Here is a 143,783-nt window from a genome sequence, read left to right on the forward strand (position 1 = left end):
AGTTATATAGGCAGAATCTAAAAAAACTGAACTCACTGAAATAGACAGTAGAATGATGGCTGCCAGAGGCTAAAGGTGGGGGAATGAAGAGATGTCCATACCATAATATAGATCTCTATGTAATATACACATAATGTACATATAATGTATGTAATATGCCCAGAGATATACATATCTAAAACACATCATGGTGACTATAATTAACCATACTGTATTACATACTTGAAAGTTATTAGAGTATATCTTAAATGTTATCATCACACACATACACGCAACATCATAATTTTTAAGGGGTATGGATTTGAACTAACCTTACTATTATAATCCTTTTGCAATATATACATATATCTGATCATCATATTATATACCTTAAATTTACATGTGTGATGGAGTTCCCGTGATGGCTCAGAAGTTAATGAACCTGACTAGCATTCATGAGGACGAGGGTTCGATCCCTGGCCTTGCTCAGTGGGTTGACGATCTGGTGTTGCCATGAGCTGTGGTGTAGATTACAGACATGGCTTGGATCCTGCGTTACTGTGGCTGTGGCATAGGCTGGCGGTTACAGCTCTGATTGGATCCCTAGCCTGGAAACCTCCATATGTCACAGGTGCGGCCCTAAAAAAAAGACAAAAAAATAAAAAATTTACAAAAATGTTTTCATTAAAAAATAAAAAATATACATGTGTTATATGTCAATAACATTTCAATAAGGCTGGAAAAAAAGAAATAGCAACAAAAAATTAAATTCCCCTCTTCAGGCTCTAAGCTCTATATACTGAACTACTTGCATGCATTTCCTGGATTTCACTGTGCTTTCATTCTTTGAGTGCTACTCACATGCTTTTTCTTGACCATTTACCCCCATTTTCAACTGGCTAAATCTTATTCATGCTTCACGTTTCACTCTCCTGTAATTGCTGTTGCTTTGTGTGCCTTTCCTGGACCATAGGCTCGCCCATTGACAGTAGGTGACATGTATAGTCCCAAAGTCTCATTCCCACTGCTTGTGCTCAGTAATTACGGGCTCTCAATATGTATTTGTTGTATAAACAACGTCTCAATGAGATTCCGAGCAGGTCTGGTGGGTAGGAGGGTGTGGGCAGGGTTGGATGGTGGGAGGAGCAGTTAAACAGGAGAGTTACAGAGTTCAAGCTTCAAAGGAAGAGTCGTGGTGGCTGCAGAGACCAGGGTGGGGCTAGCTAAGTGGCTGTTGAGCGCAGTGGAAGTGAAGGTCACCAGAGCAGAGAATGCAAGGGAACCATGACCTAATGTATGGGATGAGTGGCACTTATGTTGCCCAGGAGAAGGCAGGCATGGGGTGGGGTGGGGAGGGAAGCTGTGAGTCAGGCTTCAAAGTCCTTTCACGAGTGGTGTGATTCAGGCAAGGGAGGTGCCTCCATCTGATGGCTCGGCTTCAGCAGAGGAGAGGAAGGGAAATGAAAGTGAGGAAAGACTGACATAGGCTCAGCATGGGCTCCAGGAGAATGATGACCCTGCTGGATGACCCTGAGGTCTGTGGACACAGCACAGGAGAGCAAGGGGCCTCTGTCAAGAAGGCTTCCAGATGAAGAGGGCGAGGAATTTCCCAGAAAGAGGTCATGCCTCATATACTGTAAATTATAGAATATATCATATAACATGCAGAAAATGTATTAATAGAAAGGGCTTGCAGTCCAGTGGAAGGACTGAGAAGATGTCTTCTCAAGTATAAATTCAAGTGTCAGAGGGCCCTGCTCCTTCTACTTTGGCTTCAAAATTTGTTACAAACCCTTTCTCCAGAAAATTCTGCCATCTCACTGCCACAATTCTCAGCCACAGTGGATTTACCCTAGTTAAGAGATTACTCTGCAATCCTGTTCTGATCCTTGAAGCAAAGGAATCAAAACCTTACAGGTGGGATTATCCACCCCCATGCAGTCTTTTATTCTATGAGAAATTGGGTCCTGCCTGGTTTTTGTGGAAGGTCAGCACAATAAAGTCGCCCTTTGGGGGACTACAATTTAAAAAGAACTCTCCTTTTTTTTAATTTTTAATTTTTTATTATTTATTTATTTATTTTTTAATTTTTAGGGCTGCACCCATGGCACATGGAGGTTCGCAGGCTAGGAGGTCTAATCGGAGTTACAGTTGCTGGCTTACACCACAGCCAAAGCACCACAGGATCCGAGCCACGTGTGCAACCCACACCTCAGCTCACGGCAACGCCAGATCCTTAACCCACTGAGCAAGAACAAGGATCGAACCTGCAACCTCATGGTTCCTAGTCAGATTCATGTCTGCTGCGCCACAGTGGGAACTCTTTTTTAATTTTTTTCCAAAGGGATTTCCCATTGTGGCTCAGCCGTAACGGATCCTACTAGTATCCATGAGGACAAGGGTTGGATTCCCTGGCCCTGCTCTGGGGGTTAAGGATTTGGCATTGCTGTGAACTGTGGTGTAGACCTGAGGCTATAGCGCAGATTCAACCCCTAGTCTGAAACTTCCATATGCTGCGGGTGTGGCCCTAAAAAGAAAAAAGGAAAAAAAAAAAAAAAAAAGGCAGCTGTGGCGGTAAAGTTCTTACTGAACAAAGTGTCAAAATAAGATAAAACTCACAATCTACTCACTCAAGAGGGCGGGGTGCTTCCCTTCCCGGGTTACTAGAGAGAAGCAAGATAGCTCCAGGAATCAGCTAGTTCAGGACTTTTCTTGTTGTTGTTTTTGTTCAGGACTTTTCATCAGCTGATTTCTCCCTGAGCCTAGAGAGCTATGGTTTTTCTAATAGCTTCTAATATGTTTGAGATCAATGGTCCTTGGATGGAATGAACTTGACTTTTAACATGCTATTATTTCACTCACATCTCATACTTTTAACTTAGATTTTTCATATACATACTTATTCACTAGCAAGATTAGTCTAGTTTTCGTGTGTGTGTCGCATTTACTGAGGTTTGCTATATCAAGGTCATAACCAGAATAATCGGCATCCTCCTGCCCACCTGTTAGAAATGCAGAATCATAGGCTTAGACCGATAGACTCAATATCTCCATTTCAACACGACCCTCAGGCTATGTACGGGGATGGGCCTTGTCATTCTTTTTTTTTTTTTTTTTTTTTTTTGGTCTTTTTGCCTTTTCTAGGGCCGCTTCCCACGGCATATGGAGGTTCCCAGGCTAGGGGCTGAATCGGAGCTGTAGCTGCAGCCTACGCCAGAGCCACAGCAACTCGGGATCCGAGCCGCGTCTGCGACCTACACCGCAGCTCACGACAACGCCGGATCATCAACCCACTGAGCATGGCCAGGGATCGAACCTGCAACCCCATGGTTCCTAGTGGGATTCGTTAACCACTGCGCCATGATGGAAACTCCAGGCCTTGTCATTTGCTGGAAACTGCCCCTTGCATGATCTCTGGGGAGGCAATCTGGCTCTCCCACCAGCATCGCCTCCTTTCCGGCTCACTCTGCCCACTGTCCTGATTTTACGGTCCTTTCACGTGTCATTCCGTAGATCCCACTACCACTTTCGCGGGGTCTCTGCCCTCCCACTGCTCCCCCCATCCCTCACGCTCTCCCATCTGGCTTGGAGGCCACGGGCGGCCATTGTTATTACTACTTCCTTGTATATATCCTCCTTTCTTTCCCTTTTTTCTCTTCATGGATTATCAAACAAAAATAAGCCTGGATGAATCCAAGCCCTCACTGTCCTGGGCTTGCACCTTCCCAGCAGAATGTGGCCTCTGAGAAACACAGACTAACCCTGCTGACTGGCCCTTACCCCTTCTCCTCGCCCTCCACACTCTGAGCTGATGACCTCACTTCCTGTTTCCCTGCGCAAAGAGAAGCCCTCAAAGGGAACTGCACCTGTTCTAGCCCCTCATCCATGCAGCTGCTGGCCTTCTGTTAGGGTGAGTGAACTTGACCTTGCTGGTCTCCAAGGTCAGACTCCTCCACTGTGCGCTGCAACCTTCTCTTCTTGCTCCCTCAAAGATAACTCTTCAGAACATGCCCCCACCCCCGCTCTAGTCATCCTCAAATTTTCCCTCACTACTGAATACTCCCATCAGCAAACTAAGGTGGCTCTAACAGCTTCATTCTCAAAAACTGAAATAAAGCAAAAAAAAAAAAAAAAATCTGTTTTGACTCCACATTTCCCTCCAGCTACCACCCCATTTCTCTGCTCCCCTTTACAGCAAAGCGTCAAGAAAAGTTGTTTACACTCATGGTCCCTCTTTCTACAGCCTCATTCTTCCTAGAGGCTACTCTGGTCAAGCTTTCCCACTCACCTCTGCTGAAATAGCTCTTACCAAGGCCACTAGTTGCCTCTATGGCACTGACACCAATGACCAATCACCAGTACTTACCTTCCTTGAACTATGAGCTGCTGTTGGAGGCATGGATCCATCTTCTATCACTCGTCTTCCAGCACATAAAGATCCTCCAGCCACCCTGGCTCCTCTCAGGATCCTTTGCTGGTCCCTTGTCATCAACCTGACTTTTCAATGTTGGGGGCCCTGGCTCATCCTTGCCTTGTCTTTTATCAACACTCTCTCCCTAAATGATCTCATTGAGTCCTGAGATCTTACTTACTCTGAAGACTCCCCCAACTCTATCTCCAGCCCAGACCTCTCCCCCAAACCCCAGACTTCCACAGTGAGCTTCCTACTTGGGTGTCTAACAGGCAGCTTAAGCTTAATATGCCTCCAAGTGTATTTCTGAGCAACTCCTGTATCTGTTTCTGTATGAGTCTTCTTCATTTCACCAAATTTTTATCTTCCAGTTGCTTGAGAAAACAAACAAACCAAAAAACCCCTCAGAGACCAGCAACATCAGGTCAGCTCTACCTTTTAAATGTGTCTAGAACCTGACCACTTCTTTAGGCTTCCACTGCTTTCATCCTGGGTCTTGCCAGTCTTCTTATCACCAGATTATTTCAGAAGACTTCTAACTGATGTCCTGGCTGAAGCCCTCAGGCCGCTCAGGCTGGTCTTCACACCGCAATCAGAGTTATCCTTTTGAAATATTAGACCACATCCTTTCTCTGCTCAAACCCCTCCAAACAGCTCCCCATCTCATTCAGAGTAAAAGCCAAAGTCCTCACTTTAGCCTATAGGGTCTCCCCTCTTCCCTCATCTCCATCCACTCCCCTTTCCCAGGGGTCATGTTTTGCTGCAAGGTATCCCACCTGAGGGGCTTTGTCCTGGCTGTTCCCTCTGCCTTTCCATACACATATCTCACAGCAGGAGCGCTGTAAACAGCAATAGCCTGCACTCTCTCCCCTCCTTAGCCCAATTTCCATAACACTGAAAAGCATCTAATGTCATACATATGTCTGTTTATTTATTTATTGTCTCAGGAGCAGGGTCTCTTTTGTTCACTGCTCCACTATCTAGAAGAGTGCCTGGCACACAGCAGATACTCAAGAACACCTGTTCGATTGCAAATTAAAGAAACAAAAATGTACACGTGTGGCATGTTCATGTACCAGAGTCTGTTGTCAGAGCTTTGCAATGCATTGTCTCGTTCATCCTCATAAACTTATGGTACTGTATGTACTCTTATATTTGTGCATGTGTGTGTGTGTGTGTGAGAGAGAGAGAGAGAGTGGAAGAACATAGGAATGGAGTCAGGCAATAGCCTATGGTGACTGAATGGTGGAGTTGAGGTTTAAATCCAGGCTTTGAATCCTATTAAGAGTGATCATTCTATCACTTTCTACGCTCTCTTGGAGGATGTTAAAATGAGAGTGATCCGTCTCTGGCAAGTATGAAGGAATCAATCTGCACAACTTGGTCCCTGGCCTTTAGCCGAAACGAAGCTTTGTTAAGAGTTCAGGAAGTGGTCGCACAAAGTGGATTTAGGATCCCTCTGGCAAGAGCGCTGAGGCAGAGAAGCGGCTGGGCACCAACACTTCAGTGGCAGGTGAAAGGAGAGGAACTCTTCCCCTCTGCTTCCGCTTTCCCCCAGCCGCCTCCGCCTCAGGCCTCAGCGCGGACTCCTACGCCCGAGTCCGCCCAGCCGCCTGGGGGCGCCCGAGGCTGAAGGGGGCGTTGCGGCGCCGCCCGACGTCGCGCCCTCGGCGGCTGCGCAGTGCGCACGTCAAAGCCGGGCTCGGGCCGGGAGCGGGGAGCGGCGCGGCCTGGGAGAGACTGAGCCTCCGGGAGCCGGGCGAAAGCGAGGGTGAAGGCGGCGCGGGGCCCCGCAGCAGAGCCGTAGCCGCAGCCCAAGAGAGCGAGCGAGCGCAGCAGTGCGGCGGCCGCCGCGGGAGCCCCTGGGCCGCCGTCCGCCCGCGCAGCCGCCGCCGCCGCCGCGGGATCCTGTCGCTGGGAGCAGGAGCGGGCGGAAGACAACGGAGGGGCCGAGCGGCCGAGCCGCGCCGCGGGGACCGAGCGAGCAGCCCGAGGCGTCGGCGGCCGAGGACGGGGACGGCGACGACGCGGAGGCTGAGAGGGAGCCGCCCGGCCCAGCTCCGTGAGTGACCCCCGGCCCGACCCAGCTCGCGGCGTGGACGCCCGCCCGGCTTCCGCCTGCCCTGCCCGGCCCGTCACCGGCCCGGGGCTGCCTCCATTTTCTCGGGTGGTGGAGGCGGCCCCGGCCCGGTATCGGCGGGAGCGGCCCGGTCTGCCCTCTCCGCCCGGCCCGGGCCCCTCGCGGAGCCTACCCCCCTCGTCGTCCTCGCCGGCTCGGCGCCCAGGGGCCTGCAGCCGGGGCTGCGGGGCGCCACGCTCTCCTGCAAGCCCTCCGCAGTTCTTTGGCGGGGCTGGCGGCATGGGGGCGTTCGCGGCCGGAGCCCCGAGGGCAGGCGAGTGCGGGCCGGGCCAACTGTCACTCCCGCCGCGCAAGGGATCCGGCCACCTTGCTCCTGGCCCCTGGTAAACTTCCTGTTATCGGGAGGCAGATAGCATCTCTGTGGTCTGCATTTCGGGAAGATGCCTAACTGTTTTCTGGTTAGGAATTGTGCGGCCAGAGCGTTCCCGAGGTCGGTTGAACCAGCCTGCTCGCTGACTGCCTGCAGGCGCTCTGGTCGGTCCGCGCCGGAGGGATTCGAAGGTGAACCCCGGCTCGCGGTCCCCTCCCCCGAGGAGCTTACATTCTGGCGTGGGTGATAAGGCGAGTACACAAATGACTACGATACCAGGAAGGAGATGATAAGTCCTATGAAAGAACTACAAAATGCTAGAAGGGTACCCGGAGAAGACCGGCCCGATCGATCACTTCCGCCTAGCAGAAATCTGAAGGCTTCCTGGGCGAGGCTGTGCAAAGTGGGGTCTTGAAGGCCAGATGGGATTTGGGAGAGAGGAGGGTTGCAGAAGAGGAGCAGTGTGTTGGAGGAGCAGCAACGCTAGAGGACAAAGGTAAAAAGGCATAGTCGGAAATAGTAGATAATGCAGTTTGTCGTGGGGGGCAGTGGGGGGTAGGCCAAAGAGTTGGGGGGCAGATCCTTGAATGCCGTAGAGGAGCTATTTGAGTGGCATTCTAAGGGTAACTTAGAGCTCATTTCTCAGTGACTCATGGGCCCGGAAATGTAAGCTAGGAGATGTTAAAGGCGCTCTTATGAAAGAAAGGAGAGAAGGAGGCCCAGTACAGAACTGACGTTCTGTGCCTTGAACGTCATGCAGTTTGAGATCGATTTTGACAGCTTTCCGGATATTCAAATAAATCCACGTCCAGGCTAAGCAAAATACCTTTTGTGCAAAGCTTCATTCGATGTTAGGCTCTTAAGAAGTGAGGGAAAGATGTATATAAAATAAGCTCATCTGCACGTAAGGTGTTTCTCTTGGTGCTCTTCACTAAAATGCATCAGAACTTCCAGCGCTCTGTATTAGGTGTCTGCATTTTGGAATTACTGAGCTGAACATCACTTCTTTGAGTTGGCTTTTGGGTAAGGCCATCTACGTTGATGGTTTAAAAAATCAGACTGTCCAACTTTGTATCCCAGAAGATTAGTAACATAGAACTTTTTTTAGGTAAAAATTTCTTTATTAGTTTTTAGTTGTGAAAATTCTTATAGGCGAGCCAGAGGTGAAAATCTGAGGCTTTACTTTGTTTCTTTTTTTTCACCCATATCACTAGCAAATAATTAGCAGCTGTATTTGAAGTTTAGAAATATGATCTATGGAAGCAGCTTAGAACCTTTTTGGTTTTGTAAGAACTTTGTTGTTTGCTCATATGACAAGTGAATGTCAACTTCTCTCAGGTGAAAAGGCTTGTAGAATGCAGGAAGTACATAGAATTTTAAAAAATTATCTTAGCTGTAATCTTACCACTTAGATTTTGTTACTGTTAACATTTTTTCGTATTTCCTTTTCAGTCTTCTTATGTTATTTTTCTCTTAATGAAGTCATCTATAAAGTATATATCTTCTATTAGGCTTTCCTTTTTTTGTCATTAAATATCTCCATATAAAAGGTTTTTAGGGGAGTTCCCTGGTGGTCTAGTGATTAGGATTGGGCACTTTCACCACTGCAGCCCAGGTTCAGTCCCTGGTCTGGGAACTGAGATCCCTCACCATGGCACTGCGGACCATGGCCAGAAATGAATACATAAATCTAAAAAATTTTAATGAATAAATAAAAATTTTTTTAACCAAGTGTAAGGGAAGCTTCTTAAGTGTATTTTTTTCTGACATGTTTGCATTATTTACCTCAGACAAAATGTAGTCATGTTTAATATCTACTGCTGTAGACGGCTTTCTCCAAGCTTTTTCTTGTTTGAAGTATATTTATTGACAGGATCAAGATTTGGATCCTGTTGCTTATTGAATAAAGAAAGATTTTATTACTTGGAGGTGTTGTCATCAGATATGGAAGAGGTCACATATGTGTGCTGTATGAGGGGATGTATTTTTTAAAAGGCACTATAGAAAGGTTGCTTTCATAGCTGCTGTATCTCCCATGCCTGGCGTACCTCCTCTTTGCACCCCACCCCTAAAAATAGTCTTTATACTGGGGCTGTCCATATAGGTTAACTACTGTGATCATGACATCACAGAGATTCAGGATAGATGTATTTAGTTTTTGTATTGGTCTTTCTTTAGTAAAATAGAGAATTTGTCATGAAGTAATGTGCTGCTGTAACAAAAGGGGCTTTTTTCTTTCAATCAATGCAGATCACTTTAGCGGGGTCTTATTTAAACCATTTTTTTCTTTGTGCTTTATAATCTGAAATGTATTAATGAGGTCTATGTTTCTGTTTCTCATGGCATCATATATATATATATATATGTATATGTATATAAAAAATGAGATGTTGAGTTAGACTGTATAAATTTTCATAAGGTTAATATAAAAGAATAGCTAAGAAAGCCCAGTTTAAGTATGGAGCTTGGTTTTATAATGTTATTATTTGATTTTTTTTTTTTTTTTTGCTATTTCTTGGGTCGCTCTTGCGGCATATGGAGGTTCCCAGGCTAGGGGACGAATCGGAGCTGTAGCCACCGGCCTACACCAGAGCCACAGCAACGCAGGATCCGAGCCGCGTCTGCAACCTACACCACAGCTCACGGCAACGCCGGATCATTAACCCACTGAGCAAGGGCAGGGACCGAACCTGCAACCTCATGGTTCCTAGTCGGATTCGTTAACCACTGCGCCACGACGGGAACTCCGATTTTTTATTCGTATATTGCAAATAGATATTCCACAAGGCATCCTTTATTACTTATGAATATTTAGTAAAGTTTTTCTTTTGATCAACTTTTGTAGGTTGTAGATTTCTATTATTACTGCCATATTTTACCAGAGCCTTTTTTTTCAGGAGGGGTTGATCATTCACAGTTGTGCCATCTGTCATAAAAATACTGACACAAACTCAAATGCCCCCCCCCATCCTACCTCCGCAAGCTAAAGTAAAATCCAATAAAGGGCAGAATTTTATTTTAGGTAGTGTCTTCTGGTTACCTTTCTGGTGGTATCTCTTTTTTAGAAATCAGTTTTCCTCTTTTCCATGGCTCCTTTTAATTAGGAATTTGATTTTATGGGTGTCTCCTGATGTTATAGAAATTGGACTCTGATAGGTGAATTAATATGGGTAATGATAAAACGTTGGTAAAACATTGCTTTATGATAAAATTGTGGGAAAGAAGATTAAATATTTGAGCCTCCAGGTTAGACTGCTTGTGATTTGTTTTGTTATTTAATTATTGAGGTATAATGATCTTGTTTTACGTGAATGCAGATCAAGTCAAGTAGCCTAAAAATTGCATAACAATTTAGTCATCAGTCTATATTTTGTTTTTTATTGGAGAGAAGACCTGTATCAGAGCCATCCTTAATTAAAGAAGGAATTGAAGGAGTTCCTTTTGTGGCTCAGCGGGTTACCAACCTGAGGATGTGGGTTTGATCCCTGGCCTCTCAGTGGGTTAAGGATCTGTGTTGCCATGAACTATGGTGTAGGTTGCAAACACGTCTCGGATCTGGCATGGCTGTGGCTGTGGCATAGGCCAGCAGCTGCAAGTCTACTTCATCCCCTAGCCTGGGAACTTCCATATGCCTCAGGTATGACCCCAAAAAGAAAAAAAAGGAAAAAAAAAAATAGAAGGAATTGAGCTATATAAGGTCTTACTTTTTGTATCTCATCACTCAAATGACTCCAACTGGATCATAATCACTACCTTTATCAGTGCAGAGTATGGAAGCCGAGCAAAGTGAGGCAAATATTTCTACCACCAGCATTTCTGGAGTATATCAGTCTGGGAAGAAATGATAAATATTTATTCTGCTTCTGTCTCTTAGGCCTTCCAAGGATTCCGAGAGGAGTTATTGCAAGGCTGGGTGGCAGATGATAGACTGTGGTGATGAAATTAAGATTAACAGCTTACTGCAGTCAGTGCTGTGTTTTGGGTGTCTGTGAGTGTGTGTGTGTGTGTGTTGTTCTCTGATGTTCCATGTGTGCGTGTGTGTGTGTTGTTCTGTGATGTTCCATTTCTGCCCAGCTGAGCCTTCTGACTTCACTGAACTTGTAACTTTTTCTCTTGAGATAGAAGGGGTGAGGAGATGGCAGAATTGTGGGTTTTTAGCAACTGTGTTGACAGAGGAAGGAAGAATGGCATGCAGAGAATTGCAGGGAATCAGTCAGGTGTGAAGTAGCTCCAAAGGAGGGAGGTACAGTCTGCCCTGGCCATTTATGTTGGCATTGTGCGGCACACACCTATTTGCATAACCCGTAATACATTGCAGCTAATTTGAAATTTTGATACTCAAAATACAGTGTTTAAGTTGTAGGTTTGTATTTGCTTCTTTATTTGTGTATATATATGCATTTTTATATGCATGGTTACAAAGACAGAAAACCTAGTTAACCAGTAGTAGTGGTAGTCTGGTTTTCAGTGATAATTGTTCCTTGGGGGCATTGTCCAGTGGATAACTTGATGCACAGAGGTATGATCATGTGAAAACATCACAGCGCTTTATTTTGATAAAATGTCTTGGAAACAAAATATGCATTTTGTAACTTGATCCTAATTAAATTGCTGCTTTATAACTTTGTCTAATGAAGTATGGCCTGTTCTTTTACAAGGTACTGTTAAGGTGCTGGTCCCTGTTCTCTCCTTCCACAGTAGATTATGTATCAGCTGTATTTAGGCAGAAGAAAGAAACAGCATGAAAGGATTTCTGTTTACATGTCTATAGTTTAAGGCCCACTGTGGGATTTGTAGCATTCTGAGAGCCAGTATTACTAGTGGTTAAAAGCCCAGATGCAGCCAAACTCATGGATTGCTGAACCCTCACCTCTCCTCTGGGTGCTGTAACTTTAGGCAAATTCCTTCACTTCTCTGTAGCTTAGATTTCTTGGATGGGATGTAGACCATCTGAGAAGACTGTAGGGGATAAAACGGGTTCCTTTGCCTAGAGCGCTTAGAACAGGGCCTGCCACATACCATTTTGTGATGATGCTGATGCTAGACTGTTTGGAGTAAAAGAAATGTGAGAACTTTAGGCACCCTCTAGTCAGAACGGTCCTTCTGCACATGGATACAGCGAGGCCCACTATAGCTGGGGCGGGTGTGTGGCTGCCTCTGAGCTGTACCTGGTGGAATTTTCTGTGAAGTGGAGCCCCTTGCTTAGGGTTGTGTTGCTTAACAGGACTGATCTAGAGCCTGGTTCTCTGTTCTTATCCAGTTTGTTTGAAACAGAGTTAGTTTTCTACTTATGTAGTAAGGTCTTCTTTGAACTTTTTCATGAACATGTATAGAGATTGTATTCACATGCTAAAGGCCTTATGGCACATAATCCTCTCTTTTGTAAGGTGTTTAAAATTCTAATGTTTATAATCACGACGTAGCTGGCAAATTTGGGGGGGGGTTCTTGTATGAATATGAAGTTGAAATAGATAAGGAATTAAGTGGTATTACCCCTAGCATCACTACAGACAGGAAAGCCAAGTGGGAGGGCTTGTCCAAGGTCACACAGACATTGCCCAGTTGAGCTAGGATTTGAACCCAGATCTGTCCCATTTCAGAATGTGTGCTCCCTGAAACCGAGCGCAACTCTTTGATATGGAATAGTTTTACTTTCCTCCATAGGGTCTTGTTTTCTTGCTGGCCTTTTTTTGTCTTTTTTTTTTTTTTTTTTTTGTCTTTATAGGGCCACACCCGTGGCATGCGGAGATTCCCAGGCTAGGGGTCTGATTGGAGCCGTAGCCTTTGGCCTATACCAGAGCCATAGCAGTGCCAGATTCGAGTGGTGTCTGCAACCTGCACCACAGCTCACAGCAATGCCAGATCCTTAACCCACTGAGCGAGGCCAGGGATCAAACCCGCAACCTCATGGTTCCTAGTAGGATTCGTTTCTGCTGCACCACGAAGGGAACTCCTGCTGGCCTTTTTTTAAATTTACTTTAGGATGAAGGTTTGCAAATATAGCCTAATGAGGAGATTAATAGGTTTGTAGGCAGTAACCAGCCACATGTTATAATACAACATGAGATACTGTATTCTAAATGTGCTAGTTGTATAGAGTCACATTTTAACTAGTGGTTTATAGTTTTGTTAGGCCAGTTGGTAGTGTTTATTTTTCATGTTAGTCTTGGAGAGAAGATGGGAGGCTTTATGTTAGAGTGGGCAGTGCAGAAGCCTGGGAAGTAGAAGATGTAGGCTGGTTCCTGACTTGTTGGACTAATCACGTCACTCTGGGCAAGTCATTCTGCCTCTAGGATTCAGTCATCCCATTATTATACTAAGGGGACCAGACTGAAAACACCCCTCGGTCTCTTTTGCTCTCGTTTTCAGTGATTCTGTGTATAGGCTTTCCGTAGGCTTTTTTCCCTCTCCTGGGTACCTCTCTTGCCTGTGGTCTTGAAGGCAGTTTCTTTACGTGAGCTCGTGGCATGTCACCATGCTTTAACATTTTTTTTCTCCTGGCTGGTCAGGTGCCTTCATCTTATTTCACAATACATTAGTTCTCTGCTTCAAGTCATGTTACATCAGAATTTTTTTTTCTAATTCTCTGCTTTTGTATTTATGAATAAATGGTTACCAACTAATGTTACATGCTTGTAAAGTACAAGCTTAGTAAGTTAGGTTAATGGTTAATAGATCCTCAAGCCTAGTTTCATTGTCAGCTTTTAAGTACTATATGTTGTAAAGTGCTATGAGCTGTTTGTTTTGGGGAAAAGGAAAAAAATTAACTAAAAGCAATGGGAGTGGAAAAGAAAGGATCAAAAACGTAGACACACATTTGAATGTGTGAAGAACATACTTAAGATAGTGTTCTTTGGCTATAATTTGAACTAAGCCCCTGCCTACAGAAGGGTGGTACGCTGGTTTAGATCATAGGATCATTTCCAGCCCAGGGTTCTGTCTGATGAGAGACGAGAGTGATTTTTGCCCACCCTTGAACATGTATAGCTTGGCAGACATCTGTTTGTTCCTCAGGCAGTTTTTATTGCCTGTACTTCCACATGCCAGTCTCAGAGGCTTCCTAGTCCAGGTAAACAACTCTTCCCCTCCTTGATGGCCTGTTATTCTAGATTGTCCAGCAAGGAGACAGAAACTCGGGTCACTAAAATGATCCTTGCAGATGGTTTGGCTATTTACAATATGGTTTTATTCTCTGATTCACGTTTCTGTGTGTGTGTAACAAGTTTTTCCTGTGTATGTAAGTTTCTGTCTCAATAGATTTCCTATGTAAATTTGGTACACTAGATTGTAATTTATTTGAGTTGCAGATTTTTTTTAACCTTTTTTCATATCTTTTCTCTTCCCCTCCATGGTGTTTTCAGAGTATAATTCATTGTTTCTGTAAATATTTATTAAATGATGCAGCTGTATAATATTCTGACAAAACTATGCAGCAGAGATGAAATACCAGAATATAATTTTCTGTGTATTTTTTTGATCTCTGCTGTATTTGAGCTTATTTGAAGGAGGTTTACATGCTATAAAGCTAAAGCTTATTAGGCTCTCCCTTTTCCTGATAAGATCACATAATATGCATTGTGACTGTCCAGGAAGGAAATAGAATGTACAGGATTGCCCAATTTGTCAGGTCTGTTTGGTCATAAGAACACCCTTTCCCCCAGGAAATACCCACAAACAACTTGAAGGAGGATTCCATTGGAGCATAACTTGGGAAACCCTCTTATTGTCATACTTAGTAGTATGGAAATCAGAGTGTTTACTTTTTTTTTTTGTCTTTTTGCCATTTCTTGGGCCGCTTCCACAGCATATGGAGGTTCCCAGGCTAGGGGTCCAATTGGAGCTGTAGCCACCGGCCTATACCATAGCCACAGCAACATGAGATCCGAGCCTCATCTGTGACCTACATCACAGCTCACGGCAATGCCGGATCCTTAACCCACTGAACAAGGCCAGGGATCGAACCCGCAACCTCATGGTTCCTAGTCGGATTCGTTAGCCATTGAGCCACAACGGGAACTCCCAGAGTATTTACTTTTTCATTGGGATGATTACTACAGCCAAGTTTGGAATTCAGTTGGGGTTGGAATAATTTATTTTCAGTTTTGTTAAGTTAAAGAACGAACACTCTTCAAGCCTTTAAAAAAAAAAAAAAAAAAAAAAAAAAAAAAACTTCAACCTGTGGTGAGAAACTAAATTTACGATGAGTTACCCAGCGCATATATACGGAACACACTGTCAAAATTGACAAAGTGTCATGAAACAATACTTAGGCCTTCCTATGTACAGAGCATTCACTTTGATGCCTCTTATTCTGTTCTGTTTTTCAGTGTATGCTATTAGTTGCTAAAATAATTCATTCAATTTGAGAAACACTATGAGGTTACGTGAACTTACAAACTCTTAAGATGTTAGAGTGAGAAGATACTGTCAAAGTTGTTTGATGAGTGAGAAAACTAAAGCTCAGCCTAGAAGAGAACGGGCTCTAGCCTTTCTGGATTTAGAAATCTGGATTTAGATTCTGGTTGTGTTTTCCTGGGTAGGGTGTTTAATGCCCATTCTGCCTCAACTTTCTTATCTATAAAATAGCAAAGAGTAGAACTTACGCATAAAGTAGTTGTGAGAATTCAAGGGTTTGCTAAGAAATGCTGTGCATAATATGTCTGATACGCTCTAACTGCCCAACACCTTTTAGCTTTTATGACAACGGAAGTTCTTAAAACTCCTGCTGTACCATACACACTTTCAGAATATTTTAAGGCTTTTAAAATGTTAAAGTGGTCTTCAAGCGAACCTGGACTCTTTCTGATCTGAAGATGAACGTATCGTTTATTGTGATATCACCCCTTTGGAATAAAAAGCTTTAAAATGGCCCGAAGGACCCACCTAAAGTTGATTTCCCTCATAGTTGTAAATGGACTCATAGTTGTTTTGTGCTATGTTATTGGGTTTTTGGGTTTTTTTTTTTGTCTTTTTTAGGGCTGCTCCTGCAGCATATGGAGGTTCCCAGGCTAGGGGTCGAATCGGAGCTGCAGCCGCCGGCCTACGCCAGAGCCACAGCAACACAGGATCTGAGCCGAGGTCTGCAACCTACACCACAGCTCACGGCAGTGCCGAATCTTAACCCACTGAGCAAGGCCAGGGATCGAACCCACAATCTCATGGTTCCTGGTCGGTTTCGTAAACCACTGAGCCATGACAGGAACTCCTATTGGGGTTTTATGTTGTTGTTGTTTGATTTTGTTTTTTTGGGTTTTTTGGTTGTGCCTGCAGCATACAGAAGTTCCTGGGCCAAGGATTGAACCTCCTGCCACAGCAGTAACCTGAGCCACAGCAGTTATAATGCCAAGTCTTTAACCACTAGGCCATCAGGGAACTCCCTTATTGTACTGTTTAAACTATTTTTTTTTTTTACATCTTAAATTTATAACAATCTTTCTTTATAGCCTGTAGTTAAATACAGACAAGTACATGCCTACATCAGTGATTTAGCAGTCTTGTTGTAGTTGACTAAAAGTTGCTATTTCCTGTTTTATTTCCCATTTCTGCAGTTTTTTTAGTTCCCTCATCCTCAGTATTTTTATATTGCTGTTGGGGGTTTAATTTTATTCCCTGAACTAAAGAAAGGAACATTTAGAGGGTGTTAACAATGGTGGGGGCCAAATCCAATTTGTGGCCTATTCTCTGTTGTCCTGAGCTTAGCTGACTGCCTCGGACACCTTTGTCACTGATGGAGGCATTTCCATGGTCTGTCCCTGATTAAATGTTTCTCTTTGTTTCTGTTGTTGACCATTTGTCCTCGCTGCCAGTTAAAGTTGCTGAAATGAGAGGTCTAACCAGCATCACTGAGGCATACCAATTCAGTATTAAAGTAGCCTAAAATCTGTACTTGTGTAAGCCAAAGGAATGAGGTAAAAAGTGTAATAATTTCTAACATTGCACATAAAGTTTAAGATATCTCTGTATATTTACCTCATTGAACCCTGTAATAACCCTCTTCATTCCCATGTTTTCAGGCGAGTAAACAGGAAAAGAAGCTACGTAAATGGTCTTGAGTTACACAGCTAGAAAAGGGCCCTAGATTTGAAGTCCTGTCTCAGAGGATATGCTTACATCCCAACATACTCTGTCGCCTCCACCACGTGGTAATGAAATGTAGGCTCATCTTGGAACATAGGAAATTTCTGTTACACAAACAGATGAGATCAAGTTTTTTGGTCAGAATGTGTGATATCCTACCTAGGACACTGAGAACTTTCGCGTTACTGAGTAGCTCTCAGTGGTCTTTGAGGAGCTGTGAGGAGAGGGAGCAGTGCAGGAAGATTAGAGAAACTGAGGTACTGTTCTTCCAAAAAAGGAGCAGACGGGATCCATAAATCATAGACACTGAACTTAATGTTGACTGTTGCACAGATTCCAGAAAGGGGTGAGTCCTTGACAAAGTGTTGATTTCTAGTAGCTACTGTCCGTCTATTAACTATTTCTTTTCCTAATGGGATTTCGTTAAGTGTCTTGATAAGGATGTAGGCAAGATACGGATCTGTAAGGATTCATGGTTTCATTCACTTTTGAGATTAACTGAAAAATGTTACATAGTGTAATTTAAGTTGGAATATATTTTAGGACTTAGAAGTCATTCTGATGTCTTTACAAGATCATTTTACTTATATGTTCATTGCATTAGAGTATAGCTTTATAATACTCTTTTCTTTACTGTATATGGCAAATTCATCCCAGATTTCAATGGCCCGCATCCCTGTGCCTTGCCTCCTCAAGTAGGTGAGAAGGAACTAGAACTGGGACCATCTTATATGTGCACGCAGCAAGGTAAATAGTTCTTAGGGTTTTTGGGGGACAGGGGGTTGGCTTTTTAAGGCTGCACCCATGGCATATGGAGGTCCCAGGCTAGGGTCAAATTGGAGTTACAGCTGCCGGCCTACACCACAGGCTCATGGCAATGCCGGATCTTTAACCCACTAAGCAAGGTCAAGAATCAAACCCACGACCTCATGGTCCCTAGTCGGATTCATTTCCCCTGTACCACAATGGGAACTCCAGTTCCTAGTTTTATATTGTTAAAATCATTCATCCCTTTTCTTTAAGATTGGTCATAACCGGAGTTCCCATCGTGGCGCAGTGGTTAACGAATCCGACTAGGAACCATGAGGTTGCGGGTTCGGTCCCTGCCCTTGCTCAGTGGGTTAACGATCCGGCGTTGCCGTGAGCTGTGGTGTAGGTTGCAGACGCGGCTCGGATCCCGCCTTGCTGTGGCTCTGGTGTAGGCCGGTGGCTACAGCTCCAATTCAACCCCTAGCCTGGGAACCTCCATATGCCGCGGGAGCGGCCCAAGAAATAGCAGCAGCAGCAGCAACAACAACAACAACAAAAAAGATTGGTCATAACCCATTTGTTTACTCAAGAACTAGTCTTGTTCTAGTTCCTGAAAACTGCATAGTGACTGGAAGTCAGTTGATGGGAAGAGGGCTAGAGACTAGGAGAGCTGTGCTGCTTCCTCACGAAAGCTAAAAACTTATGGGGGGGGGAATGTTAGCTTTTTCTTTTTTATCTTATGAAAGCTCCCCCACTCTTACAATTAAATGCAATGAGGAATGAATATGATTAGCATAGAATATCAGAGGTTTGGAAAGGACACAACTATCTTTCACAGAGGCTTTTGTCGTTAAGAAGAGGAAGGAATAAGGATTAGAGAAGAGGAACAAGACGACAGTACATCCAGAAGGAAGTGAGCAGAGAGAGAGAGAGACGCTGGGTCTAAATGTGTGTGTCATGCGCGACTTTGAAAGTGGAACTGGTTCCTTTTAGGAATTGTCTTAAGAGCTGGAGCCCTTGAATAGATTATTAAATCATGGAATATATTAAATGTATATTAAAAGCCATGGCCTCCCAACCAAACAATGGAGAGCTTCAGACCTCAATAGTATAGAAATTCGAAGTTCTTTTAAAAATTTTGAAAACCTTGTCAGTAAACTATCTCGTTTATTCTAGATCCTAGGAAAATACCAGAAGAGATAAAAATTAATGTTTTAAAAACAGCATAAACTCTCAGAAACATAAGAAAGACAACCTGGTAAGACATTACAAAGAAGAAATACTATGTTTCAATTTCACTTATGGAAATAGCCATGAAAATTCTCAGTAAACACCAGCAAATTTAATTTAATAGAAAATTCTCTTAATTAGAGAGGACAAATGACAGCCAATGCTTGGTATTTACTGTGTGCCAGACATTGTTCAAATATGTCCTCTCAGTTAGCAATCCTCACATCACCCCTAAGAAGGAGGTTATTATTACCTTCATTTAACGGGTGAAGAAATTTAAGTCAAGAGGTTAAATCCTCTGCCCAAGGATAAATTGCAGCGAGTCCCAGAGCCTAGTTTGAGCCCTTGGATACAGTGTGCGTTGAACATGGTATGTCTTACCAGTGCGTGCCAAGATAACGTTAATTCAGCAGTTCTTCCTGATTATGAACTCTTTAAAAGCTGGTAGGAGATAAAAAAATATCTGTCTTAAACCAACAGCAAACAGCCTACTGATGGGAAAACACTGGTGGAATTCACCTTGAAATCAGAAAGTGAATGATGCTTGATATTATCCTGGCCAGTGTAAGAATATATCAAATAAAAGGTATATAACCTTTGAAAAAAATAGTGGAAAATAGCAATATTTGCAGATGTTGTCCTCTTAAACCTAAGGAAACCAACAGAATTAACTGAAAAACTAAAAATAAGAGTTCAGTAAGATAGCGTATACCACATAAAGATATTTAAAAGTCCGTAGCATTTTTCTTGCTACAATATCCAGTTATAAAAATACTGAAAAAAAAATCTCATAGCCACAAAAAATGAAATTCCTGTGTTAGGGGGATTGGTATGAAATGTTTGGAATCTGATGAAAACTAGTATAAACTTAATTGAGTGACAGAAGACATAAAACGGAGAGTTACCATGTTCCTCGTGTTCTTAAATTTGAATACGTTATGAAGCAAAGTGTCCCGAGATAAATTAGTGTACTATTGACGGGAGAGTCAATAGTCTAAATAGAATACTTTTTAAAAAAGTCAACTTTAGGGAGTTCAGTAAGTGAAATCACACATCAGTGGGGAAGGAGCCAAAATTCTTTAGCGAAAGATTTTTAGAGAATTGGTTATCTCTTCTTTGGGTAAAATCAATTTTGATAATGCAGCTAGCCTTTATTAAAATAAACCTGATGAGAGAATGAGTTTAAAAACATAAATTAGAACATTTATGTTAATATTCATCAGATCTTTGGATGAGAAGCAGTCTTATTTCCATTGCTGTCAAGTCATTGAAAAGAAAAAGGAATTTCCGTTGTGGCTTAGCAGGCTATGAACCTGACTAGTATCTGTGAGGCCTCGGTGAATTAAGGATCCAGCGTTGCTGTGAGCTGTGGCGTAGGTTGCAGGTGTGGCTCAAATCCGGCATTGCTGCAGCTGTGGTATAAGCCGTCAGCTGCAGCTCAGATTCAACTCCAGGCCTGGGAACCTCCATATGCCACACCGGCGGCCCTAAAAAGAAAAAAAAACAAAAACAAAACCCTACGGTTAATATGTGAAAAAATTTTGCATGATGACAGACAGAAGTTAACTTCAGTATAGTAAAAGCTCATATGGACTGATAACTGTTGTTAATTAATAAGTTTTCCCTATGTTTTAAATGCTGCCCTGGGTATTGTATTCATGTTGAAAATTTAATAGTCAAATCCTATCATTTTATAAATAATCCAGATTCAGAAGGTAAATGCTTTGCCCAAGGGTTTTTGTGCACATTACTAAATGGTGGAACTTAGTTTCGAATTTAGGTCTGATAAGCGCTTATGTCCTTAACCCTTAAAAGGTGTTTTTTGAACAAATTGTAAAATTTAAAGTGCTAGATAAATGAGGAGTCAATTCAGATAGTGGCTAAATAAAAGAAATGCAAATAAATAATGAGGGAGGGGAGCTGTAGAGATATTAAAAACTGTTACTTTGCTAGTAAGGATGCATTGAGACATGAGATAAGGCATTTTCGTATACAGCCTGACTCTCTGTCCGCAGGCGGGGATTGAGGGAGGTTGGTTCCAGGACTCCCACGGATACCAAAATATGCAGATGCTCGAGTCCCTTATATATAAGATGGCATAATATTTGTATATAACCTTTGTACATCCTCCTGTATGTTTTAAATCATCTCTAGATTACTTATAATACCTAAGACAATGTGCGTGCTATGTAACTGTTGTAAATACAGTGTACGGTTGACCCTTGAACAACGTAGGTGTTAGGGGCGCTGACCCTTGCCCTGTTGAAAATCCCTGGATAGCTTTTACAGTCAGCTCTCTGTAGCCATGAATTCAGCCAACCTTGGATCTTGCAGTACTTGTTTTGTGGGGAAAAAAAAAAAAAAAAAATGCACCAGTGTGGCCCCTCAGAGTTCAAACCGAGTTATTCAAGGATCAGCTGATGTACATGCTGTGTAGCTAGTTGCCAACATATGGCAAGTTCAAGTCTTTTTAGAATTTTTTTTTTCTGAATATTTTCCATCCGTGGTTGGTAGAACCTGTGGATGTTGAAGGCTGACTATAATGCTCATTTGGCCTTTCTGGGAAATTGGTCCAAAATAGATCCCAATTCTTGAGAATTTCATGTAAGCCAGGAAAAAAAGAAAATAACTTGTATATATTTTTTTATCCCTACTGTAAGTGATCTCTAGTGTTTCCAAAAAAACCCAAAAAAACAAAAAAACAGTCATTTTATTGGTTGAGGTGATGGCTGCACAACTCTGTGACTATACGAAAAATGATTGAATTGTATTATTTTCATCGTCACTGACAAATATTTATATGCAGGTGACCCTGCTAGGCCTTGCTCTACGTGGAGGGTACTTTGCCCTTTCTAGATCAGGATAAATGAAATAGAAAAATTGTCTGGTCATAGGGGAGGGCAAGAGAGCCACATTTTAGTAAGAGGGACCAAAAGTCCTGGTTTCCCAGGAAAAGTCCAGGTTTGTGCTGTTGTCCTCACATAATTATTTATCATTTCACCCTTTATTCCCTGAATTGTCCTGGTTTGGATGATAAATTATGTCCTCTAACATACAGCAGTTGCGTAACTAGCTTTTTTTCTTTTCACCGCCCCCCTTCATTTTTTTGATGCTTAAGGAGCATGGCTGTCTCTCAGATCCCCAGGTGTCTTCCCCCTACAGTAGATTGACTTTTGAGCCATTAATTCTGGAGCCAAGGCAGCTCTCTGATCCTTTGTTGGAACCAAAAGCCTTTTTCCCTGAGTGAGAACTATGACGTTCTAATTCTAAAGTGTTCTGCTTTACCCGAAGTCAGACACTTGAAAGAAGGGATTATAAATGTAAAGACCTTGTTTGCCCAAGCTTCCTCTTTCACGTTTCCTCCACTCTCATATGTAGCTTCTCAGGAACTGTTGAAGAAAGAGAAGTTGGGGAGTTCTAGTTTTCAAATAGTTATATTTGAATTCCTTGTTAACTCTTAAAAAGATTTTTTTTTAAATTGAAGTATAGTTGATTTGCAGTGTTGTGTGTGTTTGTGACACACAGTGACACAATTCAGTTGTGCACATATGTATACACATACGCCTTTCCATGTTCTTTCCCATCATAGTTTATTACAGGATAACGAATATAGTTCCCTGTGCTGTGCAGAACGACTTTGTTGTTTATCTGTTTTATGTGTTGTAGTCGTATCTGCTAATTCCTCTCTTCCTATTTTACCCCTCCTCTTCTTCCTTTCCCCTTTTGGTGACCATAAGTTTGTTATCCTACGTCTGTGAGTCTGTTTCTGTTTTGTAAGTTCATTTGTGTCACATTTTAGATTCTACATATAATATGTAGTGTTTGTCTTTATCCGACTTACTTCGCTTAGTATGATAACCTCTACGTCTACCCCTGGTGCTGCAAATGGCATTATCTCGTTCTTTCTTATGACTAATAGTCCATTGCATATACATTACCACATCTTTATCCATTCAACTGTTAGTGGACGTTTAGGTTGCTTCCATGTCTTGGCTAATGTAAATAGTGTTGCTGTGAACATTTGGGAGCAAGTATCTTTTCAAATTAGAGTCTTCTCCAGATACGTACCCAGGAGTGAGATTGCTGGATCATACGGTAGGTTTTTTTTTGTTTGTTTGTTTGTTTTTTTGGGTTTTTTTGTCTTTTTGCCTTTTCTAGGGCCGCACCCGCGGCATATGGAGGTTCCCAGGCTAGGGGTCCAGTCGGAGACGTAGCTGCTGGCCTACGCCACAGCCACAGCAATGTGGGATCTGAGCCACGTCTGCAACCTACAGCACAGCTCACTGGCAGCACTGGATCCTTAACCCACTGAGTAAGACCAGGGATCAAACCCGCAACCTCATGGTTCTTAGTTGGATTTGTTAACCACTGAGCCAGGAACTCCATATGGTAGTTCTATATTTAGTTTTTTGAGGAACCACCACTGTTTTCCATAGGGGTTGAACCAGTATACATTCCTACCAACAATGCAGGAGGGTTCCCTTTTCTCCACACCCTCTCCAGCATTGGTTATTCGTAGACTTATTAATGATGGCCATTCTGACTGGTATGAGGTGGTACCCCATTGTAGTTTTGATTTGCATTTCTCTAGTAATTATAGCAATGTTGAACATATTTTCATGTGCCTCTTGGCCCTCTGTATGTCTTCTTTGGAAAATGTCCATTTAGATCTTCTGCCCACCCCCACTTTTTTTTTTTTTTTTTGCTTTTTAGGGCTGCACCTGTGGCATATGGAAGTTCCCAGGCTAGAAGTAGAATCGGAGCTACAGCTGTCAGCCTGTGCCACAGCCACAGCAATGCAGGATCCAAGCCACATCTGTGACCTACACTATAGCTCACGGTAGTGCCGGATCCTTAACCCACTGAGCGTGGCCAGGGATCGAACCTGAATCCTTAGGGGTGCTGGTCGGATTCATTTCTGCTGCATCACAATGGGAACTCCCCTTTGGCCCATTTTTTTATTGAGTTTTTTTTAAAAATTGAGTTGTGTGAGCTGTTTGTATATTTTGGAAATTAAGCCCTTGTCACTCACATTGTTTGCAGATATTTTCTCCCAGTCCATAGGTTGTCTTTCCATTTTGTTTATCATTTATTTATTTACTTATTTATTTTGCATCTGCTGTATGTGGCAGTTCCTGGGCCAGGGCTTGAACCCATGCCACAGTTGCAGCCTGTGCCACAGCCGTGACAATGACAGATCCTTAACCTGTTGCTCCATAAAGGAACTTCCTATAGTTTCTCAAAAGGACTGTTTCAAGAGATGATGTGCCAGTATTCATATACTTATATATTCACACACTTATATTTTTATGTATATTTATATAATCTTTAATTTTTTGCATATTTCTTCTACACTTTAGAGCAACTGTTTTCAAGCGAAAGATCAGAAGTTTCACAAAATCATCTTGAGAGTTCAGTTTAGAATGGCCAGGAAAAGAAATATTGTACTTAATTTGCATTTGCTTATGTAATCTTGAGCTTTATTCTCTTTGGGAGAATGAACAGACATATCTGTTGTCACATTTTCATTTTTTTAATGTCTTCTTCCTCTGTCATTTAATGACACATTACGTATCTCTAGCCCCAAAAGTAGGTGTACAGAGTACATGGAAGGGTAAAAGACAGGGCCACTCTCAGTCTTCACTAGGCCAGTTTTGACCTCTAAAAGTTGAGAGGACTCTGTCTAAGCCCTGCCCTTATTAGAGGAGCCTTTCTGAGGCACAGGGCTGGAGAATGATTCCTGGGACTATCCCTTTTGTTACTTGGAACTGTTTCTTCCAATAAGGCAGGGATTTACTGGAAGTTCATCTCAGGGAAAGTCAGATCCTCAAGCTGTGGGAAAGGGCAGAGATGCATCGGGGTCTCCCAAGAGTTCTCAGCAGAAGCACAAACTCTGTAAGTGTCCGTTTGCCACTGCATTTCTCTGCTTGCTCACCCCTATCCTCTCAGCGCAGACCAGCTTTCTCCACCTGATAGGAAGCCTGGCCGCACTTGTTTCATGGAGCTTCATTGCCTCCATAGACACTTTAACCAGAGGTCTACCTGCCCCCACCCCCCAGCTTACTCTTTTGGGGACAGCATTTGTCCAGTTTTTACAGGACTATAGCACCTCTCCTTGGAGCCATGTTAATGGTGTGTTTGTGTAAGGGGGACAGTTGCCAGGAGGATATGGTGCTGGGGACGGTAGAGAGTGACCCTGTGAGCTTCCCAACTGTGAGGATTGTTGGGATTCTCATCCTCCTGTCTGATTTGTTTAGGTATCCAAGATGTAAATTCAAAAGGACTTCTTGGTCATTTGCCCTGAGGCCGCAAATTTCTTGCTGTCCTTATTTTGTTCTTTATCTCTTTTTAGCCTAAAAGCAGACTCCGCTTTTGCTCCTCGGCTGTAGATATCCTCAGGGTCCAGAAGAGTCTGTAGGAGTCTGTACGGGATTGGGTGATAGTATCCTAAAGGGATTCCACCTCTGACCAAAAAGCCACTGCACTTCTGTCAACAGGCCTGGAAATACAAAGGGAGGGGCTGGGTAAACAGTTGTTAATCTCCCTTTAGGCTAAACCATCAGTGCTGGTTGGGTGGGTAGCATTTTGGTTTATCTCATCATTCTCAGTTTTTTCAGTTATAATGAAATGCCCTTTGCCTGTCACCACCCCACTACCATCACCCCCAGTTGTATTCTTGTTGTTTTTCCTAATTTGCTAGAAGACATTGGAATAGAATATAGAATAAAGGTTTAGAAGTACAACTCAGCCATACTTTTGATTTACGAATAGTACTTCTTTACACTATTGTAGTTGAATAGAATACTTTGGGGGGGGGGCACACCTATGGCTTGTGGAAGTTCCAGGGTCCGGGATTGAACCCACATCATAGCAGCAACCTGAGCCACAGTGGTAGCAACACCAGATCCTTAACCCGTTGAGCCTCATTTTGTATTTCGAATACATCCTTTTAATGGAAGGGACTGATTGGGTATTGCATGCTGGGGTTGGAGCTCTTTGCCAGATGAAGGAGCTGTGATAACCATCTCTCAGATTGCGAAGGTGGCCTGAGCCATTGTTATTCATAGGAATTATTTGATTCTGAAGAAAATTGATGGAAGAACTTTTTATTTTGCTGTACACCATGCATGTTGGTCGTCATGATACACTTTCCCTTTACGACTTAATTTAGTAATCTCTCCCCAGACAGCATGTCCCCTTAGTAGTGCTGCCTGTTTCCACCCGAGCAAGAAATTGACACTAGAGCTGCAGTATTTAGCAAATTTAGCACAGTGGTAAGGTTAAAAGCCACAGCCTTATGTTAAAATTAGCTGTTTTTTCCCTTCCATTTTAGGGAAATGGAAAAAAATAAGGGTATGCTTCCCTTTTCCCCATTCTGTCCCTTAACACAGAGAATTAGATAAGGAACAAAGGAAGAATAAGGAAAGACAAATAAAATGATTCCTGGGGCAGGGTTAGTGCACAAATAAATGCCTGCCTTGCGCTCTGCCTAATTGGGGACCACACGTTTGGCTTTGAGTTTTAGGAGCCAGGACAAAGAAGAGAACATGATCGGTTCTAAGACTTTTGTTCCTGAGATAAATAAACCAGCCACTTAGGAGAAGCATGATTTTTCCAGGAATTGAGACCTTGTGGATCCTTTATTAACGCAGACTCTGGGTCCTTAGGATACTTCTCTCTATTCTCTGCAGTGCCTGCAAAAGTACTCATTTCAAGTTTAAAACATCTTGGTACAAAACATGGTATTAATGTTAGCCTGGAGTACAGTTTAATTAAGTCACTGCTTTTCTGATGCTCTGTAGCTATGGAAATGGCCCCCTATAATTATTCATGCCACCGAACTTTTTATTAAAATTGAGTGCCAGAGAGGTCCAAGGTTACAGTTTTCTAGAAACTACTCTGCTTAAACAATTAGCTTAAAATTGAAGAGCTTAACCAGGACTTGATTTCAAATCTAGTTGTAGGAGTTCCCGTCGTGGCACAGTGGTTAATGAATCCGACTAGGAACCATGAGGTTGCGGGTTCGGTCCCTGCCCTTGCTCAGTGGGTTAACAATCTGGCGTTGCCGTGAGCTGTGGTGTAGGTTGCAGACATGGCTCGGATCCCGCATTGCTGTGGCTCTGGCGTAGGCCGGTGGCTACAGCTCCCATTCGACCCCTAGCCTGGGAACCTCCATATGCCGCGGGAGCAGCCCAAGAAATAGCAAGAAAAAAAAAAAAAAAAAGTCAAATCTAGTTGTACACATTGACATGGAGTTTGTTGTTTTCCTCAGAAAATAGTTCTGTGTCCAACATGCAGTACATGTTTAATGGACAGTGTTTTATGTCATAAGATGGTAGTTTTTTAAAAATTGTTCAATTTGTGACAAGGAGCCCAACATTAAAAAACGAACAAACAAAAAACTGATAGGAGTAAGATCTTTGGGCTAGACAGGAGAGGCCCCTCATCTACTCCAGACTGTAGGGCAAGGTTTAAAAGCCACTGTCACCCTCATGGCTAACACCATTTTAGTTTGGAAAAACTTCAAAGCCTGGATCACCAGATTCCCAATTCTTTGGAACAAACTCACCCTCTTGTGCCTACTACCCCCGAGAAGACCCATAGAAAGTCTAATTTTAACTTTTAACTCATTACCTTCCTGTTTAAACCACTATGATTCTGATAGGTTGGTGATCGGAATAACCCAAACATTTGGTAGGTCAAGTTAAAAACCAGAGGTGGGTTTTTGAGGCCTGTACAGAAATGATAACCTCTTTTTGTTGGTTTTTTTTTCCCCCCAGATTATAGATCACCTTCACAATTATTTTAGTAATCATATTCGCTTGAGTTGGTAGCATTTTTGTACCGAAATAGTAAAGGGAAAATGGAAATCCATCTTTCAAATTTTTGTAGAAGGACATAAGTTTTTAATTCAGGTAAATGTATCCATTGTAGCTTTTCCTGAGTGTTTGGGGCCTCTATCTAAAACTTAACTTTTTATACTTGCTTGAATAGAAGATGTTTCTGTTGTGCATTTTTCAGTATACCTCTCGGGTTACAGAGCAAGTTTTCCATTGTGACTGTATTGTGATGTCAACACTCACCTGGAAAGCACCACACCATAAAGTGTGGAATGTTCTTTGGGCAATAAAAGAAGCCATGTGGTTATTCTGTAAACAGCACTTGAGTTTACAATGAGTTTTGTAAACTCATTGCCTTCTGCCTTCCTTTTCACTTGATACTTTATTACCCACCAGAATTTGATGAAATTATAAAATAATTTTTGTTTCCTTATCTGAGTTCAGATTATGTATAAAGCTCTCTAATCAATTGTAATACATTTTCTGACTTTTATCCAAATTTATCCTGTCTACAAAATACAGCGCAAGAAGCATCTCCTGCATTGACATCTGAGACCTTCAGCACACAGTGCACCGTCTGTCCTCCGAGCCTGTTCCTCGTCTCTTATTTGGGTTTTCATGCAGGGTCTGGTGGCAGCTATTCATCTTTCATAGATTTCAGTCTTCCTGTGTGTGCCTCATCGCCCTAGTTGTGTTCTGAGTCCTAGAACAACAACTGGTGAAGGTGTGCCACAAGATGAGACATGACCACATCTTTTGGTCCATGAGCTGAGTTTCGGCTGTAGGACTGGGAACTTCTATCCTCCAAAAACACAAGCAAGAGTTTTTATATATGATCGTAATAATGAATTCGGCTACTTCCTCTGAAATAAAATATTTTCAGCCTCGTTATTTCATCTAGAATTTTTCTCCCAACTTGGGTTCAAGCCTCCATATGCCAGTCACTGTGCTGCTGTTGGATGGGGTGGGCTGGGGTGGGCTGGGGGTAGCGAAGGAATGTTGATCCGTTCGAAGAATTCTCAGAGAAATCATCCTTGGGTAAAATGTTCTACAGTTCTTCTGAAGAGCCATGCAGTTGTGTACTCTGTGACTCCAAATACTTTCTGCTGGGAAAAGTCTATCTACACAGAACACCACCATACAGTGGCCTTTGAGCAGTTTAAAAAGAAAACAAACCTTCGAATCTCCAACTATGGTGCTTTAGCTCTGGCTGGTTTTGTGGCATGTTTGTGCTTTCGTGGGCATTTAGCCAGAACAGAAATAGCCAGTGCTGGGCCTTGAAAGAGAGTGATTTTCCAGGTTTATATCTGATCCTCTAGAAATAAATTTTAAGGTTATAAATTTTAAAAGAAATTTTTAAAAATACAGTTCTTGGGAATGACTGAAAGAAAAAAATAAAAATCATTTCACCTCTCTCAGGTGTAACTTTTTAGAACCATAGTGTTTTCTTACTTTTTCAATCTGTCTTAATTTTTCTTAAAAATAATTTTCCAAAAAGCTTTTGTTTTTCATGTTTGAATTTTGTTTCAAATTTTCTCACTTGTTTACTGTTCAAGTTTTGAATTACACATTCTTTTTAAGGAATTAAACCTTTTTTTTTTTTTTAAAAAGAGAGCAGGATTGGCTGTTTGCTTTTCTTATTGACCAAATCGTGGGTGAGGCTATGTTGTTTGCTCATGATCATGTGGGCTGCTCTTCCACAACCTTGTGGCAAAGTGAGTAGTAAATTTAGTCAGAAGAAAAATGGATTTATAATTTTCTCCTTCAAAATTTTGGTTTCATATTTTTAAAATTTTTTTATCTTTTTGTCTTTTTAGGGCTACACCCATGGTATATGGAAGTTCCCTGGTTAGGGGTCAGATCAGAGCTGCAGCTGCTGGCCTACGCCACAGCCAGAGCCACACCAGATCTGAGCCACATCTGAGACCTATGCCACAGCTCCTTAACCCCCTGAGCAGGGTCAGGGATCAAACTGACATCCTCGTGGATGCCAGTCAGTTTGTTACCACTGCGCCACAGCAGGAACTCCTGGTTTCACATTTTAAAATGTGGACATTGATTAACCTTTTGTATTAAATTAAGTGCTAATTTATAAAACAGTTGAAATTCACATTTTCTGAAACTAATTCTAAAGCTATGATAATGTAACTCTTTTGAGTCCTTAGAATATCTGTGAACGAATCAGTGTAGATAAAATTAAAGATGGCAGATCCATATTGATAAAAGGTCTTTAACATATTCATGAAAATCTGTTAATTAGTCATGTATTACACGTGTTTCTAAGTTGCTTTGTAATATGCAACTATGATTTCAAGTCCTACAACAAGTGATGGAATCTTTTTGCCTTGTGCTAATTTGAGAAGTTGAGCATTGTGAATAAGATAGCTATCAGTAAATGAGCCACTCAGGTTGATTATAAATGTTTTACAAACTGCAGGTCTCATCACTTGGTTGTGAAATCAGTTTAGTGGGCTATGACTAGCATTTTAAAAGGGAGGAAAGGGAGTAGGGGACTAGGGTAGAATAAAATAGAATGTGTAATTTTACATTAAGATAAGTGCTGTTTGGTGATACTTGGCATATGGGCGTCTGTGATATTTCTTTTTTGATGTATGAATATATGTGCATCATGAAATCAGAGAAATCTATGAGCTATCACTGCTAGTAGTAATGCCGTTCGTTAGGTGGCCTGGTGGTCTTGTGGTTGTTTAAATGATTGTACACACAATGCAGGCTGACAGCAGGCTTTAGCTGAAAGGTTCCAGTATTTGTACTTTTAATGGGGAATAAAGGAAGACCTCTGACGTCTGATCAGATTTATGGTTGACAGGAATCTGGTAAGGAAAGCTGATAATACTCTGGACAACAGACTCAAGAGCCAAGAAAAATTTTGAAATGTCAAATGTATGTTGAAACTAGGTCACAAGCAATTTAATAGGAATAATTATTCAGTCCTGCAGGTATGTCCCAAAAGGCAGTTGTAAACAGTGGGTGAAGATGGGTTCCCTACAGAGCATGTAGGTCAATTAAATTGCTCGGTAGAGAGCTGCCATGTAATGCATCACAACTAGTAATGGAGTTTAAGACCACATTTATGCCGTCTATGGATAGGTAGTCTTGGCTGGTTAGATCATTGTATAGAGCATAGGGTCTAGTTTGGAACACCGTACTCTTAAGAGGACTGGTGACAAGCTGGAACCCTGGAACCCTGGGAATAACTAAGGGGGGAGTCCTCTGAGTCATCTTCCCCCAAGTTTTATCTTCTTTTTCTGTGACAAAAATCACAGCAGAATACGTGTGGGAATTTGGTTGCCAACAATGCTAGATGTATTGCAGACTGAATATGAATATTATGGCTCTTGCTCCCAAAGAGCTCGCAGATTAGCATAGTGATGATGATTTATATATTAATATGTCTGATTAGACTACTGAAAGTGCTTTGAGTTCTTTCTACAGGACATCTCTCACTTTTGTGTTTATACCAGCCCCAGATACGGGTCTTAGGACATAAGGATATAAGTCTTTTGCAAAACATTCCTACCTGATGCCCACTGAAGTTACTGGCCATGTTTGGTGGTAGATTCTGTCAGTTTACTTCTAGTCCTAGTATTTGTCTCTAGCTTGGCCTAGACTGGGTTGAGTCTAGGATGAGAAGTCTGTCGCATCATCAGTTGGAATCCATTTTTAAAATGGATTTTTTTCTAAAATGCATGTCTCTGAATTCATTTTCTTAAAATATTCTCAAATCACAGACCTGTACTTTTGAAAACATATTTAATGTATTTTCTTTTTCTTTTTTGGCTGCCCTGCAGCATATGGAGTCCCCAAGCCAGGGGTAAGACCTACAGCTGTGGCAATGCCAGATCCTTTAACACACTGTGCTGGGCCTGGGATCAAACCTGCGTCCTAGAGCTACAGAGATGTCATTGATCCTGTTGCACCACAGCAGGAACTCCATATTTAAAATTTTATTTAACAAGGAGTTCCCATCGTGGCGCAGTGGTTAACGAATCCGGCTAGGAGCCACGAGGTTTCGGATTTCATCCCTGGCTTTGCTCAGTGGGTTAAGGATCCAGCGTTGTTGTGAACTGTGGTGCAGGTCGCAGACGAGGCTCGGATCTGGCGTTGCTGTGGCTCTGGTGTAGGCCGGCGACTACTCTCCGATTAGACCCCTAGCCTGGGAACCTCCATATGCTGCGGGTGCGGCCCTAGAAAAAGGCAAAAAGACACACACACAAAAAAAATTATTTAACAAAATCCTTATTTAACACTTATTTTAGTATAGTTACCATATAATACATTTGGCATATCCCCCTTAATAATTTAACTAGGTGGCTATTGGAGAAAGGTTATGAATTCATTATAGTGGATTCTTGATTGATTTTTCCCATAAATAGGAAGTGCCAGTGTGAAAATTGCCTCACTGTCAAACTGGATGACATAGTGAGGTTCGTTAAATTAGATCCTACTAGAACTAATTTCATAAAAGGGTACTATTGCTTAATTGTAAATAATGTCTGATATCTATAACATGAAATCTTGCGTCATATTCAATATGTAATTATAAGCCTGATGGAACATCTAGAATGCCTGAAGAAAATGAACATAGGTAAAGCTATAAGAAAATGAAAACTTTGTGCATTACAACAAAGTTGAAATGCAAATGACAGTCTAAAACATATTTGCAAAAAAATTACAGCCGAAGGGATAATATTCATAATTATAAACATCCTCTAAATCAATAAGAAAAAGACTCCAAACTCAGTAGAATGATGCACAATAGAGATGTAAAAACAGTTTTGCTAAGAAGATAAAAATGGGTAACTATGAAAATGTGTTCATTGAACCAGCAATTCAAATCAAAAGAATCAAACTGATGAGTGCGTGGGAAGAGGAGGAGTTCTAGAAAATAGCTTTTTAATGTTATTTTTGACAGATTAGCAGAAATGGAAAGGAAGAATAGGGCTGGTGTTGGCTGGCTAGAGAAGAAAGGGCTGCCCTCGTACACTGCTGATGGCAGTGTAAACTGGCCTGAGCTTTTGGTACAAGTTACAAATCCTCATGTTTTGACTTTCAGGCTGCTACCTTTCCCCAGGCACTCAAGTCTCCTTGGCTTCTTTTATCCTGCTATCTGGCTAAACCTGTTAGAGAACATTGTGTAGGGTCTTCTTATAGCCAGAACAGCTCTTTACTTAGTGTGTTGTTTTTCTTTTTTTTTTTTTTAATTTGTTTGTTTTAATCCCGCTTTTTTTTAGGGCTGCACCTGAGGCATATGGAAGTTCCCAGGCTAGGGGTCTAATCGGAGCTGCAGCTGCCAGGCCACAGCTACAGCCACAGCAACACGGGATCCAAGTGGAGTCTGCTACCTATACCACAGCTCATGGTAACACCAGACCCCTGACCCACACTGGGCAAGGCCAGGGACTGAACCCGCGTCCTCTTGAATACTAGTCGGATTCGTTTCAGCTGACACAACAGGCACTCCCTGCTTCGTCAGTCTCTATAAAAGATCGCTTCCCAATGAGGTGGACAGGTCAGGGATCATTTCTTTGGTTCTTATAAAGATGAAGAACTGACACATGCTTAGTGACTGTCCCAAGTCACAGAGATCTGGCTAGTAGAAAGACAAGGAGTTTCTTTACCCTCGCTCATTTTATATGACTCCCAGGAAAAAGTAAAGCTGGGCGTTCAAGTTGGGCATGAAAGAGAAATACAGCAATGCATTAGAAGTAAGGCCCAAAGCCTATGACCCGAGTATTTTTGCTGGAATCATTACAAAACAGTCTGTCCTCTGGAGAAATGCTGCAGCGACCCCCTGCTGACTCAAAAAAAAGCTGTGTTGATCCAACAATTCCAGCTATGAAGAACGTGTGTTTGCTTTTATAATGAATTTAAAAGACATTGTTAAAGGTATATTTTGTGTGGAATTCTTTATATAAAATATTAAAAATTTCGCCAAGCTATGTTCATACAAAAGATTGAAATATAAGGACATAGACCTCGTTGTAAAAATCAATTTTATTTATAAGATTAAGGGAATTTGAAACTTGGTATTCATTTAGTCAGCTAAAAGAAAAACATTTAGAGGTGTACTCCCATTCCAGGCACTTATTTTAGTCCTGAGCAAACTACCTTTCTTTTAAACAACAAAAGATATTTGAAAATATTATCAGACCAATACTCAGCTGGAACAAAAAGCAAATATATAAAGAGCAAACTTTTTTGTTGAGAAATCAGATTCAGGTTAGTGTGTGTGTGTGTGTGTGTGTGTGTGTATGTGTGTGTGTGTGTGTGTGTGTGTGTTTATTTTTAAGGTTATAAATGAAAAAAGTCTTAAGAGCTCTGAAACGTACATTCTTAACTCCTAAGAATGACTTAGCTAATTTCAGTTTGGTTAAGATACTTCCAACCATATCTTTAAGTGAATTCTAGAACTCTGTAAGGGATTGTTTATATGGGCCTCATCTTGTTCCAGAAAGGATTTAAGGCAGCTTGAAATACTCTATTGTATGTAACTATCATAATATTAGTCTGGGAAATCCATAATGACTGCATGGTACACGGGTGTTACCACAGTAAAACTTGACACTGGTAGTATGGTTCTCTCAAAAAGTGTTTGAGGTTTCACATGAGATTCCTAATTGTAAAATTAATACTTAGGTTTTTTTTTTTTTTAAACAAGTACTAGTGCTTTAAAAAAAAAATCCATGTAAAACTACTTTTGTCTAAAAATCAGCTACTAAAGCAAAGCCCTCTCCTCTTGTAAGTAGATGTCTTTTGCTTTGTTGCTCAAATAATGAATGAATTTTAATCATTAGAATGTATCTCATAAACATTTATAATTTGACATCTTTCAAGGGTTAGCAGAAAGCCCTTTTTATTTTTTCTTTTCTTTTCTTCTCTTTTCTTTTTTTGTGTGGCCATGTCTGTGGCATGTGGAAGGTCCCAGGCCATGGATCAAACCAATGCCACAGCAGCAGCCCAAGCCACTGCAGTGACAGCACCAGATCCTTAACTTACTGTACCACAAGGGAACTCCCAGAAAGCCTATTTTAGAAGAACATAAAAGTAACATTTCTAAACATTACATTTGCTAAGCCCATTTCATTAAGTTTCTTGATCTGTAATTCATTCAGAACAAAAGCTATTAATTTAAAGTAGAATTTTTTTCTAGAAATTTAAACTTGTGGAAATACTATTAAAGATTGGTTTACCTCATAATTATTTATTACTTTTGATTACAAAAACTGGAATTAACAGTCCATATGATGTATGAAATTGGTACATTAGGCTTTAAGGTCATGATGAATGTTACACCAATAGTAGTCTACCTTAACCTACACCCTCTAAATTCTGAAAATATTAAGAAAAATTTTGAAGTCTAACAATCTCTTTTTAAAAGTGTTCTGGAAAAAAATATTAAGCATATTCTAAGCATATAATATTATGCCTAGAGGAGCTTTGTTTTAGTTAATATGGCATGTTCCCAAAAGATGAGTGGCTGGATAAGCTCCTGGTCACTCAGACCTAAACATATGTTTGGGAGACTTGGTTGGAACTGGGAGGTAATTCCTAGTTCCCTCTCATGCATTTCGGATAGTTAGTAGAAAAGGAACTTGAGTCAATGATGAGCAATAAAAATCCTCTCTAAAAGTATATGGAACAGGGGTTTGGCCCAGTTTTTGTTTTTTGATATTGAGGGTGGTACAGGGGACATTCAGGGGTATTCTTTTCGTAGCTAACTCATAATAATCTTAGAAATTGCCTTTTGTCTATTTGATCAGAATTTTAAAATACTTTCAAAAAGTCACTGAATTACTTTCTGGTTACTATGTTGATAAGTCACACTTCTACATTGTAATTTTTGTAGCAATTGCTCTGTATATAAGATGACGGGACAAATAAATACAAAGAGAATTTGGAGTCAGGAGCCTCGCCTTGAATTCTGACGTACACGCTGTACCTGGAATTGCAAGGCCGATCTTTTATTTTATTTATTTATTTATTTTTGTCTTTTCGCCATTTCTTGGGCCACTCCCGCTGCATATGGAGGTTCCCAGGCTAGGGGTCTAATCGGAGCTGTAGCTGCCGGCCTACACCAGAGCGACAGCAACACAGGATCTGAGCCGCGTCTGCAGCCTACAGCACAGCTCACGGCAACGCCGGATCCTTAGCCTGCTGAGCAAGGCCAGGGATCGAACCCGCAACCTCATGGTTCCTAGTCAGATTCGTTAACCACTGAGCCACAACGGGAACTCCAGAGCCGACCTTTTATATGAATCTAAAGATGTATGGGAGTTGGGGAAATGGGAAAGGGGTGGTTTCATGGATAGAAAGTGTTCATAGACCTTGGATTAGAGAATATGCATCACAATATAATGCCCAAGTGATCAGTCTATTGAGTTCTTTCTAATTTAACTTTAATAAAATGTCAGTGCACAAAAGTAGTGAGGATCCAAAACAGGATGGTTCTACAAACCGTGCCGCAGTCTGGCAACCCGGATCCACCCTTTTCAGTATTCCGTCATGGTTAATATATGAACCTATTACCCTCGAGTCAGAATTTTGCCATGTTTATATTCACGGTACAAACGACGTACAAGTGGAGTTGCTAAGCAAGCGAGGGTCTACCTTTGTACATGGCAATAGCTAGATTATAGACACTTTTCTAGGTTTCCCGCTCATTTACCCTCCAGGACCATCTAGGTGGTGGCCCCAACCCTGTTCTGCCTAGGTTTCAGATTAAAATTTTCTAGGTAACTCTTGGTTATTTATGTATCATTTCTGTGGCCGTTTTTCGTTTTGAGACCTGTTTTTCACTTCCAGTCAATACACGTATCTGGAGTCTTAGGCAGAGCAGTATTAACCCGTGTTAGGAGCGTTGAGTTTTGTCACATTCAGTGTTGGGGCTTCCCAACTCGTTGAGGGTGAGATATAAATGTAAACAATGATAGCACACTATAATCAAGATTCTGAAAGCTTGGAAAGTGTGAGGATGGAAATTACTTTTACTGTGGGAGTCTTCATGAAGGAGCTCTACTTTTTAAACAGAGTTAGAGCCTCTTGTGGCTCAGTGGGTTAATGACCCGACATTGTCTCTGTGAGGATGCAGGTTCGACCCCTGGCCTCGCTCAGTGGGTTAAGGATCCAGCATTGCTGCAAGCTGTGGCATAGATTGCAGAGGTAGCTTGAATCCGGTGTTGTCGTGGCTGTGGTGTAGGCTGCAACTGCAGCTCCCCTTTGACCCCTGGCCAAGGAACTTCCATATGCCACAGGTGCGGCCATTTAAAAAAGAAAAGTGGAGTTAGAGATGGCAGGATTTTGAACAAACAGAGAAGTAAGGGCATTCCCAAGGAGGGGAGGGATATTCAACTTGCATTGCTGTAGTTTTCCAAGAATTTCTTGAGGGAGGGGCACTGTAAGTAAGCTCTTGAAGGCATTTCCCATGTGCCTGTTTCCTCAAGAGATGCTCTTTTTCTTCTTATGTGCTATCAACAGGTAATGTATATTCGTTGGATTGTAATAGACAAAATGACAACATGCATAGATTGGAACAGTTAAGTAAGAGAGCTGTGAGACTAAAGAGGAGAAAGTGTTTTTATGTTAGAAACATGGATTAAGGTGATCATTTTGCGTTTACACAAATTATTTATTTATTTATTTATTTTTAAGATTTCATGGACTTTTAATTCCCACAGTATTTAGCAAGCATTGAATTTAATCAGCATTATAAAACAATCTATGTAAATGTCTAGGACACTGAGAAAGAAAGGATAAGATTTTATTTAAGGTAGAGAGAATCAATTTAGTTGAATACAGTTCAAGAAAAACTGGACTTCTTTGCATTTACACAAATTTATTTATTTATTTATTTTTTTTGTCTTTTTCTTTTGTTGTTGTTGTTGCTATTTCTTGGGCCGCTCCCGCGGCATATGGAGGTTCCCAGGCTAGGGGTTGAATCGGAGCTGTAGCCACCGGCCTACACCGGAGCCACAGCAACGCGGGATCCGAGCCGCGTCTGCAACCTACACCACAGCTCACGGCAGCGCCGGATTGTTAACCCACTGAGCAAGGGCAGGGACCGAACCCGCAACCTCATGGTTCCTAGTCGGATTCGTTAACCACTGCGCCACGACGGGAACTCCATTTACACAAATTTAACTTGCAACATTTAGGCAAGGAAAGGGGGAAAAAAGAGCACAATGGACATGCTAATTGTAAGAAATATACCAATTCTTTAGAATAAAAACTTATTACTAAGTTTTAAAAAGTACGTATGTGTTCAGGTATAGATACTCTAGTATAATGAAGTTCTAGCTTCAGCACTTATTAATATTTCGCTAGCCTTCTTTCATCTGCCCCCCGCCTCCACACACACCTTACTCTTAGGGAGGAGCGGTACTGGAGAATTTTGAAGCAAATTCCAAATCACCCATACTTCAGAATATATGTCTCATTGATAAGGATATTTTTTATGTGTCTTCTAGATTATAATACCTAATAAAATTAGTGGTAATTTCTTAATCGTCATGCCCAGTGTATGGTTTTCCTGACTTGCCTGTATCGTTTGTATAGTTGGTTTATTTATTTAAGTCAGGTTCCAGAGGAGATATGTACATTTGACTGTGTCTAGTGAGCCTCTTTTATTATTTAACACTCACCATTGCCTTTCCTGCCCCCTCTGCTTATTGCTACTTGATTTGTTGCAGAAACCCAATATTTGTCTTGTGTCCCTTGTTCTGGGTTTGACCTGGTGCTTCCTTGTGATATTGTTTAACTTGTTCTTCCATCCTCTGTTTCCTGTAGAGCGATAGATCTAGAAACTTGATTAAATTCAGGTTTTTTTAAGTGGGAGATAGGAGGTCAAATATTTTTTATAGATAGAGCTTTCTACTTCCTGCTGCATCCTATCATGAGACACGCTGATGCCCAATTTTCCTATTTTTAGTGATAGATCAGGGTTCCAAGTTGTCAGCTCCAGGGCACTGTGAAGTTCCCCATCAACCTGTCATGTCAAACACTTGAAAGTCCTTGCTCTTCCATTTTACCAACCAGCTTTATGGTATTTGAATGAATTAGTCACTATTTTTGAGTCTTAGTATACTCATCTATAGAGCAGGAAAACAAGGCACAACAACTTAGGAATGAACATCAGAAGAGTCTACTCTTTGCTTGAGTAAAAGAAAGAGTTTTGTCCATTATACAAATATTCTACAAGGATGTTCCAGACCAGACACTATTCTAGTTTCTACATATACAACAATGAATGAGTGTAACCCTCACAGCCCTTCTCCTGGGACGTTGATGTTTATCTTCTCCCCTCTATTAATGGTGATAAGTACCGGAAGAGCGGTGCAGCAGGGTAAGGCGAAGAGATTGGGGGAAAGCTGCTGTTTGGGAAATACTGGTCAGGGACGGTTCTGTGAGTAAAGTGAGGGAGAGAGCCGAGGTGAGCTAAGAGCTCTCCAGGAACAGTGTGGGGAATGCTTAGACCTGGCCCAGCAAGGTGGAGCCAGACAGTGTGGCTGAAGCCTAGAGTGTAAGAGATGGGGACAGAGACAAGTAAATCACAAAGACTCTTGTAGGAGTTTGTTAGGAGTGTGGATTTTATTTCAAGCAAAATGAGAGGTCTGCGGAGGAGGGATTAAACAGAGAAGTGATGGGGCTTTTGTAAATCCTGAAGTGTGGTATTAGAGGAGACGCCTTACATCATTTAAAGTCCTGCTGCTGGAGTTCCCGTTGTGGCGCAGAGGAAGCAAATCTGACTAGTAACCATGAGGTTGTGGCTTCAATCCCTGGCCTCGCTTAGGGGTTTAAGGAGCTGAGCCATGAGCTGTGGTGTAGGTTGCAGACACAGCTCAGATCCTGCATTGCTATGGCTGTGGTGTAGGCTGGCAGCTGTAGCTCCGATTGGACCCCTAGCCTAGGAACTTCCATATGCCGCGGGTGTGGCCCTAAAAAGCAAAATAAATAAATAAATAAATAAAGTACTGCTACTATTACCACCATGCAACCATATGATTTACCATCTAGACTATAGAAAATCATCAGTTTGACTCCTGCAGAGTATCCAGGGTTGAACATTCATTGGTCCCTGAAAGTCCAGTCAAAATATATTAAATTGCAAAGCACACTTCAGAGTCTTAGAAACTCTTGAACACTTACTTTTGGTTTTGACAGTCAATGATGAGTTATATATTTGGTAGCTTTGGTAATTAACCAAAGGTTCAGCTGCTTCTTAAAGCTACTCATTGTTTTAATGGAGCTAAGTCACTTGCATCTTATTTGCAGCTTAGAAGGGCCAATATCCCCTTCTTCCAAAAATTGAACTAAAACTTTTAGATGCAGATTTTAAAAGAATAAGATCACTCATTTTGTACAATCTGTGTGGATTTTTTTTTAAAAAAAACCTTTTTGGCTCTGGAAATTGTAGTCATGAATCAGATTTTAGAAGGGGAAAAAACCCCGCATAACTATCCTCTACTACTGTTTATTCCAGTTTTACCGTATGTAGGTGCTGTGCTAAGCACTTGAAACACATGCAGTTCATGTTCCAAGTTGTGAGGTAGCTATTGTTTCTCCCATTTTAGAGATGAGGAAAAAGAGCTTAGAAAAGTCTGAATTAGCTAAGCATGGTAAAGTCAGGATTTGAACCCAAGTTATCTCTAAAGCCCATGTAATTAACTATTGTGCCTTATATAATTGCCTTACTGTATGGCTCGTCTAGCACTCAACACAATATCTGGCATGACTCTCACAGCCAAATGGTCTTGGAAGTATTAAGTATGATGGATAAACTAAAAGTTTAAAAAAATTCTGCCTAATTCTACCTAAACCATTCTACCTAATGGTTTTCTTTTTGTATACTCTTTCTGTTCCTTTTTTTTTTTTTAATGGTGTCAAAGCATTCTTTTTTTTAAAAAAAAAAGGGGGGGGGAATGATTTGATATGAGAAGTACTTTAAATTGGTTTTGTATATTTTTCAAGTATAGTGTCTATAGAATGTGTTCAGTGGAACTATGTTTACGTGGTTTCGGTTAGAGCTGCAAACATAATAAAGTCTTTAAGTACTTACTTAAAAAATATCCGGTATGCTAAAGCTACTTAGTATTTATCTGAATCAAGTATCATTAACACTGAAGCAGGGAATTAGGTCTCAGAGCCAGCTGTCTCAAAGATGTATTCAGATGTGTACTGCATTTCACACTTTCCATGACTGCTTAATTAAGTACTTTAATAGTCCTTGCATGCAGCAGTCTTACTATTGTACGTGGGATTTTTTTGTTTGCCGTTTTTGCACTTGACCATCAAGTTTATGAGTCAGATCTAACAACAGATATGTTAGCATAGAGTCCTATGAACTCAACTGTCTAGGAATGTGTTGTCATTCAGCAGTTTTTCATTATTGTCTCTAAACACAAACACCCACATCCATACACGCCAGAATATTGTCTTTTTGAGAGCCGACTCTCCTGGTGCCTTAAGTTTGAATGAATGTCCTAATTAATGGCTTATGGCCGACTTGATTACTTTTCAGTATTTGGCAGTACATAGATGGCTAGAGTTAATTACAGCTTAGGGCTGTGTTGCACAGGCCAAAAGCAATCAGATTGCCCAAGAAGGGCAGCTTCTAGCAGTCCTCTCTAATAATTTTCCCCTCCTGGTTTCTCGATGGATGTTCTGTCTGTTCTCCAGCAGTTTCTTGGTATGGAGCTTCGTACTCTTAGGAGTTTCACCGAACAGCAGTGATTTGAAGTTTTTCTGCCTTATAAGATGAAAGTGACCATGTTTGCTATTACTGAGTCTCCATCTGTTTTGGAGAAAAGAGTAGACTCCCAGTGCAAAAGACCACAAATATGGAGCAAGTAATAACAAGAAAAATATGTATCAAACTGTCCCTATAAGCTTTGCAGATGATTTTCACATTTTACCTTGAGTAGTCTGTTAATGTTTGAATTTTGCATCATAAGCAAAAGTATAACTTTTTTTTTTTTTTAAAGAGCTAAAAGTTTAATTCTCAGTGATGGATATAGATGCAGGAATAGATAGAAAGACTTAATTATTCTGACCACCTACCCCAAGGATATAGAAGCTAGCTGAGAGCTCTACTTTTGTGAACAATGGCACATGTTTGCACGCACGCACGCACACACACACACACACACACACACACACACACACACACACGTCTCCTTTTAAAGTCATTTCACTGGGTTGGTAAATGTCCCAATCATTGTGACAACGAGCATTTCCAGAACATCTCCTAGGGTTGATACTGGCTCCATTGACAGCCACTGTCCTATGGAGAATAGTGAGGGTCTACATTTGGTATCTGCAGGAGAAGAGAGATTTAGAAAATAGCATTTGCTAAAATTGTGAATTGGTTATATGGAAGAGTTAACCAGTGGAAAGAGTCTGCCATGACAACCAGGTTTTGTGATTGGGAACTGTGGATCCATTCCCTGTGAAGGGGAACTTAGAAAGATAAGCAGAACTAGGGGAGGAGGTTGAGTTGCCCGAGGACATTTATAAGGTCCAGCAGTTGGAAATGTAGGCTGATTGGTTGGGGCTGGAGACAGATTTCAGGTTGTTGAAAACATGAATAGATGAGATCACTCAGAGAACATAGGGTAAGAAGACAGCCAAGATAGAAGCTTTAAGGTCGTCAACACTGAAATAAAGATGTCATTGAATTAAAGGTACAAAGAAAGGGTATTTGGAGAGACAGAAAAACAAATGCTTGAAAGCTAAAGGATGTACAATGCTGAATGTTCATGCAAATTCCTTTCATGTAGAATTAGCATCATAAATATTAATTTTGATATAAAAGTATGCTAAATTATTCTCCACTCCTGTTCCTCCCCCACCCCGAGTTTTCAGGTTAAATTTCCCCCCTAAGTCTTCTTTATCCTTGGGATTTAAGCAGACAAAACTGATAACTATCAGGAGCAAGCTTACCCTTGTTTGAGAAATGTAGGTATGAGTTTGCACAGGCCTCTTTTTGATGCTAACAGTGGCTGGTTTTCTCCCAGTGGCATTAGATGCAGCCCAAGGAATCCTACTACTAAAGTTTTTTATGAACTGATTTTTCTTTGAAGGGACAGGGGAAATTAGTATTTGAAATCTAAAGCATAGTTTAGGCCAAACATAGTTTAAGAAAAAAAATGAGTTCCCATCATGGCTCAGTGGAAACAAATCTGACTACTATCCATGAGGACATGGGTTCTATCTCTGGCCTTGCTCAGTGGGTTAAGGATCCGGCGTTGCCATGAGCTGTGGTGTAGGTCGCAGACACGGCTCAGATCCCGTGTTGCTGTGGCTCTGGTGTAGGCCGGCGGCTACAGCTCCAAATGGATCCCTAGCCTGGGAACCTCCATATGCTGCAGGTGTGGCTCTAAAAAGGCAAAAAAAGAAAAAACATCAGTTTTAGCTGTATGTGTATGTGCACACATGTGTTTGAAAAACACTGCTATTCTGTTGGCTCTATATTATCCATCGATTTCTCTAAACTTAGTTGTTATGTTTATCAAAGTTATGCATGCGAAATTGAAGGAGGCAAATAGTTACAAAAAGGGCTTGTAAGAAAAAAATACCAGTCCCCTACACTTTGCTTGCTCCCCAGAGGTACCACCTCTTTTGATCAGTTGTTTGGAATCTTTCCCCCCATCTTTAATGAACAAACTTATATGGCACATCCATGACTTCACCATATTGCTTGTAACATTTGCTCAATAGCTGCCACTGATTCGTTATTATTCTCATCGGAAAGTCAGTAACACAATAAATACTTAGTAGCTCTGTGCATATTAATCGAAGATATTTATTAAAACCTTTATTTCTTGAGTTCCCATTGTGGCTCAGCAGGTTAAGAACCTCACATAGTATCTGTGAGGATGCAGGTTTGATCCATGGTCTTACTCAGCGGTTTAAAGATCTGGCATTGCCGCAAGTTGTGGCATGGGTCAGAGCCCGCTTTGCTGTGGCTGTGGTGTAGGCCCAGAAGCTGCAGCTCCAGATTAGACTTCTAGTCTGGGAACTTCCATATGCCGCAGGTGCAGCCTTAGGGAAAAAAAAAAAAAAAAAACTGCTTTTATTTCTTCAAGCATTCCTCTTCTTAGCCTTTTAGCACTGTACTGTTCTTGGCACGTGTATTTTCTACCTTGGTCATTACTTAGGAGCCATTCATGAATTTTAAACTTTTCTGTGTTTTCAATTAATTGTTTAAAAAGTTGGATCACTGAGTGACATTAGTATAAGATATTTAAGCTTAATACAAAGCAAACTTAGACATAAAAAACAAATTCTAATTCAGAAGTTTTAGGCGGTATTATTTTCTTGTTTTTCATACCCCCTCCCAAATCCTAGACAGTTGTGTTAAATAAGAATTGATGACATAAATGAAAGAAATGAAAGGATTTGTTTAATGACTGCACTGAGACTTTTTCTTTCTTTCTTTTGGCAGCCCCATGGCATATGGAGTTCCCAGACCAGAGATCAGATCCAAGCCATAGTTGAGACCTACACCACAGCTGTGGCAATGCTGGATCCTTAACCCCCTGTGCTGGGCCAAGAATTGAACCTGCATCCCAGTGCTCCAGAGGGCACTGCCGATCCTGTTGCACCACAGTGGGAACTCCTGCCCTTAGACTTTAAGAATTAACGTGATATAGTTTTTATTTATGTGTTTTATAATGAAGTTATTTAATTCTTTTTTGTTCTTTTCCTTAATAATCATACTTCACTGTATTTTTAAAACAATAGATCAAAAGAAAATTTAAAGTATCTCTATGAGAGCCATAGGGAGGGAGGGCCAAGAGAAAATATAAGTGTGTTGGGAACAGCTTCGGCACTGGGGTTAGAATGGAGCCTGCTGAGGAGTGTCCAGTTCTTGTTTTGGGTACTTGTTGCTGTTTCCTCAAAGTACAGTCTTACTAGTTTATACGTCCTGCAGAATCTTGCCTGCCTAGAGTATTAATTAAGAGGAACGATTGTGTCATGCTTCCCCTTTCCCCCAAGAAAGCATTTACATACGTGTTCCCTTTGGCAACTGTGCTCTTTCTGCTATCACCAGTATTTGGTGTGTGGTAGGTCTTTTTAAAAGCCCCTTTGCCCTGGAAAGTCACTTCTTCCACCATTGAGCCAGAGCTGAAAATATCTCTGTTGCATAGCACCCAACACTTCCTGCAAAATACCACTAAACTTTCCCTCTCTCCACCCAGCACTGACTTGTAGCATCACTGCTCTTATTTATGGACTACAAATAGGGAAGGTTGTCACGTGGAATTTATTGTGAGTGCGAATACACTGTATTTATGGAGACACAGTCTGCAGTGCCCCGTACCCTTCCTCAAAAGGATAAAATGAAAAAAGGCTGATAAGCTCTTTGTCCAGCTTTTTGCTTCAGTTTCCTCACCTGTGGAGTAGAGCTATCTGCTTACTGGAGATGAAGTGTGGTGATGAAGGAGACTGGATCAAGGCAGACCTGAGCTGGTTTTAGCCCTTGGAACCTTGAACCCGTTGCTTCACCTCCTGTGAATGGGAGGGGTCTCGTGGGGCACTGGGGAATTGTTTGAAAAGATCGGCTTAGGCGATGGGTTTCAGTGGCTTAGCAGGGGGCCTGGCAGTGCTAAATGCTCTCCATCATCCGCACCCTCATGTCCTCCTCAGATGGGTGGTGAGGCGAGCAGAGGATTAAAAAGGTGTTTTGAAAAATACAAAGGATTCTAAGATTCTAGGATGAATCTCTCGTTCCATTGCCCATGTGCTTGTGGGTTTCCTGGCACCGATGTTGAAAATCCTGTACAATAACTTTCTCCAAGACTGGTGTGCGGCTCGGATGAGGGTTTTCAGAGGGTGTCTTCTGTCGCCTTCCCGTGGTCTCACCTGCGCCTTGTGCTGTGTCCGCAGGTCAAGCAGGCAGCGCGCAGTGAGCGCCTGTCGCCGCCGCCGCCGCCATGCCCTTCCCATTCGGCAAGTCTCACAAGTCTCCCGCCGACATCGTGAGGAACCTGAAGGAGAGCATGGCCGTGCTGGAGAAGCAAGACATCTCCGACAAAAAAGCCGAAAAGGTAGGCATTCGGCTTTAGCCTGTGTGTTTCACTTTGCGCTTAGGAGCAAATGTAAGACACATTATGCGGTGGTTTCTAAAAACCATCAAGTCCCAATTTGGGTTTACTTGGGGCTTAAAATAGAGTCCCGGAGCCGCATTCGCCGCTGCTGAAACACCACGCCTCCATCTAGTATGTTTTTAACTTTTTTCTCAGTTTTTCATTGGAGGTTTTGGACTGTTTTTAAATTTTGTTGGGGTTTTTTTTTTTTTTTTTTTTTTTCATTGTTGAAGTGGCTTCTCTGATTTCCTGAAATCAGTGTTTGCCCCGCCAGTCCTCCTGGGGGAATACCTCTCCTGATTTTCTTTTTTGTGTTCCTGTGTCCATGTCAAGTATCTTCTGCTACCCAGTCACCGTCGTCCAACCCTGACTTTCATCCCAGTCTGCCCCCCTCACCTCTAAAACATCATCCTTTAGTAAATAGTATGAACCCCTACTTCCTAAGGGGTTTATGAATTGATCTTGACTTCTATTCCTATTTGCCGAAAATCCTCCTGAGCTTACCTCTGGCCTTAGTAGCCTCTTTGGTGCTCTTTCTGAGCCACCTACCCTGCTTTAAACCTTCAGTGCAGCCTTTTTAATTGGCACATGAGACGCTTTGTGACCTGGTCTGTGCTTCTCTAGATGAATTTCAACCCCTTTCTTCCTAGTTCTTCATGCCCCAACCATCTCAGCTTGCCTTTGTTTGTTGAATGCAATTAAAGCAAATAATCAGCTTTACTGTCTTTGTCTCATTTTCCCCCTGTTCCGTTTTCCCCTCAGTCCCCATTCATCTTTCAGAACCACCCTGTTCATTTCCTTTTCCCACGTGGCTCTCCAGGGTACTCCCGCTCTCGGCTTTACGCTCACGTCCTGAAACACATCTGTACCGTTTGTTGGCCACCTCCTTTGCAAATACTAGGACTGCTGCCATCTTCAACGTGATTTTATTTGTGGTGTGTCTTTGTCTTCCTTACTAGACCTGAGCTTTTTGACCCATGTGTCATTTCTGGCCCACCTGTGCCCTCCACAGTGCCTGACTTCCATGTGCTGGATGCCTGATGATTCATTGGCTCAGTGTTTGACTAGAACAACATTTTCCACCTTATCTTTTATTTTAGGAGGTTGTTTTCTATTTTGAGTTGACAGTTTAATTAATTAAATTCCATCTACCATCTTTTTTTAAGTCTAATATTCTGGTTTACCTGTATTAAAGGAAAAGCTCACACTCGTGGGATTGAGATTTGTCAGTACAGGCTATTAGTGTACCTTTCTGTCTCTGAAAGAAATCTACAATTAGTAAAATTTTCTGTATCGGACTTTACTTTAGATCTTCCATGGAAATTCTTTCATATCTATAGTGAGTGATGTAGATAAATGTTCATAATAGGATGATAAAACTAACTTCTTTTAAAAGTGTCTGACTTGACAGATGATAGCTGGATTTTCATATCTCTCTTTGCATTCAGTCTGCTGTTGTGTTATTTTGGTCAGAGTATATAAAGAAAATCTGGCCTTATGCAGATGTATAGTTGGAAAAGGGAAGAGTATTTTAATTGCCTTTCAGATAATTTCGAATATTTTTTGATGCCACACCAAAGTTCAACAGTTGATAGTTTTTTGGTTGTAATAGACTCAAGCCATATAAATGATCCTTTCATACTCTGCACTTGGTAAAGATCCTTTATCTAAGCATGACTGTTAACATGCACTGATCATTTGGAAAGTATTGGATCACTGACTTATACATAACTTCCAAATGTTAACACATTATTTAATATCAAAAATTCACATTTGAAAATACTACCCCTGTGATCTCATCAGAAGAACATAAGTTCTGGAAAGTAATCAAACTTTTATTCATGTTGTATTCAAAATTCAAATTTGGCGACAAATACTCTTGGTTGTTTTCCTTAAGATGACAGGTTTACTTTATTTTTGTGAAAATGCCTGTCAAATATACAAGCCTGAATAATTTGTCAGTTTTTCTTTCAAAGAAAAGTGATGTTCCATTAAAAAACAAACAAACAAACAGCTTGTTCAGCTCACGGCTCAGACATTATCATACAAGTGTTTTAACTTACGACTTCAGTAAAGGGCAGAAAGGACTTTATGTGTGCTTTGCATTTATTATACCAAACGTTAAGAAGATGTGTATATACTCAAAGATCAAAATTTAATAAAATGAAATTTTTTTCCTGCTTCCTCATGACATTCTTTTTTTTTTTTTTTTTTTTTTGTCTTTTTGCCTTTTCTAGGGCTGCTCCTGCAGCATGTGGAGATTCAGGCTAGAGGTCTAATCGGAGCTGTAGCCACTGGCCTTTGCCAGAGCCACAGCGATGTGGGATCCGAGCTACATCTACAACCTACACCACAGCTCACGGCAATGCCAGATCCTTAACCCACTGAGCAAAGCCAGGGATCGAACCCGAAACCTCACGGTTCCTAGTCTGATTCCCCATGTCGGGAACTCCTCATGATATTTTTAAGTGAAACAAACTGGCTTTCTTTTCTTTTTTTTCTTTTTTTGTTTGCACCCATGGCATGAAAAAGTTCCTGGGCCAGGGGTCGAACTTGAACCACAGCAGTGACAACAAATCCTTAACCACTAGGCTATCAGGGAACTCTTGGCTTGCTTCTACTTTTTTCTTTTCTTTTCTTTTTTTTAAAAAACTGAATGCATGTTGATGGAGACTACAGTGATAGTACAATTTGTTGTCACTCTAGCTACTGGTCAGTACCATCAGTGCAAATGGCAACAGTGGAAAAGGGGCAAATTGTGTGTTGACATTGATGTGAAAATGGTTTAGACCCCTTGAAAGGGTCACAAGAGACTTTTTTTCAGTAACATAGAGGTTGAGAATTCCTGCTATAAACCTAAGTAAGACGAGAAGGTATGCTATGAAGGTAAACAAAGCAAAGAGAAATAGTTGAATTTATGAAAAATAAATTTTATTTCAAAGGAAGGAGACAACTTGGAAGCGCAATCCATGCAAATTACTTATTCTGAAATAGATCAGGGAGGAGACCCTGGACTTTCTGATTTCTCTTATCAAGACTCAGAAAGAAATAGCACTAATCCACGTATGAAGAGGGAACTGAGACTTGAAAACAATGGAAAGATGGAAAATCTAACACTAAATTAAAACAAAAACAGCTTTGACATCATACTTTAGACTGAAAATTTGAAGGTAGGTAGTCCCATTAAAACCAGGCTGCTTGCCATGACTTCTTATTTGGCATTGTTCTGGAAATTTTATGCAGTGCATAAAGAAATGATTTAGAAATAGAAAATACAGCTATTTCAGATAAAGAGGTGAAATTTACAGTGTTGAAATACTCATATACCTTACAAAACCCAAGAGAATCAACGTGAAAATGAGTCACTAGGGCAGCTAAATACAAAATTCATAGCTTCCCTAAATACCAGTCAAAACTATCTAGAAATCGTAAATATTTTTTTCGACACACACACATACACACACACACGGCATGTGGAAGTTCCTAGGCCAAGGATCAGACCCATGCCACAGTTGAAGCCTGCACTGCCTCTATGACAACACCAGATTCTTAACCCACTGCACTACCACAAAAGAACTTCCTAGAAATTGTATTTTTTTTTAATATTTATTTGCAGTGGCAACAACAAAAAATAAGGTGTCTGGGAATACTTTCATCAGGAAGTATGCAGAACTTAAATGAAGAAAACCGTAAAACCTTACTCAGAGGTACGAAAGAATACTTGGTCCATGTTACTGGATGGAGTATACTTAAGGTGACATTTCTTATCAAGTTAATTTTTAAGCTTAAAGCTGTTCCCTTCAAATCACAGCAAGATCTTTTTGTATCTTGACAAAAAACAATTCTGAAGTTCTGGAAGAATAAATAAAATAGCTACAAAGTTGTGCTGGTATTTAAGGAATATGAATTCTGCTTTGTTTTGAAGCTAAACACGTATTTCATATATCCACTCACAGTCTTCAGTTGCAGTTAATGAAACTCCATTCATCTAGTTGTTCAGGCCAAAAATCTTGAGTCATCTCTGACTCCTTTCATACTTCCCAAATCCAATTCATGAGCAAATCCGTCTCCTTGATTGGGGTGGGGATGTTAAAAAATCTAATAACCAGAATCTAATCACCACTTCTCCCCATTTTCCTGGTTACCACCCTGGTTTGAGCTACCATTATGCATCCTCTGGATTATTGCAGTGTTCTTCTGACTGGTCTCCGTTGCCTCCCCACAGCCATAGTGATTCTTTCAAAACATAAGTCAAATAATATTTCCTTTAGAGTAAAAGTCAAAGTCCTTACAAGGGCTGAACTAAGTTTTACAGGTCAGATCCTGCCTAGACCTGTTTCTGGAAGGCTCATGAGCTGAGGATGGTTTTTACATTTCTAAAGGGTTGGTTTAAAAAGCAAAGAATATGCAATCAAGACTTTATGTGGCTTATAAAGCTTAAAATATTTACTGTCTGGTGCTTTTACAGAAAAATAAATGCCCACCCTTGCGCTGGTCATTCAGGCCCATGACCTCAGTGGTCCCTTCCAGTACTCCCCTCATATTGGCTTCCTTTCCTCATGCCTTGAGGAGTAACACTCCTGCCTTAAGGCCTTTGCATTTGTTCCCTTTGCCTGGTAAGTTCTTCCCCCAACTCTGCTTGGCTTACTCCTTATCACCACCTTCAAGTCTTTGCTCAAAAACCACTTTTTGCCCAACCCCTTACTTAAAATGCAGCCCTCCCCCTGGCATTCTTGTTCCCCTTGATCTCCCTCTGTTTCCTGTGTATAACTTAACATCTTTCATATCTTTAGTCATGTTTAGTTAACTGTTCCTTCCAAAGACAGCTCAATAATTATTTGTTATTGAAAATGGAATACAAAGTTAACATGAAACATTGTCACCTTATAACTCTTCTAAACTCTTAATTTCTGCTGAATAGGATAAAACGTGTATTACTAAATGTTGTAACAATTGGTATGTTGAGTTTATGACAACTCAGAAGGTATCACCGCAGGTATCTTCTGAATTTTATGATGGTGGTCAGGTAGCACATTCCCTTGTGGTGCTCCCACCCACAAAAATAGTGAGACAAATGACCCTTCCCAAGCGATCTACCCTGCTAGTCCTAGTATCTTCCGTATAGTTTTGTGTTCATAATGATGTTACCCTGGATTTCAGGATGCTCAGTGGACATTTTTCATGATCGGGTGAATAGTTATACCCCACAGATCTGATTGGTGGATCACTCTGAGCCCTTTGGCAGGGTTTTAGTGATCCGTTGCAACTGTGAACTTTTAATAACATTTTTTGTCCTTTATTTAAATAAGGAGTCTCAAAGGGCTTTAATTAGCAGAATTCGTGAGTGACAAAAATTAGAGAAGGATAGGATCAGTAATCACATTAAATATAAATGTCTGAACACTGTAATTAAAAGGCAGAGACTTTCAGGTTGGATGACAAAGTCTTAACTGGATGGAATTAGGGATTATCATATTAAGTGAAGTAAGGCAAAGACAAATATATGATATCACTTATATGCGTAATCTAAAAAATATTTTAAATGAATTTATTTACGAAACAAATAGACTCACATAGAAAACATATATATATATATATACACTGTAAACATATATATATAAAAAACACTATCACTTTCTGTACACCTGAAACTAACACAGCATTGTAAATTAATTATACTTCAATTTTTTTTAAATGATGGGAAAAAAAAGTGGAAGAAAAAAAGTCCTAACTATATGTGCCTATGAGAAATGCACTTTAAAGGCAATGACACAATTAGATTACAAGTAAAAGAATGGAGAAAGATATACTGTGTTAACACTTGTGTAAAGAAAGCTGGAGTGGCTTTATTAGTATCAGACAAAAACAGATTTCAGAGCAAAGAATATTATCAGGGAGAAAGTTATTTCACGATAAAATAGGGCTCAGTTAATCCAGGGGACATAGCAATCCTAAATATTAATGCACCTAGTAACAGCTTTAAAATAGAGCAAAATGAAACAAAAACTGATAAAACTAAAGATGAAACAGTAAAATCAACATTTATAATTGCAGATTTCAGTATCCCAATCTCCATGATTGATAGAAGAAGTAGCAGAAATTCAGCAAGGGAAAGGCTAAATGTATGTAACATACACCTGTGACTGCAGTGGAATTAAATTAGACATCAGTAACAGAAACAGCCTTGGGAAAATTCCAAAATATTTGGAAACTAAATATCATACTTCTAAATAACTCATGAGATGTCGTTTATACAACTAAATGCATGTGTTAGAAAAAAAGGAGTGTCTCAGCTTCTACCTTAAGAAAGTAGAAAAAGAAGAGCAAATTAAACACAAAGTAAGGGGAAAGGAAATAAATAAAAATGAAAACAGAAATTAGTTAAATAAAAACCAGGGACTGCAAAGTCAAAACTGGTTCTTTGATAAGATGAGTAAAATTGATAAATTCTAGCTAAAACCGATGAAGATAAAAAACATTATCAGTATCTGGAATGAGAGGGTTGACATCACTACAGATTCTACAGATAGATATTAAAAGAGTAGTAAGGGAATTTTGTGAACAACTTTATGCTAGTAAATTTGACAACAGATGAAATTGGTAAATTCCTTAAAATACACAAATTGCCGAAGTGCACGAGAAAAAAATAGATAATCTTAATAGCCCTGTATCTATTAGAGTAATTAAAAACTTAATCTTCCCCAAAAGAAAAATCTAGGCATAGATGGCTTCACCTAGAGATTTCTAACATTTAAGGACAGTACATAACACAATTTCTACACAAATTTTTCCAGAAAATTAAAGAGGAAGGGGTAGTTCTTTTTTAAAAAAATTTATTATAGTTGATTTGCAGTTTTCTGTCAGTTGGAAGGAGTAGTTCTTAACTCATTCTGTGAGTCCAGGGCTATTCTGATACCCAAATCAAAAACATAGACGAAAGCTGTAGACTAATCCCTCATAAGCATGGATATAAGAATTCTAAACCAAATTTTAGCATTCCTGATAAAAATTCTGCAAAGTAGAATAGAAGATACCTTAGTGAAGGGCAGGTAGCATTATACATGATGGTGAAAGACTGACTCATATCTCCAAGATCAAGAATAAGGCAAGGATGTCCACTTTTACTTCTTCTGTTCAGCTTTGTACTTGGACATTGTAGCTTGTGCAGTCAGGCAAGAAAAAGGAATAAAAGGCATGGAGAAAAGAATCAACTGTCTTTATTTGTGGATGACCTGATCATCTACTTGGAAAAGCTGAAGAAATCTACATAAAAGCGAATAGAGGGAGTTCCCGTCATCACTCAGTGGGTTAAGAATCTGACTAGTATCCATGAGGATGTGGGTTCGATCCCTGGCCTCACTCAGTGGGTTAAGGATCCAGTGTTGCTGTGAGCTGTGACATAGGTCACAGACACAGCTCAGATGTGGCATTGGCCAGCTGCTGCAGCTCTGATTCGACCCCTAGCCTGGGAACTTCCGTATGCCATGGGTGCTGCCCTAAAAAGACCAAAAATAAAGCGGGGGAGAGGTGTTAATAGAGCTAATATATGAGTTTAGCGAGGTTGTAGGTTACATCAGATACAAAGAGCAATTGTATTTCTGTATAGTATCAATAAAAAAACAAATTTGAAATTTAAAAATATCGTTTGGAATTGCATTTAAAAATATGAAATACTTAGAAACACTGTCAAATGAAAGACCTAAGTGAGAGAAGATACACCTTGTTCATGAGTTGGAGACTCAATATTGTTAAATGTCAGTTCTCCCCAAATGATTTATAGCTTCATTACAATCCGGTAGGCAGTTTAGTAGAAATTGTAAAGCTAGTTCGAAAATTTGTGTGGAAATGCAAAAGACCTAGAATAAAACAATGTGGAACAAAAAGTTGGAGGGTTCACATCATCTGTCTTCAAGAGTTATAAAGCCGCAGTAATCAAACCAGTGTGATATCAACATAAAGACAGACAAATAGATTAATGAAACAGAGTAGAGACTTGAGAAATAAACTTATACACGTATGGAAAATTTTTGCTGAAGGTGCAAATGCAGTTCAGTGGAGAAAGAATGATAGTTTCAACAATGGTGCTGAAACAGTTGGATAGCCCCATGTGCTATCCATACCATGTGCAAAATATACAAAAATTTAATCCCAAATGGATCACACAACTAAATGTAAAACCTAAAACTATAAAGTTTTAGAGGAAAGCAAGAGAAAATCTTTGTGACCTTGAGCTAGTCAAAGATTTCTTAGATATGACACCGAAAACATATTCTATAAAAGAAAATAATAAATTGGAATTTATCAACATTAAGACCTTCAGCTCTTCAAAAGACACTGTTGAAAGAATGAAAAGGTAAGCCAAAGCATCTTTGCAAAACGTATTTCCAAAGCCTATATTTGATAAAGATTTCATCCAGAATACATAAAGAACTCTCAAAATGTAATAAGAAAACAAACAATCCAGTAAAAAATGGATAAATATATATATACACTTAGACAAGAAGATACACAAATTTCAGAAAAGCACTTGAAAAGATGATAGTCTTAGGAAATTACAAAATAAAGCTATGGTGAGATACTGCTGCACACCTGTCAGAATCCCTAAAATTGAAAATACTGGCTATACCGAATGTTGATGACGATGCAGAGCAACTGGAACTGCTGGTGGAAATATAAAATAATACAACCACTTTGGAAAACAGTTGGGCTGTTGCCTTAACAAGCTAAACTTAACATCTAGCTATTTCACTCCTGGGTATTTACCCGAGAGAACAAGGAATCTATGTCCATACAAAGACTTGTACGTAAGTGTTCATAGCAACTTTATTGGTAATATCCCAAACAGGAAATAGCCCAGGTGTGTGAATAAAACAGTTGTGATACATCCATAGAATGGAATACTTACTCAGCAATAAAAAGGAATGAACTATTGCTATACACAGCATGAAAGAATCTCACAATAATTGTGTTGAGTGAAAGAAGCCAGACTGTAAAGAATACGTAATGCATGATTCTGTTAATACAAAACTCTGAATTGCCATCAGGACAGAATGCAGATCAGGGGTTGCTTTGGGCTTGACAGGCTTGTTTGTGGAGGGTTAGACTGGGCTTGGGGTGTCAGGGCTCTACCGAGGAGTCGTGGTGGTGTGGTGGTGGATGTGTTCACTGTCTTGAGGGTTTCAGAGCTCTGTCATAAGTCCACAGAGTTACCAGCTTGTACATTTTAAATATGTGTGCTTTGCTGTATGTTAATTATAACTCAATGAAGAGAGTTAGAAGACTATCTACCTGCCAACCGAGATATAGGAGGCTTAGAAACCACAGCTATTTGCCCTGAGAATAAATAGGTCATGTAATGAAGACCCCCAAAAGACTACTGAAAGCCTACCTTGCAATAATAGAAAAACACTGCTTCAATTCAAAGTGGTTATCTTCTGCTCTGTGTAGAGAGGTCCATACTTGAGGATGTTGAGAGGAGAGTGACCAGGTTGACACAGAAATTCAAAGCTCTGCCGTGAGAAATAGTTGAATGAACTGGGGGTGTAAAGTAGTGAAAGAAAATTTGAAGCCTAGAGCGCTTAGTAAAATGTTTTTAGGGGATCATCTCATATTAGAGAAGGGCATGGTCCAGAGAGTGACAGCAGATGGAATGAAGACCTGTGAGAGGAGCTAAAACAGGGAGTCCAATTTCATCTTGATATTAGGAAAAATGATAAGTGGAAGTTGGCTTCCTTAGACATTGCCTGTCTCTGGATATGTATTGGTGCAGGCCAAGGGACCACTGAAGTCTCTTTCTCTTTATTTCTTTGGCCACACCTGCAGCATGCAGAAGGTCCCAGGCCAGGGGTTGAACCCAAGCCACCATAGTGACTTGAGCCACTGCAGTGACAACACCAGATCTTTAACCTGCTCAGCCACATGGGAGCTCCCACTTAGATCTTATAGAAGGAATTCCAGCTTTGTGTGACCAACCCATCGTTAGAGTAATACAACACTGTGTTTTGCAAGGTACCTTTGTAGAGAAGAGGCCACCATCTCACTGAGGTAGAATAGTTTCTTGTCCTCATGATTCACATGAAGAAAGCTGTTGTTTCCTAGGACACCCGTTACAGTAAAGTCAGATGGTATTCACTCCTAACAATTCCAAACCCATGGTAGAATTTTGTCAGTTTCTGCTTTATTCATATGTACATGGCTATTTTCTCATTCATTTCTTGTGATCTAAGAGACAAAATGATAAATACAGCATTTGAATGTTTATTTCCGTCTTTGTGGTGTGTTGGTGTTTTTGCTTGTTCTGTATGTTACACAGTTGCCATATTAAGAATTGTCTGTGGCAATTCTATAGGTATTGAGAATCGTCTGTAATACGAATGAATTACCCCCTTAGGAACTATGCCATACCTTTTAAAGAGGATTTGAGAACTACTTTCCTTACACCTTTTGCAAGAAATGGCTTATCTTACCATCCTTATTTTTAGGTACCTGGGGCATGGGAGGGGGGTGGAGTGGAATTTGTTCTTTCATTGCTAACAGCCACACAGATCTGGCATGCATAATGATTGTTTACACACTCGCTGCCCACTCCGTGCTATATAAAGACGGTATAGCTGCCTTGCTCAGCTTATACTTGGTCCCTTCATCACTGTGAATACATGTGTTCACAGTCTTGAATAGCTATATTCACTCATTTCAGGAGAGGAATAAGTTTGCTGGCATGTTTAAGAGGGGGGAAGGGAGTAGCCTTTTCATAGCATAGCCATTTAACAGTGACTCATGGTTACTAAAGTTGTTTCGAGTAATCTTTGACACCAGAGGGTTATTAATAGGTTTTTCTTAGTCCATGATCTCTCAGCTTCGTAAACTCAGACATTTTCTTTTAGTAAAGAGGCACATATGTGTGTAGGATTTTTTTTAATTTAGAAATTCATATGATAATAGAATTGGTCTCATTAAGTGTTTGACACTAGCAATATTTCTTTTTACTTTTAGATTCCATCTCACATCCTTTATCTGAATTTACTTTAAGAACTTCCTTTTTGCAGAGGTGATCCAGTAAATCCCTTTCTGAGAATGAGTGGGTACTTAAGGCAGTAAATATAGATTGGTATATATTTAGAGGACACGTGTTTAAAATGATTTTTTAAATGATTGCTAAAGAGTCGGTATAAAGAAACTCAAAAAAAGAAAAAATATAAGACAGGATAAGAAATGATTTAAGCCCCTCCCCCTCAAAAAAAATCTGGGGTTCTTTGAGGCCTTTCTTAATAGTAGTAACTAGTTAAATGTAAATTATAATAAACTTGACCTGCTCAATAGATCATTTCAAATTTGTTTCTAAAAAGATGACTTTTTAAACAGTGATCCCCATCTGAGTTATGTTTCCTTATGCCGAGTTCCATACTCACTGTGGTTACAGGACAGATTTTGTAAAAGATGACAGCGCAAGTAATTACTGTCATCACTTCCATTGTCCTGTTTTGCAAAAGATTCCCAACTGGATTGAATCCACAGACATTTTAGTGCCCTCACGTGTGAGCACATAGATGGGCACATGGATCAAATTTTGCCCCTTTTTCTGAGGCGTTTATAAGCTAGTAGAGGAAATGGATTGTGCGGGATAATAGAACATAGTGTAGAGATACTTGCGGCTCTGAGTGGATCCTGTGGGAAACGAGAAGATAAAGCAGTTATCACCTCTGTCAGAGGCAGGTACGAGATAGCATTAGGTGACATTTGAACTGGTTTAAAGGTGTTTGGCAGGCAGAGAGCAAGAGAGGGGAACAGAATGTGAAACAGCTTAAAGGATGGCGTGTCTAGAAAACAGTGACAGGTTTAGGGTGACCAGAGGAAAATGGGCGGAGGTGAAGCTAGAGATGTGGATTGTGGTAGGTTGAAAAGGGCCTTGCTAAAGATAGACTGAGGGAGCTGAAGAAATCTGTTGTTTTTGTTGTTGGTCTGCTTTGTTTTACATCTTTATTTTGAAACAACTTTAATTCATAGGAAGTTGTATAGAGGGATGCGGTGTACCCCTTCTCCAGCTTCCCCCAGTGGTAACTTCTCACTTAACCATATACACTAGCAACACCAGGAAATTGATGTTGGTATAGTCCACAGGCCTTATTCACATTTCACCAATTTTACAGTTTTGTGAATATTTGTGTGTAGCTCTGTGCAGTTTTATCACATGCATAGCCACTGCCTCAATCAAGATACATAACTGTTCCCATAACCACAAGGCCCTCCCCTTGCTATTCCTTTATGGCCACACCCATCTCCTCTCCCCATCCCTAACCCTTGCTGCCAGCCACTAATCTGTCTTCCCAGTCCTTAATTTTGTTATTTCAAGAATGTTTTATAAATAGAATCATGTAGTATGTAACCTTTTCAGATGGTTTGGTTTTTTTTTCCCCACTCCACTTAATTCCCATGAAATCCATGCCAGTAGTTGTATCAGTTATTCCTTTTGATTGTCTGTGAGTGTCCCATAGTAAGTGAAGGGGGTGAATGTTTAATCATTGACCTACTGAAGGACATCTAGACAGTTTCTGGTTTGGGCTATTACAGATAAAGCTGCTGTTAACATTTTCATACAGGTTTTGGGTGAACATAAGTTTTCCTCTCTCTGGGACAGATGCCCAAGAATGCAATTCTTGGGTCATATGGTAAGCACATATTTTGTTTTATAAGAAGCCACCAACCTCTTTCCCCAGTTGCTGTACCATTTTACATTCCCACCAGCAATGTTTCAAAGTCAGAGGTGGGGTGAGATTCGAAGTGTTGGAAAGATGGCTGTGACAGAAGAAAATTAACTTAGTAAGAGGACACTGATGACAATGAAAGCTTAAGAGTCAGGAGGAGAAAGAAGCAAGATATGAGACTAGATTTTAAGGGAGGATTGAGAGAATTTGGTGAGTATCCACAGTTAACTCCAGGTTCCTGTATCCTTTGGCCTACACTTCTACCCATCAGATATTTTCCAGAGCACGAGTCAGTAAACTGACCGAGGTTTTGTAAATAAAGTTACAAATAAAGTTTTGTTTCTGTTTTGTAAATAGATTCATTTGATCATTTTTGTAGAGTCCACATATGAGGGATATATGACATTTGTCTTTGTCTAACGTACGTTACTTACTATGGTAATCTCTGCGTCCATCCATGTTGCTGCAAATGGCATTATTTCATTCTTTTTCATAGATGATTAGTATTCTTGTTTTGCCTTTTTTTTTTTTTTTCCCATGCCCGCAGCATGTGGATGTTCCCAGGCCAAGCATTGAACCCATGCCATAGCAGTGATCTGAGCCACTGTGGTGGCAATGCTGGGTCCTTAACTCACTGTGCCACAAGGGAGCTCCTTGTTTTGCTTTTTTATTTTCTTTTTTTTTTCTTTTTTTTTTTGTCTTTTTGCCATTTCTTGGGCCGCTCTCACGGCATATGGAGGTTCCCAGGCTAGGGGTCTAATCGGAGCTGTAGCCACTGGCCTACGCCAGAGCCACAGCAATGCGGGATCCGAGCCGCGTCTGCGACCTACACCACAGCTCACGGCAACGCCGGATCTTTAACCCACTGAGCAAGGGCAGGGACCGAACCCGCAACCTCATGGTTCCTAGTCGGATTCGTTAACCACTGCGCCACCACGGGAACTCCATTGTTTTGCTTTTTTAAACTTAATGTTCCGCATGCGTGCAAAGGGTGCTCTGGAGAAGCTGGTAGGCCATGGTTTCAGGTGCTCTTTTTCCCTTCATCCATTTTTTCAGCTTTTCCTTCTCCTTGTTTGTACAATGGGATTCTACACAGGATCTTTATTTTGAAAAACGGTGGCAGCAGGATTAGGGGGTATGACGTCAGTGGCCCCCAAAGCATTTAAAAACCACTGAGTTCGCTGTCCTCTGCCATCTCTTGCAGCTCTTAAGATACTTTGATTTCATACTGAGGCATCACCTCAGACTTAACGTATTCGATTCAAAATTCATTTTCTCTGCCCCAGAATTGGCCTTTCTCTTCTGACTGACTGTTTTAAGAAATGTCGCCTTTCTGGCAAAAAACCTTAGAGTCATGACATTCTTTTTCTTCAGTATCTATTTGCCAAAGTCCTGTTCATTTGAATTCCTTTGGTGAGGGGAGAAGGGGCTGAAATTTGCCAAGCTCCTTCCTTCTCTTTGTGTAAGCACTCTTGGGAATGTGGGTGTGTAGGTTCATTTGTGTAGACGAGAGATCGGTGCTTCCTTTACTAAGCCTAATAGTTTTCATTGATTTCTATATTTATATCTCTATGAAGCAATACGTTCTAGTATGTGTTCATTCCAGAAATTCAGAAAATTCAACCGAGTGCTGTAACTGGAAAACTAAAGCTCATCCTAACTCCACTACCACAAGAAATGACTACTGTTAAGATAGTGGGGGTCCCCACAGACCCTCTTTCATACTCCAGCTCTCTCCCTCTTCCTGCGGCAGTTAAGGTCCTGAACACAGGAGTATGCTACTCTAGAACCCAGTTTTGGTTTTAGTGTTTGTTTTTTAATTTTAGTGTAAACATCTCTGCACGTCAGTGTAGATCTACTTGTTTTTAAAGCTTGCCGTGATCTCCCATTTTATGGGGACACCGTGATTTAACCAGTTCAGTGAGATTACGTGCTTCTAATCCTTTTCTATTGTAAATGACACTGCTGGTATTTAGGTCTTTGTGTAATTGTCTTATTTCCCCAGGGTAAATTCCCTAGAAGTATAATGGGTGATTCAGAAGGATTGCCCCTTTTAAAGCTTTTTGATAATGTTTTACTAAATCACCCTCCAACAAAGTTGTATCAATTTATTTTTCCACTACCAGTATATTTTCTAGAAGTCTTTGCTGCCGATAGGTGGGGAACGATACCTTATCATTTTGTTAATATTGTTATAAAGTAGAATATCTTCTAAGGTTATTAGCCTTTTAGTTTCTAAAGCAGCCATGTCTGCACTTTAATCATTTTAGTCTTGCTCCATTTAAGTGTGCTTTATGTATTAATAAATTAGGCTTAACAAGTAACTTAATCTTTAAAAATTGGGGGCTAAATGGGAGGCAGACCCAGTCTTGTACTTCTCCAGATAGACTCTGCACCTCCATCTGTGAGGAGATGCCTTGTCACTTTTTACCTCCTATCATGAGGCCACCTTGGGGTCTACCGAGTAGTTGGGCCTGGATGGGTCCAGAAGAGGAGTCGGGTGATAAGGGCTGTGAGCACTTGAGTGACGTGACCTCATGGGTGAGTGAGTAGCTCCTCTGGTCTTCCAAAATTGTAATATTTTGTATCTGAGTGGTTGCTATTGATGATGGTAAAAGAGTAGAGGGACAGGTACTGTGGGTAGACTGGGTTTAATGCAAGTTTTTTTTTTAAATTTCTTATCAAAGCATAGTAGATTTACAATATTGTGCCAATTTCTGTTGTATAGGAAAGTGACCTGGTCATATATATATATATATATACATATATATTCCCTTTCTTATATTATCTCTCACGGTCTGTCCCAAGAGACTGGATATATAGTTCCCTGTGCTCTACAGTAGGACTTGGTTGTTGATCCATTCTAAATGTCATAGTTTGCCTCTGCTAACCCCCAACTCCCCATCCATCCCACTCCCTCCGTCCTCGGCAACCCGAAGTCTGTTCTCTATGTCCGTAAGTCTGTTTCTGTTTTGTAGATGGGTTCATTTGTGCCATATTCTAGATTCCACATATAAATGATATCATATGGTATTTGTCTTTCTCTTTCTGACTTACTTCACTTAGTATGAGAATCTCTAGATGCATCGTGTTGCTGCAGATGACATTATTTAATTCTTTTCCTGGCTGAGTAGTATGACATTGTGTATATGTACCACATCTTCTTAATCCAGTCATTTGTCGTTGGACATTTAGGTTGCTTGCATGTCTTGGCTGTTGTGAACTGTGCTGCTATGAATAGTGCGTGTATCTTTTTGAATTATAGTTTTGTCCAGATATATGCCCAGGAGTGGGATTGCTGGATCATATGGTAGTTCTATATTTAGCTTTTCGAAGAACCTCTATTACTGTTTCCCATAGTCATTGTACCAATCTACATTCCCAGCAACAGTGTAGGAAGATTCCATTGTCTCCACACCCTCTCCAGCATTTGTTATTTATAGGCTTATTGGTGATGGCCATTCTGACTGGTGTGAAGTGGTACCTCATTGTAGTTTTGATTTGCATTTCTCTAATAATTAGTGATGTTGAGCATATGTTCATGTGTAAGGTAATAGAGTTAGTAGGAAACCTGAATTTTTGAAAGTCTTGAAATAGGCCATTTGTACCTAGTTTGGCTTACTATTTGCTTTTTTCCTGCCATGTTGTATTTTTTTAATGAGAAAGCAGACAGTGGCGAGTCTCATAGCCTTAGTTCTAATTGAGGAAGTTAGTAGGAACACTGCATTAAAAATTCAAAGTAGTTACTTGTCTCCTCACTCTGGGAGGGAAAGAAGTATAAAGTTGTGGAGTTCCCTGGTGGCTCAGTGGGTTAAGGGCCCGTCGTCATCACTGCTGTGGTATAAGTTCAATCCCTGAACTTCCATATGCTGTGGGCACAGCCAAAAACAAACAAACAAACAAAAAACAAAGAAGGAAAGAAAGAAAGTTGGTACCAGTTGGTTATTTGTGGAAGTCAGTGAGGCTTCATGGTGTAGGATTAATATGCCTTCCCAAGCCCACCCCCAGCAGTTAGGGATGGCACTTCTCCACTCAGAGCGTTGACCCTGAGAAGCTCTGCCAAGCCTCAGACTCCTTCCTCTGTGACTGCTCGACTGGGTGTCCCCAAACTTCCATCCTGCGGGTGCTTAGTAGAATCACACAGGGTAAACCACTTCTCTAAAGCTCTAAGAGTTTGTGCCCCTCACCTGGACAAGTCAGCAGTGAGTGAGTTAGTGAAGCATGATCCACCTCATTTTCCAGCCAAGCGAGGGGGCTCGTCCTGAGGGGGCTCTTCTCTCCCATGTTTCTCTTCATGACCATGTATCTACAGCACAGTTGGCTACTCTTAGTAGTCTGTACCCACGAGAGAGAATGTGAGGCTCACTGGCCACATGAGTATATAGCATCTGTGTCTCAGAACACCGTGTTCTGTTGATGAAATGTCCCAGACAATTGAGTCAGTTAACACAATTATGAAGTCAGATGGTGTGTAAATCACCATCTCGGACATTGGAGGGACGGGGGCATAAAGATGTAAGCAAGCCCTTTCTAAAGCCCTTGAATACGTGGTGGGGAAATGAGAGGCTGGATGAGAAGATAGCGCACCGCAGGGCCAGGGTCAAAGCCACGTGGCCTCAGGAGAGGCAGGGTGGGGAGTAGCGAGCCTGCGAGGTCACTTGAACAGAAACAAAGCTTCCAGGGCAACAGTGTGAGAGTGGATGACGGGGCAGAAAAGAATTGGGAGAACTTTTTTTGGAATTTGAGATCTTAAATGGAATGGATCCCAGCAGGCATCAGGCCCAGCAACCTTCCGAGAGGCCGCACAACTGGCAGAATTGCAAGGGGGGACTTGAGGCAAGGCCAGCCCCCTCCTTGTACAAGGGGCCCTCTCTCCGGCACACGAACATAGAGCCCTCAGCCCAGGACCTAAGGGGGGGTGCCTCTTACCCGAGAGGTAAAGCAACATAAGAGGACTGATGACTTTGTGAACTGAGGGAATGATTACAGAAGGCGTACTCTTCACCCAGCTTCCCCAGCTGTTAACAGTGTATGTAGCCACGGTGCCATGATCAGATCAGGAAACTTATGTTGATATAATGCTATTAACTAATCCCACAGACCTTTTTCAGATTTGCGCGGTTGTCCTGCTGATGGCCTTTTTCTGGACCAGGATCCAATTCAGGACCACACGTTGCATTTAGCTGTAGCATCTCTTTAGTCTCCTTTAATCAGGAGCAGTTTCCCGGTCTGTCTTTGACTTTCATTACCATGACACTTCTGAAAAGTACTGCACCAGTTGTTTTATAGAATGTCCCCTAATTTGGCTTTGGCTGACGATTCCTCATGAGTCAGTGCAGGTGAGGCCTTTTTGGCAAGAAACTACAAAAGTGCTGCTGTGCCCTTTGCAGTGTATCCTTTCAGGAGGCACGTGAGGCCAGTAGTCTCTGTACTGTTCCCGTTGATTTATATGGTTAAGGGGTGTCTCCATGTAAAAGGACGATTTTTCTTTCGGTCATTAGTAAGCCTCAGAGGAGTGAGCATCTTTGTTTTTAAAAGTCCTCCCAAGTGAGTCTGGTGTGTCTCCAGGGTTGAGACAGAGGATGGCAGAAATACATCAAGGTGCTTGGAGGAACTCCAAGGTGTTTTCATTTGAAAGTCTGATCTCAGTATGGGAGAGGTGAAGCTAGAGGTTCAGCTGTGGAGCAGAGAAAGAGTTAAGGTCTCTTGAGGAGAGTGGAGCAGTTTTCAGGTGTTTGCCTCTGTGAGGAACTGGTTGAAAAATCAATCCAGTTTGAAGGAGCGTTCTGGCTGGAGCAAAGGCAGTTGAGCAGCATGAATTGTAGCGAACCAAGGGTGCACACGTTCCAGCACTTTTTCTGCGGTGCCCAGAACCCTGAGGACTGAAAGTTTTCCGTCAAGGACATCCAACATTGTTTAGAGGAGCAAGAGACCCAAAGCTGTGAGCATGGGCAGCCCTGAAACCTGCAGTCTTAGCAGGACAGGTAACGTGGGCATGAAGGGGCCCGGTGGATTAGGTGTCAGGATATCTCAGCGGCTTTGACAAGGGTACAGTGTGTGAGGAGCTAGAAGTAGGTGTGAGGGGACAAGTGGGGAGGTGGCAGATAAGGAGGATGTGGTCAGGAGGCAGAGAGCATATGAACATAGTGCAAGGCTGGCCAGAGATGGGGGACTGGGCAGGGTCACTAATGTGAATACCAATGAAGGGAGCCAAGTGAAATCTAAACAGGACCAGCCAGGTTTATTTGCTCCAAATGTGGGTCTTCATTCAGTAAATACTTGCTGTGTCAGCTTTGCTGGTGAAACACTTAACTTCTTAAGCTTTTCTGATTATCTCTCAGTAATATTTGGTCATGTTTATTTCTTTTTTAAGCTTTTTAAAAATCAACTTGTAATTGTCCATGTAATGGGGAACAAAATTACACAAATAGTTGAAAAATTAAAGTCATCAATTGAAATATGAACTTGATTGCTCCCATTTATTAGGATGTTAATAAGTAATAAAGTTGATGAATTTTAGAATTTGGGGGGGGGTATTTGTTTTTATGCCATGCTACTGATTATTTTCTGTAAATGGTAACTAACCATGGAAATCACTAGGTTTGGAAGTGTCTTGTCCCCAGTACCATTCTCTACTTCTGAGTAGTTTGAGTTAGCCCTTTATCTGTTAGGCCCTATTCTAGTCTTTAGTTTTTTATTAGGCATTGTTTATGGCACTGTTTTTTAAGGTGTGGTTGGTAGACCTACTAACATGTGTAGACCTATATAGAAAAGAGGGAAACAGAAGCAGAAATAAGATAAACCAATTGATACCAATATAGAGGACAGTCTGATCCATTTAGCTCATTCCCTTGATTACTTTGCTCTAAAAATTTTAAAATATGAATGGTAAAACATTCACACATCTGAAATACATCAGGAGAAAAGTGGAAGGATTCTTCTCACCCCTCCGTGTAGGCAGGCCATACTCACTTTGGTGTGTGTCCTTCCAGACTGTTTTCTCCAAGAAAACAGGAAGTTAGGTCCCTTGCTCTCCACTGCCACTCTGCCAGGTAGATTCTTTTAACTTTTCCTTGGGAGATGTTGCAGGATGTCCTTCTTCAGGACCCTCTATCTGTACTCCTTTTTAAAAGGAGTTCTTTCACCTTGTGGTGTAATAACATCACATTTCCCTACCTCCAGTGTTCACCTGGACTTTATATCCCCGTGATCAGATATACGGATACCAGCCATATACAGAGCACTGCAAGCACGGGGCTCCTAAAGGAGCAGAAGGAAACAGACATTCATCAGAAATCACAAGGAAAAGCAGAATTATATACAACTTTGAGAAACCCTGGAGAAGAACCAGGTGGTGGAAGAATTATGATAGAATTTACTTAGAGAGACTTCTTGGTGGGAGTGATGGTTAAGTTGAGCAGTGAAGGCAGAGTGGGAGGCGGCTGGGAGGTGGGGCCGAGTGTGAGCACCAAGAACATTGTGGGCTTAGGGAACCACACGTGTAGCGACCCTGAAAGGGACCAGTGTGACCAGAGCATTGGTCTGTAGATAGTGGGGGAAGGAATTGTAGTGCACGGTAAGGCCAGAGAGGTAGGGTCAGGCCATGCAGGGTTTTACAAGCCATGTTACAAGGGAATTTTCTCCATCCTAAGAGAGGTAGATAATTGAAGCATTTTAAACACAAAGATTTAACCATTTTAAGATTTAATGACTTTTTTTTTTTTCTTTTTACAGCTACACCTGTGGCATATGAAAGTTCCTGGGCCAGGGGTCGAATCAGAATTGCAGCTGTGGCCTACGCCACAGTCACAGCAACACCATATCTGAGCTGCATCTGCAACCTCCACCACAGCTTGTGGCAATGCTGGATCCTTAACCCACTGAAGGAGGCCAGGGGTCAAATGTGCATCTTCACAGACACTATGTCAGGTTCTTACCCACTGAGCCACAGTGAGAACTCCATAAATCTTCATCATATTTGTGTTATGAAAAGACCGTTCTAGTTTTAATATGGAGAATGGACTGTAGGGAATTCAAAGAAACCAATCAGTAGGCTACTTAGTGGTCCAGGCAAGAGTTTATGGGGACTCTGACTTGGGTGGTGATGGCGGGGCATAAATGGATGGATTTGGGAGATTTGGTGATAAATTAGATATTGGGGCAGGGTGAGGAGGAGGGAAAAGTTGAGGATGAATCCTAAGTTTCTATGTGTTATGAGAGCATCAATAGAGTGATATCATTCCCAGAAATAGGGACCAAAGGAAGAACGCCAGGCATTGGGGCAGGACCATGAGTTCTGTCCTAGATGCATTCGGTTTGAGGTACCTTGAGACATCCAAGTAGAGACACTGCAGGTAGGCTGCTTAGTATACTAGTAAGAGAACTGGATTAGAGATAGGAATCTCTGAGGCAGCTGCATCTGGGTGTTAATTAAAGTTGTGGGTGTGGATGAGGTCACTTCGGTAGAGATAATAGAATGAGAAAAAGAGGGCCTTGTACTCTGCCTGGAGGAATTCCCAATATTTAAATGGCTCAGTCAAGAAGGATGAGCCAAAAAGGAGATAAAAGGAGCAAGCGGGGAGACAGACAGAAAAAAAAGAGCGTTGGTAAGTCACAGAGGACAGGGAGGAGCGGTTTCAAAAGGAGGGTGTAATCAACAACTTCAGATGCTGCCAAGAGCTTCACTTGCAGTGACAACTAAAAATTGTATTTCATGGCAGGCAGGTCATTGGGCACTGTCTAAAAACTGTAAGTACTAAATGTAGAAGCCACATGGGATTAAGCTGAAGAGTAGCTAGGAAAGACATGTGGGCTCTAGCAAACATGGGTAGGTATCTTGAGAGGTTTAATTATGAGGGGGCCGTAGCTGGGAGGGGGTCATGGAGTCAAAGGAGAATTTATGTTTGTTAATGGGAATCTAGATCATATTTAAAATTGCGTTCTGGGCAGTCAGGTAAGAGGGGAGTTGATTATGTGAGGAGATAACAGACAGGATGAGACCCTGAGAAGGCGGGAGACGGAGAATCCCGAAGCAGGGAGGACTAATAACGAGAGATGAGTACGGTGGTTGGCAGATGCGGGAACTCCACTGGCGTTTTCCTCTCCACTCAGGATGTAGGTGGCAGTGTCCTCTTCTGAAAGGGAGGAAGAGGGCTTGATGTGAATCCAGGATGCCTTTCATCTTAGAAGTACTATAAGTAGCTTTCTCTTTTCTCAATTCTCTCCATTTCTTAAAAACAGCTTTGTTGAGATGAAACTCACATCATACAGTTCACCCATCTCAAGTGTACAATTCAGCAGTTCTTAGTTTATTCACAGGTAATGCGCAGCCACAACCACAGTCAGTTTTAGAAATTTCATCACCTCGAAGAGAAATCCCACACCGTTAGCTGTGAGCTCCTCCTCCCGACATAGTGAACACTTTGATCTTCCTCTTTTGTTCACGGTGAATATGCTTCATCTTTTGCTCTCAGAAGCCTGAGGCTCATGAAAGGTTGTTAAGAGCCTCACAAGTCTGATCCGTTCAGAGGAGCAAAGGGGGCTGAGGCCTCTTACTGAGGGTCACTGAATAAAATCAGCAGATCGTATACTTAGACACCTACTAAAGTCACATTCATCCCTGCCAAAGAAAATCATCTTATAAATAAAGATTAATAAAATGAAGTTGAAAAGGCAACACATGTAATTAGATTGGAAAAAAACAAACAAATGTTTACTGTAGATTAATGATTTTTATCTCCTGGCCCAGAAAAAGTACATTCCTGGGATACTTAAAATGTATATATGGCATGAGAGTGACCTGCTGTCCGGAAGCTAAGGCGTTAACAGGATAGAGTAGTAATGGCAGCCGGAAAAACTAAAGATTCTGCTTAACACTGATGCTGAAGAAGATTTCTGTCTTGTCTTTTTTTTTTTTTTGCTTTTTAGGGCTGCACCCGTGGCATATAGAGGTTCCCAGCCTAGGGGTCGGGGTCAAGTCAGAGCTGTAGCTGCCGGCCTGCATCACAGCCACAGCAACTGAGGATCCGAGCCACATCTGTGACCTACAGCACAGCTCATGGCAACGCCAGATCCTTAACCCACTGAGCGAAGCCAGGGATAGAACCTGCGTTCTCATGGATGCCAGTCAGATTTGTTTCCGCTGAGAGCTCTCCTGAATAAGGGAACTTCCCGTGAATAAGGTTTCATAATGGGATTGTTAGGAGGTTACTCTTCTAAAGCCTTTGGTAAAGAAAGCAGGAGTCAGTAGAAATCAGCATAAACTTAGTAAAAAAGGTCATAATGAGTAAAAAGGTAGTAGCATAGTCTTATTTTATCAAAGTATTTAACAAAACACCTTTTGCAAAAGATTTGGAAATAAATGTAAGTGGCTGAGCAACCATGCCCAAAGATTATTAGTAGATCATTAACAAAAAAAGCATGATTCAAAGGCATAATGTTAGGCTCCATTCATAATTACTTCCTTTTCAGCATTTTGGGTAATGATCGAGGCCCTGGAAAGCATACCTATCTATCAGATTTTCAGATGATACAAATATGACAGCAGTAGCTGGCATATTGGATGTCCTTCAAGATTCCAAAATACCTCCATAGTGTTGAATGATGGGCTGTTAATGAGATTAAATAGTAAGAAGAGTTAAAGCCATTATTGCAATGTTATTCAAAGATCTGATTTTGAATGGATTATATATAATTGCAAAAATTCTTCGAGGTAGCCCTGAGCTACATTAAATTTGCAACATTTGCAGCGAAGTGGTGGCCCGGCGTCTTCTGCACCATTCCGTCTGGACAGAGTTGAAACATTAGTCCTACCTTTCTTAGGAGAGTTAAAGAAGCTGAGAGGAGGTATTCTGGAGACTATTTAAGGGAGACAGGCAAGCTGTTTTCAATGAGAGGCCTTTATGTGGGAGAGAAGTTAGAATTCAGCCTTATCTGCAGTGCAGACCCAGAACCAGCAGATGCTGTATAGTGAGGCAGTGTTTGTCTCACTGTAAAATTTTCTGCGGTCTGATTCTAAAATCTGCTGGTACTGTGTTACTGGACACTGGAATTTTTTAAGGGGAAGCAATGCGATCATTTGATAAGAAGATTAGTAGGTTGTAGAAGAAAATACCGTGGACCTAGATGATTCTTTGGGTACCATTAAATGCTGATATTCTCTGAATCTAAGTCATCTCCCTGAAATATATTTCTGGTCATAAATACTTCAGTTTATTTAGCTTTTTATAGCCTTTATGTTTTTCATCTATCTTTACTTTGTGGGTTTATTGGCTTTAACTCTTCTGGGTTTTTTAGTGGTTCCTTTAGGACTCACAGTATATGCCTTTAACTTGTAGTTCATCTTTAAGAAATATTATACTGCTTCACATATAAAAACCTTATGACACTGCCCTCCCTCTTAGCTGTTGTTGCCACATGTTCTTGTTCTACATGTCATAACGCCAGAATACAGTTGTTTATGCTTTAAACAGCCAATTATCTTTTAAAGACTTTTTAACTTTTTTTACTTTTTATTTATTTTTTTGTCTTTTGTCATTTTAGGGCTGTACCCGTAGCATATGGAGGTTCCCAGGCTAAGGGTCGAATAGGAGCTGTAGCCGCCAGCCCACGCCTGAGCCACAGCAACGCCAGATCCGAGCTGTGTCTGCAGTCTACACCACAGCTCACAGCAACACCAGATCCTTAACTCGCTGAACGAGACCAGGGATCGAACCTACAACCTCATGGTTCCTAGTTGAATTCGTTTCCACTGCACCACGACAGGAACTCCTAAAGACTTTTCTTAATAATGGGAAAATCTTTTATAATTGTCCACATTACTTTCTCCAGTGCCCTTCATTCCTTTTTGTATACATAGATTTTCATCTATAATCTCATTATGCCTGTAGGACTTCCTTAAACATTTCCTATAAAGCAAGTCTGCTGGTGACAAAATCTTATTTCGCCTTTGGGGTTTTGTTTTTTGTTTTAGGGTGTTGTGACCTGTGCCACAACCACAGATCCTTAACCCACTGCACCAAGCCAGGGATTGAACCTGCCTCAGCAGCAACCTGGGCCACTGTAGAGACAACACCTGATCCTTAACCCTATGTGCCACAGCAGGAACTCCCTCACCTTTGTTTTTAAGTGATATTTTTCCTAAGTATAGAACACCATGATGGCAGGTTTTTTTTTTCCCCCCAGAACTTTAGTGATATTCCTCTACTATCTTTTGACTTGCATCACTTCTGTTAAGAAGTCCATTGTCATTTTTTTATTCTTTGTAATGTTTTATCCCTCTGGTTGCTCCCCCCCCACCTCCCCTGCCATGGCATATGGAAGTTCCCAGGCCAGGGATCAGGGATTGAACCCAAGCCACAGCAGTGACAATGCAGATCCTTAACCACCGGGCCGCCAGGGAACTCCACCCTCTGATTTACTTTTAAGATCTTCTCTGGACTGAATTTAAGCTAACTTGACTATTCCATGCTTTAGTGGGGTTTTCTCCCTGTTTCTTGTGCTTAGGTTTTTTGAATTTCTTGGCTCCATGGGATTATAGTTTACATCAGACTTGGAAACTTTTTAGCCATCGTGTCTTCACATATTTTGTCTCTCCTTCCCCTCCTTTTGGGGTCTGCAGGAGCACATTTATTAGACTGCTTATAGTCATCCTGCAGCTCACTGATGTGCTGGTCTTTTTTCTCCCTCCCCTGTGTATTTTATTTTGGATAGCTTTTATTGCTCTGTCTTCATATTTACTTCTTCAGTAGCTAATCTGCTGTTAATCCCATCCAGTGTTAATTTTTATTTCAGACATTGTAGTTTTTATTTTAAAGTGTTTGATTTTGGTTTTTTTTTTTTTAATGTCTTCCAAACCTTTACTTAATTAACATGCTCATTTTTTTCTTGAAAATACTGGCTATATTTACAGTATCTTTTAATGCCCTTTTTAATTTCTACCATCTGTGTCACTTTGCAGGGCTGTTTCTGTTGACTGATTTTTTTTTTCCTCATTATTAGTTGTGTTTTCCAGTTTTGATAATTTTTTTTTTTTGGTCTGTCTTTTGTTTTTGTTTTTTCTTTTTTTTATTCATTTATGCATGTATACACATTATTCTTTTTCAGACTCTTTTCCTACATAGATCATCTCAAAATATTGGGTAGTTCTCTGTGCTATACAGCAGGTCCCCATTGGCCATTCATTCCATATACCACAGTGTGCATATGCCAATCCCAAACCTCCAGTCCATCCCTACCCCCACCAGCTGTCCCCTTTTAAGTTTGTTTCCAAAGTCTGTGAGTCTGTTTCTTTGCTGCTGCTAAGTTCATTTGTATCCTTTTTTTTAGATTCTACATATAAGTGATATCATATGATGTTTGTTTTTCACTGTCTGACTTCATTTAGTATGATAACCTCTAGGTCCATCCATGTTGTTGCAAATAGCATTATTTCATTCTTTTTCACAGCTGAGTAATAATCCATTGTATATACATACCAAATCATCTTTGTCCATTCCTCTGTCATTAGACATTTAGGTGTTTTACCTGGGTTGGTTATTACAAATAGTGCTTTGATGAACATTGAGATACATGTATCTTTTGGAATGATGGTCTTCTCTGGATAGATGCCAGGAATGGGATTGCTGGGTCATATGGTGGCTCTATTTTTAGTTTTCTGAGGAACCTTCATAGTGTTCTCCATAGTGGTTGTACCAGTTTGCATTCCCACCAACAGTGTAATAGGGTTCCCTTTTCTCTGCACCCTCTCCAGCATTCATTGTTTGTAGACTTTTTGATGATGGCCATTCTGGCTGGTGTAAGGTTATGCCTCATAGTACATTTGATTTACATTTCTCTGATAATTAGTGATGTTGAGCATTTTTTCATGCGTTTTTTGGCCATCTGTATGTCTTTGGAGAAACGTCTATTTAGGTCTTCTGCCCATTTTTAGATTGGGTTGTTTGTTTTTGTGATGTTGACTTGCATGAGTTGTTTGTATGTTTGGGAGATAATGCTTTGCCAGTCACATCTGTGCAAATATTTTCTCCCATGCTGCGGATTGTCTTTTCATGTTGTCCAGTTTTTATTCTTGCCAGACTTGCTTCGTTGGGCAGGATTTAGTCCAGGGCTAATTTTTTATAAGAGCAGGGACAAAAGCCTTCGCGAGCTCTGCTTGAGGCTTGTGGATATGAGGGTTTTCCATCCCGTTGATGGGAGCTTTGCGTGAGCTCCATGGCTCCGTTCCCTGGCCTCGGGTACTTTCCTTAGCAGCACTCAGCTGCCGAAGCAGGTGAGCCTCTGCAAACCTCTAATACTCTCTTCGGTGTGGCCGTCTCCTTCCCGATACTTTGCCCCGAAAAGGACCCCGTCCTGTTGGCCCCCGCAGATTCCCAGTTCTGTCTCCTCACGTGGAGATTGCCTGTTCTGCCTGGCTTCCTCCTCCCTGTGATGTGGCTGGAAATTCTCTCCAGGCATTAAGTTGTGAGGTTCACTTCATCTCTTTCCCTTCTTTCAGGGATCCTTAGCTTGTGCTGCCTGAAGTTCCATGTTAAAATTCATCACTTCACATATTTTCTTCAGTTTTGGTCTTTTTTCATGAGGGAAGGTAAATCTGACCCTTGTTCCTCATCTTGGCCAGAAGTGGAAGCTTTTTAGTGCCTATTCATTTATTGCCAACGTTTTACCTTGCCTGCAAAGCCTGTCTCGGCGTCATTCCTGCTGTCACTCCCTTATTCCCTCCGGGCCTTTTCCCTGACAGGCCCTGGCTGCTTCCTCTCCCTCAGCCCCTCTTCAAGCCATTCCTTTCCCCTCAGCCCCGCTCCCAGCCAGGTCCTCCTCGTCAGTCTCTGTTCTTGGCTCAGCTCGGCTGCTTCCTCCCTGTTGTTTCCCTCCCAGAATTGAACCTTTTCTCGCTGTTGTCTTTCTCCTGTAGCAACATTGTTTTCAGCACCCCGGTGTACAGGTGCTGAACCCACTGGCCTTCCCTGCTGAGCACGTATGGGGACAAATGTCAGTCCCCACATGGGCACGTACACGCGGTGTTTGACTCCTGAGGGCGAGGATGGGGCTTGTCCACCTTTGAGTCTTGTATGAAGGTCCATGGGTAGGTAATACATAAGGAAGATATTTAGCAAATGTAGTAAGTTTTATATGGTTGTTAAAATGAGTTCTGGTTTTTTTTTGTTTTTGTTTTGTTTTTCTCCTCTCCCAAAATCAGGCTACAGAAGAAGTTTCCAAAAACCTGGTTGCCATGAAAGAAATTCTGTATGGCACAAACGAAAAAGAGCCGCAGACAGAAGCAGTGGCACAACTCGCTCAAGAACTGTATAATAGTGGGCTCCTTAGCACCCTGGTAGCTGATCTACAGCTCATTGACTTTGAGGTAAGAAATCAATTTTTTATTTTTCAAAAAAACAGTGATTGTTCATGGTCCTTGTCCGTGTGTTCTTACCTTTGAAACATCTTAAGATTCCTGTCAGGCTCTTGGCTCGAGGATGCTGACCTTTTTAGCATGCCCCAGCTGCCTGCCTAGTTAGTGGGTCAGGAACTCAAGGGTGTCTCTGGCTGAGGCCAGATTTTTCTCTCTCTTTCACTACATCATATATGAAGTTTTTTAGGTATTCATTATGCCCTTCCATATACGTTGTATTTAATAAACAGCCGCTGTTTTACATAATTCACTGGTCCTTGGCTCTCAAGGAATAAACAATCTAAAGAAGACCGTAGAATGTTCGAATTTTTGAGGTAGATGAGCTCTAGAGAACACCTAGTTGGTTTTTTTTTTTTTTATGCTTGGGTTTTTTTTTTAATCTGCTGAGCCCTCATTACAGCAGGGATTCTAGGTGTTTTGTTTGCTTGGCATTGCTTTTAAATATTTCGCTCAGGATAACATTAAAATGGCAGGAGATTTGAGACGCAATTTTGAATTTCTGGCCTCCCTTGAAAAATGTGGTTGGCAGCAGTGAGCCGGTAATCCTGCGTGGCCCCTCAGCCCACGACGTTGGCATCCACATTTGCGTGTGCACGTGCGTGTGCACTCGGGTGTGCTGCGGACGGTGTGGCTTTTCTCCCGCAGGGCCTACTGCACTCCTTTGCGTTACCTGCTCAGCCCTGGTAGGCATTGAAGATTGTTGCCAAGCTTATTCAGCCAGATGGTGCCATGTTAGATATTTAGTCAATTTAATAGAACAGTCTGAATCAACTAACCTGAGATGTTTAGAATGAAGGGCTCTGGCAGTGGTCATGAGCAGTCTGCTCTTTGCCTCATTGTCAGGGGTGTGCTTTGTTTTAAGCCCCAGTGTTTATCATCCTGAGTGACTGGATATATTGGGGATATGTGTGTGTGTGTGTATGTGTATAGTTTATATGTATATATAGTTTACAATACAAGCATCTCATTTGAAGCTGCTAGTTCCATTTGGGTAGGTGTCAGATTGCTGAACAATGTAAGGATATAGCAAGGTTTTGTTTTTTGTATCCGAGTCAGCATGATGCTGAGAGTTAGAAATGGTTGAAATTATATGCAATAAGATTTCACTTTGTCAACACATTATTCATGTCAAAAATAATTTTACTCTTAAACTTAGAATTTAGAATTATAATGGAAGAAATAAGAAAATTGACTATGTCTATGAACATTTTAAATGAGAATTCAATCATAATTATGAATGTGCAGTGCCTTGATTTGAGTTTGTTTGGGAGAATGAATGGGCACTTTGGTATTGAGTCAGGTAAATATATTTGTCTCCCTAATAGGGCAAAAAAGATGTGGCTCAAATTTTCAACAACATTCTCAGAAGACAAATTGGTACAAGAACTCCTACTGTTGAATACATCTGCACCCAACAGAATATTTTGTTCATGTTATTGAAAGGGTATGTATAATGTACTAAAATGTATGTTTTTGGCTTGAAAAATGAAAAGCAAAGATGGCCTTGGACAAAAGCAGGATGGTGAATGTGGGCAAGTGTTTTCTCCGTCGTTTGATCAGCTCACTTTTCCACAGTTCTTGAACGTATTTCCCTCCTTCAATTCAACCTGTGCACTAAACTGACTTCGAAAATGCCCGTGGGATTTTAAAGTCAGGAGAATTGTGGGCCTTCGAACTCTCAAATCATATGTGACTGAAGAGAAAAAAAAAATCCTCTGTCATCTTACTTCTGTTCCCTAAGATGTTAAAAAACCTTAATGGCGTGACACGTCAGTTAAGTTGTGTATCTAAAGACCTCTTTGGAGGTGCATGTGCACTCTGCGGCGGTGAACGAGCCCGCCTGGTTCGTGGACATGGCTGCTGTGTACCTTGACGTTGCTCAGTCAGCAAAGCACATGTTTATGACGTGCTTCCCTTTGCTTTTCACCTGTGTGTGTCCCCTCACTAACCCACCGCTTAATTTGGTAATTTGCAGTGCATCTTCCTAGAATTATTGTTGGACTACATAGGCATTTTTCTTTGGGTAGCCTGCCAGTTTCGAAAAAAAAATCAAAACCCAAAAGAGCCTTAAAATTGAAGCTTTAAAAAAAAAAACAAAAACCCTTCTCCCTCATCACTGATTGGCAAGGCAGCCTCCTGTTGTTTCACAGCAGAGTTGTTTGCCAGCTCTGGGTATGGGGTACATTTGCTGGGGTTCTGTTAGATTGGCGGGCAGGCATTTTACTGGCATGACTGTTGGCGTGAATCAGCCTGCTGTCCTACCCCTGGTTTTATAGCTTGCCTCACTCTGATTCATATCTCTGTGGTTTAACACTTCCCCCAAGTTCAAACTTGTTTAGACAAAGCATGAGTCAGTGCATGTGTTGGATGCCAGCGTTCTGTTTCCTTCTTTCTAGTTGTGAGTTGCTTCTTCAGATGTTGCCATACAGAATTTTTGGCATCTGATTTTTGTTGTTGTATCAGTCCAGAGCTGCGTGTGTGAACATGTAGTGAGTAATCTGAAATTTGATGTTCTTAGAGCAGCTTCCAGATGCCTTTATGTATCTTGAAAGCCAATTTCTCCTTTTCCCGTAGAAAGCCATGATGATTAAAATCTGAGCATTCGTTAACTCTGCCTCTGTTTTTCACCTCGGAGTAGCCAGGGCTGTGATGTGAACGTTGTTACATAGGATGTAAAGGAAGACTCTAGAGGTAATTAAAGAAAGGTTTGACGCGCTCGGCTGAGCTGGCCAGAGCAGAAACCTCCGCTTAGGAAGGCAAGGAGCCTGCAGAAGCCAACCCCACAGAACCCGCCTCCCGCCCTTTTTAGTTTTTATTGTGCAAAGTATGCGTAAAACTCGAGGGCATCGCATAACAAACCCTTTCTACCCATCACCAGGCTTCAACAGTTACCAACTTTTTGTCATTCTTGTTTCATCTGTTCTTTGTCTCCTTGCTTCCTCCTCACATGCGACGTCACTTCAGTGTGCATCCGTAGCACATAACACAGAAAGGATGTTTTTACTGTAGTCGCAATATCGTTGAGAAGCCCAACATTATCTAATACCCTGTCAGTGTTCAGAGTTCCGTGATTTTCCCCCCCAAATGTCGTTTTCAGTTAGTTTAAATCAGTTTTCCAGCAAGGTCCACACCCTGAATTTGGTTGATGTGACTTAACTCTCTTTTAATCTATAGTAGTTTCTACCCTCTTCTTTTAATACCATTTATTTGCTGAAGCAACTGGGTCATTGATTTTGGAGAAAAATCACCTGTTTTGGCCTGGCGCCCTGCGGTTTCACCCGTAATCAAGTTCCTCTGTCTTCTTTTAAGTTCTTCGGTTTGGGGAGCAAGAATTCTTCGTGGGTGGGGCAGTATACTTCCTCTTGGGCAACTCTGGCCGTCCTGCTGTGGTGATGTTTCAGTGGATGAGTGGATGTCGGTGCTGTCAGTCCAAACTGCCCACCTTGAACTTCTCCGTCAAGCCCCCACCGCACAGTCTTAGCATCCGCTGATGGTCGTCGTCTGGATTCAGAGCGGCGATCTCCTAACTCTCTTGCTCCTTCTCCATCTATTACGTGTGTTTTGTTCCTCGTCAGTGACCTCTGTGGGAAACACAGAATAGATGCTTGATTTTTTTGTTTGCTTTAAATATCATTTTTTAGTATGATCAGTTGATGCTCTTGCCTTAGATGAGCAATGAGTATGTTATTGTTTTAAGCATTATTTGAATTCACATTTTAGGGGGTTTTGAAATATGTTTGATGTGTCTCAATCCATTGCAGTCATATCCAGATTTCCCCATCCTTGGGCTGTTGGGAGCTCCTTCCCATTGGTTCTGTGTGCTTTTGGCAAGAACCCATTCGTCTGTGATAGTAGCTTCCTTGCTGTCTGGCACGAGATGTCCCTTGCTCATTTTGTACCGGTTCCTGCCTCAGACTAGGAAAGAGCCATTTCTTCCAGGAGCCCTGTGAACTGTCTTTTTAAGATTTCTCTACCCTTGTTGGTTAATTAGTTTGGACTACTTTCATGCACTGTATTATCCTCTCAGTCTGTAAGTGCTTTGATATGAGACATTTGGGGGCGTTATGCTGCCAGTGTTAGTGTGCATTTGGAAGTAGTCTCGTTGCCAGTGTTAGTCTGCATTTGGAGGCAGCCGTTGTTCCACTGGCGACTTAAATGTTAGTGTGCTCTCCACTCTGCTAACAGGTTTCACAGCGTCACTGTTTGCCTTGTACTCGTTGGTTTACGGTTTAATCATTTAAGACAAACTTGACAAACTGCCATCAAAACCTGCCCAGCTTGTTGTACCAAGGTGCCTTACTCTTGTCCTTCTAGTCTCCTAGCCTGTTTCAGATCAGCAAAGATGAATTGTCTCATCAGCCCTTTTGTGAGCGGACACTTCATCACCTAAGAGCCGGCCAGCATGGCAGCTGCCATGCCGTAGTGACATGAGGAACGCCGCTCTGGTCTTGCGAGGCTCTGTGACGACCATGTGTGCAACCAAAGAGTAATGCTAAGTAACACTCCTGTAGGATTTCAGGCGATAAAATGTGGGTTTAACCAATAAGGCAAGGGTTGGTTACAGCGATGGTTGGATTTAGGATTGAGGCTCCAGATAGTTAGAAGTGGCTTAGGCCAAAAAAAAAAAAGAGTAAGTACAAGGCAGGAATGGACACGGTGACTGGCAACAATAAGGGGGTAATCGGGGTGTTTTGCGGGCTAGTGGGAGATGGTGCCCACCCAGAGGAGGAGGTAGGATGCGCAGAGGCCTGGGCATTAAAGCCCAGACGTTTGTCTGTCTGATTAGCAAGAAGAAATTGTTTGAAGCTCCTAAGCTGGAGAGGTTATTGCTGTACTTGTGCTTCAAGTAAATGTGTTAAGACAGAACAAAGAGGCGGGTTGGGGGGCACTTGCTTGACCAGATGTGACTTCATGCAGCAGTGAGAACAGATAAAAGGAAATGAAACTGAGGTATTTCAAAGCGGTATTAAGAAGGAGTGGTGACACCGAAGGTGGGAAGAGGGGAGTAGATGGAGGATAAAGAGGCGAAGGGTTAGAACTGCGCTGTCCAATCCAGACCCTGCTAATAACACGCAGTTATTTAATCTTAAACTCGATTAAGTAGCTTCTGAAATTCAGTCCCTCAGTCACACGAGCCAAGTCCCAAGTGCTTAGTAGGCAGCACAGATTCAGAACATTTCCATTATCAAGGAAAGTTCTCTTAGACCTGTTTAGACCCAGGCACCTGAAACAAAACAGTGATGCCAAATTAGACACGGCAGGTTTACGGGAGGCCTTTAACTGAAGGTGCCCGGAAGCGGCAACAGAAAATGCTCGGCTCCAGCTGAGGGGAGATCTGCGCAGGGGCCATCTGGGGGCTGTGGTGGGAACCCCGAGGGCGTGTGGAGGCCGCAGAGGAGAGACCTCAGCCAGGCAAGACGTGGGAACCCAGCAAGTGGGAAAGTGGGGCCGGGGGAGAGTGGTTCTTTCTTTAAAGAGGGCGAGGCAGCGATCTGCATTGTCCGGAGGCCGAGTGGCAGGATTCCCGTCCTGAGACACGACTGTTTTAGCCACGAGGAGGTCTTCCTTCACTGGTAGAATGGTAGGAAGGAGTCTGATGACGGGAAACGAGGCGACACGGTGAGAGACGAAACCTGTGCGTGCGCTTGAAGGGAAGTGGAGGCACCGGGCGACGCGTTGGAGCAGAATGGCAGGGTCCGGCCCAAGAGGTTTGGGCATCCGGACGGAGAGGGTTTCTGGGCCGAAAGAAGTACAGGATTTTCGGTGTGATCCCAGGGGAGGAGGAGGCGAGAGCGTAGAGGTGGGCGCAGAGGAGGGCTGCGTGGGGAGGGCCCTCGCCTTGGGCTTTCAGCTTCGCGGCGCTTGCGTGTTGCCAGGAATCTTGAAAGTACTATTTTGAGCCTTGAATTGAAACAATGAGGTATGCAGTGATGTATATTTAAAGTATGAATGCTGTTTATGTATAGGTCTATCAGATAGACCTGTTTAGCTACTATGAGTTTAGGAAACTATTTTGTTTCCTATTGATTTTGATTCAGCTGTTAGTTTTTCTGCAGTGTTGAGAGCACCATGTGTAAAACTAAACCCGATTTGGACGTCTGACCCTGAATAGTTCTCTTAGCTTAAATCCGGAGCTTTTATTCACACGATCCCTCTCGACTGTTCCTTTTCCTTGGGTTGAAGCAGCCACCACCAACTGCCCTGTGTGTGCCCTCTGATTAAAGCCCTCCGAGCACCTATTCTGCTCTGAGAGAGATGCATTTTGTCACCTGCTCTGGCCACTTAGGACACGTCTGAAACTTCCTTTTCTGAAAATCAGAACCGTTCCGTGTTAGAGTTTCTTTTTTAAAAATGAAAAAGCAATTATGTTTGTCTTTTCTTTTTGCAGGTATGAATCTCCAGAAATAGCTCTAAATTGTGGGATAATGTTAAGAGAGTGCATCAGACATGAACCACTTGCAAAAATCATTTTGTGGTCAGAACAGTTTTATGATTTCTTCAGATATGTTGAAATGTCAACATTTGACATAGCTTCAGATGCATTTGCCACATTCAAGGTAACAGAAACTAGAATTCTAACTATAGACTTTATTCCTAAACCTCCTCTGTCCTCCAAGTCTGTACACGGCTGCCCTCTAGTGGGAGAGAGCAGATATATTTTACATGTGTTCGTGTGACTCGGGTATTTGCAGTAGAGTCACAGCTTAAAAGGTTGGAAAAGTTAAGATTCTAAAGTCTGTCTAAAAGACAGAAGTCCTCTATGGTCAAAAGTACACTGTTCTGTTAAATTTCTTATCAAGGACAATATACAGATATGCAGTATATATAAAAATCAGATTTTTCTTCTGTGTTGGAATATGCTGTGGCAGTTTCTTTGGTTAAACGCCAGACAGAGTAGTTGGCCTTTCTGTTCAGGGCCGGGTTACTTTGGAGTATACATGTTTAAATACTAGAACCACATTCAGGACAGAGACTTCCGTATTGTGGCCAGGCCCCAGGGCCCAGTGGCCTTACCTCCCCCATGTCAAGCTCAGGCCAGAGCTTATCTATTACACATGGAGGGGCGGGGGGTGCAGAGTCACTGGCACTGTTCCTCCCTGCCCTGCCTACCTGATCTCCCTGTTGTATGTTTGTATCAATTAAATACACCTATGATATGATAGCACTGTACAAGCTACACATTTGTGGTTTTGAATGCCAGGGGTCTGTGCTGTTTAAGGTATGTAAATCAGTAATCTTTATTAGTGTTTTTCACAATGAAAGCAAGCCTTTACATGTTACATTCCCTTATTTAAAATATCTGACCTCACAAGCAAATACTTTGAACTGCACTTTTTATATAATCAGAATATAATACACTAACCTGCAGACCACTGTGCTCAGAAACCACAAACACTGTTAGAGTAAGAAGTGGCCAGTTTTCTTGTGAGGGTCCAGTTTTGTATAAAGAGTCACTGAGATAATGAGTACACGCCTTGGTCTCTGAATAAAATTTATCCCTTAGGGCAAATGAACACCCTTAAAATAGAACAAAAGCCTGGGGACCTGGCTGTTGGGGTCTCCCATTGAATGGGAATGAGATGATAACACGAGAGGTGCCTCGGGGTTATTAGAGAGGATGTCAGAAGGCCTCAGGAAGACCTCAGAGCTTTGAATGTTAATTATGAAGCAGAATGAAATGAATTGGGGATCATAACGCAGTGGTAAATATGACGTCTTAGGTGTCACTGCTCTTGGTGGGACTTGTGACCGGGATCTATTGACGGGGGGTGTGCCCCATTCAAAAGCAGCAGACTCGTTCTGGAGGGAGGTGGAGCAGCAGCACACGTTGGGAAGGGATACTCCCGGGTGGCAGGAAAGCCAGAAGCCTGAGCGTGGGACACCGGGAGCAGGAGGCCGAGGGCAGAGGAGTGGCAGTGGTGTTGAGAGAATGCAGCCAGGCCGCCTGACCAGGTGAAGGGCGCAGATGACAAGCTCCTGGCACAGATGGCAAAACTGGCCAAGAGGCGAGGGGGATGTGCAAATTACATGCCGGAAGTGTGATTCGAGGTGTCTGACAGCCCTCACTGGCCTTGCCGATCATTTCATCTCAGTTAAGCTGCTTCTTTGAATGAAAGTCTCACCAAGAAGAAAATGATGGTGGCAGGATCACTGTGGGCGAAGCAACCCTGTCAGGTCACGGGAGCCAGAGAGGGGAAGACTGGGCACAGCCAGGCGGTATTCTCTGCCCAAGAAAGGGAAATGTTGAAAACCGTAGGATGCTGAGGATGAGCTCTAGAAAGAGCAGCGAGGAGCGGTCTTGGCTTCTGTATCTCAGCCGCTCCTGATGACTGGGAAGGAGCGAGCCAGTTAAAGAGGCCCCTGAACAGAGAGCTCTCCAAGCAGCACAATTAGGTAGATCCCCAAACTAAGACAGCATAGCAGAGGCACAGGCCTATCAAACAGACTGAAGACGCTGCCTCCCAGCCCTCCCTTCAAAGTCTGGGCAGCGTGGGGAGAAAGAAGGACCAGAGGTGCTGACAGGGAGGGGAGGAGGTCCACTCCTCCTCTGGGGTGCGGGGTCCTTTTTGAAGAGAATCTGTGTATAATGCGAAAGAACAGATCCTTGGTTCATGCTCTCCTTTGAGAATGTGACCAGAGCTGCCTTCCGATAAAATGCACTCTGCACCTTCAGACAAATGCGGCTCGTCCATAACCCTGGATTTAATGTCCAAGGAACAGATGCTGAATCCTAAAAGGAGGTTAAAACTGCCTGCTCAAAATACATCCGGGACTCAGAGCTTGAGTGAATACTATTTACTGAGAGTAAATCAGTGGCCAAACACTTGTTCACGATTTTTTGTTTGTTTTGAAGAATTAAGGCGATGAGGAGGGGGCATCGGAAGGCCAACAAATATATTTCCAATTTTCCAGAGTAAGAGAAGGTAGATTCCCCAGAGAGGCTGGTGGAGCTTGGAGCTTGATGTTATACCTGTGTAAGGTGCTAGAAAGTATTGCTAAAGAAATGCTTTCTGAGCATTTTGGAAAGGAAACCGTGTACCCACAGCCAGCATGGATTCACTAAGAGTAGTCCAGCCATACTAATCTCATAGATGCCCCTGGACCAGAGGGCTGAGGCGTGGCTGCCTGGGTTCGCTTCCCAGCTGTGCTGCTGGTTTGACCTCAGTCTTTTCATTTGTCAGATTGTAGGAAATAATACTAGCGTGTCGGGGTTGTTGTGCGCTCACACGGTGTGTGCACAGTAAGCGGTAGCTGATAGAAGTATTCTTTTATGGCAGTGAGGGTATGTTCAACACTGAGTGATTGTACAGGTCTGTCTTCATGGAGACAATGGAAAGTCAGGAGCTAGACGGAGTTTCAGTGTAGCAGTTCATAATTAATTAAACTCCACATCCGTAAGGTACCAGAAAATGGATTGCCACCATCCTGGGGAGAAATTTGTCCTTTTTTTTAATTCTCTACTCAACACAGTTGAACATTTTTATTAAAGACTTAGATAAAGGACGACCGCAAATGTGTGCCATGAAGGGCCAGAAAGCAGGTAACAGAACCTTAAAGTAAGGCTTCATAAAGACCCGGAGAGGCCGGAATATAACAGGTTGAAATGAAGTACAGATAACTGTCTTCCGCTTGAGGACCCAGCTCTGTAGCTATGAAATGTCGGAATAAGGCACAAAAATAATAATAGGTAATACCAAAGGCAGTAATTACGAAGTGTAATGATTACTGATGTGTAGGTAATTTCCTTTCATACGCAAACAACCCTGTGAAGGAGGTGATGTTATTATCTCCTTTACAGATAAGGAAACTGAAGCCTAGAAATGTTGGGTGAAGTCAGACCATAAATGGGGAAGCCAGAATGTGAACCCAGGCAGTCTGACTAGAGAGCCCACCCTGAGTAAACAAAATTCTGAACGTCCAGTAAAATTAAACAGCATGATGCTGCTGCCCCAGAGCTACCTGTGACCACATAGTGTGTGACCTGAGGAGCTGTTGATGGTCTCAGCCCACTGTAAGCTTGTAAGGTAACAACACATAAATGTGTTCCATTCCAGGCGCTACACTTTAAGAGGCACATAGACAAATAGATGACTTTCAGAAGACAGTAGATGGTGAGGGGGACTCAGAACCTGTCATTCGAGGAGTGGTTAAAGGAACTGGACGTATTTAGCCTGGAGACGAGAAGACTCGGTAGGGACTTGCCATGAGAGCGCTACTTGTGTTTAAAGTGGGGTCCTAGAGAAAATGGATTAAACCTATTTCTGTCGACTCTAACAGTTTCTGGAAATAACCTGGGGATAGGTTTTGACGCTAGCACAGGAAGTTCTCTCTAACTTCCAGAGCTCTAAAGGCGACCCACACAGTTGGGACAATTGATTCTTTTGTCCTTGGACATTGACCATCATCAAGTACAAAATCGGGTCCAAGGACGTGCCAGGGCTCTATGGAAACAAGCCCCCTGGGTTAGCAGCATTTCTTCAGGGATTCCGGGGCTGTCTTTGTCACATGATGTTTGGGATCCAGACTCACATAACTTGTAGGAATCTTGTAACTTCGAGCCCACCCTAAAAGTTGGCTGCTCAATCTGCTGGACTTGGGAGATGGTCCCTGACCTTTCTCCGGGTAATACTGGGGCCTTGGCTCTTCTGGAATTAGATAGGTTGGGAAGTTGGAAAGCCTGTTCTGTCTGCCCCTGCTGGCTGATCCAGCAGCTCTGCAGTCTGCGACCGCGTGCACCCTGTCAGCTTTGCAGGTCACTTACCAGATACTGACCCTGTGTGACCACTTTCCCTCGTCTTCTCGTCTCTTGGCTTCTGTGCCCCCCAGCCTGGTTGGAGCTCGCCGGAGCTCTCGGCCCTAGTCCTGAGGGCAGGGTTCCCTCCCGTCTCTCAGGAGAGAATGGCCCTGACCAAGGCCCCACCTCCTCTTTTCCCAGCTTAGGACTAGCCTTTTTTCTGGGCTGGCTCCCAGCAGTTGTCCCTTCCCTGCTCATGTTTTACTGTCCCCTCCAGGGTCCTTCTTAATGAAGACGGGCTTTCCTCCTGCTGTGCATTGGGGTCCAGCGGCTGCTTCAGCAGCCTCTGGCCCCTTTCCACTCGCTCCTACCCCAAGGCCATGTGGTTTCCTGAGAGCTTCCTGGTCTCTTTAAACCACATGATAGCAAGTACAGTCTCCATGGCGAGATGGTTGAGGTGCCCGCTTACCATGTGTAACCCACCCGTCAGCCTCTTGCTCCTGCTGGCGGTATAGCCTTTAGGGTGTAAATAGTCACCTTACTCAGACCTAGAGAAAAAGCTCTTACCCAGCAGATTTTGGATCTTTGCTTTTTGGAGGAGTAGTTTCTACCTTCCCGTTCCTAAGAACCCAACCCCAGCCGAGAGCTGTTGTCTCTGAGACCCCCTCCTTTGGCCTTCTCTTTGGGCAGATGGGGACAGAGCAGTGAGCGCCTGGTTCCTGTCGCTGCGCTTCCTGCAGTTACTTCCTCCAGAGAGGTTTCGCCACAGAGACGTAGACACGGTGCTCAGGGGCGCGCGGGTCCAGACACAGCAGTCCTTAAATTCTCTTGTTCACTGCTCATTCAGTTCGTTCACAAGTCTCTTGAGTTGCTGCCCTGTTGGGTGCTGTTGTTTAGGTGCTGGGGCTCAGCAGCGAGTCGTCCAGACAGAGCCCTGACCTTGAGACTTGTGCACAGGGAGCCTGTCGTAGACAGGAGCTCTCCAGAGGAGGGACCGTCCTTAGCAAGCATGGCCGGTATGTCCCCTTAAAGTCCTTGTGTTCCTCTCTCCTTCACTCACGTCTCACCCCGTGGACCAGTGTGCCAAGATGCCCTCAGTCCTCTGCCCCCCACCACCACCTCCTCCTTCCCCATGTGGGGAAGCCTCGTAGCATTTCTTCCCGGATTCTCGAAGTTATTCAAACTCCAGCCTTTCTCATTTTGCCTGTTTGATCCCCAGAAGGGGTTGGGGAAAAATTGGGTAGATCTTCCATGCGCATAGGACATACCCTATCCAGCAGTTTGAACACCTGTAAATCTTTGGGGTAGAGTGAGAAGCCTTCTCAGAAGCATACTTGGAAGATTGTTTAATGTGGTGTCTTCCCACATGTTCCCCAGTTCTGTTGGTTCATTCATTTATTAAATATTAAGCTCCTACTATGTGCTGGGTTCTGCATAGGTGCTGGGGATTCAGAGAGTAGTAAAAATAGACATGACCCTCGTATTTATAGAGTGAACAGTCTAGCACGAGAGAGACATTAATATAATCCACAGATGTCAAGTCCTAACTGTTGACCGTGCTTTGGTGCCCGTGACCAGTCAGGAAGGGTTCCCTGTGGAAGGGACGCTGGAGTCAAGGTCCGAAGGTAGGAGCCAGGCTGAGGGGAAAGCCTTTGCAAAGAAGGCCCTTCAGGGAAGGACGTTCACAAAGTAGGCAGTGAAAGAGCTCCCTGCAGAATCCTGAGACCTGACGGATCCCCATCGAGGGAACCGGAGCTGCAGCGCTTTCCACACGCTTCGACTGTGGATCGTCCCTCAGAGCGTTTCTCAGGACCAGCGACACGGGGACGTACTGCAGGAGACACGAGTTCACTGTAGCCTGGGTAACTTGAGCATAAACAGCAAAGAAAACAAGTTGGGAAGGTGGTTAGGAAAAGAGGGCTTTTTGGCACTGCACTCTCCAGCAGGCAGCGCTAAAGGAATTTTTTTCCATTAATTCACCAAATGTTGACTGGCTGTACCTGCTATCACCTGTCCCCATTCTCACTTCCACCTGGTGAGACCAAGGCCGACTTCCAGGTCCTTGAAGGCAGGGAGACCACATCTTTTTGTCTTTGTAGCCCCAGCACCTAGAGCATTACCTGGCATGTGGTGGATGGTTTCTGAGTGAATGATCCTTGAGTTGTTTCCAGGGAGAGCCATGGGGTGAGGCAGAAGCTGTTTCATAGGGATGCAGAATTGGACTCAGGGTCATATAAACTTGGTTCTACATGTTTGCAGCATTAGTCTGCTTACTTAGGAGCTAATGTTTATAATATGATGAGACTTTTAAAAAACATTCTACCTCTGAAAGAAGATTGCATTCAATATGAAACTGAATGTAACTGAATTTAGGAGGAAGAAAATGGAACCTCCAGTACTTTTTCTAATAAAAGAAATTTCTTCTTTCTCCACCAGGAGCAGTATGCTATTTGACATTTTATCACAACCATTCACTTTATTTCACTTCAATTCTTGATTCCCTTTCTTTGAGTTTTTATCTTATGTTTGTTTTCTTAATTTTTCCTTCTAAGAGCTATAGACCTGTGGCAATCATAATCATTACAGTCACAATTTTAAATTATTAATGAGTTTATTTGCTCTTACGTAGAATCAACATTTTCAGTGTAATTCATGCTTAAATATTTCTAAGTATAGTAATTTTTAACAGCAGTTTTTATCAGGTAAAATGGCGTGGAATGTTTAGGATTCTCTTTTCTAAAAGAACTTGAATGCCAAACAACTGTAAAAAGTGTATTTTCTTTTTCTAGGATTTACTTACAAGACATAAATTGCTCAGTGCAGAATTTTTGGAACAACATTATGATAGAGTAAGTATATGACATACTAATTTTAAAACAGCGAATCGTAAGTTTTGTTACCAGAAATGAAAGATTTTCGTTAGACCTTGTACCAGAATATTAATTTTGGGAATGCGGTGTTTTTAATTGGTGCCGTAATCATTTCTCTACTAAAACGAGGTATAGAGCATTCCCTGGTCAGAAGCTGATTTTATCTGTTTGATGACACACTTGCCCTTTGCATCTTTTCTTACTTTGGAAGAGGAAAATAAAGCACTTTGCTGCAGAAAAATTGTTATTCTTCTTAACTTACTCTTCCTTTCCATTAGTCACTCCCATTCCTGCTGCTTACAAATGGAGAGGAAGGGAGGCAGCGGCTGACAGGCGAGAAGAGCACTAGCCTAGAGGAGGCAGCAGCCGGTTCTGCCCCTGCTCTGCTGCCCACTGCTTGGGGCCAAGACCACAGCCATTACCACTGAGGCACTCAGAAGGCCATCCTTATTCGTAGCATGAGGACTTTGGATTAGCCCAGCCGTAAGGCCCCTGCAGCTTAAGTTGCTGTCAGACTTCCCAGTGGTAGCAGCCCGGGGTGGGGTGGCAGTTCTGGATGCGCCTTCTGTCCTGTGCCCACGCACTGTGCTTTCCACGGTACCCGCGAGCACTTCTGCTTTAACGTCCACGTCCAAGACCTCATAGCCGCTCCTGGCGAAGTTACAGTGAGAACAGTCCACTTAAAATGTCTACCTCTTCCCCGAAATTTGGCTTAGAGTTGCATTCTTCCACTAGTTGTTTTTATTTTTAAAATCCTGGGTGTTGTTAGTACTTCACTGTGCTGTTCAACTAAATTAGAAGGTTCTTGGAGGCAAAACGTGTGCTTTCTGAGTCTCCTGTGTTCCTTTCCCGCTGTCTTTCCCTCCCACTCCCAGTAATACAGCACAGTGCTCAGTACATAGTAATTCCCTCATAAACAGCCTCAAATGGTGTAAACATTGCTGGTCATTTAGTTTTCTTTCTGCCCCGTGCATTGAGATGTGGGCGTGTTTCTTTCTCTGCGTTTGTTGGTTTAAATCGGCAGCACAGTCACTTTGTTGGTGCCTTTTACAGGAGTTAGAAGCGTGGGCTTTGGCACCAGACTGCGTGGAGTTTGGCTTCGAGCCCCAGCTCCACCGTGTGCCACCAGCCCTCGGGCCGGCACCTTCATTCATCCTCTGTGCCTTTAGGGTCCTCTGTCTAAAAGAGGCTCACATTAGCACCTTCCTACTACTGGGTGGTTGTGAGAATGAGATAAGGACGTGTGTGTCAGCTGCAGGGCACAGTGCCTGGAACAGAGTAAATAAGCATTTAATAATCATGGGCTGTGTTATCTTTATGACCACATGGCCTCAAAGGTTTTTTTATTTAAACATATGAATCTTAATTTAAAGCCTATCAAAGATAAAAACTAATTTCCAAGAAATTTACTGTAGGCAATGACATCGGTTTAATTTCACAATAACGTGTTTTCCTGTATGTTATTACAGTTAACAGCGGTCGACAGGATTTTAGAAAATTTATGGGCAGTAGCTGACAGAAATGAATATACAATACAGTCCCATCTGAGGGGAGGGAAGGAAAGTGGGGAAATACGGGCAATTTAAATTCACCTCAAGTGGAGCTATTATGCAAAAACTAGAAATCTCTACACTTTGGCTCTGAGCTTTCTAATAAACAAAACACAGAGGGAAACAAAACTGATGAAAAGAAATCAGTATCTGTAAAGCAGTGCATATGCCTGTTCGAAAGAAACAGGCTTTTCTAGCCCCGGGACCTGAAACCGTTCCTCCCGTCCTCATTCTTCGATGGGGGTGAAGCAGCGAGGCGGGTAGTGGACGCAGTCCCGAGGGTGGCGTGCAGCAAATAAAGTGTGAACTGCCGGCCTGAAGTGCCGCTCCTGGAGGGCAAATCCTGGAGGAGCCCAAACAGAGCCTGTCCTCTGTCCATTCCTAGTCCTTTATTCCTGACCAGGGGTCCGATCTACCCTGGCAGTTTTCAAGAATAAGTTCTTACCACCGAGCGTACCCTAAAGCGTATGCGGCAGAGAATCTTAACTTGTATTTTCTGTCAGAACTTAAGGTGTACCTATTCTGTTACTGATTAAAGGCAGATCAAATTGTTTTGATCATCAGCGTGGTAATCATTTGAGGAGGAGGTAGGCTTCCCTGCGAACATGCTCAAGAGATGGCCATCCTCCCTCGGCCTGGAGAAAAGCAAAAGCGTGCATGCACCCGCAGGCCTGGCTTAGCCCTAAACCAAGGGTTGGAAAAAACCCTTCCTGTAAAGGGCCAGCCAGATAGCAAGTATTTGAGGCGTTGTGGCCTTGCAGTCTCTGTCAGCTCCTCTGTCTGTTCTACCACTAGTGCAGCCAGAAGCAGTACGTAGACTGAATTTATTTACAATGCATGAATGGGCATGGCCGTGTTCCAGGAAAATGTTTATAAAACCAGACAGTGGGCTGGATTCAGCCCCTGAACTCTAGTTTGCCAACCCCTGCCCTAGACCACGGATGAAGGCCTGCGAGGGCCCATCCTAAAGTAAAGGCACAGCTCGTTTCAGCTTGGACCGAACCACAGAGCAGGCGTCTTAGCACGCGCCACAACTGAAGAAAGGGCTCCGTAAAGCACCAACACCCAACAGAGTCAGAACTGCAGGGTTTTGGAGCTTTGAAAACCTGTCCATAGTTAAAACAAACAAAATACACATACATACCTTAAAGCCAACTGGCCTTCTGTCCGAACTTGCAGAGAGCGGGGCCCTGGCCCCTGCGTGTCCCTCACTTCTGTCTCCTGCCTTCCTGCCTCCTCTGCTCCTGCTTCTTACCGCTCCCAGGGCACAGCTCTTGTTAGCAAGCACCATTTTATACATCTAGTGACACTTGTCAGTTCTCAAACCTGTGTCATTCTGCATTTTCCTGTCTTCCTTCACTCATGCTGTGTCCTTCCCCTTTCTCCCCTAAGAGTATCTCTTCTCACCATTTCTGAATGAAATCTCTCCCGTTCTTCAAGTCCTGTCTTCTGTGGGACACCTACCTGTTGAACAGTGCTGGTTGTTCCCAGTGTGGCTCAGTGGGTGAAGAACTGGACGTGGTGTCCATAGTCCATGAGGATGCGGGTTTGATCCCTGGCCTCGCTCACTGGGTTAAGGATCTGGCAATGCTACAAGCCGTGGTGTAGGTCACTGATGTGGCTCAGATCCAGTGTGGCTGTGGCTGTGGCGTAGGCCAGCAGCTATAACTCTGATTCGACCCCTAGCTTAGGAACTTCCATATGCCACAGGTGCAGCCCTAAAAAAAACCCACACAAAACAGTGCCGCACTTCTTTTCTCTTCTATTTTAATTATTTCCTCTTCTTGCCTTGAAAGAACAGTGGTTCTTTGTGGACCTCTTTGTCATTGTGCTTTAGACTAGCTGAGTTGTAAAAAAAATACTATTTTCTAATCTTAACACCAAGAAATGAGAGCTGCCGCGACAGTGAGAAGACAGTGGGGGAAGGGGAGTTATGTTGTGTGCATGGGGAGTTTGGGTGACAGAGAGGACTGGGTTTAAAGTACGTGGGTGCCTCACTAGAGCCGGGAGCGGGTCAGTCCCAGGAGCCCCTCTTCGTAGAGGATTCAGCCGCGCTATCACCCCGAGGATGGACTGGAACAGGAAGCTGGGAGCTTGGGCAGAAATTGTGGTCTTAGACGTCTGTACTCACGCTTTTTAATGTGATCTACTGGTCCTCAAAAAACGAACAAACAAAAAAACTCTGTTATGTGTTTTCTTGTCTTTTAGTTCTTCAGTGAGTATGAGAAGTTACTTCATTCAGAAAATTATGTGACAAAAAGGCAGTCACTCAAGGTATGACAGGTTGTTTATCTTAAGTAGTTTATTTCTGTCCGCCGCACGTTTGAAGTGTTGGTGTGGGGAAAGGGGGTTACGCTGGTATGGGTCCCGGACCTTTCTTTGCAGGGAAGATCCATTTGTCCATGAACAAGATTTCTGTGCAAGGGAGCGGGGTTCAGTAGTGGTCCACGCAGGGTACCTGCCCCTGCCCCCCTCCTTGTGTGTCAGAGACACCAAAATAGAATATACAGAATCATGAAGAGGACTTCATCTCTTGGCAGTGAAGTACTTCAGATGTTGAAGCCACTTTTAAAAAGTAAAATCATCTCAGTGACTCGAAGGCCTGTAGGTGTTATGCTCCCCGACGCTGCCAGGTGGCACAGGGTGGCCCTGTGGAGGGCCAAGTTACTGTGAACCATAGGTAAGTTTGGCTGCTTTGTGCCAAACTAGGATACGGACAATTCCATTGGAACCTAAATGTAAGATTTAAAACTCGAGAGCAGGGGTAGGCAAATGGCAGCCCATGGGCCACATCCAGCCTCTGCCAAGTCTTTGTAAATAATGTTTTATTGGAACACAGTTGCATTCATTTCTTTACATGTTATCTGTGGCTCTTTCAGCTACAAGAGCAGATTTGAATGGTTGCCTCAGAGACCATGTGGCTTGCAAAATCTAAATTACTTACTGCCTGGCTCTTTACAGAAAGTTTGTTGCTCTAGAAAATTCTTAGTGCAGTTAATAAATGCATACCCCTCATTCTGTAAGTAGTCCTGATGGAAGCTATGGATGGACTCACAAAGGATTTGGGGGGAAAATTGTAATTCCATTTATATTACTTGCCAGATCCACTTTAAATTCTATTCTGCCAGGTGATCTTCCCCTCAGAGATGTCAGAATTCATTTTCGTCAAATACTCCCTTCCAGCTTCTCCTGCCATGGGGATTTTACTCTTGAAAACTTTATCTTTCTGGGGAAATTGACTAAAAGACATGAGCAGCATCCATTGTACATTGTGTCCTTGGATAAAAACACTCTACCAGCCACATGTCCTCAAGATTCCTTTCCTCCATTTTCCATAAGGCTGTAACTCCTGTAATCAGGGACCAGTAATGGCCACAGCCTGGACATGTGTCACCACTGAAGCATCCAGTCAGGCTGGGGCCTGGCCTCCTGCACATCCTTTGGCCCAGTGTTAGGGGTCCATAACCTGTGCTCCATCTCCAGGAATACTGGCTGGGTGACGGCCAGTAATTCTCAGAGCTGATAGGAACCGTCCTTTCATTTCCTGGTGGATGCGGTACATCCGGCAGCTGTTTAATAAGAAATTGTTCCTCCCTGTGTATCAGCGTATGTAGGACGGGTCCTCCTGTGATCTTCAAAGGGAAGTGACCTATTCCAGGAACCAGTTTATATCTGAAGGTCAAGATGTCCTGCTTTCCCTGCTGGATGGAGGCAGTGTTTTCAGAGGCTAAGGGGGCTAGAGCTAACGGCCAGGGATACTAGGTTCCAGAGCTAATACCCCTTCACAGTGGTGGGGGTTGGGGGGGTCAGTTGTCAAATCAATAGACTTTGACTAAATTCTCAGTTCTTGCGCTGCTTAGATAGAAGGGTTTGTACCAGAGTTCCCGTCGAGCAGCGGAAAACAATCCAACTAGGAACCATGAGGTTGTGGGTCTGACCCCTGGCCTTGCTGAGTGGGTTAAGGACCTGGCATTGCCATGAGCTGTGGTGTGGGGTCGCAGACTCGGCTCCAGTCCTGCGTTGCTGTGGCTGTGGTGTAGGCCAGCGGCTACAGCTCCAATTTGACCCGTAGGCCTGGGAACCTCCATATGCCATGAGTGCAGCCCTAACAAGCAGAAAAAAAAAAAAAAAAAAAAAAGAGCTTTTACTAGCAAATTTGTATCCCCTGTACCAAACTTCAGATTTTTTATTTTTGTGTCCAAAAAAAATATTTAAAATTACCAGTCATCTTCCTCTAGAAAATCAAACTGAAATGAGCCATTTTCAGTATTTCTTTGGTTTCTGTGATTGAAAATAAACACCAATAAATCTATAAACCTTTGCCTACCTAATATTAACTTTTGAGCCTCCTTAAGAATAAATACTGGGCTTCTTACTTTGAAAGTTGTGGATGTGATTCGAACCAATGTGACGCCTGTATGAGCTTTTAAATTCTTCCTATAAATTCTTTATAGATCCTAAGTAGACAGGTTGTTTTATATTTACTATAATGACATGTTATTTGTTTATCTAGAGATCAGTTTCTGGAAATTTTAAGTATCTAGAACACATCCATGAACCCAGAAAGGAGTTAACTAAAGCACGTCAACCATGGCACAGTCACTCTGTCTGTCCCTTAGACCTCACTCCGTGTCTCTTCTTAGACTCAGGTTCGGTGTGTCCTGCACATGTTCACATTTTTATTTTTCACTACACGCTCATGAGATACAGGTACACTATCCATTCCCATCGTACGGATGATGAAACTGAGGCACAGAGAAGTGAAATAACATGCCAGGGTTACAGAGCTCCCAAGGTGTAGGGAGCTGGGATTTGACCCAGGCAGGCTGGTGCCAGGGGCCAGGCTCTCTACCACTCTGCCTCTGCCTGTGTCCACAAGGCTGCAGCCTGGCCCTGTCTCCATGCAAGTTATACCATCTGCACACTAGACCTTGACTAGAAGCTGGCACGCTGACAACATGGAGAGGTAACTGCTGCTTCCAGAAAAAGAGAGATCTAGAACAAGCAGAGACAGTTTTAAAATTAAGGACTGATTACGGTATTAATCAACTCCATAGAACTCAGTAAGCACAGACTTAGCTAAAGGCACAGACTTTTTTAGTTGAATTGAATGTCATTAGCAATGTTGAAGAGTCACCAAGAAAAGCTTAGAGTATCTTCAGGGTACCTTGCTTTTAGAAGGAACAGCAAAGTATTTGTTTTTATAAACCTTTCTGAATCAGATAAAATGTTAAGTTTGGTGTGGTTAGGAGTAATATATGAAAGACTTTGGACATGAAGCCTTTTGTCCTTTGGAGCTCAGATAAGTAAAATTAAAAATAGTAAAATTCTTTTTTTTTTTTTTTTTTTTTTTTTTTGTCTTTTTGCCATTTCTTGGGCCGCTCCCGCGGCATATGGAGGTTCCCAGGCTAGGGGTCGAATCGGAGCTGTAGCCACCGGCCTACACCAGAGCCATAGCAATGCGGGATCCAAGCCGCGTCCGTTACCTACACCACAGCTCATGGCAACGCCAGATCCTTAACCCACTGAGCAAGACCAGGGATCGAACCCACAATCTCATGGTTCCTAGTCGGATTCGTTAACCACTGTGCCACGACAGAAACTCCAAAAATAGTAAAATTTCTAAATTAAGCTACGGTTTATAGTTACTGAGGAACTTATCTTCTGACCATTTTCTTGATATTTTCTTTGTAATGAGATAACACAAATGCCTATTTAAAGAATACGTTCTGACAGGGCCAAATGTGCCTTATGTGTCCTCTTCATAGAGCAGTGTCAGACTCACCTGGGTTTAAACCCCAAAAGAAAAGGTGGGTGTTCAAGTAGCATATCATAGGCACTCAGTAGCTGTTAGGCCATGGTTGGGTTCATCAGTCTGATGAGTGCCTACTCATAGTCTGTGCTTGGTAACGATGTTTATTAAGTGAACTGTTTTTAAAACGTTGGTTTCACTTCAGATCTTGATAATGGAAGAGTAATTGTTTAAATGTCTTCCCAGCTTCTCGGTGAACTACTATTAGACAGACACAACTTCACAATTATGACAAAATACATCAGTAAACCTGAGAACCTCAAATTAATGATGAACCTTCTACGAGACAAAAGCCGTAACATCCAGTTTGAGGCCTTTCACGTTTTTAAGGTAGAGTACTAAACACCGTTTTTCCTCTGGAGTTGTAGATCTCGTATTGTTCATAAATTACTGAAATTTTATTAGCTTCATTTTGACAATCTTAAGTGATACAATGCAGTTCAGTTCGTCTTCACATTTATGTGGTACAGCATTTAAACAAAATAGACCCAGATCGGTATAATACCATTTGGATTGGGGAATAAGAAAAGTTTATTTGTAGAGGAATGTCATTTATCTTTGGCATGGAAGAGTATCAGTCATAAAGGGTAATCCATTTCTTAATGCTTTCCCAGGAGGTTTGGTTCTTAAAATCCTTTCTGACCGCCTGGGCCCAGCAATGATTTCTGCTCATTTTCTTCTAAAATCAAAGTCTGTATTTAATATCAGCTACCCAGAGTTTTGAGTGTGAATGAGCATGTCAGTCCTTCTTGTGCCAAAACATGTAATTCTGCTTTTTAATTGTAAAGTGAGGTCTTCCAAAGCAAACACCCCTGAACCAGTAATCATGACCTCCGCACGTGCCCCGGGAAGCACGGGATGTGTCCTGCCGGTGCTCTGCCAACCGTGGCAAAGATGTCCCCGTTCCTTGTTCGATTCCCTGTGGCTGACACTGCTTTCTCTCTGTGCAGGTGTTTGTAGCCAATCCTAACAAGACGCAGCCCATCCTAGACATCCTCCTCAAGAACCAGACCAAACTTATAGAGTTCCTCAGCAAGTTCCAGAATGACAGGACCGAGGACGAACAGTTTAATGATGAGAAGACCTATTTAGTCAAACAGATCAGGGATTTGAAGAGACCAGCGCAGCAAGAAGCCTAATTTCCAATAAACATCTAAAATATTAAACCCAAATTCAGCATTCGCTGTTAGCTATTCAGCATCAGGCACTGTTATCGATTCATGAGGAACATTACTGCTAATCTGCTGTTAAGTGAACGGTTTTCATTTTCCCTTTTTTTGTTTTTTTTTTTCAGTCCAAGTTGGAGAACGTAGCTGCTGCTTTCTTGCACACTAGAGCACACGTGGACTTTTTCTTGATCTTTGTGTCATTTCAGATTTCAAAGACTCCGTTTGCTGTAGAAGTTCTGAACATGGCTAGGTTCGTGAAGGCAAATGCATGGATGATAGTGTGTTTTAGGGAAGGAAGGCATTGATATTATCAGAGTAAACCTGCCCGTTTGCATTTATCTTTGTTAAAGGTCTGAGCATGGATTCTTGATAAGATTGTATGCCTTCACTAATGGAAGACCGTGCAGAGCTTTATTTGAAATCATAGGGGAACTGTATCCAAGATGTGAGCCTCTTGGGCGGATAAAGTTGACACATGAATAAATTGATACTGAAACTTAGCAACTTCTTAAAAGTGTGAAGCTTCACAAGGTCATAAGGAAAATGTATATATGCTTTTCACAGCTTTCTAGAATTTTTTGACATTTGATTTTTCTTGAGACTCGTAAACCTGGAATATGTTGAAGGGTATTTGTTCATCTTACTTTTTGAAGGTATTTTAAAACAGTAGAGCTAGCAACGACACCTCGCATTTCATTTCAACGATGCTTACAGGTTTCTTTTGTATATAATTCTTAGAATGCTCATTTCTTTTAAATGATTTAATTTGTACAGCAGAGGAATGTTATTGTATTAGTATGTAACTATTACCTAATATTGAGTTTTTGCAAAAAAAAATGAATGCTCATAAGTAATTGAAATACTTCAGATCACATGAAAATGCTGATTTAACATTTAAGTATCACAGCATTAAAAGAAGTAAACCAATCCTTTGTATTCAGTTATCTAATGGGGTGCCATCAATAGGCTTTGGTACAGACCAGGAACTCAGTCAGCAACACTTTCCTGCATAATATTGGCCTTATTCATTTAAAATGAGTCATGAGTTTGCCAGATCTATGAATGATACCGATTATGCTAAATTAACGCTGATTCTTTGTGTGGGGGGGGACCTCTGTAGAGCACCTTTTCTTTCTTAGAGTAAGTAATCCAGTACAATATTTGTGAAACTGAATCATTAAAACTTTGGCTTCTCTTAGGAAAAGAAGAGTTCCTAGTCCTAGGTGTCCTATGGGGAAATTTATTTTTTTTTTTTAATGTCCTGTTCCTTAATGCTGCAAATTATCAGTATTTACAAAGTAACTGATTTTGCACCACTTTTTTGTTACTGTGACCACAACAGAACAGTGTCTGCTAGAATCTATCTGTGTAAAGTTATTAGAATGGTATCTGTCCATCTTAGCGATAATGAAGGTCACAACTAACAACTTACAAATCAAGAGTTTGCCAGTTTGAATTCAGCATGGCTGTAGCTGATTAAGAAATTTATATAATTACTCTTTGCTAGCCTCTCTTACTAATTGAATTAGTTATCAGCCAGTAAAGTGAAACTCCCAAAGGATGTTTCAGCAGGTTTTAAGATCTCTTTCTAGAAGCACCAGTTAGGAAAATAGCTCCAGAGAATACAGATGTATTTTATTCTATTTAATTGAAATGGCAGCCTACATTAAAATTGGTTTTCATAAGGCTGTCTTTACCAAAATCTGTGTAAAATAATTCATGTTTTTCTGCTGGAAGTAGAGAAAGCAGTCCAAGTTCCTTGAAATGCAACCATGCAAGATGTTTAGGAAGGCAGACTTGGCCGTGAGGCATCGTTCTGGTTCTTGTGGTCCAGTGCCGGGTTATCTGGTTTTAGAAAACACTGCACCAAGTGGAAGAACGCTTTCCTTGCCAAGCTGGATCTTAGAACTCGAAACAGCAAAACAGCTTCCACTCTGGCAGTGCCGTTGTCGCACTAGAGCCTTGGTATGGAAGACAGGGAGGGGTGCAGCGTGTCCAAGAAAACCCTGATGTGTTACTATGGAATTGGAATCTAGGGATAGTTAACTTTGGGGTTTTTTGCTGTTTTTAAACAAAAATGTGAAAACATTCAAAGTTAAAAAGTTGCATTTGAAGTTAGGATCATTTAATATATTCATATTACCAAAACTGTTATACTGGAAGTGGTTTCCTTTTATGTTATAAAGGTTTAATTTTACATAAGTCAGAGTTACTCGAGGTGATTTTTTAACCCTTTAAAAAAGTGAAGATGTATACAGTTGTTAACAATGCCATGGAAGCATTTCCTTTCTCCTGAGGAAAAGTAAATTTCTTATCAGAATATCTGGCTGGCCCTGTAATTTAAATTAAAATAAAATTTTGGAGAAACGGCACTGTCAGTTTTTTGCTTTTATGATGTCTTACAGATAACTGCATTGATATCACTCTGAACAGCCCCATCAGGAAACACACTAGCACAAACGGTCATCACCTGTAGCCAGAAAGAGTTATTACACATTCCTCCTCTCCTTTTCCCCATTCAAGGTTTTATTTTTGATGTCACAAACGCAGTTTTCACTTATGTTACAAGGTTCTGCGCTCCCTGGCCCTTCCTTTCATGGTTAAGTATTATTAAGAGCCTTTTACTAGCATCACCTTTTGGGCCATAGCACTTGGCGAGTAGATCCTTTCTCTGGTTCTGTGACCCTTTATTATTAACACTCTGGTAAAGCTAAACACTTGACAGGGCTGGTTCTAAATTACTGGAGTGAAATGACTATGGAGGTGAGAGAACTACGGAAGCACAGTGTTAAATGGCTCCTGAAAGGAGGTCTCTCCTCCCGGCCCCCTGCTGACAGGTGGCACACCACCGTAACCTCTGTCGGCAAAGGATCTCCGTCCTCATCCGGCCAAAAGCGCTTCTCTGAAATCTGAATACCAACGTTTCACTTGTTCTAACGTAGCTCAAACCACGTGTTTCTCGTACTTCTCGAAAGGTGACAGTGGGACCTGATAATACTGCCCCTGCTCCCGAGGGTGAGCTCGGGAGCCGTGCGTCACACAGGAGGGCCCACGCCCGGAGTTCTCCCCCCACAGTGCCCTCCCCGCCCCACAGCCCGCAGTGGAATCCCGCCGGGCAGCTCTGACCCAGCCTCTTCCCATTTGTGAGGCTCACACGTGCTCCGTCTGGAAGTCGCCCTGCCGGCGGCAAGGAGCCATCCACGTGTGCCTTCGCCCAGCGCGCCCAAAGGCTCTGACCCGCCGGCCACTCCTGTGTCCCCCACCTCACGACCCGCTGTCCGACCACGGCTTCCAGGAGGCACGAAGGACCAAGTGAGACTCGCCCAGCGACAGTCTCAAAGCCCACTGGGCTGTTTCTGAAACCAACCCTCACGAAGACAGGGGCGAACTGCCCGCATGCGCAGCACACCGCCTCCTGCCACACGCGACGTCACTTCCGGCGCCAGGGCGCACTTCCGGTTCTGCAAAAGCCGCGGCTGATCGCGCAGCCAGAGACGGATAGGCCCGAGCCTCCAGCTGTTTGCAGGGGCTTCACACCGACTGGGGCGCGGGCCATCACTGCACTGGCCGCAGGACCTCACGCTTGCATGAGGTCCCACAGTGATCCTCGCGGGTGCTGACACCTGCGTGGTGGGGACCTTGGCTCCTGTCCCCACCACGGCGGGTGGGCGCGGTGGAGCGCGCGTGCAGAGATCGAGTGTCTGCACGCCAGCCCGGGGACCCTCCCTCAGTTCCCAGCCTAGTGCGCACAGGAAGTCGTGTGCTCTGAAATTTGAGGCTTTTTGTTAACCCTTCAGGACTCAGACACCAGAAATTTGAGGAAAGATTCCTCTTTTTCACCATCCTCCACTAGATAGGCTTTAGCTCATGAGCACTCCTGTTCCTTGGGGATACATTTGTGTCACTCGCATACGTGGTGTCCGTTCGAACAACATGATTCTGCCCTACTTTTCAGTAGCTGAATCCTCCACTGGTTGGAGATTGAAGCACGAGCAGAGGCGGCGGGCAGGGCCCAGGGGGAAGCTTCCAGAAGAGGCTGCACACCAGCCGGCCCCCTCTGCTTCCTCCCTGCCCGGCCACCCGCACAGCTCCCCACCTCACGGAGTCTCTCCCGTGGGGAGTAGGCGGACACTCCTAACCCGACGGCGCCAGTTCTGCTGGGCTGAGGCCGCCCGGGGCCTCCTCCTCCCGGGGCCACTAAGTAGGTGGGGTGGTGCCGGCCCCCATCACACGGACGCACTATGGGGACCTGGCAGGGCCTCACCCCAGCCCCTTGGCACTTCCTTTTGTTTTCTGGAAGCTGCTTGTAGCCTGGGGCACCGAAGTACGGCAGTTAACGTCCCCAGAGGCTGCCCTCACCCAGCATCCTGGCCACTCGGCCCGGGTAGGTGCTCCCTAGCAAGACTCTCTGCCTAAAGCCACTGATCGAAGGTTTGCTGACACTCCTTCTACTGGATTTCCCTCCCCGGGCTCCTGTCCCACTCTGTACAGGGGTTTCCTGGGATTGAGTCCCAAGTAAATGACTAGCACCTGAACCCTGGTCCCAGCCTTTGCTTCCAGCGAAACGCCAGTCAAGACATGCTTGCTTTGCTCCTGCTAACCCAGAGGCCTGAGCGGCCAGGCGTGTGCAGCCAGGCGAGGGGCCTCCCTCGGAGGAGGAGGTGCTGGAGGAGGCCCGCCCTCGGGAACCACTCTTTCTGTCCCGCTGGCCTTGAGATTTAGGACAGACTGGCCTGGCACAGCAAGGCGGCTCATGACCACAGCCGCTGCTGCCTGAGGAGGCTGTCCTGAGGCCCCAGACCAGGCCCTGAGGTCCAGAGAGCTGAGGCCTCCACACTCTCATCTTTCAAAAGCAGCTGGGCGAGGCACACCCCCTACCCCAGGATTGCTCTTCATGGTGGTGCAAACTGCCAGCGTAGCTGGAAACCTCCCATTTCCCTCCTGCTCTGCCCTCTTCCAAAAGGGTCCTTTTTTTGCAAAAGTATAGTCTAACCCTACAAATGGATTGCACGATTGGGAATCGGGACCAGAGTTAAGAATTGTCGAGGACTCATTAGAACTGGGATAGGGATCCGTGGGGTAGGGGGGAGGTAGGGCGGAGTCATGAGGGGCCCTCTGCTTGAAGGTCCTCCTTCAGCTTTTCCGGCACTCAATGCTCTCACTTAAAAAGCCACTGGGTGGCAGTAGAGTTCTCTCTTTTTAGGAGCTCCCGAGCCTGAGCCATGGAGGCATCCACAGTAAATGCAGACTGACCCCATGGGAAGGGACCCAGAGCCCTAGCGGTGTTGTGTGCCCGGCTGCCCCAGGCTTCCTGAGCGCCGTTTTGAGCAAAATGGAAGAGGTAGTCAAGAGAGGCTGTTAAAAAAAAAAAAAAAAAAAAAAGAGGGAGGGACAGGTATGTGATAAATACAGTGACGTGTTAAGGGTAGAATTTACATGGTGGGTATACGGTTGTTTCATTTTTTAAGAAACTTTACGTTTTAGTTTTACAGGAATAAAATTGTAACGATAGTACAAAGAGTTTCTCTATATCCACACCAGGCTTCTCTGCCATCTTAAGTTAGTATGGGGTGTAGGGATATCTGTCCCAATGACTATTAATATGTTTGGGGGTGTTTTTGTTGTTGTTTTGTCTTTGTAGGGCCGCACCCGCTGCACATGGAGGTTCCCAGGCTAGGGGTCGAATTGGAGCTACAGCTGCTGGCCTACACCACAGCCACAGCCATGCCAGATCCGAGCCTCCTCTGGGACCTACACCACAGCTCTCAGCAACACCAGATCCCCAACCCACTGAGCGAGGCCAGGGATCGAACGTACATCCTCATAGATACTAGTCAGATTCATTTCCACTGAGCCGCAACAGGAACTCCCAAATATGTGTTATCATTAACTCAAGTCCATAGTTTATGTAGATGTCCTCTTTCTATTGCCAGGATCCCACCCAGGATCCCACATGGCACTTAGGCCTCATGTCTCCACAGGCTCCTCTGGGCTGTGCGAGCTCTCAGACTTCCCTCGTTTTTTTTTTTTTTTTTTTTTTTTGGTTTTTTGGTTTTTGTTTTTTTGGTTTTTTGGTTTTTTTTGGTCTTTTTGCCTTTTCTAGGGCCGCTTCCGCGGCATATGGAGATTCCCAGGCTAGGGGTCTAATCGGAGCCGTAGCCACCGGCCTACACCACATCCACAGCAACGCCGGATCCTTAACCCACTGAGCGAGGCCAGGGATCGAACCCGCAAACTCATGGTTCCTAGTGGGACTCATTAACCACTGCGCCATGACGGGAACTCCCTTTCTTTGTTTTTGATGACAGTTTTGAGGAGTACTGGTCAGGCATTTTGTAGAATCTCCCATAGTGAGATTTGTCTCATGTTTTCCTCGTGATTCTAACGAGAGGATGGGCTTAGAGGAGGAAGACCACACGATTGCCAGCCACCATCCTCACACCACATCAGGGACATACGCCACCACAGGACACAGCCCTGTCAACCTTGACCTTGATCACCTGGCTGAGGTAGTGTTGTCAGGTTTCCCCACTGTAAAGCCGCTCTTTCATCTTCCCTCTTTCGGTTCTGTCCTCTTAGGAAGGAGTCCCTGTGAGTAGCGCAAACCACTCATGGGGCTTAGGCTTCGTCTCCTTAAGAGCAGGAATCTGGAGTTCCCGTTGTGGCTCAGTGGTTAACGAATCCGACCGGGAACCATGAGGTTGCGGGTTCGATCCCTGGCCTCGCTCAGTGGGTTAAGGATCCGGCGTTGCTGTGGCTGTGGCGTAGGCCAGCGGCTACAGCTCCGATTAGACCGCTAGCCTGGGAACCTCCCATATGCCGAGGGTGCGGCCCAAGAAAATGGCAAAAAGACCAAAAAAAAAAAAAAAGAAAAAAAAAAAGAGCAAGTATCTACATGTATAACTTGGAATTTTTCTGCATGGGAGCTTTGTCTCTCCTCTCCCATTTTCCCCTGGCAAATCCTTTCAATTTCCTGTGTGCTCACAACATTTCATAATAAAATGGTGGAAGCAAAATAACTGACTTTAAAAAATGGTAGGGGGAGTTCCCTTTGTGGCGCAGCGGTAAGGAACCCGACTAGTATCCATGAGGATGTAGGTTCAATCCCTGGCCTCCATCATCAGGTCTGGAATCCTGGATTGCTGTGGCTGTGGTGTAGGCTGGCAGCTATAGCTCTGATTCAACCCCTAGCCTGGAAACTTCCATATGCTGAGGGTGTGGCCCTAAAAAAAAAGCAAAAAAAAAAAAAAAAAAAAAAGGCTGGGGTGGGGGTGGGGGATACACCGGGAGGTGTGGCTGACTGCAGGGGCCACTCAAGTTCTCAGGATTCGAGGAGACACATAGCATCTTTGCTGCTGCACGAGGTTGTCCAACAGCAACCCCAGATGCCCCAAGTCCAAACCTAAACTCACGCAGGCCCACTCCCCACCCCTAACCCCCTGACTCTGGGCTCTGGTTGCTCAACAATCGTCCTAATCAGGAGTTCTCTTGTGGTGCAGTGGTTTAAGGATCTGATGTTGTTGCTGCCAAGGCTTGGGTCACTGCTGTGGCTCACATTCGATCCCTGGCCCAGGAACTTCCACATGCCATGGACACAGCCAAAAAATAGCCCCAGTCATCCCTGATTCCTTACCTTTTTTTTTTTTTTTTTTTCTTTTTTTAAGTGAGAATTGCAATGATTTTTTATTTTATTTTTTTTTTATTTTACTTATTTTGCTTTTCAGAGCTGCACCCACAGCATATGGAAGTTCCAAGGCTGGGGTCAAATCGGAGCTTTAGCTGCTGGCCTACACCACAGCCACACAGGATCCGAGCCATGTCTGTGACCTACACCACAGCTCACAGCAACGCCGGATCCTTAACCCTCTGAGCGAGGCCAGGGATCGAACCCGCAACCTTATGATTCCTAGTGGGATTCATTTCAGTTGCGCCACGATGGGAACTACCCTGATTCTTTACCTTGTCTCTCACCTCCTCCACCCATCCAGCCGACAGTGAAGCCTGTTGGTTCTGCTTCAATGCTTTAGTCTCAAGGTTTCGCGTCCAAAATCCTTGGAATGATTATAACAAGCCTTGTAAAATTATGAGAAAGCTTGTTGCCCTTCTTAGGAAATAGAAATTCAAGTGTATGCTGATGCAGCACAGAGTAAGTATCGATTTAATTTATTTTTGTGGTAACTGGCAGATAAATATTTCTTGTCTCCATCTAAGTCTTCGTAAAGCACCCGTGTCAAGAGATTCATTCAAGGTTCTTTGTTAACTGTCAAAAATCCTCATTAATATTGACTGAGTGATTATCAAGGGTTTTACAAGGGCTGACTTAATCCTTACAACACTCACATGGATATAGGCCCTCTGGTATCCTGATTTTATAGATGAGGCCATGGAGGCACAGAGAGGTTAAGCCACTCAGCCAAGGCCACAGAGCAGTCAGAAGCAGAGCCAAAAGTGTACCCGGCAGGCAGCATCTCTTTTCTTCAGTCTTACTCTGCATCCTCTTCTACGTGCCTGCCTTCCTCCAAAATTGTCCGCAGCAGATGGGAGAAGGCAGCAATGGCAAAAGGGGTCTCAGACTCTCACCCACTTTGACCAACCTACGGTTTATACTAAACCCCCAGCAGAAGAGGCAGTTTGTCTGCCGCCTTCCTCACAGGTCACAGGAACTCTGAGGCAGGGCTCAGAGAAGCTTGCCAACCTGCCATGAATGTGCCACCCTGGCTTGTGGGGAAGGGGGTTGGGGGTGGGGAGGTGCAGTTCTAGATAAAAAGCTCATTCTGATCCAGAGTGTCTGGAGTGGCGCCTGAGATTCTGCTTTTAAGAAGCTCCCAGGGTCTTGGGGCCCCAGGACCACACCTGGAGGAGCAAGAGAGGGCAGGTGACAGCTGCAGGTGCTGAGAACCAAGTGTAGGTTACCCAGCTCCTGGGGCTGGCGGCAGAAAGGGCTGCAGGGAGGCCTAGCCGGGCAAGTGAGTAAAGAAGAGAAGCACCAGCAGGTGTTCGGGTTTGAGGATAAGGGAAGGCAGGGGCCCGGGCCTGGCTGGGGCTGGGGCTGGGGCTGGGGTCTCTGAAAGCTCATTGAGGCCACCCCTGGAGGCTGTGGCCACTAGAGAGGCCTGGGGCCTTGGGCGGCGGAATGGACCAGCCTCAGGGGCCAGAGGACTGAGTTAGGCCTGGACCCAGCTCCCAGAGGGGCATCAGCACGGCCAGCCAGAGAGGGCGCGGGTCCGGGCTCAGCGGAAGAGCCATCCTGGGCGCCACAGTGTGTTGCCAGCCCCTCGCCGTGACAGCTCATCTGCATCCCCTCCAATCAGAAGCTTCTCCGGATCAGGAATCGAGTGGAGGCTGTCACTCACCTTTATGTCCTCAGCCCTCCCTCGAGGCTCAGCGAGAGCTACATCCCCCGCCCCGGGCGGCAGGACCCGCACATTTCTAGGGGGCGCCGTTCCCATCCGGATGCTCGCCAGGTTAATCGAGTTATGGCAACGGTTCTCCAGCAGATGGCAGCCAAGCGCCCCGGGGAAGGAGCGCTTTTGTTGGACGCCCCGCAAACACCCTGCGGCCGCCTCTCTCTGACCCGAGGAATAAACAGAACCCCGCTGCCGCCCCCGCCGGTGGGGCCTGGGTGCCCAGACGTGCTGAAGAGGGAGACAGCTGCCCACCCACCCTGGGAACTTGAGGTCTCCTGGGTCTCGAAGCTGACAGCTTGTGCTGGAGCAACTACGAACCGGCCTTAAAGATGACCCAGGCTCTGGCGATGGGGACAGCCCTCCCTGCCGTCCGCGAGGGCCACGTGCCCCCACCACTTGGAGGACATTCCCCAGCTGGCACGGCTGGTGGTTTTGAGTCTGACTGGTAGCAGCTTCCCGCGCTGCCACGGGGGCAGCAATCTCCTTCCTGCTGAGATGCAGGCAGACAGGCCTGAGAGGGAGCACGGTTCCCGCACCAGCCCGCGTGGGTGCACCACAGAGGGGACCAGGGCTGGGCCCGGGGAAGCACGCGAGCGCCGGCCGCTGCTCCTGCTGTCCCAGGTTCACTGGGCCGCTCACAAGACGCAGCCGGAAGCAGCTGGGAATGGGATCCGTCCGCTCCCCGCGTGTCAGCCCCTCGGCCCATGAGCACAGCACCCAGCTCGAAGATTGGTGAGCAGGAGATAAAGATCCGGAATCCTTGGTGTCTTCCTGACACGGACCAGGCCGGGACATCCCACCCCGGATGTGAGAAGAACTCACCCTTGTTCGATCCAGCCACACCCCGGGGTTCCTGTCCCATGTGTCCAAACGCCACTCTAGGAAAGGAAGCCTGCCAGCCGCTGCAGGAGGCGTTCAAGGCACAGCAGGAGCAGGCAGTGGGACAGGGGAGTGGGCTGTTCAAGGGACACCCCCCCAAAGTGACTGCTTCCTGACGTGGAGGGGAAGCCCACTGGGGCCAGTATGGCTGAAAATCCTTTTTCCCTCATGTAGGATGTTGGACTTTGACCCAGATGTCTTGGTCCGTTCAGGCTGTTATAACAAAATTCTAGAGACGGGGTGGCTCACAGATAGCATTTCTCACAGTTCTGGAGGCTGGAAGTCTGAGCTCAGGATGCCAGCAGGTGAGTTCTGGTGAGCGCCCTCTTACTACTGAAAGTCCCCTCCCTCCCTGGATCCGGACGCGCAGAAAGCCAGGGAAGGAGCTCTCTGGGTCTCCTTTATAAGGGCACTGATCCCACTGGGGAACACTCCACCTCATGACCTAGTCACCCCCCAAGGACCCCCCCCACCTCCTAACACCGTCACACTGGGGGCTAGGACTTCAACATATGAATTTGGGGGCGACACACAGGTATAATCCATAACACCAGACCTGCACTTGTGAAGGTCAGAGGTTTAATAACGCTCAGTGAAAAGATCTGTCAATTTAAATATTACTCTATGTTGAAAATGTGTAAAACACAAAGTCAAGTTCATATGGGAGTTTAAGTGAAAATGCAGGAACATGCATTTCCTCTCTCCTTCATCTCCTTATCTATGTTGGGGGGGGGGACGTAAGACCCCCTCCCCCCTCCTTAGACTTTCTATGAGGATGAAACATGCCAATGTGGATGAGGACCTAGGAGCATGCCCAGTACATAGTAGGCCCTCAATAAATATTTGCTCAGAAAAACCATTAGCTGTCACATTTTTAACAATGTCCTTCAGAATAATTCTGCCTTGTCTTGAGGCATCACCAGTGTTTGATGGATAAAAGCAAATTCACTTCCTTGACATTTGCTGTGCTAGGAACATCCCAGCACCTGCCCCTCCAAAGGCCACCATGCTTTGTCATCGCCACTCTAACTACTGGTTGTTGAACACTGCCTGCCTGCCAGGCATGGGGCTGAGGGCCTCTGTGCATCAGCTCATTTAATCCTCACAACAGCCCTACGAGGTCAGGACTGAAAGAGCAGTAAAACAGAGTGGTCGACCCTATTTATTCTACAGTTCAACACACCCGGTGGAAAGTCCAGATTTGACCTCTGCTTCCAGCCACGGTTTGGAAGGTCACAAAAGACTTTATTCCTGTGGTAAGAAGAAGGAAAACAAAATCATGAAAATAGGTTTCCATGAAGCTAGCAAAAAAGATGATAGACACAAGGACGTCTTGATGGACTTTCCAAGAGGACTGAGGCTTTCATAAGCGAAAGGGAAACTGAGGCAGCTTCCATAACCTTGAGGTGAAGCCTGGTCTGAGTGAGAGCAATCCTGCAAAGATTTGCTCCTTGCAAAGATAAGGGGAAATCAGCCAGATCTTGGGAAACAGAGTGGGCTGTGATGCACTTGGAAGAGCCCCAAACACAAGGACATATCACTTGGCCCAGAAGTTTCCTCCTGTGGGTTTTGCCAAGAAAACAGCAATAGGGTAGAGGATGGTAAGTCAAAGAAAACAGCATAATCCCAAACATTCTTGTCATGATTGGATTCTGAGGCTCTGCCAGAGCTGAAGCCAAAGATGTACCAAAAATATCTGAAACTGGAGTTTCCATTGTGGCTCAGTGGTAACGAACCCAACTCATGGTATCCATGAGGACACAGATTTGATCCCTGGCCTCGATCAATGGGTTAAGGATCTAACGTTGCTATGAGCCACGGTGTAGGCCACAGGTGTTGCTCGGATCTGGCATTGCTGTGGCTGTGGTGTAGGCTGGACCACAGCTCTGATTCGATCCCTAGCCTGGGAACTTCCATATGCCGCAGGAGCAGCCCTAAAAAGAAAAAAATTAAAATTAAAAAGGTATACTAAAAATATTTCTTTAACACAAAAGGAAGGAGTAATTTGAGAAACAGGAACAAAAAGACATACAGAAAACAAATAACAAAATTGCAAATATAAATCCAAACATGTTAATGATTACATTAAATGTGAATGGTCTAAACACCTCAATCAAAAGGCAGATATTATCTGGGTGAAGAAGCCAGATCCAGCCAGATTCTACGGGAGACTCACCTTAGACTTAAAGACACAAATAGGTTGGAAGTAAAAAGATGGAGAAAGATAAACCATGCAATTATAAACCTACCATGTCACCTAGCAACTGCACCCCAAAGAATCTTCCCCATAAACATGAAAAGATGTTTCCACCCAATAAAAATGAAACCATATGCCCCAAACCATGGGCCTGAGTGTTCATTATTCATAACAATGAAAATCTTGAAAGAATCCAAATGTCCAACAACCAGTGAACATATAAGCAAAACTTGGCAGACTCATACATTGAGATATTGCTCAGTAGTTCAAAAGAAAAATGCTGATATAAGCTGCTACATGGATGAACCTGGAAAACAGGCTAGTTGAAAGAATCCAGACAGAGGACTACACATTGTATATCGTTGATATGAAATGTCCCAAATTTAAAATGCATGAGGCAGAAAGCAGATCAGTGATTGCTGAGAGGTACAGATGGAAGCAAGGATGAATTGCAAGTGGCATGAAGGAACATTTTAAGGTGACTAAAATATTCGAACCCTGGACTGTGAAGATGGTTGTTCCGTCCTACAGATTTGCCAAAAAAAAAAAATCACTGAATTGAAAAAGGTGTACATTTAACAGCCAAAAAAAGATATTTGACAGAATATTTTGCTTCTATCCATCTGCCTTAACATTTGGAAACACTTTAAAATAAAAATAAAAATTGTTTGTATTTTTCTTCTCTTGCCTAAATATAATCCATGGAGGAATGAACTAATAATTGATCATGCACTATTTCTAGGACAAAGTCCTGGTAAAATATCATTGTAATCTGTAAACAAAGAAGATTAATTTCTATTCAATCAAAAAAAGGCAATTAAGGTGAAATAAAGACATTTCCAGATAAATTACAGCTGAGAGGACTCAGAACCTACAGACTTGCTCTGCAAGAGATGCTAAAGGGAACTCATTAGGCGGAAGAGAAATGATACCAGATGGAAACTCAGATCTAATAGGAAGGAGTGAAGAGTGCCAGAAATGCAAATAGACGGGTAAACACAGAAGACGACTTTCTCTCTTTCCTAATTTCTTTTGCAGTTAACTTTGTAAAGCAAAAATAATAATACATTCTGGGGTTTATTACATGTACAGAAGCATGACATACGCCCCACGTGAAAGACAAGAGAGGAGTAATTGTATAGCTGTCAGTTTCTTGTGTTAATACACAAGTGGCTTGATATTAAACAAACCCTGTGTTGTTAGGAATACATGCTTTATTTAATCTCTGAAGCGACCCCTAAAGCAAAATAACAATTCAAATATAAGCAAATGAAGAAACTAAAGCTGCAACACCAAGAGAAGAGATAGAATACTACAACATACCTGAGGAATTCAGAAGAAGGACAACAGAACAAGAGAAACCAGGAAAAAAAGATCTTATAGAAAACAAACAGCAAGGAGTTCCCGATGTGGCTCATCCAGGTACGACCTGGACTCATATCCATGAGGATATGAGGATGTGGGTTCGATCCCTGGCCTCGCTCAGTGAGCTAAGGATCTGGTGTTGCCACGAGCTGTGGTGTAGGTTGCAGATGCTGCTCAGATCCAGGATTGCTGTGGCTGTAACAGAGGGTGACAGCTGCAGCTCCAATTCACCCCTAGCTCTGGAACTTACATATGCTGCAGGAGTGGCCCTAAAAAGCAAAAAAAAAAGGGGGGGAGTTCCCGTCGTGGCTCAGTGGTTAACGAATCCGACTAGGAACCATGAGGTTGCGGGTTCGATCCCTGGCCTTGCTCAGTGGGTTAACGATCCAGCGTTGCCGTGAGCTGTGCTGTAGGTTGCAGAAGCGGCTCGGATCCCGCGTTGCTGTGGCTCTGGCGTAGGCCGGTGGCTACAGCTCCAATTCGACCCCTAGCCTGGGAACCTCCATATGCTGCGGGAGCGGCCCAAGAAATAGCAAAAAAAAAGAAGAAGAAGAAAGAAAACAAGCAGCAAGATAATGGACTGAAACTCCACCATATCAATACTTACATTAAATGGATTCATCACCTACTGCATAAATTAATAATGAATTGTCAGACTGCATAAAAAAGCAAGACCAGCTACATGCTGTTTATAATAGATACGTTAGAAGCCAAAGGATGGAAAAAGTACGATGCAAACACTAATTATGAGAAAGCCGATGTAACCATATTCCTATTGATACAGTGGACTGGGGCAAGAAGTATTACCAGACGTAAAAAAGGATATTTCTTAATAATAAATAAGTCTTGGAGTTTCCCGTTGTGGTGCAGCGGAAATGAATCTGACTAGGAACCAGAGGTTTCAGGTTCCATCCCTGGACTCGCTCAGTGGGTTAAGGATCTGGTGTTGCTATGAGCTGTGGTGTAGGTCACAGACACGGCTCAGATCTGGCATTGCTGTGGCTCTGGTGTAGGCTCGCAGCTGTAGCTCTGACTTGACCCCTAGCCTGGGAACCTCCATGTGCCACAGGAGCGGCCCTAGAAAAGGCAAAAAGACAAAAAAAAAAAAAAAAAAGGAGAAAAAGACAATAATAATAATAAAAAAAACAGGTCCATTCACCAAGAGAACATACAAATCCCAAATGTGTCTGTGCCTCATAACAGAGTTTCAAAACACGTGAAGTGAAAATGGACAGAGCTAAATCAGAAACAGATAAATCCAGAATCATAGTTGTACAGGCAGCTTCCTTCTGGTAAGATTGCCTCCAAAACCGGCCCCAGCAATGCTCCCATCCTCCAACCACCTGCCCCGCCTTCCAACATGTGATGGAGCCCTTTTACCCCTCCTCACATCTGGACTGCCCTGGTGACTTGCTGCCATCAACAGAATTGAGCAGATGTGACCGTGCGCCGGTTCCCGGCCCCGCCCTCCAGGGCCATGGGACAGAGAGACCACACGGACGGGGAGACCACATGGGGGAGAGCTGTTGCGTCCAGCCAACAACCAGTCCCGAGGCTCCAGACACAGGAGGCCAGCCCTGGCTGAACTTCTGGGTGGCTGCAGCTGAACAGGGGACAGCAGCTGACACCGCAACAAGAACTGCCCAGGGGACACACAGAATCATGATGGATGCTGGGTTGTTTTAAGCCATGGAGTTTTGGGGTGGTTTGTTAGGCAGCAATCGAACCATTCTCAGTAACAGGTGGCACCCACAGACAAAAGCCAGTGAAGACCGCCGCACCTTTGCCGCATGAAAACAGCATCCTCTGTAGGTGCCCTGTGCTTTGCTGCCCACGGAGCGGGAGGGGGACGTCCCCAGGAAGGATCGGTGACTCTGAAAGGTGGAAACAAGAGCAGCTGGAGCCCCAGGTGTCCAGGTGGCTGAGATTCTGGGGCTCTTGGTGCAGCTGCTCTTCTAGGGCAAGAACGAAAGCCATGGACACTTCGGACAAGGTGTAGGAGGAATGTGGCCATAGGAGGCTGACTCACTCCTTCGTGAAGAATCCGTGATGGTCCCAAAAAAGCTCTATCAGGGAGTTCCTGCCACAGCACAGCAGGCTAAGCATCCCTCATTGCTGCAGCTGTGGCATAGGCAGCAGCTGCGGTTCGGATTCGATCCCTGGCCCAGGAACTTCCTTATGCTGTAGACGTGGCCAAAAAAAGAAACAAGCTCTCAGAAAATAAGGGCTTCCGTCCTGCCAAGGAGGAAGGGCCCAAACTTACTGCAGGTCCCCTTGGCTGGGGCTTTTTTAAAGGAGTGTTTCCTGTTATTCAGTGGCTGGTGAGGTGAAGTGAGCCATAGAAACCGGAGAGGAAATGGGTCCAGACTCATCCAAGTGCATACAGTAAGTGTGCATAGCTTTTTGTTATCAAATATGCTGCAATAAAGCTCTGAAGGAGGGGGGGCAGGAAGAAAGGAAGGAGAAGAAGAAATGGGGTAACTTTCTCTGCCCCTGCTCTACACCCTGGTTTCGGAAACCTACCATCATCTTCCTGAGGCTGATGCCTTCAGGAGGAGCCAAGAGAAAGCCATTAAAACAGTAGCTGACATCTCAGAGGTGCATGAAAGACCCGTGGTTCTTGAGAATGAGCAGACCCACCCGAGCAAAGAAGCCATGATGTTCAGCTTTTCCGGCAGGAGTGAGAAGTTTGAGGTGGAAGAAGCCCCAAGGGGCTGTAATTCGGTGCTGGGTGGCGCTCGGTGCCAGGAGGTTTGGGCCACCTGAGTTCCCTTCAATGTGGAGGCTGGTCCCTGGGCCATGGCAGCCCTGAAGAGCCACGCACCCAGCTCAGCCCTGCCCACCTCAGCAGACACCCAGCCAACCCCGGGACACACCCGCACACTGAGCCAAGATCAGCAGGGCCGGCCAGCCCATCTCAGAATCAGCCAACCTCCAGCTGACCCTGGGATGCAGGAGTGAACCCAGCCGAGGTCGGCAGAACTGTTCAGCCCAAGTTAGTCAGCCCCCAGCCGACCTGCAGGCTCATTATCAACCATGTCAAGCTGCTTATCAAGCTGGACAAGGCCTGGGGCCCCCTTGCACTACACTGGAGCAAAGGTAGTTTTTCAACAAATGGTGCCCAAAGGACTGGACATCCACATGTGAAAGAAAGGAAGGAAGAGAAGGAAGGAGGGAGAGAGAGAGAAATCTAAACACAGACCTTTCACCCTCCGCAAAAATTAACTGAAAATGGATCATAGGCTGAAATGTAAGATGCAAAATTATAAAGCTCGTAGAAGATAACACAGGGAAAAACCCAGATGAATTTGGGTGTAGTAATGACCTTCTAGATACACCATCGAAGACATAACCCATGAAAAAAATAATGATTGATAAACTGGATTTCATTAAAATTAAAAACATCTGCTCTGTGAAAGACAGGATCAAGAGAATGAGACGACAAGCCCAGAGGCTGGGAGAAAATAATTGCAAAAGACACGTCTGACAAAAGTATTTCTATCCAAAACATGCAAAGAACTCTTAAAACTCAACAATAAAAAAGCAAACAACATGATTTAAAAAATGGGCCAAAGACCTGAAAAGACACCTCATCAAAGAAGATATGCAGATAGAAAATAAGCATATGAAAAGATGCTCCATGTCACACGCCCTCAGAGAAATGCAAATTAAGACAGTGTGGTACATCACCCACTCATGAGGATGGCCAGGATTTTTAGGGCAGTGGAAATACTGTATATGGTGGAGTTCCTGTTGTGGCGCAGTGGAAACAAATCCGGCTAGGAACCATGAGGTTGCGGGTTCAAGACCTGGACTCCCTCAGTGGGTTAAGGATCTGGCGTTGTCATGAGCTGTGGTGTAGGTCGCAGAGGCAGCTCAGATCTGGCGTTGCTGTGGCTGTGGTGTAGGCAGGCAGCAACAGCTTCGATTGGACCCCTAGCCTGGGAACCTCTATATGCCATAGGTACGGCCCTCAAAAGACAAAAGACAAAAAAAAAAAAAAAAAAAATACTCTATGTGATACTGTAGTGATAGATACGGGTTATTATACATTTGTCCAAACCCATAGACTGGACAACACCAAGAATGAACCCTACTGTAAACTATGGGCTTTGGGCAAGAGTAACAATAAACAAATGTATTATTCTGCAGAGGGGCGTTGATAACGGGGCGGCTCTGCTCGTATGGGGTCAAGGGGCCATGTCGGACATCTCTGCATCTTTTGCTCAATTTTGCCGTGAATCCAGTCTGCTCTAGAAAACTAACTCTTCAAAAAGAAACTGGGAGTTCCTGTTGTGGCTCAGCCGGTGAAGAACCCAGCTTAGTATCCCTGAGGATTCGGATTCGATCCCTGGCCTCCCTCCGTGGGTGAAAGAGTCCGCCTTGCTGCAAGCTGTAGCCTGGGTCACAGATGCAGCTTGGAGCTGGCTTGGGGCTATGGCTGTGGTGACGGCCAACAGCCGAAGCTCCCATTCAACCCTCAGCCCGGGAGCTTACATAGGTCGCAGGTGCGGCCCTAAAAAGACCAAGAAAAGAAAGTGGAGGACGAGAATGGAGAACTGGAAACAGCCAGCTCTTTGCTTGGGCTTAAAATAGAGGCTTTTAGAAAAGGACATATCAAGAGAAATCGAAACATTCAGAACAAGTTGGGTGATGGGTAGCATTACAGGTGACAGCCCATCGCTCGGAGGGTCATCAAAACGCATCCAGTATCAAGCACCTGCTGCTAAAGCAGCCTTCAAAATACATCAGAGGAAAAGAGAACGGCGTTAGGCAATGTTGAAAGATGCTCTGGAGGAAAATGATCCCAGGCTGCATGACGCCGTGTCCACCAGGAGCCCAAGAAGGAACAGGGAGCACGAACAAACGTGTTCCACAAAACGAATGCTGGAACATTCTGAAAAAAATCAGATCAAGCCTCAAAACGCCCCTCCGCTACAGAGGGGTCATTGATTGGCTGGCCTCGGGAGATGACGCAGTCAATGGTGGGATGCCTGCATTGGGCAAAATGAACGCACCAGATAACGAAGATGCCCTAGAAGATGAATCAAAAGGACTTTTGAAGAAACTAATTGATGCCATCCACTAAAGGGCGATTTTACAACACTTTTTTTTTGTTGGCTTTTTAGGGCTGCACCCGAGGCATATGGAGGTTCCCAGGCTAGGGGTCGAAACGGAGCTGTAGCTGCCGGCCTACACCACAGCCACAGCCACGGCCACACTCGATCCAAGCCACATCCGAGATCTATACCACAGCTCATGGCAATGCCTGGTCCTTAACCCACTGAGCAAGGCTAATCAGATTGGTTGCTGCGGAACCATGATGGGAACTCCTAATTTAAAACCCCTTAAAAGAAATACAATGTGCACTCATTCGCTGAAGAAGGTGAACTAGCCCATGCCCTCATATTTAAAGCCTTCAGAAGGAGAAAGCTTCACCAAAGCTAGAAAAGCACAAAAAGGGAGAGGCAACAGCACCAGCCGCAATTTCAAGTCCTTCCTGAATAACAGCAAGAAAAATAAATGAATGTTCGCCAAATATCCAATCTAGAGAGAATTTGCCCTTTAACGTTATAGGAGGATCTTTCCAAAGCAGATGGCAAGATCAGCCGTGCTGGATCCCTACAGAGGACGAGCCAAAACTCCATCAGAAAAATTCAAAAGACTCATGGGCTACGGCTGCAGCCAGCTTATTACCCACGAGAGGAAAAGCTTGTGCTAATGGGGCTGAGAGCTCTCTTGCCTGAAAGAAACCTTGATTACATAAGAAAAGAACGCCATACATCAGACAAAAAGGATTGAGGAAGCATTTAAATCTTTTGAAGAACATCCTATGTCCCTGATGTTCCAAACGGACTTTTGGCGGAGTCCGAGAAGACGGCTGGAAGAGGCTGCCGGATAAAGCACAGGACGCCCGGTTACCCTGACAAATATGCCCTCAGCCAGGAGATCCAGCTCAACATCTCAGCACTAGGCAATGCTGATAATGTGTATCTTTTTTTTTTTTTTTTTTTTTTTTTTTTTTTGTCATTTTGCCATTTCTTGGGCCGCTCCCGCGGCATATGGAGGTTCCCAGGCTAGGGGTCCAATCGGAGCTGTAGCCACCGGCCTACGCCAGAGCCACAGCAACGCGGGATCCGAGCCGCGTCTGCAACCTACACCACAGCTCACGGCAACGCCGGATCGTCAACCCACTGAGCAAGGGCAGGGACCGAACCCGCAACCTCATGGTTCGTAGTCGGATTCGTTAACCACTGCGCCACGACGGGAACTCCGATAATGTGTATCTTTGATGTCATGTGATGAAAATGGCGATTTGCCTCTGTGAGCTTCCTCCCCCAAGCCCAGATCCCTGTCTAACACGAGAAAAGCATCAGACAAATCCCCATAGAGGAACAGTCTATAAAATGTCTCCAAGTGTCAAGTGTCATCCAAAACAAGGAGAATCTGAGAAACTGCCTCCGCCAAGAGGAGCCTAAGGAGAGGTGGTGCCTAAATGTCCTGTTGGATTTAGGGTGAGCGCCTGGAAGAGGAAAAAACACGCTGAAACTCAGGAAATCTGGGGAGTTCCCTTTGTGGCGCAGCAGTAACCAACCTGACTCGTATCTAGTATCCATGAAGAGGCGGGTTTGAGCCCTGGCCTCACTCAGTGAGTCAGGGATCTGGTATTGCCATGAGCTGTGGTGTAGGTCACAGATTTGGCTCAGATCCTGCATTGCTGGGGCTGTGGTGTAGGCTGGCAACTGCAGCTCCATTTCGACCCCTAGCCTGGGAACGTCCATATACCGCAAGTGCAGCTCTAAAAAAGCAAGCAAACAAACAAACAAACAAAACCCACTAAGGAAATCTGGATAGAGTATAGAGTTTAGTTAATAGTAATAATGTATCAAAAGATAAACAACAAGGACCTACTGAACTATATTCAACCTCATAAAATAACCTATAATGGAAAAGAATCTGAAAAAGAGTGTATGTATAATTGAGCCACTTTGCTGTGCACCTAAAATTAGCACAACATTATAAATCAGCTGTACCTCAATAAAAAATCATTTACAGAGAAAAAAAGAACATAAAAAAGAATGTATTGATATTGATTCATTAATTGTAATAAAAGTACCATACCAAAGAGAAATGCTACAAAAATACAATAAAAGAAATGAGGTGCCAGGCATTGGGAACTCTCTGTACTACATCTGCAACTTTGCAGTAAAACCGTTCTAAAAAATAAAGTTAATTTAAAAAAACAAAGTCAGGATATAGGAGCTTGGAACAGCATGATCAACCAATTTGCTGTAACTGACATTTAGAGAACTTTAAATCCCAAACTGCAAATGACACATTCTTTTTTTCAAGGGCACAGGGAATGGCTGTCAAAATCTGCTGTATACGCTGGGCCAGAAAGTGAGTCTCAACAGATCTGAAAGGAAAAGGATTGAAATTTTATAGAGTATGTGAGACGTATGTTCTTTGAACACAACAGAAAGAAATGAGGAATCAGCTGCATAAAGATCTTGCTCACGTCTCCAAACATTTGGAAATGAAAGAACCATTCTTCGCCATCTTCTACGTGTCAAAGAAATGACAAGGGAAATAACATATTTTGATCTCAGCGAAAATTAAAGCCGAACACGTCAAAATCTACCCTGGCCTTCGCTTTCTCCATTTACAGTTTATTCCCGAGTGACCTCTTCCCATGGCTTCAGATTCCACCTGTAAGCTGCTGAATCCCAAGTCTCTATCTCCGGCCCAGCCTCCGCCCAGAACTCACATATCAAATTATTTGATGTCTCCTAGACGCTTGAGGGGCATCTCAAACCCAATGTGGCTAGGAGGGCCCTGGCTTCTCCTCCGGGAAATGAGAAATTTCACCACCGTCCATCCTGTTCCTGCCCCGAACCTAAGAGTCATCTCTCTTCTTCCCACCCCCCCACCTATCCCTTTCCAAGTTCATTTTAATTTTTTTTCTTTTTATAGCCGTACCTACAGCATATGGAAGTTCCCAAGCTAGGGATGGAATCAGAGCTGCAGCTGCCATTCTGCACGGGATCTGAGCCACGTCTGTGACCTACGCCGAAGCTTCTGGCAAAGCTGGATACTTAACCCACTGAGCGAGGCCAGGGATCGAACCCATATCGTCACGGAGACTACACTGGGTTCTTAACCCGCTGAGCCACCGTGGGAACTCCTCCAACTTCTTACGCTCCTTCCAAGCAGACTCACATCCACCCACCTCTCTCCATATCCCAGAATATTGAGCCTGCTCACTGTGTGTCTCGGGGCCTGGCACAAACTAGATGGCTGATAAACAAAATTGGGGGTGGCTAGTGGACCCCTCTTTCCAGGATCAGGGCCTTGGAAAGCTAATTTAGAAACCAGAAGTTCCCTTAGTGAATGCCCAGCAGGAGGGAGGAGGGGAGCAGGGGCGTGGCTTGGGGGCCTCTTTTCAGCAGAGCATGGGAATCCCTGGGAGCTTCTCCCTGTGGTCTAGTTTGCTCCTAACTTCCTGCCATCTTCCTTTGAACTTAATTCACTTCCAACCTCTTTAGCAAATAGGTGACACTTAAGTTGGCTGAATGATTGAGTTTCTGAAAGCTGCCTGGACCCTGCCCGTGACCTCCCTGTTCTGCCACCTTCCTGTCCTCCCGGGCACCGCATGGTTAATTGGATCTCAACCCTCTTGGATTTCAACACATTACAATCTCATGGTCCCAACCCTACTAGGATGCTTCTCAACCTTCTAAGCTCATATTTACAAATATTTCTTAGCAGTAGATTGTTTATTTCAACCATTATCCTTTGAGTCTTTTAAATTTCATACAAAAGACAGCATCCATCGAAGTGTACTAGTTTGCTAGGGCTGCCATAACAAGTAACAAGAAACTGGCTTGCTGAAACAACAGAAACTTGTTTCCTTTTTTTCTTTTTTTCTTTTTTTTTCTTTTTTTTTTTTTTTTTTTTGTCTTTTTGCCTTTTAAAGGGCCGCTCCCATGGCATATGGAGGTTCCCAGGCTAGGGGTCTAATCAGAGCTGTAGCTGCCGGCTTACACCAGAGCCACAGCAACTCAGGATCCAAGCTGCGTCTGCAACCTACACCACAGCTCATGGCCGGATCCTTAACCCATTGAGCAAGGCCAGGGATCGAACCTGCAACCTCATGGTTCCTAGTCAGGTTCCTTAACCACTGCGCCACGACAGGAACTCCAGAAATTTGCTTTCTTACAAGGCTGGAGGTTTAAGTCCAAGATCAAGTCAGCAGGGCTGGTTTCTTCTGAGGCCTCTCTTGGTAGGTTGTAGACGGCCGTCTTCTCCCGGTGTCTTCATGCCGTCTTCCTTCTGCACAGGTCTGTGTCCCGATCGCCTCTTTTTTAAAGACATGGGTAACATGTGATGAGGGCCCAGCCTAATGGCCTCATTGTAACTTAATCACCTCTTTAAAGGCCCAGTATCCAACTACTGAGGTACTGGGGCGGTGGGGCAGGGGGAGAGCTTCAACACAGGAACTGGGGGCAGGAGACAATTGCGCTCACAATATGTTGTCGTGTTAATTCCTAGATTTTCTTTTTTGTATTGACAGCAACAATTACAGAAAAAAAAAAAAAATCCATAAGCACAACCTCAAAGACAGCTCAAGGTCTAAAGCGAGATGCGTCCCACGCAGAGGCCAAAGCTGCCAACATCCCCCTTCCCCGAACAAGTACAAATTGCTGGGCCTGCAGACAAACAGGAACTTCACTCTTACCTTGTAAGTGAGACACAGTTGCCTCATAAAATATGAATGAGAACGAACAGACAAGGCAACAAGGATGCATATATTCTTCTTTCTTCCTAATTGAATTTCCACTTCTATTAAAAATGTAGGCACTGGGATTGGACAAGAGGGGGTGATTTCGAGTTCAGCAGACCTCCCACGCTGACACCTCCCCACCCAGCTCCCCCTGCCAATGACACCTCCTCAGAGAAGGCTGCCCTGGCCCCCCCTCCTTTCTTGGCACATCACTGTTTTATTTTCTTCAAGGCATGTAACCTTTGGGAATAATGACATTTGTTCACCTGATTGTCTTTGGTCTCTTTTCGCTAGAACATAGGATGCAAGCGAACGGTAGGGTCCTCCGTCTTGGTCCATGTCTCAATCCCTAGAGCCCAGCCCATAGACAGCCTCCATCAGCAGGTGTTGAGTGAAAGAATAAATTGCTGCAACATTTTTAAGAGTCAATTTGGCTTTAGAGTGACTTTTTCACGTTTATCTTCCAAATTGTATTTCGCTGAATCGAAAATGTTGAAAATTGGAGTTCCCATCATGCTGCAGCGGAAACGAATCCGACTAGGAACCATGAGGTTGTGGGTTCAATCCCTGGCCTCGCTCAGTGGGTTAAGGATCCAGCTTGCCGTGAGCTGCAGTGTAGGTCGTAGACGCTGCTCGGATCTGGCATTGCTGTGGCTGTGGTGTAGGCCAGCAGCTGTAGCTCCGATTCGCCCCCTAGCCTGGGAACCTCCATATGCCGTAGGTGCGGCCCTAGAAAAGACAAAAGACAAAAAAAGAAAAAAAGAAAGAAAAAGAAAATGTTGAAAATCGTTTGCCTTCTTGATCAGAGGTGTTTCAAAGGTGTAGCCAGAAGGTGATGTGAAGAGGAAATGGAAAATTAGCAGAAGCGCCGCGCTGGAGGTGGCCACCAGGGGGCGCCACGGAATCGCCCCGAACAGGCTGGGGAGGCGCCGACTTCCGCAGGGCGGACGGACCCCGGGCGTGGTCAACGTGCGTCTCGGAGAGGCTGCAGGGGCCTAGTGCCGGCCCCCGGCTCCAAGTTCTCTGTCCCGAAACGTGCCTCTCCTCCTCTCCAGGTACCCCGACGGCAGGAAAAGGAGCCAGGCCTGTGATGGTATCCCCAAGAAGAAAGCTGGCTGCAAATACATTTTCTTGCAATAACAACTACAAAAACAGAATTCCTAGGAATCAATTTTATGACCTATGTAAAGAAAGGCACAAAACTTTCCTGGGGATCATAAAGCTTAAGTGGAGAGACAAACCATATTCCTGGAGAGGAATGTAGGCTCTCCCTCCAATCAAAGCAAATTCAATAAAAATCCCAATAGGTTTTTGCAGGCAGGTGGAAAAATCATTCTAAAATGGGTCTTGAAAGTCCAATGCATTACAATCGTCAGAAACTTGAGAAAAAAGAGAACGGAATGACAAACGATTTCGATATTCTCTACATTAAAATGCTAGAAGACAGTGAATATAAAAGTGTAAAGAGGAGAGAGTCTTTCTAAGTGTACAGGCAAGGAAGAAATCATTACGGAAAATGTGAAAAATTTCTATACCAAAACAGTCCATGAGTGCAAGAAAAAGGCAGGGGTCGAAGTGGAAAAATACCGGAGACTTCTGATGCACAGAGCTAATATTCTTAATATACAAAGAGGGCTTCTCTGTTTTTTTGTTTTTTGTTTTTTGTTTTTTTTTTTTTTGTGAAGACGAACACATGAATAGAAAAGCTGGGGAGGGAGCCGGGTAGGGTAGGGGTCGGGAGCCCCCTGACCCGGACTGTGGGTTTTATCCTGACTGAACTGGGAAGTCAGAGCAGGGTTTGGGGCAGAGGCAAGACAGGGTCCCATTTACTTTTTAAAGTGCGCCCTCTGGTGGCTGTAAGAAGAACAGACTTTACGGGACCGGGGAAGGGGGGGCCACCCTGGGGTCTCCAGGTTGAGAGACCAAGTGAGATGGTGGCGTCGGTCAAGGTGGAAGAAGCGGTCGATACGGATAGAATTTGGAAGCAGGGCCCAGGGGACTTACTGGGAGATTCATTGCGGGGGTGTGAGGCCAAAAGGGGCAACAGGGTGAGGAAGATTTGACTTCAGCTGCTTCGCCGGAGCTGTCCTCACTCAGGCGTGGAAGGCTGGGGAGAAGCCGGTGTGGAAGAGAAAGTGCTTTGATGGAAGGAGTGTAAAGAATCACAGCTTTTCAGAAGCGCGGGTTGTAAATATGTGTGCAAATATTTTGCAAGCCATAGGCCATTTAGAGCAGCAGACCCACTTGTAGCAATTTATCTTAGGAAAATAGCTAGCTAGGAAGCAAGAAAGCATACAGCACACAGCATACAAGTATCTTCATGGCTGCTTTGCTTGAAAGAGCAAAAATTTGGATTATTCTCCGATCGATAAACTACGGTGTGGGGAGTTTCTGTCGTGGCTCAGTGGTTAACGAATCCGACTAGGAACCATGAGGTTGCAGGTTTGATCCCTGGCCTTGCTCAGTGGGTTAAGGATCCGGCGTTGCTGTGAGCTGTGGTGTAGGTTGCAGACGCAGCTTGGATCCCGAGTTGCTGTGGCTCTGGCATAGGCTGGCGACTACAGCTCCGATTTGACCCTTAGCCTGGGAACCTCCATATGCCAAGGGCGCGGCCCAAGAAAATGGCAAAAAGAAAAAAAAAAAGGTGTGTCAAAGAATAGAATTCTATACACTCACTGAAAGAGAATGTGTATTTAATGACATAGAAAGGTGCTCAGATCATTCTGTTAACTGAAGGGGGAAAAAAGCAGATTAGGGAGTTCTTGTTGTGGCTCAGCGGTAACAAACCCGACTGGTATCCATGAGGATGTGGGTTCAATCCCTGGCCCCGCTAAGTGGGTGAAGGATCTGGCGTTGCTGTGAGCTGTGGTGTAGGTCACAGATTCGGCTCTGATCTGGTGTTGCCATGGTTGTGGTGTAGGCTGGCAGCTGCAGCTCTGATTCCACCCCTAGCCTGGGAACTTCCATAGGCCCAAAAAAGACACCCACACAAAAAAAGGTAGGAAGAGAAGTACAGAACAAATCTGAAGAGAAGGATATTTGCTTTTTTTAAAAGGCAGAAATAGGAGTTCCCTGGTGGCTCAGTGGGTTAAGGATCTGGCATTGTCCTTACGGTAGCTCAGGTCACTGTTGTGGCACCGGTTTGATCTTTAGCTTGGGAACATCTGTATGTTGTGGGCACAGCCAAAAACAAAAACAAAAACAAAAAGGCAGAAATAAAGTAACTAGAAAACAAGACGAAAAACAGAATTGATAAATCAAAGAGGCAGTTATTTGAAAAAATACGTAATTAGAAACTATCTGGCACTTTAAATTTTTTGAGTAAAAAAATTGACAAAATGTTATAATATTGAATAGAGCTGCTATATGATCCAGCAATCCCACTCCTGGATCATATAGCAGGCAGAAAAAAAATGAAAATTCTAATTTGAAAATACACATGCACCTTAATGTTCATAGCAGCACTATTTAAAGTAGTCAAGACATGGAAACAACCCACGTGCCTATCAGTAGACAACTGGTTTAAGATGTGGTGTATATGTACAATGGAATATTACTCAGCCATAAAAAAGAATGAAAGATTGCCTTTTGCAGCAACATGGATGGACCTAGAGAATATTACACTTAGTGAAGTAAGTCGGAGAAAGGTAAAATACTATATGATATCACATATGTGGAATCTGAAAAAAATGATAGGAATTTATACACAAAACAGAAACAGACTCACAACTGTGTGTAGAAAACAAACTTATAGTGACCCAAGTGGGGGTGGGGGAGAGACAAATTAGAAGTATGGCTTTAACAGCTACAAACTACTATACATAAAACAAATAAGCAACAAGAATGTACTGTATACCACAGGGAGTCATATTCAATGTCTGGTCATCACCTTTAATGGAAGACAATCAGAAAAAGTTTGAATCACTGAAACTAACACGATATTGTAAATCAACTATACCCTAATTTTTAAAAATTATAATATTGAGGATTTCTCTTGTGGCGTGGCAGGTTAAGGATCTGTCACTGCAGCTGCTTGGGTTGCTGCTGCGACATGGGTTCGATCCCTGGCCTGGGAACGTCCACATGGCCAAAATAAAAAATAATGGTGTTTTTTAAAGTCAATAAAAATGATAAGATGGAGATATGTGTTTTTACTTATCAAATTAAAGGACACAGTTTGAAGAAGGTAGTACGGCCACTGCTCGCAAATATGGCTGATGATAAATTGAAAAAAATGCCTGGAGAGGAACATGCCTGGAGAAAAGCCTGTGAGAGAAAGATTTACACACAAAGAGTTCATGAATATGAAACAGTTTTTAATCATGCCAGATGTTTGTTTTACATTGCTGCTGCAACATACTCTCATAAATTTAGTGCATCACAGACTCCTTATCTCAGGGTTCTATGGGTCAGCAGTATAAGTGGCTTCTGCTGCTTCCCCTGCGCCTGGTCTCACAAGGTCAAAAGCAAGGTGCCAGCCAGCCTGGGCTCCTCATCTGGAGGCTTAGGAGGGGAAAGTCCTCCAGGCTCCCTTTGGTGGTTGGCAGAATTCTGTTCTGCATGGTTGTCGGACTGAGGTGTCTGTTTTCTTGCTTGTGGCTGGGAGCCTCTCTCCTCGCTTTAAGGGCTTCTGCTTTCTTTCTGTCTTTTTTTTTTTTTTTTTTTTTTTGTCTTTTTGCCTTTTCTAGGGCTGCTCCCTCAGCATATGGAGGTTCCCAGGCTAGGGGTCTATTCAGAGCTGTAGCTGCCGGCCTACACCACAGCCACAGCAACGCTGGATCTGAGCCACGTCTGCAACCTACACCACAGCTCCTGGCAACGCTGGATCCGTAACCCACTGAGCAAGGTCAGGGATTGAACCTGCAACCTCATGGTTCCTAGTTGGATTCCTCAACCACTGTGCCACGACGGGAACTCCGAGCTCCTGCTTTCTTGACAACACTTCCCCCCCCACACCCTCCCGCCACCATCTTCAGACCAGCCACATCCAGTCCTTCTCAGAGTTCAATTCTCTCTTGAGTCTCCTTCTGTCACGTGTCTCTGAGTCCAGCCAGAGAAATTCCTCTGCATGTAAGGGCCTGTGTGATTAGATGGGGCTCGCACAGAAAATCGATGACAATCTCCCCATCTTAAAGTTCATAACCTTAATTACGTCAGCAAAGTTCCTTTCGCCATGCAAGGTAACAGGTTCACAGGATCTAGAAATGAGGATGTGGGGAGGAAGAAGCAGGGGTGATGGTGGTGGTATCTGCCGACTGCAGGAGAAAAGGCTGAAATTATCTTTTTTTTTTTTTTAACCACACCCAAGGCATATGGAGGTTCCGGGTCCGGGGCCAAACCCAACCCACAGCTGGGGCAACTTTGAATCCTTAACCCACTGCACCACAGTGGGAACTCCTGAAATTATGTTAAGGAGAAAAAAAGCAGGATATTAATTGGGGTTTCTCAACCTTGGTACTATTGACATTTTAGGCTGGATTTTTTTTTCTCTTTTTTTTTTCTCCTTTTTTTGGGAGACCCCACCCATGACATATGGAGGTTCCCAGGCTAGGGGTTGAATTTGAGATGTAGCTGCCAGCCTACACCACAGCCACAGCAATGCCAGATCCGAGCCGTGTCTGTGACCTACACCATAGCTCACAGCAGTGCTGGATCCTTAACCCACTGAACAAGACCAGGGATCAAACCTGCATCCTTATGGATATTAGTCAGATTCATTTCCCCCGAGAACTCCTAGGCTGGATATTTCTTTGTCTTGTGCATTATAGGATGTCCAGCTGCATCTCTGGCCTCTTCTCAGCAGAAGCTGGTAGCACCTATGCTGCCCTCCCACCACCCTCCCCCGTTGTGACAAAAGAAAATGTCACCAAACATTACTAAGAGTTCCCCGAGGGTTCGAATTGCCTTCAGCTGAGAACCCACACACATATACACAAAATGTGGTTCCAGTTTTGTAAGAAAACAGTATACTCAAACATACTCAGACACAGAGAGGGTAAAAAAATTGGAGAAAAAAATAGCAGACCATGAACAGTGGTTATCGTGGGTTTTGTCATAACAGTTTTTTTTCTTTGTGCTTTTCTATATTGTTCCAGCTTGAGTAACTATTACATTTAAGCATTATTTCACAAAGCAATTTCTCACCAAATAGATTTCCAAACACAAAATCTGTGTCTTTTTTCTTAGGAGAAGTTCTATTTGATGGCACTTCACTGTTCTTGTGATGTCGTGTTGAAGCTTTGTATCTATATTCATAACTACATTAATGTGTTTCTCTTTCATTTGTCAGATTTTTGTATCCAAATCTATAATCTATACCTAAAACTAATCAGAGCAGCAGTAGAAGTAAGCGTTACTTTAGTTTGAAAAAATTATCCAGTTAAGTGGTCTGGATGCTCAGAACCATTTTTTGGGATAATGGTTTGAGAACTTCTTCCAAGTAGTTTCCTTGGTAGGGCATTATGATTTTCTACCTTTTTTCTTTCTTTCTGTCTTTCTTTGTTTTCTTTTTGGTCTTTTTAGGACCAAACCCACAGCAAATGGAGGTTCCCAGGCTAGGGGTCCAGTCAAAGCTGTAGCCACTGGCCTACACCACAGCCATGGCAACGCTGGATCCAAGCTGCATCTGCGACCTACAGCACAGCTCACAGCAATGCTGGATCCTTTAACCCACTGAGCAAGGCCAGGGATGGAAGCTGCATCCTCATGGATACTATTCGGAATCCTAACCCACTGAGCCACAGTGGGAACTTTGTATAATCATAAAGTCGTAAATAACCAGTGCTTTATTTTTTATGTATCTTTGGCCGTGCCCCCAGGCTTGTGGAAGTTCTCAGGCCAGGCATTGAATCCATGCCACAGCAGCCACCTGGGCCACTGAGGAGACAACGCTGGATTCTTAACCTGCTGTGCCACCAAAAAACTCCTGAAATAACCAGTGATTTAAATTGTAATGAGCCAATCTCTTTCAAGAGGAGCACTCTACTACTCAGTTTGGAAAAAGAGGTAAACACAGGCAGAAGTTCCCATTTGGGGCTTTAGTTTTATTTATTTATTTTGTCTTTTTAGGGCTGCACCCGCTGCATATGGAAGTTCCCAGGCTAGGGGTCTAGTAGGAGCTGTAGCTGCCAGCCTACGCCAGAGCCACAGCAAGGACAGAGCCCAGCTGTGTCTGTGACCTACACCACAGCTCAAGGCAACACTGACGGATCCTTAACCCACTGAGTGAGGCCAGGGATGGAACCCACGTCCTCATGGATGCTTAGTCAGATTTGTTCCACTGAGCCATGATGGGAACTCCCTGAAGCTTTAGTTTTATTTTTATTTGTCTTTTGTCCTTTTAGGGTCACACGGGGCATATGGAGGTTCCCAGGCTAGGGGTTTAATCGGAGCTGTTGCTACCAGCTTACACCAGAGCCACAGCAAAGGCCAGATCCTAGCCGCATCTGCAACCTACACCACAGCTCACGGCAATGCAGGATCCTTAACCCACTGAGCGAGGCCAGGGATGGAACCTGAAACCTCATGTTTCCTAGTCGGATTCATTTCCACTGCGCCACGACGGGGAACTCCTGGGGCTTTAGTTTGAAAATGAACTGTCCCAGGGATTGATTATAGGCGATCTTCTCACTGGGGCCAATCCTGGCATCTCAACTGGGTTGAGGGGGAGTGGGAGGAGTCACGGGAGAGGGTGTGGCCAAGCAGCCCAAAGGCATCCCTGGTAAGATAAGGACTGGGCCTCCAGACACCCTACCCTGAGGATTTTCCCAGCACACTTGGCCACAATCCTCTGGATGGATGAGAAATGGGCAACAGGACCCTTCACTCAGTAACTGAGCCTTAGCTAACACAGACAGCCAAAGAGCTGGGGCTGCCTTCATTTCTCTACTCCCAGTGTTCTCGCAAGGACCCCCAGGGGCCCTCACGGAGGGTCTGCAGGAATGAAGGATGAAGGAAAAAGGATGATAAAGAATGAAGGAGGTGTGGATGGATGCAAGACGCGGAACCAAGGCAAACCGTTAGGTACCTGGCCCTGAAGTGTCCTCCCAGGGCCCAAGACAGATCACAGATGAGAAGAGAAAGCGGGAGTAGGGAGCCGTGGGAGCAGGTACAGTGGGGGCGTCACCATTTCCAAAGAGGAGGGTATGAGGTGGGTGGAGCGATGGGGAACTTGTCTAGAAGATGCGTTTGCCTGGCAAACACAACTGTGTTCTGGGGATGCTGGTCTTGGAGAGGCAGCTGAAAGGGATAAGGCTGCGAAGGGGGCACAGTCCATTCCTGATTGGATGGTTGGATGGATGGATGGATGGATGGACGTCTGGATGGATGGACGGAGTGAGTGAGTGAGTGAGTGAGCGAGCGAGCGAGGCAGCGAGCGAGCAGTAGACGGAACCTCAGACTTCCCCAGGGCGGAGCCCCGCGCCGGGCAGGGGTCACTGCGAGGCCCGCGGACGGGAAGGGGGCGCAGGCGCGGCGGGTGCCAAGGCCCTCCCTTGGGGGCGGGGGCGGGGAGGGCTGGGGGTGGGGTTAGAGAAAAGGACGCGAACGGGATCCAAACTTCCGGTGCCTGCGGAGCCCGGAGCGGCGGTGCTACAGATCCAGGCTGCGCCGGTGGTGGCTGCACGGGCAGAGGCTGCAGGGCGGACGCACGGCCGGGCGCAGCCATGGTGAAGATCAGCTTCCAGCCGGCGGTGGCCGGCATCAAGGGCGACAAGGCCGACAAGGCTTCGGCCTCGGCCTCCGCCCCGGCGCCCGCCCCGGCCGCTGAGATCCTGCTGACGCCGGCTCGGGTGAGAGGGGCCCCGGGGTCTCAGGCGGGGGGCAGGGGACCCAAGCGCGTCTTGCCGATTCTGGCGACTGCCTGAGGCGCGTCGGGACCCCGGCGCGGGGGTGGGAGTCCGGAATGGGTCATCCATCCTAAAGTGGGGAGGGGGCTTGGGTCCTGTTCTTAAGTGGCAGCCGAAAGCGTCATTCCGAAGAGTGGGGGTGGGGGGGTTCCGAGTCGCTGGTCCCAGGTGGGGAAGTGCTCGGGGTTTCTGCCAAAAGTGGAGGGGGCCCCAGGTGCCTGGCCTCAAATAGGGGGAGGGGGCTGGTCCCAAGAAGTTGGAGAAATGTTGGTGGGGGTGTAGGAATCTGGTTCCAATCAAGGAGGGGCCGAGAGTCGAGTCCCCAGGTGGGGGATGGGAGGAGGGTTGGACATTGTTTCCCCAAAGTAGGGCGGTGGGTTGTGATTGGTGGGGAATTGGGGGGGGGGCGCGTCTGCTGCCGACGAAGGAGGAGGGACTCTTGATTTCGTCCCTCCGGGGGACTGGTGGGGGAGAAGGATGTGCTGCCAGCCTCACCTGAATTTGGTGGATCAGAAAGTGATGAAACATGAAATGGAAATAAACCAGAACCGGCCTGGCCGCTCGTCTGGGATTCGAGATTCGAGATTCTTAGGAGACTGGGCGCTCCGATCCCATCCCAGCCCCTGCCGGCCTTCTTGCTCTCTTCTTCTTTCCTCCCTCGGCTGTCTCTAGCTCGGGGCTACCCCTTCCACCCGGTTGGGAGGCTCCTCTGCAGGCAGCCCCGGTGCCTTCCCCGCATCCCGGCCGCGCTTTGTGGGGGCGGGCCTCGGTGCACCCCGCCCCCTCCATCGTCCTCCCCCTCCTCCCCTTTCCCTCCGGCCTGGGGGAGAGGAGGCATTTCCGCCGTGGAAAACTGTCTGAGCTGCGTGGAGTCTGACCGGGGGAGGGCCCGAAGGGGGCTGGACGCGTGGCGGCAAGGAGGGGAGGGCGAGCTGGTCCAGCCAGCCTTTAGAGTGCCCGGGCAAAGGTGTGTACGTCGCCCCTGGAGGTCTTGGGGCCCAGCTCCCGTCCCCTGCACTCCCGGGCTGGCTTTTGAGGAGTCTTCCTCAGCGTCAAGGCCCCTCCCGAAGTTGATGGCTCAGACTAAAGCTTGCGGGGAGGGGGCGGGGCGCGGCGGCTGCAGGACGTCCGGCCCTGGAACAGGGGACACAGGAGAGGGTCCTCGGACGTGGGTGTCCCAGCCAGAGCAAAGATCCCTGAGTGCAGAATGCCAGGAAGAGCCTGGGCAAGTTCCCCTGCCCTGGTGCGGTCACTGCTGCATCAGGGACCACCTGGCCTGGGTTGGGGGGGTTGCCATGCAACCTCCACCAGAGCAGCTCCATCTTCTTCTGAAGCCCACATGGGGAGGGGATACTCCATATTTGAAGGCCTGGCCTGCAGCTTTAAAAGTTTGCCAGGAAGGCTCTTTAAGCCTCCTTCCTCCCTCCACGAAGGGCCCTGGAGGGCACAGGGCTGGGGGCCCAGGGCGGCACTCTTACCCCTTTCTTCTCCCGGGGCCAGGTACCCAGCTAAGGCCTGGAAAACTGGACCCTGCGTCTGGAGAGCTCTAGGATTTGGGCAGGAGGGAGGACCAGCCAGACATTGGAAGAAAGCAATTCAAACTCCATCAGAAGGTCTGCCGAATTTCGCAGGAGTGGCACATTCTCCAGCAGCAGCCTGCTGATGGTGTCGGGTGGGATGGCAGATGCCAGCATCGCCTTGGCAGTAACTGACATCCAGCTTCTGGCTCCAAAACTGAGCGTCCTCTCTTTCCCCCTCACCCAGCATGAAATGGAAATATCAACATCTTCCTGGTGCTGTTGGCAGTGGCCTGGAGCCTGCTGAGCACGCCTCCTCCCCCAAACCCGGTTCGCTGGGAGGAATCCCCTCACTCCCTTAACTGACAAGGGGGAGTGATGGGGGCCCAAGGGGAGAATTGAAATCCCAGCACCTTTAGCACAGATGTGCTTAGTTGTCAACTTTCACAGGAACCTGGCCCCCAGGTGATCAGAGGAGGCTTTGGGGTGTATCCTGTAGGCTCTGCCAATCGCCTGCTAGAAAGGGAGCCTTGGGAAGGGAGTTCACATCTGTGAGCCTCTGGTGGCCTCACCTGGCCGGTGGGCACATTTCCCGCGTGTGCTGGTGGAGCAAGCCGTCTACACCAGCCGCTTGCCTCCTGCAGGGGCCCAGCATTCACAGTAGTCCAGACAGCAAGGGGCGGGTAGGGGTGGGGGGATGCAGACTAGGATGGGAGGCCCTGGGAGCTGCTTCATCCAGAGGAGGCATCTGGGTTTGTCCCGAGCTGATGGGCACGTGAGAGGAAAGCTTATTAGGTCTCTTCTGGAGTTCCCGCTGTGGTGCAAGGGGATCAGCGGTGTCTTGGGAGCACCGGGACGCAGGTTGGATCCCCGGCCCAGAACAGAGTATTAAGGATCCATCCTTGCCACGGTTGTGGCTTAGGTTGCAACTGCAGCTCACATCTGACCCATGGCCCCCCCAGGAATGCCATATGCCTGCCGCAAGGCAGCCGAAAAAAAAAAAAAGGCTCCTCTGGCTGGGGGTGATCCTAGAATCCGAACTGGATTTAGAAATAAGATTTAAAGCCCTGGAAGGACCACTAGATGAACAGGTGAGCTTGCAAATGCCCTTCAGCAGTGAGCCACCCGCTAGCATCCTAATAAAATGTCGACCTGTGTGCAGGCCCGGGGCAGGGGGGCAGGGCAAGGCAAGGCGGTGGCAGCACCCTCACAGCGGGCCTCCCCCTGCTTCTGAGTGAAAACTGAAACAAGGACCATTTTGTCCCCAGACCTGCTGCTGGAAGGAAGTGCCGCGGTGGGCTGGGAGGGGATGGGGGTGGGGGCCCAGCTGGGCCTCCAGCTGCCCACCCTCCACACGCGGTGGTGCCCGCCTCTGAGATGATAAGAAGCCTGCGCTGATGGGCAGCTGGCAAGGAGCCAGCCTGGAAAGTGGGCTGGACGGGAAGCACCCCCTCTTCGCACCCACTGGCCCGGCCTGCGCCCCGCAGCCCCGTTCCCCTCTCCCCACCTCTGCCTGTGTCTTTGCTCACACACACTCACGCGCGCGTGCACACACACATGCACTCTCATACACAGCCAGCTGTGGACATGTACAGACTCACCCCATCCGGCTGGGGGCCTGCAAGAGGAGAGGAACACAGTCAATGCGAGTTATCTTCTCTGCGCTGTAATTTTCTCCATGGCTTTTGCCTTTGATGAATGGCCCCTGTGTCACCCCCTCCCCCAGCCCACATACCTGGGGATCAGATTTCACTTTCGGAGAGTCCTGGCCTCGGGCCCTTGGCTGGAGGGAGCTGGGTCTCCTGGAGTGGTTGGGGGAGGATCCCCTGCCAGCCGGGAGCGTGGATGTGGCCAGGCTCCGGTCCCAGTGCCCACTACCCGCCGGCAGCCCTGCGGGCAGGGCCACGAGGATCTGCGTGAGGGGCGGTCCCACCCTGGGTCTGCCTGCTTGGGGGGCTTTGGGCTTGGGCCACTGTAAGCAGCTGTCTGGGGTCCCGTCTGGACTGTCAGGAAGAACAGAAGAGGGACTCTGCCTGGCCTGCCCAGCAGAGGACCTGCCTGGTGTTCTCAGGCCCATGCCCTTCTTCCTCGCCCCACCTGCACTGCGGGCACCCGTGGGTCACAGGCGAACAGGTGTCCCTGAGGCCCAATTCATGGCACCCTGTTGGCATGGACATCTGAGCACAGCTCTGCATGGGGGGCACACAGAGGGTGTTGGCCCAGTCTCCCCACCCTTGCTAGGCTTCTGCTACACACACACACACACACACACACACACACACTCTCTCTCTCTCTCTCTCTCTCTCTCTCTCTCTCTCTTTCTCTCTTTCTCCCTCACTGGTGTCCTTGCCTCTGTGGTCCACAGCCTGGGAGAGATGCCGAGGAGGGGGAATGGTGCTGGGAGCTGAGGGGAGCGCCCCCGCAGCCGTCAGCCTGGGCCTGCTGCGAGTGCCTTTCTGGCTCCCCGGCCAGCATCCTCCAAGCAGCCAGCATCTGTAGTTTAATCTGCTGGCAGTTCATTTGGACACTGGTACTGAAGGCAGGTAACTGGGGCACTCTCTCCAGGAGCCGAGGGGTCTTCTGAGTTAAGGCTTCAGGTGGCTGGGTTCCCCTTGACTCTTTTGGCCCTGACTTTGCCAAAACACGGAGTGAGCACCGTTGCGGGGGCTCCGTGAAACAGGCAGGCCGAGGCCCGGGCCCCTCTAGGCTTCCCCGACAGTGGCCCACGTGCCCCACGAGAGAGCACAGCGAGGTCTCTTGCTCTGGAAGCCCAGTTGCCCTGGAAACAGTAGTTTCCTACCTTCCAAATGGAAGCGCCCCCCGCCCCAGATGCCTGGCTGTGGGTAGCTGTTCCACATGGGGGGCGGCATTCTCCTGGGGCTCCAGCACCCCCTCGGCTGTCATCCTGGGTGAGCTGCGCAGCCAGGGATCCCAAGGATGAGGCCCCAGGTTCCTGCCCAGGCTTCCTGCCTGCTCCCCAGAAGCTTCAGCTTCCTCCCCAGAGCTGCAGCAAGGGCCTGAAAGCCAGAGCCCTGAAGGTGCGGGCCCGTGTTCAGGGGCTTCCCTCCCAGATGGGACTTTATGACTCAGGGCTTTGGTCTCAGGACGCCGTGGTTTCCAGTTGCCTTGGGGCCTGCTTTCCCTTCCACCCTTGCTGCTCGGCCGTGATGCTTCTGGGGGTTTGGTTGCCACCTGCCCTGCCAGAGGGGTGTCAGATAGGGTGGAGACCAGGGCATGAGCCCTGGGGGTGCGGTTCAGGGCTGGTGAGGAAGCCATGTGCTGCTGTCTAGGAAAAGTAGGCGGTCCCCAGCCTCCAAAGGGTTGTTCACAGAGATGCGTGAGGACATCTGCTGGCATCCAGGGGTCCTGGCTGTAGATGGTCCATCTGCTACATCGGCCTCACCTCACTTCCAGCTGGGGCTGGGCCTCCCTCCCCTGCCCTCAGGACCTCCTCTCTCCCCCACCTTAGGAGAGAGGAGGTCCTGCTGGCCCCTCCCCCAAGCCTTAGGAAACCCCTGGCCCAGCTCTTAGCCCAAAGGCTGCTTTAAAACCCTTAGGCCTCACCTTGTCCGTGAACTTCAACTGGGCAGGCGTTGGGCTCTCGTTTTATAGCGCATTGACTTTTTTGCTTTCTGGGTTTTTTTTTTTTTTTTTTTTTTTTTTTTTTTTAAGGCAATTTTTACAAGCTTGCTTTTGCTTCTCTGACTTTTACTGAGCACATGCAGGAGCAAAGCAAAGCCACAGTGCAGCCTCAACAGCTGGCCACCTGCGATGGCCCTAAAAATGAAAGCCTTAGCTGATAAAGATTTGCTATTTTTATCTAACTCTTTATCCTTTGCAAAGGGCTTTCAGGATCTCTGTCTCCTTTAATCCTGCAAAACCCGGTCAGGAAGAGTCTGTTCCCATTTTCCTGGAGAATGAGCGGTGGGTCGGGGGGCTGGGCTGCTCTGCAGGCACAGATGCAGCCCCTTCGGGGGGGCCTCTGGGTCTCTGCAGCACTACTGTCTCATTGAAGAGAAGAGTCATGCTCTCAGGGCAGGGTTCACAGCAGGTGCGGCACCTGGCCTTTCTTCTGGGTCACCCACCCATCTTTCCTTAGGACCCACTCACCATGGCTGGAGCACTGGGTGGCTTGTTCCTGTGAGATGCTGGCAGAGCTCAGCCATCAGGTCACCCCACCCTGGGCTGCTCCTGGGAGCCCATTGGAAAGTCAGAGCCCTTGCACCCCGCCCCTACCCACTCCTGCTGGCAGCTGTCCCTGGGGGCCTTGTGGGCAGAGGCCACCTGTGCTAGTCATCTTGGTTCGTGCCCCCAGGGAGCCCCAAGGTGCTGAGGAGATGCCTGCAAGGTGGGTGGTCTCACCAGCTTGCTTCTCAGGTTTGGCTCATGGGACCTTGCAGCAGGGCCAGGATCGGAAGAGGCCTGGGGCCAGCAGAGGCCTGGGGCAGGCAGATGGCCCAGCCCGAGGGGGTGGGGGCCCAGGATGTGCTGGGGTACCTCTCCATCCTGTGTTTCCACCCCATGATGCTGGAGGCTATGGGCCTGGTGGCAGGTGTGAGGGGGAAGTGTCCCTTGGGCATCTTCTGCCCTTTTCCTGGAGGAAAGGGGTGGTGAGAGCCCCAAGTGGGGAGGCATCATCCTCTCTGATGGGATATCCCTCTGCTCCCTGAGACCCAGGCCCCCCACCCCATGTACCCTAAGCCCGGGGGGCCCTGAGGAGCACAGCAGGCTCTGCACCCCTCCCCTAGTAGGCTGAGTACCCTGTGCTGCACTGAGAATAAGGGCCTGTCCTGGGTAACTTGGACCTGAACTGTGTCGCCAGCTCCAGGGTGAAAGGGAGAGTGGATACAGGCACAAAGAGGGCTAAGCAGACAGTTGATGGCGGAGCTAGAGGGAGAAGGTCCAGGCTCAGGGCTCGAGCCCCCCCCCCACCATCTCAGCTCCTTGAGGTTGGGGGTGGGATGGAGGCATGGGGGGCGGGGGGGGTGGGCTGGGACTGGCCTCTAACCTCCCCCGGCTGCATCCATACACCATGGAGGAGATACTGAATGGTGGACTCTGGAGGCAGGGCCAGGCCTGGGACCTTTGTGACATCTCCAGGGTGAATGAGACCTGGGTGGCAGGGAGCTTGGGCATAAAGACAAGAGATGGCCAGGGTCACGGCGCTCTTGGTCCAGTGCTCTGGGGCCAGCAGGGTGACTGAGTTTTACACACACACCTCCATCCACTGGCCAAAGCGCGTGTGGGCTGGAGTGGAATCAGGTCGGCTCGCTTCTTCTTGGCTGCCTGGCGGCTACTGTCCCAAACCTGAGCCTGGCTCCTCAGCAAGTTTTTTCCAGGAACCTCCTGCCCTGGCCTCCCTGCCGGCAGCCACAGCCACAGTTCCTTCCTGGCAGAGGCGCCCTGGCTTCTGGAAGCTTCCAGATGTCATCCCCCAGGTTCTGCTCCAGATGGCCTGCTTGGCACCAGTGTCTCTGTGATGGCCTCTGCCCCGCGTGGCCAGAGGGGACGAGCACCCATGCCAGGCCCCGAGGGCCTCCCGAAGCACTGTCCCCATCAGTCAGCAGCCGCTCCTGCTGTCCCCATCCCAGCCCTCCCGGGCCCTCGAGCCTTGTGGTGGATCTTGTCACTTCCTATCTCAAAAGCCATCCTTGGTCCCCCATTGCCTAGAGCAGTGGCTCCCAGCCTGCCCAGGGCACCCCAGTTCCTATAGGTTCCTAGGTCTGGTGCAGTCACCAAGGCCATGTCTGGGCTTCCCCCTTTGCTGTTTTGCAAGAATCTGCTGTGTCACAACTGGCATGAAGAAGGGGACTAATGGCATGGGTAATTCAAAATTCCCCTGCTTAGTCCCCCTTGGTCATTTTAGGAGGCTCCAAAGTGCGGCTCAGTTTCTCTTTCGATGGAAAGAGGTGGGGGGCGGGGGAGACACGCTGGCAATGCTTTCTGTTCCTTCCAGATGATGCCCTGTGAGTCCTGAGCAGCGTCTTCCTCTCGCTTTGCCCCAGGGCTCCCTCCCAGCCAGCAAACTGATGTCTCAGGAAAGGGGTGGGGGGCTGGGGGGTCCCAGGGCGGCGGGACCACCCCCTGGCTGACCCTGCGCTGCTGTCCACAGGAGGAGCGGCCCCCCCACCACCGCTACAAGAAGGGGAGCTCTGTGGGCGGCGTGTGCTACCTGTCGATGGGCATGGTCGTGCTGCTTATGGGCCTCGTGTTCGCCTCCGTCTACATCTACAGATACTTCTTCCTCGCTCAGGTGAGCCGGGGCCCGAGGGAGACGTGTGCGCCTGCGCGGTGGGGGTGGGCGCTGGTGAGAGCGGTTGAGAGCGAGGTGCTTGGGGTGGTGAGGACAGGGCAGCCAGAAGCCCTGGACGTGCCCCCCAGGTGGGAGGAGCGCCCGGGCATGCCCAAAGGACCCGCATCCTCCTCCCCGCTGGCATTGGTCCAGGGGACAGGCCTGGGGCCCTGTCCTCTGGCTCCCACGGTCACTGCAGGAGTGTTCGAACCTAGTTCTTGGGACACAACGGAGCCCGACAGGGAGCTCTCCCAGGAGCACAGTCAGCGATGGGGGAGTCGGCGCTGGAATCTGGGCTGTGAGGCTCGCAGCCCCTTACGGCAGTGTCACCCCACCCCTGCCCCCGCATTAGCACCGGAACCTCGGGTGATCCTTTCAGGGCCCGGCCCCTGTGCCCACTGGGGCGGGCTTTAAGGAATTCCATTCTGTGCTTCGGCGACACTGGGGCTCCAAACCCTGAATGTGGAGGGTGGAGTATAGACCGAGTCACCTCCGCCTCCTGTTAAGGGTGACCTCAGCCTGCCATCACACCCTAGTTATCTGCTCACACAGCCAATCAGGACACGGAGCTGGGCGGTGGAGAACTGATTGTGGGCACAGCAACCTTGTGATCAGCCCAGAACTGGGCAGGGAGGCAGAGCTGAAGGAACTGAAGGTAGTTAACGTAAAGGTCACTCGAGAGAATAACCATAAACACAGCAAATGGGGACATCTCAGTGACAAAAAGGCTGGGAATTGCCAGTTGTCTATGACCCAGCGGACTTCTTCCCACCCTCAACCGTTGGGCTTTAACTTTGTGGTCAGGAGTTCCCGTCCTGACTCCGCAGAAACGAACCTCACTAGCATCCATGAGGACGCAGGTTCGATCCCTGGCCTCGCTCAGTGGGTTAAGGACCTGGCGTTGCTGTGAGCTGTGGTGTAGGTGGCAGGCACGGCACAGATCTGACATTGTTGTGGCTGTGGTGTAGGCTGGCGGCTACAGCTCTAATTCAACCTCTAGCCTGGGAACTTCCATATGTCCTGGGTGCGGTCCTAAAAAGCAAAACAAACAAACAAACAACAACAAAAAACTTTGTTGTCGCCCAGGATTTCTGCAGTGCAAATTACTGAAGCATTTGTAGGCCATGTGACTTTACCCTTGAAACCTCAGCTCCCACACACCCACTCACTTCCCCTTTTGTTCAGCATCCTCCCTCCCCCTCCCCCAGGTGGCTCTCCCCCCTCCCTTGTCCCTGGTTCTCACTTTCCCTCTCTGGGGCCTTGCCCTGGACCTCCCCTCCCATCCCAGCCCCCACTCATGCTCCCCTGGGGTTCCTCACCCCACTCAGCTTCCCAGGGGCACCTCTGCGCAGCCTCAGGGGTCTGCCCCCAGGACGGAGTGATTCATGTGATGAATCATCACGGGCTGGGCTGGCCCGGATGGGGAGGAGCGGTCACCTCCTCTCCGTTTGTCACGTGGCCTCGGTCAGGCCAGGCTCCCTCCCTTTCCTGTGTGATGGAGTGATTAGACTGGCCGCTCAGATACGGGACATTGCGTTTGTCAGGGTTTCTCACGAGGCCCGGGTCCAGGGAAGGTGGCGGGCCTTGTAAGAGGCTGGACATACAGCTTGCCTGGTGGTGCCACACGAATCTGATAACAGGGCTGCCTTTCAGCTCTTGCCCCCTCCCAGCCCCTCCCTTGGTGCCGCTACCGCAGGGGGCAGGGACGGCGGGCGAGCACCCCCTGGTGGCAGCGGAGGGTGGCACCCCACTGGGCCCAGCCAGTCCCCTCCAGAGTCCCTGCGTTGGCTCCTGAGGACACCCCTGCTCACCTCAGACTCTTTCTCACGGGTCTGTACCCCTGTTGGTCCACCCCCTTGCACAGTCATAAACTCATGGATTCGGAAGTCCGAGGGGCCTGAGGGGGCCACCTCGCTTAACGGATGGGGAAACTGAGGCCCAGAGAGGTCCTCCTCCCAGAAACAGGCTCACTCTCCCTGACGCTGCATGTGTCTGTTTCTTCATCTGTGAAATGGGTCTCACAGCCCCACCCTCGCTGCTTCCCCGGGCCTTGGGCGTCTGGTGCCCTCGGCCGGTGGGCCCTGCGTGACCAGGCTGTCTCTCTCTCTCTCTCCCCCACCCCTGGCTCAGCTGGCCCGCGACAACTTCTTCCACTGCGGCGTCCTCTACGAGGACTCCCTGTCCTCCCAGGCCCGCACGCGCATGGAGCTGGAGGAGGACGTGAAGATCTACCTGGAGGAGAACTACGAGCGCATCAACGTGCCCGTGCCCCAGTTCGGCGGCGGCGACCCTGCCGACATCATCCACGACTTCCAGCGGGTGAGGCGGGGGCGGCGAGGGGGCGTCCCGGGGAGGAACCGGGGTGAAAGCAGGATGCCCGCGTCCCTTGTCCAGACTCGGAACACACACCGTGGACCGTAAACCAGGTGGCGGAGGTCGGTTTAGGTCCACCAGGGATGTGGAGACACCGGTGTCATCCTGTAGGCAAAGCGCTTATCACTGAATGTGAACGAGCCACGGCTGATTTTCTCCTGCAGACGCTGGCTGTCATGGGCGAGGCCAGTGTTCCTTTTTACCAAGCTATTTCCGTGTTGACATCTTACAGGGATGCAGCACACGGGGGCTGAGGGTCTGTCCACAGGGGTGGCTGGACCTCGAAGCTCTAACGAGATGCGCAGTTGGGACGTTATCATGTTTCTGCAGCGTGGGCTGTGTCATCCTCCAACCTGGGCTGTGTGATCCTCGCGGAAGAGTCCTTGTGACGACCGAAGCATTTAACCGCTAGTAGTTTCATCTAGCTAGTGGAACCTTCTAGAAACTTAGGAGAGGAGGCGGGGAAGGGAAGCCCCCGCCCAGGAGTTCAGAAATCGCCTGCAGAGGCTGACGCCGCCCCCTCTTCCTGCTCAGGGTCTCACCGCCTATCATGACATCTCCTTGGACAAGTGCTATGTCATCGAGCTTAACACCACCATCGTGCTGCCCCCTCGCAACTTCTGGGAGCTCCTTATGAACGTGAAGGTGAGCGGGGTCCCAGCAGCACCTTGTCCCTGCCCTGCGCCCCTCCGGCATGCGGCCAGCCCAGGGCAAGGAGAAGGGTGGGGATGGGGGGGGGGTCATGGGCACGGCTGCACCTGGCCCAGCAATCCAGGTTGGTCCCCCTTTCCATCTCCCTTCTGCCTCATTCAGAGGCAACACCTTCTCTCTTAACCCCCAGCTTCTGCCTCCTTCACTTGGGAAGAACCCCAACACCAGCTTCCTGAGCATTTATGGCCATGCCCTGTGTTGCCCCCGTGTCAGCAGGGCAGGGAGGAGATGGGGGCCCCCCCGCCCTCTAGGGTGGGGACCAGACTTGCACACACTGGTGACTCCCAGCAGGGCAGGTGCCGGAGGTGCCTAAGGATGTCAGAAGGGCCAGCTCTGCAGCCTCTGGATTTGGGGGCTGGTTATTGGATGGGTGTTTGAGGATGATTCTGAGGAGAGCAGGCAGTGGGCACGTGGGGACCTCGGGAGGAGCCCCTGGAGCTGACCGGGCGCTGTGGCCGCGTGCTTTGCAGAGGGGGACCTACCTCCCGCAGACCTACATCATCCAGGAGGAGATGGTGGTCACGGAGCACGTCAGCGACAAGGAGGCCCTGGGCTCCTTCATCTACCACCTGTGCAACGGGAAGGACACCTACCGGCTGCGGCGCAGGGCCACCCGGAGACGTGAGTGGCCAGCTCCACCCACTTCGGCCCCTGCCCCGAGCTCCACACCCTGGCCATCTGGCCGGGCCCGGCTCCGTAGCTGCTGGAGCCCAGCTGCCAGAAGCCAAGAGAGCCCTCTCCCTCCAGCCCCGCGTTGTGAGGCCCCCCCAGTCGCCACTGTCCAGGCCTGCCCTGCCCCCCATGGACTGGGCATTTCTGAACACCTAGAGAATTTGGTTTCGCCATCTCTCTCTCTCAGCTGACCTGCACCTCAGCTCCTGGCAACACCAGATCCTTAACTCCCTGAGCAAGGCCAGGGATCGAACCCACATCCTCATGGATGCTAATCAGATTCGGAACTCGCTGAGCTACAGTGGGAACTCCCATAACAGCTAATGTTAGTTGAGCACTGACCGCGTGCCAGGCCCTGCTTTGCCCTCTGTCCTTTCCTCCTAAGAGAGCTTAAGTCATCGTCAGTCAAGGTCACCATTATTCTTGCTGCTCCTTGTAAAGACGACCACACAGGCATAGAGAGGTTAAGAAGCACCCCTGAGGTCACACAGCAGGAAGGTGGCAGGGCTGGGAGGACTGACTCCAGCTCTTGAGGTCTCGCCCCTTTTCTGCGCAGCAGAAAGGATCTGGGGGTCCTTTCCTGGGCGCCTCCTGCCTGGGTCCTGAAGCCCTGCCAAGGCCCTCAGGCTGGTGGCCTTTGTGGCCCCAACCCATTCTGGGCCCGGGCACGGGCCTCACTGGGATTTCTCTGTTCTCTCGCAGGGATCAACAAACGAGGGGCCAAGAACTGCAACGCCATCCGCCACTTCGAGAACACCTTCGTGGTGGAGACGCTCATCTGCGGGGTGGTGTGAAGCCCCGCCCCTCGCCCCAGGCCCCGCCCCCGCCCTCTTTCTTTCGCTCTTCCGGCCACGGGCTGGCCCTCCTTCCCCGCGCTTAGCTTGTACTTTGGACGCCTTTCTGTAGATGTGATGTGTCTCCCCGTGTCTCCCCAGCCCTGCCCGTTTCCCTGTACCAGAGCTGTGACCTCTCAGGGCCTCCGCCCCTGCTGACCTTCCCGATCTGGGGGATGGAGGGGGCGCCCCAAGGTGGTTTCTGTCACCACCATCTTGAGGTCAGGTCCATGGGGGCCTGGCCCACCGCTGCACCAGCAGCCCAAAGGCAAGGACTGGTCGGAAGGGCCAGGCAGGTTGGGGTTCCGGCAAGGGATCAGGTGGGGAGCTGGGTGTGGAGCGGGGGCGGGGGAGGGGGTTCCGGAATGTCTGCACAGCTGGGAAAGCCCCCCCAAAAGGCTTTGCCTTGCACAGCACGCTTCCTCCCCCGTCCCAGTTCCCGGACCTGAGCTGAGGATGGAGGGGCCGTGCCGAGGGACAGACCCACCCAGAGCACATGGGAAGGTGACTGTCCTGGCGTGGAGGGGGGGTCTCCCCAGGACTCCTGTCAGTGCCTTCAGCCCACCAGCGGAAGCCTGGAGCTTGGGGAGTGGGATGAGTCCGTCAAGCACAATTGTTCTCCGGGTGGAACCAAAGAAAGGAGGAGCCAGGGACCCCATTCCTGGCCCCCCAGGAGCACAAGCAGGGTCCCCGCGGCCACAGCCACAGACCCGGGCAGGGGGCGGGGTCGCTTTTCACCCCGCCCGCCGGGCAGCCCTGCTGGACGGAGCTGGGATGCGCTGCGGGTCCTGCTGAGTGGGTGGGGCTCGCTGCTGCCTTCTCCGGCTTAGGGCTGTTTTGGAAGGCACCTGGGGGAAGGGAAGGGAGGGCCACCTGGTACGTATACCCCCTGCCTCCTCTTTGTTTCAAATTCCATCCCCCTGTGCTTTGGGGGAACGCAGCGTTTCTTTCCTTTTCCTTCTCACTTTTGCATGTTTTTACTGACCATTCGATATGCTAACCGTTCTGAGCCCTGAAGAGAGGGCTTCGACGCCTCCAGTCAGACTTAGGTGCTCTCTGGAGATGAAACTCTTAATTAAATGCTTTGTATATTTTCTCAATTAGATCTCTTTTCAGGAGTGTCTGTAGAACAATAAAAATCTTTGACTTCTGACTCTGACTTGGGAATGGTGGGCTGGTGCGCTGGCTGGGGGGGGGAGTCGGGGGTGCCCTGCCACCCCCTAGGCTGGGCAGGTATCCCTCGGGGCAGAGGGACAGGTGGGTGCGCTGGGAGTGGCAGGCAAGAGAGCTCACATGCCTTGGAGTTCGGCCCCTAAAGAGGTGGCTGTGGCCACAGTTCAGCCAAGGCACATAGGTGTCTCAGTGCTCATGCCACTTCTCGAACCAGGTAGATTCACTTTTTACAAGTGAAGGAGGAGGAAAGGGCCCACAGCTTATGCAGGGCGCCCAAGGTCAGGCTGCTTTTAAATGCCTATAAACCACCCATTCAGTTCGCCCCTACCCGGAAGATGACATCATGGCTGTGTCCTTAAGCACAAGGACGGGGCCGTGTTCTCCACAATTTCTGGGCCATTTGTAACCATCGTGGTGGATCCGAGCTGAGGTTTGGTATGAGTCACAGGGTCACATTCAGCAGAGAAGGAGCAGGTGGGAGCTGCCCAGAGCCTTGGCTGAGTGGCCCTCAGAGGTGGACCTGGGGACAAGGATGGGTGTCTACATCCTTGGCTCACAGGCTCAGTGATCCTGCGGGGGGACAGAAAAGATTCAAATTAGTGCAGACACAGCTTGTTCCCAGATCCAAAGGCAATCTTGCAGAGATGTTGGCTTTTGTTACATTTGCCAATCTAAATGCAAGGCAATCACAATTAAAATGTTGATAGGATTGATTTTTTACTGCCATGTTCAGTTCTTTGGGGAAACTAAAACTTGGAGAATAGCCAGGTGAATCCTGAACGGCCTCCATATAGTAAACATAAAACGCTATAGGTAAAGAGCTTGTGCAGCAAAGGTCAAGATCCAGGGAAGGAAGGGAGATGGCTTAAATACAAGGATATTCCGGTTCGTGGGGGACGTGTGGGTTCTTAAAAATAGAACAACTGGCTGGCCCTTCTGACTAGAAATTAATGGGGGTCCAACTTCCCAGTAGAGAAATTAATTCTGCATGGATTAGAGGTTTGAAGTATGAAATGAAGCCATGAAAGCACTTGAGAAGAGAGGATTTAAAAGATTATCTTGGAGGAGGATAATGTTTTTAAGTATGATACCCACCAATAATAACTTGGCCTATGAAAAAATAGATTTTATATTCGGCAGAACATACCACAAAGTCAAAAGTTTTATAAGTGTTAAACTAGGGGAGCTATTTTAGAAACATAGGACTTAAAAGGGCTATTTTCCTTCATATGCAAAGTTGTTTTTGTTGTTGTTTGCTTTTTAGGGCAGCACCCAAGGCATATGGAGGTTCCCAGGCTAGGGGTCTAATTGGAGCTACAGCTGCTGCCCTATGGCATGGCCACAGCAACGCCTGATCCAAGCTGTGCCTGTGACCTACACCACAGCTCACCGAAATGCCGAATCCTTAGCCCAATGAGCAAGGCCAGGGATCAAACCCACAACCTCATGGTTCCTAGTCAGGTTCGTTTCTGCTCTGCCACAGTGGGAACTCCCCCAATGTGCAAAGTTCTTGTAAATGGATATGAAAAAAAATAACCCAACCCAGGAGTTTCTGTCATGGCTCAGTGGTAACAAATCCAACTAGTATCCATGAGGACTCAGGTTTCAATCCCTGGCCCTGCTCAGTGGGTTAAGGATCTGACA

At 45.4% G+C, this 143,783-nt stretch overlaps 2 protein-coding genes across 3 annotated transcripts; both read left to right on the forward strand.

The window, feature by feature from the left end:
• On the forward strand, positions 6,074-98,462 carry CAB39 (calcium binding protein 39). 2 transcript variants are annotated; one of them, XM_021075733.1, is made up of 9 exons: positions 6,074-6,452; positions 45,645-45,805; positions 73,742-73,906; positions 75,280-75,398; positions 80,343-80,511; positions 87,479-87,538; positions 91,318-91,383; positions 95,108-95,251; positions 95,872-98,462. In XM_021075733.1, exons 2-9 carry the CDS (start codon positions 45,692-45,694, stop codon positions 96,058-96,060), a joined length of 1,026 nt encoding a protein of 341 aa, XP_020931392.1. In that variant the 5' UTR covers positions 6,074-6,452; positions 45,645-45,691; the 3' UTR covers positions 96,061-98,462. The 2 variants fall into 2 exon arrangements, with proteins under 2 accessions (XP_020931392.1, XP_020931393.1); XM_021075734.1 differs by lacking the exon at positions 6,074-6,452 and adding an exon at positions 7,219-7,336 and having other exon boundaries at positions 95,872-97,700.
• Positions 128,386-140,927, forward strand: ITM2C (integral membrane protein 2C). Its single transcript, NM_001123131.1, has 6 exons — positions 128,386-128,511; positions 136,198-136,338; positions 138,508-138,696; positions 139,285-139,395; positions 139,932-140,082; positions 140,836-140,927. The coding sequence occupies exons 1-6, from the start codon at positions 128,386-128,388 to the stop codon at positions 140,925-140,927; spliced, it is 810 nt and encodes a 269-aa protein (NP_001116603.1).

The sequence above is a fragment of the Sus scrofa genome, chromosome 15, assembly GCF_000003025.6.
Source record: "Sus scrofa isolate TJ Tabasco breed Duroc chromosome 15, Sscrofa11.1, whole genome shotgun sequence".
Taxonomy (NCBI): Eukaryota; Metazoa; Chordata; class Mammalia; order Artiodactyla; family Suidae; genus Sus; species Sus scrofa.

What these genes read in the sequence shown, in the direction of transcription:
- CAB39 (XM_021075733.1), top strand. Translation starts at nt 45,692, where the DNA reads ATGCCCTTCCCATTCGGCAAGTCTCACAAGTCTCCCGCCGACATCGTG. An exon ending in CCGACAAAAAAGCCGAAAAG is followed by an intron (nt 45,806 to 73,741) that starts GTAGGCATTCGG and finishes TCCCAAAATCAG; the next exon opens with GCTACAGAAGAAGTTTCCAA. An exon ending in TACAGCTCATTGACTTTGAG is followed by an intron (nt 73,907 to 75,279) that starts GTAAGAAATCAA and finishes TCTCCCTAATAG; the next exon opens with GGCAAAAAAGATGTGGCTCA.
- ITM2C (NM_001123131.1), top strand. Translation starts at nt 128,386, where the DNA reads ATGGTGAAGATCAGCTTCCAGCCGGCGGTGGCCGGCATCAAGGGCGAC. An exon ending in TCCTGCTGACGCCGGCTCGG is followed by an intron (nt 128,512 to 136,197) that starts GTGAGAGGGGCC and finishes TGCTGTCCACAG; the next exon opens with GAGGAGCGGCCCCCCCACCA. An exon ending in TCATCCACGACTTCCAGCGG is followed by an intron (nt 138,697 to 139,284) that starts GTGAGGCGGGGG and finishes CTTCCTGCTCAG; the next exon opens with GGTCTCACCGCCTATCATGA.